This window comes from Sciurus carolinensis, chromosome 3 (genome assembly GCF_902686445.1).
Source record: "Sciurus carolinensis chromosome 3, mSciCar1.2, whole genome shotgun sequence".
NCBI lineage: Eukaryota > Metazoa > Chordata > Mammalia > Rodentia > Sciuridae > Sciurus > Sciurus carolinensis.
In genome coordinates, this window is record NC_062215.1 from 111,566,671 (window position 1) to 111,710,849 (window position 144,179).

General features: G+C 35.2%; 1 protein-coding gene and 1 pseudogene across 4 annotated transcripts; both read left to right on the forward strand.

Moving 5' to 3' along the window:
• The first annotated feature begins 46,767 nt into the window (after positions 1-46,767).
• Positions 46,768-118,819, forward strand: Tank (TRAF family member associated NFKB activator). Of its 4 annotated transcripts, none has more exons than XM_047544906.1 (8): positions 46,768-46,900; positions 72,207-72,354; positions 90,834-90,942; positions 91,678-91,796; positions 107,871-107,947; positions 108,581-108,696; positions 114,008-114,588; positions 118,052-118,819. In XM_047544906.1, exons 2-8 carry the CDS (start codon positions 72,256-72,258, stop codon positions 118,226-118,228), a joined length of 1,278 nt encoding a protein of 425 aa, XP_047400862.1. In that variant the 5' UTR covers positions 46,768-46,900; positions 72,207-72,255; the 3' UTR covers positions 118,229-118,819. The 4 variants fall into 4 exon arrangements, with proteins under 4 accessions (XP_047400862.1, XP_047400861.1, XP_047400864.1 ...); XM_047544905.1 differs by lacking the exon at positions 46,768-46,900 and adding an exon at positions 57,852-57,983; XM_047544908.1 differs by lacking the exon at positions 46,768-46,900 and adding an exon at positions 58,029-58,437.
• Positions 69,100-70,205, forward strand: LOC124979951 (40S ribosomal protein S27-like; annotated as a pseudogene).
• Positions 118,820-144,179: the final 25,360 nt, after the last annotated feature.

A 144,179-nucleotide genomic window follows, 5' to 3' on the forward strand; every position in this document is an offset into this window, starting at 1 on the left:
TAATTACAACTGCACAAGTGAAAGTAGGTTTTTCTTCTTTTTGCTGCTTGAACTTGCCAAGCTTCTCTAAGGTCTCATCTGGTACTTGTTGCTGTGGGAAAAACCAGTGTTTGAACTCAATTCTTCAGGGCTTTTTCTTTCCTCCAGCTGGTTTGTGCTTATAGATAAAGCTTTGTTTAAGAAAAGGGAAAAAAAAAAAAAAAAAGCAGAAGAAATCATACAGCTTTTTCACCCAACAACACATTGGCAGGAAATGCTGGCACGATAAGCTATGCCTTAAAGCATAGTTTTCATACCAAGACACCTTCTCCATGCTGTGTGCACTACCCAAAGCTCTCCTCTCTTCATACACAGGCAACCACATGGAACTCCTCAAGATGAAAACTCCAACAATATGTTGAATTAACCATTTATACCTTGGTATCCCACAAGCTGGGACCTGTGCTGGCAATCTGTAACAAGGACCAGCCCTCCACAACATTGTCAAGTAGGAGAAGAGGCAAATAGGTTTGTCCCTGTTTTGCTGACAAAACTCAAACAAGGAAAATGCTAGCCTTTAACAAATGACCACTTAGTGAGGAAAATTTTCCAGGGGCTTTCTGCATTTTTTAGTCCCTTTTGCCTAATATTGTAAGCAGACACTTAATGTTAACCATTAGTATTCCAAGAAGACAGAGAATTCTTCCCACCTCCTTAGGTCTCCATATTTTATCCACAGGGGAGTCAGGAGGATGCATCACTTTGGAACCACTTAGACTAATGTTTAAATCTCATTAGTTGTTAACAAAGTATAAGTCTCAGCTACAGTTTCTTCATCTTCTAAAGGGAGTTGATCATTTTGTAACAGCAGCATGATTATCTGGGAGCTATTTTCTTCTCATTTATTTTCCTCTACCCAGAAAGAGGACATAACACCCATCAAACTCTTTCTCTCCAAAAGACAGTGAGTTTGGGAAAGAATAAATATTGTTCTCATGCTGGCAAATCCAACGTGAACACTGTGTCTTCTGCACTTAAATTTTCAGTAAACTCAGTGACCCATCAAGAAGTAAAGCACAGAAGTAGACAACTGTGGCAGAGGAGTACTTGGTTTCATGTGGGGAATAGAGTAGAAATGTAAGGACTGCCATAAGGTCATCCATCAACGTTTTCTTAAATTAGGACAGAGAACTCACAGTTCTGGGCTACTTTAACCTTACAGGGTCCTTTACTCTGCCCAAATTATGAGATTACCAAACTTCAGGTGCACATCTGTTTGCTGGTCAGTTAGCAAAACAAAGCAATAGTGACCTTAAACATGTCTAATTTACCATTCTTGACAATTCTCAAGTCTGAGTAAATTTTGTGATCAAAAATGACTCTCCATGAATTTCTCTGTCCCGGTAGTTAACAGTGTGGCCCTATAATTGACTCTTTCATGGAAGAATAATGTGATAGCGATAGAGAGGTCCAGAAAAGGTCTGATACTCTTTAGAATGTAAATTTTATTTACATGTGATTTTTACCACTGTATTCCCTGTGCATACTACAGTACCTGGCACATAGTAAATGTACAATAAATATTTTTGAATGAACAAATTAATGGTTGGATGAACAAAACTGTCTCTATGTTTTAGTCCATTTGGACTGCTGTAACAAAATACCATATACAGAATGGCCTTATAAGCAATAGGTATGTCTTTTCCCACAGTACCAGAAGCCAGGAAGTCCAAGATCAAAGCACCAACAAATTCAGCATCTGGTGTGAGCCTATTCCTCATAGACAAGGCCTTTTTGCTATGTCCTCACATGGTAAAAGATCAAGGAAGTTCTTTGGGATCCCTTTGTAAGAGTATTAATCCCATTACAAGGGCAAAGCTTTTGTGATTAATACTTGATAGTCTTCAAGAATTCTCCAAACCTGCCCCACATCTTAATACTATCACAGTGGGGTTAGGTTGCAATATATGAATTTTGTAGGAACATAAACATTCAGATCATAGCATGGGTTTCTCTTTCAATCTTGGGTAGGGTGAGTATTAGTAGCATTGAGATCAAAGTCTAAGGAAAAATTGCTAGATATCTATAGTTTCCAATATCTTTTTTCAGTTTAATATCCAAAATGATGTAAAATGTCCTCTAAAGTAAAATAATTATACCTATCCTATGACCCCAAAATTCCATTTCTAGATATTTACCTGAGAGAAATAAAATTAGGAGTCTACAAAAAGACATATTGCAATGCTCATAGCCATTTTTGTGCAGACGTGTTCATAGTAATTTTATTTAAAATAACTAGAAAACAGAAAGAAGACAAATGTGCATCTGCGGGTGAATAGATAAACATTGTGTGGCATATTCATACAAAAGAATACTACGCAGCACTAAAAAGGGAGTATACTTATGGAATGAGAAACACAATGTCTTGGACTTCTCTTAAATGGAACAGTCTGGCTTTTCTGGCCTAACATAACGATTTGAGATCTATCGAGGACTGTACAGTTCAAGTTCATTTTCAACCATTCACATAAATAACTGCACACACCTCTTTCCAAATCCACATTCAGTGATGTCACATTGATCCTGTGAAATTGCAGGAATGTTTAGACCACGAAAATTGGCAAATACTACATAAGCTAGGGCTTTATTTTTTAAAAGAATAAAGAATACTAATTGTTTATTTCCATTTTTTGTAAGTTAAAAAGAAAAAGGTACAGAAGCCCCGAGAGCTTGCACTCACTCATATTCTAATCTGAACCATCACTGAAAAGGCTGCATCTAGCCTGAGGACCAGGGGCCACTCCTTAGGTGTCTTTTGCATGGTGGACTTGATAGTCTTCATGAATTCTCCAAACCACCCACCCAGGATGTGTGCCTGGTTTGAGACTACAATGCTCCTAAAGACACCTAAAGACCTCAAGGCACAAAAGCCTCTGACACTATTTCCTAGCTTCACAAGCAGCATCTGTGTTTTGCCTCTAGCAGTGGAAAGTTCTCGGTAATGGTGGAAATCACCTTCCCTCCCACCTTCCCCCTGCTTTGCCTTGTCTGCTTTCACTTCGATATATTTTTTTTTCTTTTCCTTATTTCTAAGTTTTTTCAATGTGTGAAGTCAACCAATACACATTATAAAGATCTGTAAAAATTATCAGTTACAGCCAATATTTTATAATTGTCAAAAATCTTGCTCAATAAATTTACAAAAAAGCTTATAGCACAAAAGAATTGACTGAATCAAGTATGATTTTTATCAGAAAGTGTGATTTGAACAGTCATTTGAAATAATAAACATTTTTCAGAAAAGTAAAATAGGGATTAATAAAACTTCAAATTCTAACAATGATTAAAATCTACAAAAATCGTTTTTTATTATTTGTTCTTATATATACATGACAGTAGAGTGTATTTTGACATATTACACATACATGGAGTATAACTTATTCTAATTAGAATCCCATTCTTGTGGTTATACATAGAAAAAGCAGTCATGAAATTCATTTGAAAAAACAAGAGGCCCAGAATAGCCAGAGCAATTCTTAGCAATAAAAATGAAGCAGGAAGCATCACAATGCCAGAACTTAAATTATACTACAGAACTATAGTAACAAAAATAGCATGGTATTGCCACAAAACAAACATGAACACCAATGGAAAAGAATTGAAGACACAGAGACAAACCCACATAAATATAGTTACCTCATATTAGACAAAGGAGAAAACATATATTGGAGAAAAGATAACCTCTTCAACAAATGCTGCTGGGAAAACTGGAAATCCATATGTAGTTGAATGAAATTTAACCCTTATCTCTTAACCTGCATGAAACTCAACTCAAAGTGGATCAAGGACTGAGGCATTAGACTAGAGACCCTGCCCCTACTAGAAGAAAAAGTAGGCCCAAATCTCCATCATATTGGCACAGGAACCAATTTCCTCAACAAGACTCCTAAAGCACAAGAAGTAAAATCAAGAATCAATAAATGGGATGCTATCAAACTAAAATCTTCTCAGCAAAGGAAACAAGAATGTAAAGAGAGATTCTACAGAATTGGAGAAAATCTTTACCACATCACCTCAGATACAGCATTAATCTCCAGGTTATACAAAGAACTCAAAAACTTAGCACCAATAAAACAAATAACCCAGTCGATAAATGGGCAAAGGAACTAAACAGGCACTTCAAGAAGAAATATGATCAGTCAATACATATGAAAAAATGTTCAACATCTCTAGCAATTAAATAAATGCAAATTAAAGCTACACTGAGATTCCATCTTCTTCCCATCAGAATTATCAATAATATATGTAATAGCTGGACACAGTGGTCCACACCGGTGATCCCAGCAGTTAGGGGAGCTGAGACAAGAAGATCTCAAGTTCAAAGCAAGACTCAGCAAAAGTGAGATGCTAAGCAACTCAGTGAGACCCTGAGTCTAAATAAAATACAAAATAGGGTGAGGGATATGGATCAGTGGTCAAGTGCCCCTGAGTTCAATCCCTAGAACCACCCCAGAAAAAGAATACAAGTAACAATAAATGTTGGTGAGGATATAGGGGGAAAAGTTTCACTCATACATTACTGGTGGGACTGAAAATTGGTACAACCACAATGGAAAGCAGTATGGAGATTCCTCAGAAAACGTGAAATGGAACCACCATTTGACCCAGTTATCCCACTCCTTGGTATATAGCCAAAGGACTTAAAATCAGCATACTACAGTGACACAGCCACATCAATATTTATAGCAGCTCAATTCACAATAGCTAACCTATGGAAACAACCTAAGTGTCCTTCAACAGATGAATGGATAAAGAAGTTGTGGTATATACACACAAAGGAATATTACTCATCCATAAAGAAGAATGAAATTATGGCTTTTGCCAGTATATGGACGGAACTGGAGACTATCATGCTAAGTGAAATAAGCCAGCCCCGCAAAACCAAAGGCTGAATGTTCTCTCTGATGTGTGGATGCTAACTGGATTAGACAAAGGGGAATGAAGGGAAGGGAATGGGGATGGGAATAGGAAAGGCAGTAGAACAAATGGGACATAACTTTCCTATATTCATATATGAATACATGACCAGTGAAACCCTACATCATGTATAATCACTTTGATATCTTTTCACCTGGGTCCCCAGATTCTTGCTTCCATAACCTCAACCTGAATCCAAACTCTAGTCCTTGTACTTGATGCTTTACCCTTGAAGTTTAACTTCAGCTGTTGTCCTTGGACTTGATTCACACTAAGAATGCACCTGAGGAGAGAGCATTCTTTTTTCTCTTGAATAATTCATCTAAGTCATATAATGAGGCCACAGTACAAGTTCCTACCCTATTGATCTAAATAATAAGAATAATTTCCACTTGTATCATCCCAATGGCATTATTTTTATTAATGTGAATTATAAATTCACAGCTTACATAATACTTCCTATATTATCTCCTTTAGTCCTTATAGCAACCTCAAGAAATAGGTGTTATTATTACTCTCCCTTAGATGAGGAAAACTAGTCTGAAGAAAGGCTAGGTCACTGAATCATTCAACTAGCAGGATGTGGAACTGTCAGCAAGGCACTCACCCTGGTTCTAGTTACCATGTACCTAAATAGAAAACTGTATAACTGTTTCCACTTTGCCAAACATAAATAAATAAAACGCTTCGATTTAAGGTAACCTGTATGGTAGTTCAATCTCATGACCTTGAAACATCTCCAAGGCTTCAAGACACCTAAATAATTAAGATCATCTGATGACAGATATTATAAACTGCTGTGACAGTTCCTGAACTTTATTAAAATGGAATTTCAGGAAGAGGAAGGTTGTTGTTTTAACTATTTTGCTATAAAATAATGTATATTTGTTACTTTTAAATAAATGTAGAATTCTTCTACTTTAATTCAATTTCCAAGTATCCTTCCAGAAAGTGTGTTTGCAATATACCAAGGGTGCTGAATCACTGGCCATACCTGCTGAAATACACCTTCTAGTCTTTCCCTTTCTTACTTCCAGTATTCCTCTGAACAGCAAAGACTCTGTACTATATTTCTGAGAGAAGAAAAATCACATGGGGCAAACAGAAGGGGCTAGACAAAATATCAGGTCAGAGCTAAGGGACTGCTTCTGTTGAACAAGCCACTTTGAATGCAAGCAACTTTCAATGCATGATCCCGGCCATATTGAGAGTACAAAAATAGCCACATGGCCTCTCAAAATAGGCATATTCTCTATATGGAAGAAGTGGTCTGCACCTGTTGGGCTCTCCTGGGGTTCCATGCTACCTGGCAATACTCTTCTGTCTTCAAATGGCAATTCTTCTACCTTCATAAGATTCCTCCACACACTCTTCTTCCACCTCTACCATCCTTCAGCTGCTCTTGTACATTGCCTAGTTTTCTGTTTATCATTTTCTTATTAATTTGTAAGTACTCTTTCTATATTAAAGAAATTATTTGTTACATTTGTTGAAGTTATTTTTTCTTAATGTTTGCTTATTAACTTTTTAAACTTCTGTTCTATGCAGTTTTACTTCATTACTAGTCAAAAGTATACCTCTTTTCCTTTATGATTTCCAGATTTTGTGTCATGCTTAGAAAAGTCTTTCCTATTCTAAGATTTTTTAAATTGCCCATGTGTTTGTCAAGTGATTTTTTTACTATTTCATTTTTTAATTCGTTTTAATTTGTCACAATTTATTTCATCTATAGAGGAAGTTAGTAATACAACTTTGTACTTTTCAAATGGCTAGCCAGAACGCCCAAATCTTTGCCAAATAGTAGGAATTTGCTCCTCTAACTTGAAATGCTAAATGTTAAATTTCTTATATATTTGGATCTATCTCTGGACTCTCATTTCTATTTCATTGGTCTGTATAGTTTCAAAAATTATTAATCAAAATAACCTTTTAATTTATTTTTGACATAGTTGTTCTCTTTATTTGTGACATACTCCATTATTACTCTTATTTCACAATTGGATTTTTCTTCATCCCTACAGTGTGTATAATCTTGCATGATGCTTGACCTCAGGAATGTAGCCATATGGAATATGAGAGACTAATACCTGCCAATAAAGTAATACTATTTACCTTTAACCATGGACTCTAGTTTTGTTATTTTTATAGTTTCTGAGGAATAGTAGGGTTGGTACTCAGTATTGAACCTGGCTGATTATGCACTGCCTACTTCCAAGCATATTATCTAATTGTTTCTTCAATTCTTAGTAAGCAAGGCAACCATATTGAAATTAGGTCTTGGCTAAACTACATGTAGAGGAAAGTCTGAGTATATTGCTCTGCCACCACAATCCTGCTGGATAGCATATGTGGACTTGAGAAGGAACATCAACAGAAACTACATTTGCCACTCAAGAACTCAAGAAACATGGTATTAAGAGGAAACATATTTTTCTTCTTATTTCCAGGGAAAGAAACCAAAATTATTTCCTTGCTTCCTATAGCAAAGAATAAAGTAGATGAGCTATCCTATGGATTCAGAATAGTAAAAACCAAGGATGTGGAGAAGTTGATTTGCATACTACTATGTAGGTCTGGTGTACATCCCTAGGACTTGGAACCATACTAGAAAGTTATTTCCTTTCTTTCTATGAATAGCATTTACAGTAATTGGAAAAGGACAGTCTCACTAACCAAAACATTTTTTAAAATAAAGATGTAAAATTTGATTTTTTCGTATAATCAGAAAATCTTATGAAATTCGTGTCAAGGTAATCCTTCAAATTTTAATCTAAAATAGAAGAAACAATTTCAGAGTAGTGGCAAGTCACACATCTGTGTGAAGAAGTTCAAAAGGCCTTTACCAGGATACTGATTTCATGCATTAAGACTGAAGCTTTGAGTCACTGGTGTAGTTATAAGCTACCAGAACTAAGACAGCTTTCCCTGCACTTAACTACGTTTTACTTGGGCTTTCTTATCACAGTGAAACAGACAGCACAATCAAAGAATTCTATTATGCCTTTATTCCCTAATAAAGACAACGCTAAATAGAACTCCAGTAACACTTCACAACATCTAGGCCTCTCCTGAAGATGGAATACATACCATCTAGGATCCCCTTCTAGATTGCCTCTCATTTAAGCAATGGTTGCCAAGGAAGAATTTGCTCTCAGGCTATAGCCAGACTTTTAAGGTGACATGTAGGTATTTGTTTCAAATTAAGAAAGATTCTATTCCCCTTTGTCACCTAAAGCAGAAATCAGTAGCCTACACACATCTGAAGTTATTTAAGTCAAGATGCATGGTGATATAATCTCAAATTTCTCAGTTTATTTAATACACCGAAAATCAAGTCGTTCTCTATTCTGTCACAGAATCATTAAAGAGTAAACAAGCATAATTTCTTGATAATGAGGAACTTTTCATGATCCTTATGCAAGCATTCCATGATCCCATCCCTTCCTGCCATATGTATAATTAATCTTTTGGGAAGAGACTCACAGATCCTTCCCTAGTACTTCACAGTTGTGGTCACAGTTTATTAACCCCAAAATATGTCAAGAGTCTTTAAAATACACATGCCCTATGATGCAATAATTCCACTTTTGGCATTTAGTTCAAAGTACAAAATAGTAAGTCTCAGTAAAATAGATTTAAATATTTGTGTATTTAAAATTTGAATATGTATGTATATATTTCATATATATGGTTTCATATATATTTCTATAAAAGAATTTTTATAATAAAAATTAAAAACAGTGACAATGCCCAATAAGTAATATTTATTCATATGATAATTATACAACTCTTAAAAGATCATGTGTTCCAAGAACACATATAGGGCTTTGTGCCAAAATGAATGCAGAGTAATTGTTAAAATATTTACAGAGTATTTGTGAATTTATAAAATATGCATTAAAATATTAATATAAAATTCAAATTTCTCTAAGTCCCATCAGCTTATTTGTAAGGCCACTATATCCAAGGGATCTTTAGCTCTTGACTTCTGAATTGCACATGTAGGATTCCTTCTGTTTAAGTTTGGATTCTCCAAGATGGCAAATTGATACTCCAAGATTGGGGCAGGTGTTTGTGCATTTATTGATCAGCCTGGAATTTCTATTCCCTCTTAACAATTAGTCCCTGTGAGTGGAAAGGAAACAGAAGAACAGGTCCAGGGCAATCACCCTAAAAAGAATGACCACAAATTGCACACGTGAATTCTGTGCATGTCTCACTGGTAAAAACTTTGTCACATGGCTACACCTAGCCACAGTGGAATCTGGGAAATGTAGTTTTTAATTGGGTCATTGGGTATACAGGAAGAAAAGCAGAATGGATTCTGGGGACAAATCGTTTGCCATAACACATGTATACAGATTTTTCTAAATACAGAAAGGAAATACACAAATGTTCTTGGTGACCATCTCTTAAATTAGTATAATTTTGGAAGACTTTTTCTCCTTGTGCCTTCTGAATTTAAATTTTCTGCATTGGTTAGTCCTTTATAATGTAATAGTTGGAAACTTCATTAATTTAACAGAAAAAAAAAACTAAAAAATTATATGCAGTTGTCTTTGGAAGATAAACCTTTTTTTTTTTTTACTTTCTCATATTTTTTGAATATTTTATAATTTATTTGAAATTTTAGAAAGTAGTTCACCAAATGTCTTAGTTCCTGCAGGGGCAGGTAGAAATATTGTTATGGCCTATATTTGGGATTCACACATGGTCACAATTACAAGGTACTTCTGTCATAGCCCTCTGTTGTCTTTGTTTAAAAACAGAAAGTAAGCCTGTTTGTATGTGACTCTCAGAAAGATGATAAACAACAAAATTCTTCAACCAGCCCCCCAAAGCAACCATTTTAAGTAACTCATCTGTTCAATTCTAGAATGGAAGCTATATTCAACTGCTAACTAGTTTTCTTCAGAGCAAGTCATACACTCCCCATCTAAGTAACAGTTCCTCACCTCCTGCTCAGCTGTCCTCTTGTAACATGGATGTCCCTTCTTCCATCCTTACAGTTAGCCTATGTTACATTCAAGCAGGGTTTATCTCACTAAAGTGAGACTACCCATCTACCACCTATCCACTCAGGCTTCAACTGAGGGAAACATTTACATTTCAGTGGGAGAGTTTTGAAGACCTGAAGAAACTAATTCTGAATGGTTAAACCATAGGAACTGAAAGAATCAGAAACAAAAATATCTTGGAAGAAACAGGACTCTCCCAGTAACACTTAAATCTTATCACAAACATAACACCTCACCCAAGGAGAGCTGTGCTTAGAAGCATGTACAACAGGAAAAAATCAGTAGGCACCAATAGCCTGAAAATGGTACAAAATTGTAACATGTTTTTCCTGTCTTTCACTCTTCTTATCTATCCATTCATCAATCTTTCTACCCTTGGAATACTCAGTACCTAAACATCACACTGAAGGCAAATATCATTGTAAATAGTGAGTAATAAAAACATTTATTATTTATTAGTATTGATAAGCATAAAAATTCCACCTTTACTTTCTCAAGGGACCAGTGATGTGGTTCAGTTCATACCGTGGCCTCTTAAGTCTTACAATTCCCACTAAATGACTTAGTTGAAATGGGAGTGTTCATTTATTTAAGTACCTTTTTCAAAGTCACCCTGAATAAAAAAGAATGACATTCTGGGTGACTGGTGTCCACCTTCAAGAGAAATGGTCCATATTGACTCTTCTCACTGACCTCCAACCTGATATTTGATGGAAAGCAAGAAAAGGAGGAGAGAGATTGACAAAAAAGAATACAAGTCTATTTCACTTCTTATCTTACATTAAGATTCCAAAGGCTTCTTTCTTTCTTATATACTTCAAATCTATTTACTGCTTTACATTCAGCAAATTACTTTCTCATTCAATTGTTCTGATACTAACAGTTCTTTTAGATTTTACAGTACTCTAATTGCTTGATCATCTGTTCAGGCACAGTCCTTTGTTCCTTTAGTTTTCCTTCTTTCTCCCCTGAGAAACAGAGAGTGTGTTGCTTCCTGGCAGCTGTTCTGAATTTCTCACTGTGAAGACTGAGACAAAGAATTGGCTAGGTCTGATATATCTCTCAGTCAAATTACCATTGGATTTTATATTTATACCTACTATTTCACTTATGATATAGAAGAGGAAACTTTGTTTCCCTACTTCCAGTTTCCATTTTTCCAACGTACTACTACCACTTACAAAACACAACAGACAACCAACACATAGGCAGATAATTTACTAATTTTAAAAAACAGGAAGAAGAGGAACAAAAGGAGGTGACACTTTCTAAAATATCCAGTATCTCACAGTTTTATAACATAATCCAAAAATTATCAATGTCATTGTAGACATAGCTTTTTCTAATCCTCAACCTCATATAAAATCCCCAGATCCTAGACCTTTTTGGCACTTTGAATCAGTAATTATTGTAATGCTTGTATCTACACCACTAAGCTCCCTTTAAAATGTTGGACTAAGTAGCTATGCTTAACTCATCACTGTCTAGAAAATGTTTCAAGAAGAGTTTTCATTAAAGTCTATTTTTATTGGTGCATTATAATTACACTTAATAGTTGGATTCATTATGCCATATTTGCACCTGCACATGACATAATTTGATCAATCTTATTTCTAATATAAGTTGACATACCAGGTCACTGCCACTTTTTTACTAACTTGGAAACTTTCCCTCCTTCAAATGAGTCTTCTAGAACAGACTGTCACATCTAGAATAATGTATTTGATAATAAGTAGAGCCCATTTCCACTGTCTACCAAGAAGAATAGCCCCTATAGGTTACAGGCTACAAAATGGCAGAGGACTAAGCAAGGAACAAGGCTAAGTCATTAAGTGGGTGGTTCCTGTCTAAAATAGAAGACTTCATCGCTCTTTGTGTATAGTTGGGAGGAAGAGAATTCTTGATATAAATTTTACAAGTATGCTAAATGGTAATAAATTATTAATCAAGGATGAGAGGGTTTGTTTTCCTATGAATCATGAATACAGAACATGTAGAGGAAATTCAGTTGCTACTGCCATCTGGAAGGCAAACTAGGAAGGTCAAAGACATCTAAGACCTAGAGAAATGTAGATGAGTTGATAGGATGAATAGCTGCTCCTTTTTCAAAAGCTGCTGACTTTCTTAACAGCTAGCAATTCTAGACTTTTTATTGGATGCTTTATTGATTATTGTTTATAGCAGCATATGATGGAAGGATATAAATGTGCAGACAGGTTTTGAACAGCGAATTGCAGGGGAAATGTCAAATTTTAAAAATAAATCTAAACAGAGAATAATAAATGAGATAAGTCATTTTGACATTCAAAATTAATTCCACAGTATAAAATACATGAAATTCACATTTGCTTCCATGTAACAAATACTGCCCAGATTTGCATAGCCCCAATATAATAAGATTAAGAACATTTTATCATTGTTTATTCTTTGTGATCAATTGTTTATCCCGTGTTAAACAAATATTGTGGGAAGAATAGATTGGAACAGGCTTCAAAACTATTCCTTGGATGCTCATCAACAGAAACACAGAGAGACAGCAGAGCTCAGAACTTGGACAGATAAAATCCAACAGGAAAACCAAAAGAAACTGACTAGAATTTTAAATCTTCAACAATGAATAGAGTCATGGGATTACTGGTATAAATGCAAACCTGATGCTGCAGAAAATAACTTTGAATTTTTGTTTCCAAAAAATAAATATATCAACTTGTCTTTCCAAGGAGATCCTTAATGATACATGTGCCAGGGTAATGTATGCATGTATATATATATAATGTGTGTATTTTATATATAGTCTTTTTTGAAAAAAGCAGGAGAAAAAAAAGCATGAAGAACATATAACATATGGCACTCTCCATCGCCTCAGCTGGTGTTTGCCATTTCCTGCTTGTAACTTTCTTAATTTTACATCTTCCCCTCAATTTCAATATACCAGACATTTAAATCAGATTTGCAAGTTGGCCTTCCCATTTCTTCACTTGCTGCCCCTGCTCCTATTAATCTTTTTGTTTATATGATAAGGTCTATTTAATTTAAAGAAGAGCTAATAATTGCAATGCCTTGGATGTCTTCATGAATAATAAATACTGTGCTTTTGTAATGTGGCTATCCGGGTAAGAAGCACAGATGCAAGAGGCAATAAAATAAAAATCTATTCTAATATTTTAATTAAATTTTATAGGCCTGATAAATGTAATCTTAGTGAGAGTGGAAATCATTGAGTGCCACAGAAGCAGCCTATGAAATCAAAAATAAAACTTACTTTGATTCTCTTAAGCATTGCCCCTCAAATTTGGGTCTCAGTTTTCCTAACTGCTTTCCCTGACCAAAGCTAGGTTACCTAATGAAGCAGTCCTCTTTAGGAAGTCAGGAAAACAAAGCTTCTTTAATCTTCAGGCAAATAGGTTGAATATCTTCCTCCAAAAACTCACTAGGATTCCAGAGCATCAATATCCTATTCTTGGCTGACAAAATCTTCCTCACCAATTCCATAAGTCAAAAGTGAAAGCAAAAGTTGGGGAGAAAAAAGTGAAAGCCACTCCACAGATTCTAAAATAAATACCGTCCTGTTCACGGTAACGGGGAAATGTTAGCAACTCAGGGTTATCCCCCATTCCAAGCTTCTGAGTACAGCCCAAAGAATGCTAAAGTCCCACAAGTTCTTCAGCAACTAACCCCTGTGTCTCCACACACTCCAAGAAGTACTCCTGGAACATGCAGAGTAACTCATCGAAAACATGCTCTCACACTTTGGCAGTAATGCCTAAGATTAGACAATATCAGTTAAGAAATTGACATGACCAGGTAGGGCTCAATGCTGATGTTTCAGATGTTAAGCTGAGGGATCCTGAGCTAATTTCCCAAAAGTATATATATATATGCAGGGATCTCATCACATTTTCTCCACACCACTAAGATAGTTAGCAGAGAGTGGGTACTTCACGTTATCTTAAATTTCCTATCACATGATAGCAGACTCACTCTAGAACGTGTCTTGTAACCTCACAAGGTAATGATCAGAAACAGAAAACTAGCATCTAGTCCCTTCCTTGCCCTCCAACCGACAACCTGAAATGGAAAATCACATTTTAATTTTCATTTCATAGCCATGAAAATCACTAGTCCTGATTGCTAATCCATATTTCCTCCCTATGATACAGCATAAACATACTTCATTGGTTTTAGAAATTAAAATTCTTTTTGATGATCATAAATACCAGTTTAGAATTTAAAAATTTTACTCATATAAAAGAGCAGTCATTACTTTATGTCAATGTAAAATTAATTTCTCTTCAAAAGAAAATCAAGAAATTCAAAATTAAAACATCTCAGAATCTCACATGGATTGGAGTTCCAAAACTAGAGGTGTCAGAATGAAATTTTGTCAAGAGAATCTTTAAATCTGTGAGAAATCATGTCTAAATAATGCTAAATATAAGAATTTACATTAACAAATAAATTGGGCAAAAGGATAAAAATTATACAGTGAAGAAGGACCAAAATTTAGCCTGTCTTCACACAAAATTTAACATTCCCATTTTTTGCCCTCATGCCTTACTCTAGCTAGAGAATTCAGACCTAAGGCCTAAGGCAATTAGGTATCACCATCTGCAATTCACACTGAAAATGTAGTATCAAAAGATGACAAGAAGGAAACTCTCATGATGAGCATTTACAGAATTCAAGAAAGAAAAAAAAAAAAAAAAAAAACAGTGAAGCCAGATGTCAAAATATGTATTTAGTGACTCATAAAATTTCATTGCCCTAAAGTGAAAAAAAAAAAAAAAGGAATACCACAGCTAGGCAACATTTTCAGCAGATGCCCCTAAAATACTTCTAACTTTAAAATAGTTCTTCAAATTTTCTTGAAGTACTTTATCTTTCTTCATATTTCTCTTGTTTTATCGACATTTTCTTACCACTGTCCTGCAGGATTAGGAGTGGATCCAAGAATAGAAGAAATCAGGATACACTGAATGTCAAATTCACTTGTACCCCACTTAGCCTTATCTACTCACACGTGCGGCCAATACGCAGTCAGATGGAAAAAGCTGAGGGATAAAACCAGGGAAGGAAATGGATCCCTTTTAATCATATTCCTCTCCTCCCTCTTTGTGAAAGGCAACTTACAAGACATATTTCTTACATTTAATGTTTTAACATTGTTTTATAAACCTTAAAAAGAAAATAGCAATGTGTGTTTCACACTGGAGAAGCTGAAGAAAACTGAAGCATGAGAAAAATTCCCCTTTCCCTCAGCCCCTGCCAACCTCCCTGGAAGACTTTTAACACTCCGGTAAAAGTAGAGACCAAAGGCCAGAATTGTCCACAGATACATTTTGTTAAATTAAATGCCTTTCAAGAGCTTCACTCTTGCTTTAGTACTTAGCAAAAATTGTTAATTCTTTTAAAATTTGTATCTGTCAAACTATTCTTGATAATAAGGCTGCTATTGATTATTTGCTGTTGTTATATCATAAAGGATGCCAGGAATTTAATAAAATGTTTTGTTTCATTTTAAGTGATAATAATAACACCATTAAATGGGAATTGGATCATTGTAAGGACATTGTAAATAAGGCAAAACAAGATTATGGAGGTTGGAATTTATTAGATTGGTTAGCCTCATGGCTACCAAAATTTATAAGGATCAAACAGCTTTTCATTGGAGAATGTTCATTGACACTTGCCTTATTATGTTGTGCTTGTTTTTGCCAATGTTTGCCTTGCTTTCTCCCTCCACCTTCCTTAAACAGAAGACAAATCATGTCTACTCAAAAGGCCATACAAAATAAAAAAGGGGAGTTGTGGGGATTTCAGGTCAGCCAATGTGTAGGGGAGTGAAAGTGCTTGATTTGAGCAAACATCTCAGGTTGACAATAGGTGCCCTGTTTGAATGGCTTAGAAATGCTCTGCAACTCCTCTGTCCTGGAGGCCTGGAGATATTATCTTATAATAAGAACATTTGGTACTAGTGAACTCTGAGAAGCAAGCAAGTTATGTGATCTGCAATGCGCAAAGCTAACTACTATGTAACCTAATGTAATTTGATATGACACTGGAATAGATAATAAACTGTACTGGCTTTCCCATGGGAGTCACTTCTTGCTCTTCAAAAAAAAAAAGAGCTTCACTCTTCAACTTGCCACAATCCCTACCACTGCCTACTAAATTTCACAGGTCACATCACACATTTTACCTTGCCTATTAGACCCTGTATTTATTTCAGATGTTGGACAGGGAAGAACTATCTTCATATTGACTCATATAAACTCAGCATTAGAGAGGCCTTTAAGTACATCTTCTAGAACAATGATTCATTACCTAATTAGATTCTCTAACACATTTCCCTGTAGCTTTTTGCACATCAGAAAGAACTTAAAAGAACTTTTAAAAAACAGATGCCTGAGTCTCATCCTTCACCTACCGAATTAAAATATCGTAGGAATAGGTCTAAACACCTCTTCAGGTAAACCTGAAGAGCATCGAGAAATACAAACTATTCCTTATCATATCTAATAAGAAAGAATTCACAACAGGTTCTTTTTTTTTTCTAACAATGTAAGGAAGTTCTTTCCTCAGGCAAATCTTAGTGCTCAGACTAGAGATAGAGAGGAGCTACCTGCCTCTCAGCCCTGGGGTAGTTTGACAGTATATCAAAGAGTCTTGTCAAAACTCAGAGGGTTTGTTATAGAAACTAGTCTTCACTTCTTCCTCTTCCCGCCATATGCTTCATTCCCTGCTGGCTTGATGCTGAGAAAATTTTCTATCTCTATGCCCATGTGAAAGCTAAAGCTACCCATTCAGGTGTTGCAGCTGTCATCAACAATATCCTGGTGATGGGATGAAATAGACTTTGCTTCTGAAACTATGAAAGGAAAGTCAGTGTGCAGAAATGACACATTATGAAATGATGAAGTACAACATCTGGCTCAGAAGTGAGTCATACAGGTGCCATTAACAAGACAAACAGGAAGCTTATTTATTAAACAGCAAAGTTAAATTTCCAGGCTATTTTTGGACTTTCTCTATACAGGTCCATTAATCAATTCAGTAAAAATAATAGATTTGACTAGGTATTTGACCAAATTAGCTGAAATGACTGGTCACTATAACAAAGCAGAAATTCATCCACGTGATTGTCCATAGAAATTTAGTCAATGTGGGTTAAAAAATACATCATTATTATACCAAGTCAACAATGAGCATCACAAATAATCTCATTGAAATGTTAATGAATTCATTTGTCAGGTGATAATAAACCCATATGATAGATGAAGAAACAGAGACTCCTGTCACATGACTTACCCAAATTCATTCAATCAGATTCAGGGCCTGCACAGATTTCTAGTTTCTCCAACTCTAATGCCAATATTCAAGCTCTAAGGATCTTTAAACTTTAGGTTCTTAATTTACACTTGGAAGCTGGAAAGGAAAAAAAAAAAAAAAACTTAACCAACCTAACAGTGATTCTGAAAAGCATGTGACTAAACAGGAAGAAATGCAGGAAAGAAAACAAATATGAGAAAGATCTAGCCCTGGCAAACAAAGTGAGAAGCCTATCAGTCTTTGAATTGAGTCTTAAGGTACGTAAACATCTGTAATCGATTACCAGGCCCATCAAGAGCCAGCTGTCGAAGTCACAAATGCAGGAAAGAGAGCAGAAGAATGAGACCACCTTATGATTGTGCAGTACTTACTATAGCTACATGGAAGAGATGAGACACATTTACCTATAAGATAGATACTTTGAGGAATACTGAGGCTTGGGGACTCTCGTGGGCAAGAATACATGCAGTGTAGCCACGTGAATTTTCTGAACCTCAGTAATTGTGATGCTTCCTGATTGTCAATCATGAAAGAGGGTGGAACTAAGGTCCCAGACAGATACTCTCAACTCACAAAGAAATGACTTCAAAAACATAGTACACAATGTGTTGTTTGATTCTGTCATATTTGGGTCAGTCATGGTAAAATGAGGGAAAAAGTTCCTTAAACACCAAGAAGATTCAAATGCCCTATATCATTAAACCCATATCACATAACTCTGCTATGGAATTGTTAGCAAACTCTAAATCTCTTTTAGGTTTGAACTACATAATTTCTTTTTAGTCCTAAATTTTACTAGTTTTTGGTGTTGATTTTAAGGATGGGAGAACTTTCTCAAAATATTATGTATCCCTACACTAATATTTTAATATAATATACACTAAATATTTAATTATATATATGTGTGTGTATATATACACATATGCACACACACTTTAGGAAAAATCAATTTAATTAAATACATATATATTGCAGCTTAAGGGAAAGACAATGTAATAAAATTCAAAATAATAAAATCAATAATTAGGAGTGATTATTTACTTTCATTACTTTAGCAAATATTTATTGGGTACTTATCAGAAACTATGTGAAACATAAGGATGCAAAGACGAGTCCAGTTTGAATACTGATTATCAGAAATGCTTGTGACAGAGTGTTTTATATTTCTGACTTTTTCAGATTTTGGAATATTTGCATAGACTTTACTGGTTGAGCTTTCCTAATCTGAAAATCTGAAGTTCAAAATGCTCCAAAATCTGAAACTTTCTGAGAGTTATATGGGTACTCAACAATTTTCAGATTTTAGAGCATTTCAAATTTCAGATTTTCAGATTAGGGATGTTCAACATGTAACACAGGGCCCTTCTCTCAAGAAGTTTACTATGGGAGGAGAAGGAATTAAGTATTTTAAGAAAAAATAAATGATACTCTGGGTTTGGCGGAGACACAAATCAGTTGTTAAAGTTTGAGTGATAAGTAACCTTATATGCTTCCTGGGGGAATCTGGATTTTATATTATAGGCAAGGAGATTGATTGAAAAGTTTTAAACAATGAGTAATTATATTAAAATATAAATATATTAAAATCGTATTTTGTAAATAGCATTTCTGCAATAGAGAACAAGATAGATGAAAAGATGAACACCAAACATGAGGAAACCATATAGAAAACTATAGATGAGAAAGTTCTGTAGACCTGTTTCACAACAGTGTGAATATACTTAACAGTATTGAACTCTACATGTAAAAATAGTCAAGACAGTAAGGAGCAAGAAAGAAAGGCAAGAAATCAGACAAATGTACTCATTTCTCTCTTACCACCTTAGGATTAAACTTCAATGTGTTCTATGGTAGCAATACCCACACTGAATGAGGAAAATAAGGTCCCAAAGCAGGAGGTCAGTCTGCAAATTTCTCAGAACCCTCACAGCATCATGGAGCATTATCCAACATGGCACTGAGCAATAGAGAAGAAATAACCAATGAGGTTCATGACTAAATGGGCCCAGGAAAGCACCCTGTTCCCCAAGAATAGCATGGGACTAGGGTGGTCACAGAAAAGAGTTCAGAGTGTTGGCGGTCATACTCTGAGAGGTTCATCAATAGCATGGGTATGGTGACCTCTTCAGCAAAGAACCACAAAGCAACTCCTAAGCCAAAGACCATAGTCAGACCTCAGAGTTGTCTCACTGCAGCTACCAAGTTGAGGATCAAGTCAGCAAAAACCGTGATCCCCCAGAGTTCACAGGGACCACAGGCACTTCTGCAGCTCATTCAGCAAGAACCTAGCGTACTATACAAAGGCAGACATTCCTCTACAATTGCCAAAAGGATGACTGACCTCTCCACTCAACTAGATGCCATCTTGAGAAGGAGAGAGAAAGGAATACATTGAGATGGGGGAAAGGAGAGGCAAAGCCACGTTTTTTAATGCCTAAATCTTGCACAATTTCAGGAATCCTCTTTAAGAAAAAGGATACAAAATTATACATAGAAATTGCTATGAACTCTCTCAGGCCTTAAAAAGGGTCTAGACAAAAGAGAGACCCAGAAGCTTCTCATAAGTTCGCCAACAGAAAGAGATTGTGAAAAATTGAATCATTGCTGAAAAGAGATTGTTTTAAACAGTAGAGATGAAGGTATGTGTTACTGGCAAAGCCAGCGCATTCTGACATCAGTGGAAATGAGGTCTCCAGAGCATACTGAAATCAGTTGTAGAAAATATGAGACTTAGTGTATAAATTTCTACCACCTGCTACATTTTGTGCAAGTTGAACAAAAAGGAATAAACTGCTGTGAGTCATATTTGAGTTCTGTTTGCTATATGAATTTAACCCAATGCATGCCCACAACAATGAGAGAGGGAAACCACTTGACAGTAACATATGTGAAGATCATTAAGATCACCAGATATCCAGCTTCTTGTGAATATGTTTCATTTTTCCTGGAATTACTATAAATGTGTACTGAGCCAAAAGCTACTCTATGACAGTGGGTTCTCAGAAAGGACATGAGGTCCTATCTTTTCCAACTACATAGCTGTGTGAAGCTGGATTTTTAAAAATATACACTCAACCAAAACAACATTTCACAACAGATTGAATGCAGGAACAGACATGCAAATCCAGCTGTCTTCTATTAAGCCAGACATTAAAGAGATTTTGCAAAAAAATATACAACAATGCCACTCTCCTCACTAATTTTTTTTGCTTAAAAGTCTGTTCATATATGAATCTATAAGATATATAATTGTTGCTAAGCTAATCTAATAAGTTAAATGTTCACATTTCTTTGATTTCTAATATAGTAAATATTAATATAACCAACATAAATCACAGATTTTGGGAGGATCTTCAACAATTGTTAAGAATGTATCCTGCTACCGAAGTCTGAGAACTGCTGCCTATGAGAACTTAAATATGTGTTGTATAGCAAACTTTATTTCAAAGGAATTGGTAATAAAATACCATTTTACTTTTACAGCATATGGGACTGAGCAGAGATTAAGGAATACATCAATAGCATAGATATCATATTAATAGTGGCTTTAGGACTCAGCTTCAAGAGCATCCTCTCAAAAATCTTCTTTGATCACTTCATCCAAAGGAGCTCTCTTTCTCTCTCTCTCTCTCTCTCTCGCTCTCTCTCTCTCTCTCTCTCTCCCACACCCTCCTTCCATGACTTTTCCCCCTGACCCCAGTAACACACACACACACACACACACACGCACACAAACACACAGTCTTATTCTTTTGGTTTCTATGTTTACTTTCTGTATTTGCTACTCCTTTGTTGCCAGGGACCGGGAGGTCTTGTTAAGTATTCTGTCCCTAGAACTTAGACAAAGACCTCACACATAGTAGAAGCTTAATTAAGCTTAATTGATATCTGATTAAATTAACTGAGTAAGTATATTAAGTACTTGCTTCCCAAGTTTAAAGTAAGCTAGGCTGAGAAATCTAGAGAACTTTTTTTAAAAAATGCATTTGACCTTCTTTTCTGACATACATACAATTCTTGAATATTAAAGGACACTCTGTTCTCACTGTGGATTTTCTTGTGAAGTACCATGGTCTTGCCCACAGTCAATTCTTCTTGGACCCGCACTGGGAGTATTTTCCATTGGTAGAAGATGCTGTCCAACTTCAGACTTGAGGGAAACTTGCTGGAGTGCATCAAAGTCTCACAGAACATAGGCTGTATGTTTGTCTCTGACCAGACTTACTGCTGATTTTTGTCTACACTTGTTCAAATAATAGTACTTTAGCTCGGATTTGAACAGAATATCAAAAAGTTCCACTCCTTAACATATACATACACACACATGTGAACACACATACATACATGCATGTATGTATACAACACATGTATGTGACTGACCCTGGCAATTATAAACATATATTTGCATCAAAAGGACATATATGTGCTAGAGATAGACCTTTATGTATTTTCATCTAAGCAAAGGATCATCTAATGCATTTACAAAGAACTTATACTACATTCATGACCAGGATTCCCATAAGCAGAGGATCTGATCTTTGCACATAAGGTCAGGAACAGTGCTTTTTAAATCATTAAATTATATCTGGGACTATTTCCCTCTAGATCTGAACAGCATAGCTATTGCAAAAGTACTTTACCTAATACACATCTGTAAGCCATACTGGCTAGGAGTATGACCTTACTTAAATTACTGAACCCTGGGCCAACGTGTTGCTCTTTGTATAGATAATAACAGATATTCTAGTCACTTACCCTAAAAGGATGTTGTAAAGACAGATGAGATTAGTGACAGCAGAGCTCTTTGTTTGAAAGGTGCTATTTAAATCTCAAGTGCTATTATTAGGGCTCTCTGCAATTTTTCAGCTAATGGATTATGCAACAGATGGTACCTAGAAGACGTTTAATATTATTGATATCTCCTTTGGATTTTTTTCTACTTCCCACCTCTCTTATTTATTATTTATTAAAATTCTATCTCTGATCTACATAACAACAAAAAACAGAAGGTTTCTGTGTTTGGGCTGAATTTGCCAAGATCACCTTATCCCAACAACTTAAAAAGAATTTTTCCTTCTATAAATTTGTAAATGCACTGAGGTCTTAAGTGTTGGAACAAATGACACAGTTGAATTAGGCAGTTGTAAGTGTGCTAGGATTTGATGTAGATGAGGAGATGGATTGTAAGTTACTTTCCTTTAAAAACATCCTTTCTTAGAATTGGCAAGGATGTGGAGAAAAGGGAACCCTTAAATACTGCTGAAAAATAATTAGTACAGCCATTATGGAAAAAGCATGTAGGCTCCTCAAAATATTAAAAATAGAACTACCGTATGATCCAGCAATCCCATTTCTGGGTATATACTCAAAGGAAATGAAATCAATATATTGAAAAGACAACTGTACTCCGGCATTTATTGCAACATTATGCACAACAGTCAAGACATGAAGTCAGCGAATGGATCAAGAAAATGTGATATATATACACAATGAAATACTCAACAGTCACACAAAAGAATGAAATCTTGTCATTGGTGATGATGTGGATGAACCTGGAGGACATTATGTTGAATGAAATAAGATAGGCATAGAAAGACTAATACCCCAGTGATCTCATTCCATATGGAATCTAAAGTCAATCCCATGGAAGTAGAGAGTAGAATGGAGATCACCAGAGACTGGGGTAGTTGTGGGAGGAGAAAGAGTAGATACTGATCAAAGGCCATATAGTTACAGTAAGATATGAGGAATAAGTTCAAGAGCTATAATATACAGTATAATGTACACTTTGTGTTCTTGAAAAACAAAGAAAGTAAATATTAAGTGTTCTCATTGCAAAAATATCCATGTGATATAAATATTTGTTAATGAACTAGACTTAAGTATTCCACAATGCATATATTATTCAAAATATCATATTTTACATGATAAATACATACAATTTAGTCTGTCATTTAAAAATAAATAAATGTTCTTTTTGATGATTGATGTTTGTGAAATAAAAAGGTGACAATATTAAAAGTCTCACCCATACACAAATCTTTATCTGGGATATCTAACACAAACACTATAGACAAAACTAGTAAAGTAGTAGTACCAGGCATATACCAGTCATTTACAATTTTTTGATAGAGGGAGATCAGGAAGGCCAAAAATGGGAGCATTGGCTAGCAGGAGGCAGAAGAGGTTTGTAGGTTTTAGATATGGCAGGTGGAGATATTACTGCAGGGATAAAAATGGTTTTAAAAAAAAAAGAATAAAAGAAAAAGGATTGATAGACCTAACATAATCTCAATCTCATGCCCAGCATCCTTCACCATCAGTTTACTTTCTGCTTACGATTACCTCTGGCCAAACCAATTCCATTTTGAGAGTGATTTACTCTTCCTTTTAATGGAAGTTATTTATACAGTTAACCTATTGCTATAGTACAGCTCAACAATGAAGAATACACATAAGATTTGAGAGGGAAATGCCTTTACTTGGCTCCGATTTGGTTTAACCCAGTTGCGTAGAAGAGGATGCTGCTTCTGAAGCAAGCATCCAATGAGCAGCCTGCTGCTGGGCAGAATCTGAGGGAAAAGAACAGGTTGTGCCTGTTTATTGCTGCTTGGTGTTGTTCCCAAATAAATGGATGCTAATTGAGAGGGAGTGTGGCTTCATATTTTATGACACCCTGGGTATATGCTAGGAAGTCTCAGGAGAGGTGATTCAAATTAAAGCTAATGTTAAACTCTGCTTAATTAGCATTGCTGTAGAGGATTTCACTTTTCCCTGTTAAGGGAAGAATGTGCTATGTTACAGTTTTCCTGTTGTAAAAAACTAAACTATATGATAGAGGTGAAGAAGCAATTTGGGAACTGAATGAGTTGCTGGCAAGGGAGAACCAGACAGGATGGCATTTTACTAATTAAGATGAGTGGTGAACTAACCAGATGGGAGAAATATAGAGTGGAACAATGAAAAGAAATCTTCAGAATGACACCATTATTTTGGAAACTATTATAAATCAACTGGGGTTAGGGACCTATAAGCAATTTTCATAAAAATGAGTCAGTGGCCCCTGAGCATTCTGTGGTAAAAATTATTAAGGATGTTGCATGCAAAAGCCATTGAACTCCATATAACTGATCTATACCTGATGGAAGGATAAAAGTATAGCAGGAAAGGGAATAGACACTACATTTGTGAAATACTGCCAAGCAGCACACTGAGTACTTTAATGTTGACGCCCCTTAATCTCAAACTCTGACCCTGGCTTTTGTTTTGTTCTCATTTACACATTAACAGTGCAGACTTATGCATTAGATCAAGTTCCTTCTTTGAATGCCAGGGCAAGAAATGCCATGTTGGCTGCCAGTCACCCAATCTGTTGGTGACTTCATCTCCAGTGAACTTGGAAGCACAAGATTAATTGTTTATGGATGGCCACAAGACACTAATGTCTGACCATTGTATGAAGTACAACCAGGCCAGAGGAGCTTTCATAGAATAAAATAGCAACAACTTGACCAGAGAAAGAAATTCAAACTTATAATTATCCTACAAATGGTTAGCTAAGTGAACTGAATTCCTCAAAGAGTCTCAGGAGAAAAATTCTGAGGTTAACCACTATTCAGCTGCCTACCTCTGCCATAGAGGACTACTGTCATCTCAGAATAAAAAGATGGTTATTCAGCTCCCTGATGCAAGTCAAAACACACTCACATCTCCTGCTCACAAGGAGCCAGCATAAAATGGGTACTGAACTGGGAGAACAGGTGTGTTTGTGCTTGGAGAAAGCAGCTAGGGATATGAAAATGACTTAGCAGCTGGTGAAAGAGAAGATTGAAGTTGTGCCAGGCAAAGGGTATTTTTTCTCTAATTATGCAAAAGCTTTAATTTCATTGATCAATTGTTCTCTTCTTTCTCCATCTAAATAATATGAGATCTATGTAACATCCCTTTGGGGAAGTTAAAATCATTGCAAAAGATTCTTATTAAGAGAATGAGGGTCAAGAAACAATCTTCAGTGGATAATCTTGCTATTCTCTGAGGATCTATGAACCATGGTTAGCTTAATTAGAAAAATAAATAAATAAATAAAAGATACAATAAAATGAAATATAGTTATTAGAGCTGGAAAAAAATGTCAATAGAAAGAGTAACCTCAGAAAACAAGACCCAGGAAAACTGATATATATATATATATATATATACATATATGCACTATTATTCAATTGTTGACATTCATTCATTCATTTCCTCATTTAATTAAAATTTATCAAGCACGTATTTTGTACCAAGCACTAAGCTATCCTTTTAGAATGTGAGGGTTAAAATCAAAGTTTCTGCTTTCTGCAATGGCTCATGATCTAGCAATGAAAAAAAATCTTTCACCCTCAGTTGAGGTGTGTTTGGGGCAGCTGCTCAAATAGAACTTCATTCTAACAGAGGATGGTTAGTCTGTCCTTTCATTTTTAGGGAAAGTTTAATTTTCTACCTTGAGTCTTAATAGAATTCTTCTGAGGATGTGTGAGAAACGTGGTAGATGATTTGCATTTAGGGCAAAGACCTTGCTCACCCATGTATAACCATGTGATCCCAAAGGTCTGTGCCTCCCCATTGGATCCGGCATGAACATATTTTCAAGATATACTCACCAAATAAAGTGAATGGCAGAAAATAATAAAATCAGAAAATAGCCCAACATTCACATAAAAAAGAACAACTGTTTGAAAATGTGCTAATGACCTCACTGTCCTTAGCCTCAGTTCTCTCCCATTCAAGGAAACATGTGCCAAGCAACCAATGAGCTGAGGTTACCTTGTGACTCCACAGCTTGTGGTTGTGAACTAACATTACACTGTCAAAAACTGTATCGGCAGTCCTCAGAGCTGGAAACAGCAGTCACAGAATGAGGTTCCATGTCTCTCTGTTTGACTTATAAAATGTCAATCATTGTGTGGTCTCAAATACATTGACTTGCTCACTGTTTGGTAACATTGCAATGACAATGTGTTTTAAATATATGCTGGAAGGACAATTTAAACACTTGACAGCAGTGAGAGTCAAGACAGACCATATTTTCTTTTCTGAATCTAGTATGCAAGAGAATCTGCACATACTGCCAGAGTTTTATTGTCATTTACATAGTCTTTGAATGGAAAAGTGTTGGCTAAGCATGCATTTTGTTGGTTGTTTTTACCTTGAGAGCCTGACAGGGAGAGGTTACTAGCTGAAGAGAACAAAGGGGACCAGAGCATAAGGGACCACCCTAAAAGTTTCCTATTCATTTTGCTCATTCTCCATGTACCACCTCTTTCCTTAAACTCCACACCAGACTGCTGTCTTGGAACTGAAATCCTTAAAATGATCCATGCAACACTCTAAAATTGGTCACCCATTTTTATTAGGGAACAGGATCCAAAGAGAACATAAAGATGGATGAGACATAAAACACAGTGTGATAGAATAATTTATTTAAATGTTAAATTGTGCTTTACTCTCAGATTATTTTCCCATTTCAGCTCCCTTCCAGAAAGAGTCAAATGCTTTGAACTCCTATGCTCCAGGTATTTCCTTCCTGATTTTGTTTTCAAAAAATTAGGAGCCCCTTGAAGATATTGTGCTATGAGGATGATGAGAAAGCAATTGGCCTTACAGAGAGAGAGGGTTCCCCCTAATCTGAAAAGAGTGAGTAGCTTGAGTCTTTCACCTCCCTCCCAGGGTAGCTCCTCAGTACAGAAGTCATGGCCAAGATTATCACAGAAGCATGAGGGTCGGCTGCTTCAAGGGGACCACATGACTTAAACAAAGTGCACGACAGAAAGGACGATAATGGGCCACGCTGGTTCTGCCCTCGCTTCCTGGGAAAACTGAAATTTCTGCAAGGAAATAAAAGGAAAACAATGAAGACAAAGTTGGAGACCCACCACCTCAGCAACTTATAGAAAATAAATAAGACATTTCTTATTCACACAAGTTTATGACTCCGAATTCACAGTTTCAAATGCAAAGCAGATTAACCATATTCATTAGCAGTTAACTCAAAAATATATCTTTTTCTCCCAGAGAATATGTGGCTTCTCTTATTTATACTTTGACTCTACTTTGTGGGCCAAATGTCATAAATATACAGTCAGAAGACCCAGCGTATACTGAGTAGTCATTTGTTGTCAAGAACTAAAAAGGCTATGGTATTTCACCCTGTTGATTAAGTAACAAATTAGGGTGGTGCATTTAAATGGACACTGGCTGATGACATAAGACTCTTGGGTCAAAGACAAAGGACTTTATAACTGATGGCACAGCAAGCAGCATGAGTAGCATGCTTTTTGTCAGTTCTTCCTTGTCCTCAAGTCCCAGAGAGGTAACACAGATGGGACCACAAAGATGCTACACCGCAGTGCTGGAAAGGAACCCTGAACTTAGGGAACTTGAATCTTTTATATTAGACAGAAAGTATGCTTGTCCTTTGCTCCATAAAGGGTCACTATCTCTTCTGCCCCATTTTCTATAAATACCTCTTTGATATTTACAAAATATCAAAAAAGGAAGGTTTGAATTCCTCTCCGAAAACATACAGAATTATGAGAGACCCACAAAAAATTATCTTTCAGCAGGGCTAAGTCTGCTGTAGCACTTAAAAGGCTAAAAAAGCATGACACCAATCCCTCAACAATTCCATAAAAAAGTTCAATCAGCTAAAGTGGGAGTGTAAGCAAAGAACTTCACTTTTCAGTACTTCTCTTTCTGTGATTATAAAATGGGATGATACCCGCCCACTCATTGCTTATTTTGAGAAATAAAGGAAAAGAACAGTTTGACAAATGCTTTGAGTTTCATGATGGACACTCTAAAATAGGAGAACACCATATACAAACATACTGGGTTCTAATCACACATTTATTCTCTGATGCCTTTGGGGGAAGTGTGACAAACATACAGATATTTTATTCTGATAAGGTAGAAATACTGATTTAAAAAAAAAAAATGCTGAATAAGTTTAAACCGTTAGTTCCACCAAATTATAAATCTGAATAGATATGTTTAAACACTCTTTTATTAAAACCACTTTTTAGATTTCTTTAGAAATCAAATAAGTTTGCTGTCTCCTTATCATATAACTTTGTGGCTAGAAAGTAGACTACAGTGTGGACCTTGAGTCCTGCTTATCAAACCTTCCCCCCACCCCTTGCCAACCCACACACATAGATGGCAGGTCTCCCCATCTTTTCTGTCTTCCAGATCAGAGGTATGAGCTCTCTTCATTCTTTCAGCCTTGACTTCCTGTCTGCTGCCTGGTGAGCCCGGACATAAAGCCAAACTAGACTTTAAGCTTTATCGATACAAAAATCACACGACTACACAAGTTGCCTCCAAAAGTTTACCTGAATGCAAGAACCTCCAGAATTCTATGGTTAATTCTACTAGCATTTTTGCTAAAAAGGTATCCTAAATTTTTCTGAAAAGTGTTTATCTACATGTGCTTTATAAACTTCTACATGAGAACGCCCACATCCCTGGTCAAATTAATCAGAACATCTGAAAACAGAGGCCAGAAATATACATTTTAACAAGCACCATAAGTGATCCCAATAGCCACCAAGGAGTGAAAAATTCTCCTTTAATATTTAATCACCAATATAATTTTAGTAATTATATTCATCTTACAAATTTTAGGCTGTAAGACAAAAAGCATAGGCCATTAATTGAAAGGTAAAAAGCAGGAAAAAAATATTTTTAAATGAAATAGAATGATTTCCAAAGACCTAGGGTATCTTAATGATATAGATAGCCTTATTTCCTTTATTAAAAGGTAAAATATCTAGCTGGGTGTGGGGGTGCATGCCTGTAATCCTAGTGGTTTGGGAGGCTGAGGCAGGAGGTTTACAAGTTCAAAGTCAGCCTCAGCAACTTAGTGAAACCCTAAGCAATCTAACAAGACCTTCTCTTAAAATAAAAAGTAAAAAAGGCTGGGGATGTAACTCAGTGGTTGCGCACCTCTGGGTTCAATCCCTAGGATAAACAAACAAACAAATAAATAGCAAAGAATCTAATAAACAGATTAAATATCTAACAATAAGAAAATAGTTAACTAAAGCATAGTTAACTAAAGTGTGCAGTGTAGTTACTAAAAGGAATATTTTGCAGTTGTTATAAGTGATATTTACAGAAACTATTGAGAAATATAAAAAAATACATGAGAAAAATAAACAAAAATGTAGAGCACAAAATTGCATATACATAATTGCAACTGAATATATTACATAATGGGGGAAAACTAAAAAGAAAATATCAGAGGCATAAGATTATAGATAAATCCCTTCCCCACCCCACACTTTTTTTCAAAAACATATTTAATGTATTTCTCTACCTTTAAGGTAAAGAAATAGACTATTACAGAGTTTGGGATTCCTAACAGCAGCCTCTGCCTGACAATTCGACTAAGTAGATTAACAACACTATTTTGCAAGCATCATGAAACAAGAGACTATGTGAAGATGACTAATTCTGTTTACTTTGTTTCTGGATCAGGTATAGATTTCACATTAATGTATTAATATATTTTCATTTCCCATGACCTAATATCCAGTCACTTATCAAGACTTCTTAACACACTTCTCAGACCAGAGATCATCATCTCTCCTTCCTCTCCTGCTGGCCTTAAATACCTGCATTTGCCATTCAGTTTCCCCAGCAGTAGAACAAAAGTCTACCCTCCAAGAGGTAGCTGCCCTTTCACCCTCTGAAAACTCACAGGTCATTCTGGCCAAACTTTAGAGTTCACAATAAATTTTGCTGTGCAATTCAAAAGTCACTGGTTAACCTACCAAAATTGGACATAGATTTATTGCAGTCGTAGTTGTTGCTCTTCTTAGTGATTCACATTAGGAAGAGAGAACTTTTTACTTCTACTCATAAGTTGCAACATCCAATGTAAAGACTCTCAAGGTGAAATACACTTTCATCCCTTTATTTTATAAGCAGTACAGTACTGTACCTTGTATAAGCAGTGTCATGAACAGTTGTTTCAGGAGGTGTGCTACACAAAACTCAGGCAAAAGACTGAGTTGTGACCAACTCCAGCAGGAACTTTGCTTACCATATCTGTTCTTTTGTTGATATAACACCTGGAAGGGATATACATTCCCTTGTTGGGAGACAAAAAGTTTGTCTATTTTTAAAGTTCCTGATTACTTGATAGGATAGTTTCCCCATCAAAAATGCCTGCTCAGGAAATGCATCAATCTAACAGATGATCTGTGAATCAACATTGGTTCTGTGTGTGTGTGTGTGTGTGTGTGTGTGTGTGTGCACGCACGCGTGCGCTTTTTTGACTGTACCTGAAAGCAAAGGAACTGGGTCAGACCCTGCCAACGCTACTTGTAGCACTTAGTCTTTTTGGTGTAGACTCCTGAACAGAGTATGGCTGTATTTCCCCATTCAAGGGTCACATTTTCAACTTCAGTAACTGTCCTACCCAAGTTGAATTCTGAGAAAGCTTGGTAATAATGATGTTAGTGTCTCTGGAAATGGCACATCTGCTTCAGGATATAAAGTAAAAGCTGTAAGTTGGCACTATGTAGCCACAATAAGTCATTTTTTAATGAACTTTAAACTTTAGAGCTAATGTATACCAAAACATAACAAAATACCTAGAACATTTGTGTATCTAATGAATCACAAATATTATTATTGTCATTATTATTGTTTCATATAAACTCTGAATAAAGAGGAAATCAATGAATCTCACTATTATGTATAATTACAATGCACCAATGAAAAAAAGAATAGATAAAAAAAATAAGTCAACAATTATGGTGACACAATTTTGCAATCATTGGGTATCTTATTTATTTCAATACATCTGAAAGGGGACCAAAGGAGCAAGTTATAAAATAAACACATACATTTCTTGCCATTGTGAAACAAGAGCAAAAATTTTCTCATCAGCCAGGTCCTGATCACTCCCAATACTTTCCAGCCAACTTTTATCTTTCTAAGTTCCTAAGTTATGGATGATCTTGCTTTTTCCCAGATTTTTATCTTTTTGACTCTAATTGGATGAAGTATGACTAGCAATATTGAGACTGGGGCAAAGGACAGGAAGCTGATTATCAAAGGAAAGGAAATGGGTAGATAGAACTTCCCCCATCAACCAGTTGCTAAGGTTGCTAACACCTTCAGGGGAAGGGAGGGATCACACTTTCCAACACAAGTGATTACCCCCTGGGGCTACTTTTTCCTACCTTTTGGGCACTTCCTTAGGAAAGAAAGTAAGTGGTGGTCTATAAAAATGCAAGACACCCCCACTACCACCCACACCACCTCTAGATCCCTGGCTCCTCTCCTGAGGATCTCTCTCTTTCTCTCTCTCTCTCTCTCTCTCTCTCTCTCTCTCTCTCTTTCTCTCTCTCTCTCTTTCTCTGTCTCTCCTGTCTCTTAAATAAAATTTGCTTTCTACTCTTACCTTGGCATTCCCTGAGTGTTTAATCTTCAAGATTGGTATCAATATCACCAAACCCCTCTTGAGATTCTGCTTTATTGAAGGGACTTTGTTCAACTCTGGCCATAGATTGAGAACTGGTTCTGGTTTGTGTTTGTGTCAAGACCTATGAGAAGATAGAGACCACCACCACAGCCACAGAGGGCTATGGAAGAAATAGATGACAGCAAGTGATTTTAATGAATAGGAAGAATCCCTCTAATATTGGAAAATACTCAAGTGGTTTTTAATGGCAATGAATGATAAACCAAGGAATTCCAGGTAATCCAAAACAAATAATAAAACATATTCCTCTCTTACTTATATGTATATGAGAGGAGGAAAATGCCTGTAGGTGATTGAGTGCAGTAATGTGGGATACCGTAAACACCATAGAGATCTGGAGTTTAGAGCACTCTTCATGCTATTTGACAGTCAAGAAAAGAAGCAAAGACTTTGAAGAGAAACTCAGGTTTCAATCCTACTTCTTAACACATTAGCTGTGCAACTCTGGGTAATTTGTTTAACTTCTCTGAGTGTTATCTACAAAATGGAAAGCCAACCACCAAAATTTTCAGGTTGACATAAAGATTAAACAAAATTGATATAGAAAAAAAAAAAAGAGGAAATAAGTCAAACATTAAACTGGAGGTGGAGGTGGGGAGAGCCCCAGGTTATGCACTGAGCTTCAGACTAGTTACAAAACTGTATTTTCCACTTTTCTCACCCTTACCCGGATTAACAAATGCTCACATCATGTTCAGTATTGAAACCGTGGCTTGTGACTGTCATGTGTCCACACAGCTGTCCCAGACCACCACAAGACTGCTTCCATTACTGAATCCATCTTACAAATCCTGTCAACATCTTTAATCACTAATATTTTATAGAATTTCTCATATTTAGAACTTTATCTAGTTCAGATCCAGCCAAACCATAACTTTTGTTTTAGGGTCCATTTCATGGAACTGCTGTCAAAAAGTTTTCCCCTGAGTCTGCCCTTAGTGATTTAAGTAGTCTTGAATACACCAAATCACAGGGAAGAGGAAGACCTAAAATGAACCTTTGAGAACAAGGTCCATTTTATTCAGTCCCATTAATAATTAAGAAATACAGAGTCTCAGGAATTCATGATGTTAACTATTGAGAGTTAAGCCTGAACTAACCTGTAAGTCAAATGTGATAGCTGTAGGGGTAAAGAATATTCCTCTTCTCACTCCTCATTAAGGTTCATGACTGACACCCCTATTACAGAAGACAGATTAACAAGGGGAAAATACACAAATTTATTTAATAAATGATTCATTAACACAGGAACTTTCAGGAATAAACATCTGGGGAAGTTTATGTCTTTTTATGGACAGTCACGCAGAAATATGTTAGAGAACACAGGATCTAATCCAATGGCAATCAACTGAAGGTGGGGGTACTCAGAAAGGCTTATGTGTTCAGATTTTTCATGACCTTTTTGCCTGATATTCTTTCCCTTTAGGTGTAAGGCAGGACAACTGTCCTATAAGTGTCTTCCGACCTACTTTCAGGGAAAATGGGTCGAAGAATTCTTTTATGTTCAACTTTTAGAGGAAGAAGGCAGGAGAAGGCCAGTGTGATAGTTAATATTGGTTGTCAACTTGCCTGAATTGGGAGACGCCTAGAAATTTGGTAAAGAACATTTCCGGGTATGTCTGTAAGGGTGTTTCCAGAGACATTTGGCACATGACTCAGCAAACTGAGTGGGGAAGACCAGTCCTGAAAGTGGGCGGCAGCATCCAATTGCCTGGGGAACCAGATTGAACAGAAGGTGGAAGAAGGGGAAGCTCATACTCGCTCATACTTGCTCAACCCTTCTCAAGCAGGTACATTTTTTGGTGGTTGTTACTGCCTTTGTCTGTGAACATCAGACTCCAGATTCTTCAGCCTTTGAACATTGACTTGCACCAGCAACTCTCAGGGGATGAGAGTGGTTCAGCTTTGGCCTAGACTGCATCATTCAGTCCTCTTTTTCTGAGGCTTTCAGTTTCTTGGAATAACAGTTACTGATTCCCCAGCTATACAGTCTATAGACAGCCATTATGGGACTACTCAGTCTCTGATCATATAATCCAATCAAATAAATCCCCTCTTATAATCATATGTACTTCTATTCCTATAGGGATACCTGACTAATACAACCAGTGAGTGACCTTCCTACTACCGCTGTGATCTCAGTTTCCAAGGCACCATATTTTGAGTTTTCATGTTCTGAGCCCCAACAGAGCCTACAATTCTATTCCAACTCCCCTGGGTCTAACTTAAACCTAGGATAAAAAAACATGCCTCTTTTTGAACTCGTGGGCATCTTCAGACCTGGGACCAATCAGACCTCCACCTAAACTTCCAGAGATTACAAGGCCAGGATTATAAACCAAAAAATTCCACAAGAATCTGGAAGTCAAACCAGCATTTGACATCTCAGCTGCACAGGGAAAGAAGAATGAGAATAGCCAAAGAAATAACAGAAGAAGAATGAAAGGAGATGAGAAGTGAGAAGAAACAAAGATGGCCAAAAGTGATTATATAAAACACAGCTTCCTAAAATATATTTCATACGCGATTCATGCTACAGCAGATCCATCAGCCCTCATGAGATATATATGAAGAATTATACACCCTGATCCTGACTTCAAACCCTGCATCTGCCCTTTATTATCTATGTCCAAATCTCTGAGCCCACATTATCTTTTGAAAAACACCTAATTCACAGAATAGTTGTGAAAAAGAAATGAGAAAGCCTAACCCAGCCCAGAATAGGCATCCAATAAAAGTTAGCTTCTTGCTCCTTTCCTTCATTGGGATTTGCAAACTAGGTGTTAAGGTAATAAAAAGAATCTCCACATTTCCAAGATTAGCCTTTTGTGGAGCTGTTCCACTTCAAGGCAGTCTAATTAACACCCATTCTTCACCTTCACCCACGCATTCATCAGTTTCAACAACAGTTAATCACTAGCAGGAGGTCGCAGAGCAGAGCAGATCCAGGCCTTAATCCCAATTTATACTTCTGAGTATCTGTTTGCTATAGGAAATTTCAACAACATGACAACACACAATACCTCATTTGTAGTTTTAAATATATATATGACCTTCAAATTCATGCTCCCCTTCATCCTGGTTCCTAGCAGTAAAATATATATACATATATATTTCTAATTAAATATTTACTGTAGTTTTCATATTCATTTATATAGCATATACTTACGCAATAATAGAAATGATTTTTGTAGATTGTAAATACTTATTTTTCCTCTTCATATCTTAAAAGAAATAAAATACGGTAGAATTTGCAATGCTGATTGGACATAACAATGAACAGAAGAAAAATTTTAAATGCTAATTCTTGAAGCAGCACATCATAGCAGGAGTGTGTGGCAAGGCAAAACCATTCACCTTATGACTAGGAAACAAAGAAGAGAAAGTGACCAGGGTCTCACAATCCTTTTTAAGGACAGGCCCTCATTGACCCAAGAACCTTCCCCTAGGTTCCATCTCCTAAAGGTTCTACTACCTCCCAATAGTGCCACCCTGGGGACAAAGCCTTTTATACATGGGCCTTTGGGGATATATACTACAGCATCAAGTTTGAAAATTGGTACCTACCTAAACCACCTCATGCATATCTTCCTTTTTAAGCTCAGTGCAGTAGATACACATGTAGATACACAGGAAGGCCAGTTTCTATGTCTTTTTGCACCATCCCATCTTCTTTCTCCTACCTGTGGCTAACATTGATAGGTTCTGTTATGTCCAAGTTATGCCAATCCTCTCTCCTGTCTACAGAGGAAATGCCAGACTGAACAAAAAGAGCTTTTTATTTTTTCTGTTTTTCCAGAATATGAATCTCTGATCTCTATCAAGTTGCTACAGACAGCTTTATGCAGCGTAGGCTGCATTTGTAAGCAGCCCACACAGTATAAGCACCTAGAAGAAGAGCAAATGTCTGAGTCTCTGTCAGATCTAATTCTGCCATCTTTTAAGAAATTATGTTGACTTTGTAGAGAAGGCAAAACTGTTTTTCCCCATGTTTTAAAACTGCTTCGATGAAAGTTGAGATGAAACCAAAGAAAAGTCTTTTGGAATTAAATTTGTAGATTAACTTCTGAATTGTTTACTGTTAGGCAAGCTACGAAAGCAGAGGCAGGGTCCTTCCGGCTGAGTCATGATGGTGAGTTGAATCACAGGAGTCAAGCAATCACAAGGCCACAAACTATACAACTCAAGCAAGGGAGGAGCAGGAATCAAGCCCAGATGATACATTCATGATCAGAAGCATGATCATTAAAAACAGGAGTAAAGCAGAAATAGCTCAGGAGCATAGGCTGTTTGAGTCTGGCAACCACAACAAAATCAGGAAAATAGTAGATCAGAATGCCATTGTTTGGGGATCAAGAACACAAAAGATCAGAGGTAGATACAGAGTACTTTGAGTCAGATTTCTCTGAAAGAAAGCTTAAGGAACCTTAAACAGATCTTTTGGAAATCTTCTCTATCAGCCCTAGTCTGCAAAATAACTCCCATTTCCCCAATCTATCCATTTCCCTGCCTGTGGGAAACACCCTGAAAGACTGATGAAAATGATGAGACATATTCTATTCACCAAACTGGTCCAACTGTATGAATTGAAGTAATACCTGGAGAAACAAATCCATATATCAAACTATCTTGTTCTACTTACACATATAGCCAAAGTCTAAACTTTGTTCTTAAATTGTCTCAATAATAAAATTACTGATGTGTATAAGGATATTAGCAGGATTTTCCTGTTGCTTCTGGTTGTCATCTGAAGGCCTAGAACAGAGAACAGTATTAAGAACCCACCTTGTCCATGAATTTTCAAAGAGATCACCCAAAAAGGCTGGTCCAGAAATTCAACCCCCAAAATAAAAGGAGGCAAAATGATGACTCCAACAGGATTATAGCAGGGGTGGAGGTTGTTCAGAGAGAACACTGTGCATTTTCCCTACCTGTCTCATGCTAGGTTTCAGGAGTGTACTCAGCACACTCACAACCCATCAGCTGAATGAAAGGAAGGGCTATGAGAGAACCTTTGACCAGTATTTACTATCCACTCAAGTTAGTAGGTTAGAGAGACTCTTACGTAGAAAAGTTTAAAGGCAAGAAGCTGGCCTGGAGCTGATGCTGAAAACAGAGCAAAGAGAAGAGGGCTATCACAGAAGTGACCCACATTGTTGAGTGCAGCAGAGCAAATTAACACATGTGTTGAAGCCCTAATCCCTACTACCTCAGAATATGACTGTATGTAAAGAAAGGGCCTTTAAAGAGGTGATCAAGTTAAAATGAGTTCATTTAAGTGGTTATAATCCAATTAGACTGGTGTCCTCTTAAGAAGAGTAAATCTAGACACACGAAGAGGTAGGGATGGGCCTGCACAGAGGCAGCAAAAAGACATTCATCTGCAAGCCAAGGAAAGAAGCCTGGACAGGTTCTTCATTTTTGGCCTTTTGTGGAAACCAACCTGCTGGCACCTAGATTTTGGATTTCCAGACTACAGAACTGTGAGAAATAAATTCATGTTGTTTAAGCTGCCCTGCCTGTGGTATTTTGGTACAGTGGCACTACCAAACTAAAACATCTAATAAGCTGGTTAATTGGTAGGAAAGAGGAATCTACTGCTTATTAATTTAAATGCTATATATCATAATTGCACAAAACCCTACCTCTACCAAACTACAAATTAACCTTAAAAGTCAATTTGTCATCTTTTTAAATTTTTTACTATCTTTCTAGAGGAAGAAATGAACTTCTCTATCTTCAATCTTCCATTATAAAACATCTGAAGTTTTGTAGCTTCTTATTGTGTCTTAACATGTCAGAAATATAAACAATTTTTCTCTTTACATAAAGACAAGTAAACTCTTCTAGTTAACATAAATGTATGTTTTAGTCAGTTGTTTTTTTTTTTTTTTTTTTTTTTTTCCAGCTTTGATTAAAAGATCTGACCAGAACAATTTTAGAGGAGGAACAATTTTGGGGGGTTCATGGTTTTAGAGGTCTCAATCCATAGACAGTGAACTCCATTTCTTAGGGCTCAAGATGAGACAGAACCATCATGGCAGAGGAGTGTGGCAGAGGAAAGCAGTTCACAGGATGATCAGAGACTCCTTCAGTCAGATACAAAATATATATCTCAAAGGCACACCCCCAATGACCCACCTCCTTCAGCCACACCTTACCCACCTTTAGTAAATCCCATCTGGGGGATTAATTCACTGATTAGGTTAAGGATGTTATAACCCAATCATTTTCTCCTCTAAACCTTCTTGCATTGTCTCACATAAGAGCTTTTGGGGGACACCTCACATCCAAAGCATAACAATATATGTTCAAATAGGAGTACTACATTCAAGGCCTTAGCTACATTTCTGTGGCCAGAAGAGAGAGTAATCTGGAAGTTCACCAAAATGGTTTGATATGATGTGTTATAAGTTTTGAAAGGAAATGGTGATTAAGATACAGAGCGTCAGTTAAAGACTTCTCAATCTCTGGGAAGAATTTGCTATCTCCAATCATCTTAAGGTTCAATGGTCAATAGTTCAATAGTTATTCTTCATGAAGTAGTTACATTTTAAGTGGGGTCAAATTCTTATATTACAAAAAAAGACTAACCTATTTTAGATATTAGTCAAAGAGTATTGGGGAGTGCTAAGACTTTGGTGGGAACTAAACTCAGAAAGATATTTTACAGTTAGAACCTGCTTCACCAACCTTCAAATAATAAAGTTACTATACTTGAATAAAAACTACTATTGAGAGACGTACATTATTACCCTATATTACACATGTGACTACACTGCAGGTGTGTCTCTGCACCATGTACAACCAGAGGAATGAGAAGTTGTGCTCCTCTTGTGTAAAATGTGTGAAAATACATTCTACTGTGATGTATAACTAATTAGAACAAATTTAAAAATACATAAATAAATAAATTAAATAAATTTAGGTGGAAAAAACCTACCATGGAATGCTAATGTAGCAGATATAATGAAAACTAACACTGCATTCGAAAGTGTACCATCTAAATATGTATTTCCTCCCTGATCCAAAATCATTTTTATTGTCTGCTCTGTAAAAATTGCACTGGAACAACAAAATATTTCTATTTTCTAGTGAGCACAATGTCAAGCTCTGTCAGTACAGGGAACCAAAAAGGCACTACAATTAGAATGGGCTTTTCTTCCTAGTCCTACTGTTTTCCATTTGGTTCTTGTTCCTATCTCATGGCTGCCATATGCAAGTGTGGAGTTTATTCGGTAACATTCACCCCCAACTTGCTGTGGCATATGTATGGATGGTTTCTCATCAAATCTCAGAGGCATCCCTATTGACAGTTTTCCAATGAACCTCACAAGTACCCCCAAAGTCAGCTTCTCAGCCTCAGTCCCCTTGCACTTTGAGGTAGTGTTTATTTTTTGCTCAGCCCCTATGGACCAGTTCTGGCCTGGGCAACCAAACTTCTTTGCAATCTAGTGGTCCACAACCATACCTTTTCTTGAGTGATTTAAATTCCAGTTTTGAGGACAAGGGTTCTTTCTCACATTTGTTCCTTACTTGGATATCCTCTTAGGGCCCAAGAGTATTCTTTTGAGTTATCTTTATCTTTTTTATAGAACACCATCTGATACAGTTAATAACTCTTTATGTTAAACTTTTCCTCTTCAAATAACTATATGGTTTCTGCCTCTTGATTGGACCCTGTCTGATGTGGGTAATTATAATTATTAGTAACTATAATTATTAGTGTTTATTAATTGTAAAAATGTATGGGTTTCAGTGTGATATTTCCATATGTGCATATATCATGCTTTGATCATGCCAAGAGTAAGTTTTAATTCATTTATTTAAAAAACCAAAGTATGCAAAGAACCAGAAAAATGGTTTGACAGTCTGCCAGTTATCTACTTCAATATCTTGAAGCCTAATATCTTGATCACAATAAATGAAAAAGAAGACAAAAAGGCAGTAAACATTTGAATTCTAGAAAGATAGGCTCTCATATTAATTCTTCAACCAAAAATAAAATAAAACCCTCAAGCAAACTAAAAATTCAAATCTAAGTATACAAAAGCCTTAAACAACTGTCAAGTTTAAATATTGTTGTGCCCAAATGAATACCTTCTGCATTTAGTTTTAAAAATATCTGGGGAGAGAAGGAAAGAGGAGCATTTGCTTTCTGCAAGAATATTAACCACACAGAAGATGTTGAAAGTCTTATGTCTTCAGTCATGCTTTGCACATGGTATGCAAAGTCCCACACTTAAAATGGTAGGAATGAGAATCATAATGCCAGTCTCACAGTTGTATATATCAATACTTAGGGCCAGTGCTCGACACATAGCAACTTCTCCATAAAGACTGTTTGCTTTGTATTCATGACTTCTTTTTCATTATATTGAATATTATGACAAGAAGATTACAGCTGCCTATAATAGAAAATGCAAGTCAAACAAAGCCAGTCCTGCCCACCCATGGATAGTGGGTGAAACTAGCTTTCCAAACCGTACATAGGAAATGAAGGAAAGGAGGTAGAGGCGGTATGGATACTACATAGACAAAAAAGATATTATCTAAATAATTTAATTTCCCTTCATTTCATTTTCCTGCAAAACTTGCATGAATTCACCATATGATTTTACAAAGTCAGTGAAGAAAAATATAGCAAGAAATAAACAATAACAACAAAAAACCATTTATGTGATTTCATCATGTGCTTAGGGTTTTAAATGCTTTACGCATGTTAATTCATTCAGTTCACAAAACTATCAAAGATTTAGGCAAGTTAGTCAAGGGTAGAGTCAGGATTTGTACTGTACAGCATACGGTTCCTGCACCAGTATGCCTAAGACTTCTGCTAGACTATCTCTCAACAAAGGTAATTTTTAATTCCTCTGACAAGCTACAGAAAGCAACACGGAGTTCAGATCTATGGCTCCATTCCCCCAAATTGATCAACATACAGCAACTAATGAATAAAGAATTAATGATTAAATAAATGACAGGAAAGAGGTATTCCTAAAAACCCTTTTTTCCCATTTGAACAATATTTTAAAATTTGAAATTCAATGACAAGAGAGACAAAGCACCCAGGCCTTTCACCAACAGAATAATTAGAAAACATTCTCCAATCACATCCCGCTCAGTTTTTAAACCTTAATAGCATCTTTAGATTTTAAAGCCAGAGATGATCAAGTACTTTGGAGCTAGGGTCCAATGCCACTGGAAATCTGTCAACACCATCAGTCAACTGTTTGATACTGAGAAAATCAATCAATCTCTTTTATGTTTCAGTTTCTTTCTTTTCAAAGTAAAGGGATTCAACCTGGTTATCTACAGAATAACATGCCCCCATACAAAATTGCCCCTACACTTTTAACACTACCTCAATCTTTCCCCCTCAAACAATAGCTTGTGGTTTTAATAATGGAACCCATGTTTATTGAATCTCCCATTGTGGCTCTAGCATCCTGTTAAATATGATCAAATTAAAAGGGAACTTAACTGGTGAACCAAGAAATAAAATAACACACAAAGAACCTTGAAATCGCTCTGCAAGCCTCAGCTAGTTAATCCTCTCGACATCCCCCTGGAGTCAAGCTAAACAATTTCCAAAGGTCAGATCTCATCGAGAGTCTGACTTATTTTATTAAAGTCATAGAAAAACCCTGAGTTCATGGATTATCCTTTCTGTCTCTCCCACTTTTCTCTTTTCCTAATTTCTGTCTCACTATCACTGTGCCTTAGAGGTTACAGAAGGGCCAACTTTTTTTTTTATCTTCCCATTTGTGGAGAATTACAAGTATGAACTATTAATCCTGCTAATATTAGAAACTGTATCCATACTAAATCATTGTACTGTGTGTGCTCACATAGAAAATTATTGATGACCTTAGACATCTCACAGCAATTTCAATTTCATGAATTTATAAATCAGAAGAAATATGTTTCAGATAGCACAGATTTGCTTTCTATCTTTTATAAATGCTGAAACTCTGTAAAGGGAGTTCAGTAATTTCTATTTCATACTAATATCTAAACTACTTTTCTAGGTTTCTCAGTTTAGAATGAAAATGCCTAGAGACATATTATTATGGTTGGTGGTTCTCATTAATATTAGAAAGGAGAAATCTCAGTTCATAGATCAAAATAAAGTGGCTATTTGGCAATCAACTGAATGTATTGCTACCTTGTCCACTAAAAGAGAAAGTAGAATTTGTAATGCCTGGAACAGACCATTCTATCATGAGACATCTTATTCCCTGAGGAATAAGATGTCAACTTACAGAGATTTTTTATGGAAATTTGGATAGTTCACCTTGTATCCTGTAGAAAGTATCATGGGTTTTTTTTATAAGACTTACTAAGCTATACATAACGGACTAGAAAGGAAAAGATTGAAGGATGAGTAAACCTGCAGAAACAAAATGCACACAGTCCTGTTCCTTAACAAATGGAAAGGAATCTGCTCCAAGACTGTCACATTTTCTGAAATTGACACTTAAGAAAAGGCAACAAGCCCAATTTGCTCCCCGTTTTCAACAGGAGCACCTCTTCAGCATCCCACTCCTTTTTCCTTACCATCCCCTTGCTGTCTCCAGTTGTACTACATGCTTGTCCCAAGACCAAAATGGAAGCAGTAAGAAGGAACTAACAGTGGATAACCTCTGTTCATTAATTTCTTATCAGACTGGAAGCATCTAAAACTGGGCATTAAAAGTAATCAAAGTGGTAGAGAAAATATTTGAACTTCCTATCAACTCCCTTGAAATTCTATGCTATCAGTGAATGAGATTCTGCATCCAAGTACATAATAGTAAGCATGCTAGATGCACTGTATTAAAGTTGTTAAGAGCATGAATCTTGGAGACAGATGCCAAAGGGGGGTTGTATCCATGAAAGAGCTCTACCTTTATATGGTACTTATAAAGATTGAATGAAGTAATAAATGTAAAGTATTTAGAATTGTGCCAGGGCCACAGTAAATGCTATACAGGTATTAGTCATTGCTACCTCATTTGAGACTTTGTCTTTCAAAGTTCCCAAACAATGCTCATTTGTCATATTTGTCCCACACTCCAGGAAGAGGGAACTCATTACCTCCCAAGGTGACATATCTCATCTTCTGACTATTGGAATGTTGAGCTTTCTATAATGAACCAAAATTTGTTTTCCATATTGTTCCTGCTTGCTGGTCTGAGGCTTACCTTGAAGCTATAAAGAATACAATTGATATTTGAAAACAGTTATTTCATACCAATTTGCTCTAGGCTAAATATTCTCCATTCCTGGAGAGACATACATAAAACATGGGTGAGTATTTGATAATAACTGATTTGTTTATGGTTTTAAATAATGGTACCCAGAAAAGATGGATCAGAAAGTAAGACTAGTGCTTCCCTCATTCTAGTGGGAATCCTAAGGTCCTGTTGGTTTGGAGATTTTTTTTTTTTTTTTTTTTTTTTTTTTTAGTATACCTATATTACTGCCTCAAGTAAAATGCAAGTCGATTTTATGTGACTGCTGCTAAATTGCACTTCATCAACCTATTCTGGGCTCACAAATTATTTTCTGATTTTTGTTTGTTTGTGGGATAGTGGTAGGGAGGGGAGAAGAAGTAAATAGACAACTTTATCTCCATTAAATTCCATGTTGGCATCAGTCTATTATTTGAGTTGGTCAAAACATTTTTGGATTTTGATTCCACCAACCTTTCTTTCAACATATATCACTAAGTGTCCTTTTCCCTTTCAGCAAAAATACATAGTTGTCATATAGTGAGGAGGACAGAGTGCTGGAGAACCCAGTGCCACACTTTGATTCCTATTCTCAAAAGTAATAGACTTAAAGTAGTTCCTAATTGCTCAGTCTGTGTACCTCATAGATTTAGATTTATATCTTAAGAATAGATGCTGAGAACCTTAAAGTGGTGTCTATTATCAAGAATATAAATAATCAAAAAAAAAGGATATAAATAATCATCTTCAATGTTAAAAAGCAAATTGAAATTTTTAGAAAAAAAATTTTACTTATAAAACTATGGAAACAAGCAAAAAAAACATATATTCAGCCTAAAAAACATAGTTAATTCATCAAAAATATAGAAAAAGGTGTAAAATAAATTTTTAACTCTTGATCCTTTTGCTTATTCAGTTCCTGGGCATTTCTGCATGTATAGTTCGAGCCCGGAGAACTGTTTCTCTGCCTACACAGCAACTTTTTACTCTGCACATCAGTAAGCAGAGTAAAATGTTGTTTGGCTATGTCTTTTCCTTAAGATTGTGAACTCTTCAAGGAAAGCAAAGCATTTTAATAACCCTTGCATCCTACACATAATAGGTAATAAAGGTTTATTAAACAAATAATAGGACAAGAATACCAACTGCATGTCCCTACTAATAATATAAGGTCAATCATTATCTTAGGTTACTTGAGGAATAGATATAGCTTCCCTACTCTGCCTCCCTCCTTTCTTCCATGAAGTGGGGACACTTTTAATTCTACAATTTAGACACAAATTGTGAGTATCCCCACTAAGGAAGCAATACTTTGGCATACATTTGTGTTAAGTCACTAATTAGTAATATCAGCTACTCTTCCCAGGGCACAGTTTATACAGGTTGGAGAAGTAGCATAAAAAGAGTAACCATCATTTCTGCTGATCCCAACCCTCAACATAGAATAGGATCTTACATCTTAGGATCAACCCTACTGTGGTCATGGGCCAACAAAATATTGGCACAGTAGCCAACCAGCAAATAGAGACTAGAAAATTTTGAGTTCCCACTAATACCATGCCTGGATCATGGATTCATCCTGTAGGTGCCCATTTGCTCATCTGAACCAAGTTTCTCAAACACCCACCCCATACAGCCTAGCTGCACAACTCATTTCAGGGCTAGAGTCATAGGCTATCATTGTACCCCAGTCAGCAATTAAGAGGCATGGCTTCCTTGTCCTTCACTTTCTCCGGGGAAGAGTCTGCTGTGGAGGATTCTTCTTAGGGAGGCCTTCCACCTAAGAACCCTGTTCCCCTTAGCAGTGCTATTCTCATTGTTTGATTAGTAACCCCCTTGACATTCTTTGTTGCGTGAATGGGAACTTGACTTGCCTTCCACCCTCCACCTTGGACTTGGCACCCTTCATCCCCTTCCTGCCCTGGTCACTTTCCTCTAAACCATGCCATTCTGACTTGACGCCATTGTTCCTTCCTCTCCTCTAGGAATTTCTGCATTTCTGTCAACTCTGGCCACATGGTTTATGACTCTGAGAGGAAATAAAAGGTAGTAGGGGGCAGGGAGTCGGAAAGGGAACCACTGGGAATAACAAAGATAAAAATTTCCAACTGCCTTACATTCTTTGCATAGAGGCTAAACTGGTCAGTGGCCTAGGTTTTACATTTCATATACTCTGACAGAATTTCTTCAATAAGCATCTCTAACTTTAGCTTCTTTGTCATGACCTTGAGAGCCTCTCTCAGGCAATACCCCAGGAGGCTAGGGCCAACATCCCCAGGAATAGCCAGCTCTATAGGTGCTTGGGTGTCAGCCAAGACCAATTGCCAACACAAATAGCAGAGGGAGGGGACTCAGGATGAAGAGACAAAGAAAGTGGCATGGAAGTTAAGACAGGAGTACTAGTTTTTAAAAAACCTGTGCTTTTAAGATCTTGTTTATTCAAAAATGCAAACTCTTGAGAAATAAATTTTCCTTTCACCAGTGGCAACCTCATTTTTTTGTTTTGTTTTGCGATATTTACAGTTGGTTTTATTTTTTCATCGCACCTGAGAACATTTAACATTTAATACTTCATCAGTAAGATAGCTATAAAGCATGAAGTGATAAAGGAAATTTAATACTTCATTATATATTTGATGAGTAAATGAAACATTTAAATCACATTACTCAGCATTTTAGATACTTTCAAAATTATTTTTATAGAATAATTCCGTAATAATTAGCAATAGTTCAGATTTACTTACTATATCATCAAAGAGAGGACAGTGTTTTAAAATAGAAAAGAAACTAGACTAAGAATCAGAAGTTGCAAATTCTAGTCCTTTTACTAACTGGAACTGTGGGTAAGGCCTCCTCAGACTTCTTATCTGGACCAGGCAGGAGTTGAGAGTGTCATACAGTAAAAAAGAAAATTGTACTTCCATTCAAAAGACTCTAATTTTAATCTAAATGTTGCTTCTGACTTCCTTTGTGACCTTGAGCATTTACCTTCTTCTGTTTCCTCATCTGGCATAAAAAGTAAAAGGAAGAGAAGTGTCTAGGGACATTTCCAGCTCTAAAATTTCATACAGAAAAATGACTGTGGGGCATATGTTGCCTTCCATTTGTATGTAAAACCTGTTGCTCTGCTCCAAATAGCCTGTGAGAAATACACGCTTTGGTAAAGCATTTCCCCAGTGTGCTAGAACATGCACTCTTCTACATGAACAGTGAACCTGAGTTTTCAAAACAAAAACTGCCTGCAGAGACTTCTTTGCTTCTCCCTTCTTTTGAGTACTTGAGCTCAGGCTGTGGAATCCAGTAGAAGCCTTATTTTATTAGGTTTATCCAATAAATGAAACAAGAACAAGAACAACTATACTCAAATTTGGTATTTACCTGTTGCTTATAAGCATTTTATTTAGTTCAAAAGTGAGTTCTTAAAGGCTAAAAAAGGCAATTATCAAATAAACTTTTACAATTTCTTACATGAAAATGTGCTTTATCAAAAAATATTTTTATGTTTACAGTTTCTAGTTTTTTGTTAAAATATCTTAACTATCCAGGTAGAGGGTCTTCACTTCAAAAGGAAGTCAGAGTTACAGTCACGAGTGGCTTACAGAATATTTTCTGGTAGTTGTGCTTCATTTCAATATCTTGCCATGATTGGCTGTTGATAGCTACAAATAAGGAAGTCTTGAAGTCAGGGGATTTCTCAGTGGAAGTTCCCAATTCAACACCGGGAGAGCTCAGGACAATTTAAGCAGCATTGGTAAATCCTGTGCAAACAGCTTCCAGAATGTGTAACTGCCTACATCTTTAAAGAGAAATACCCTGTGATGGAAGATTTGTAACCTGGAGAAGAGGTAACCAAATTTTATTATTCTATCAATTCTCAACCTTAGCAAGGTGGCCTGAATGTCTTCTTATGTATTGCAAGTTTATTCTACTCCTGTATTTGTTGAAAAATTTGTATGATTCAAAATTGCCTTTGTATTCATTGTCACAGTTGGAAATTTAGCCTTTAAAAAAGCCAAAACCAGAGGAAAGCTTAAAATACTGCTTTTTGTTTTCTTTCTAACTTTAAGATAAAAATTATTATGCCTCTAACTGAAATGAGTTTTTAAAATTTACATCTAGAATAAAAGTCTTATTCAATGAGTGATTTTTAAAACACAATGTAAGACTGAAAGTTGTTTGGCTTCAGTTGTATATAACTTGCTAGTTTGAAAAATCAATTAATACTGGTTGTATTCATACATTCTTTGGGTTATTTTTTTAGAAACCAACTCCAGCCTGATCCAGCATATCTGTTGAAACATTACTCATTTAGCACTTTTCTACTTCATAAGAAACACAAGATAATGAATATTTCATTATACTAAAGTATTAACCTTATACACAACCTGCAATGCCTATTTTAGAATATTCAAACTTCTAGAATTTATAGTAATCTGATCTTATTCTGACCCTTTTATTTTCGCAATAAAAATGAATGTTAAAGATTGTGTAGTATTTTCTTATTTCCTTAAGAATAACCTTGGAAATATTGATAGTTCAAAAACATTAAGCATCAAGAACTATTATCAGTATTATATTAATAGCTATAGTTTATTGAGTACCTGCTGGAGGAAAATAGTTATAATAGCTCTTAAGTAGCAGAGAGCACTTTTTCAATGAATTTTTTTTACCACTGCCCTGCCTTCATATAATATTAAAACAGTATTTAAGGGATGTCTTACCCAAGTTACAAGATGATGGAGAAAAAGGAAACTGACTTCACCAGGTCACAGAATAGTCACATCGTTGCTAGCAGCCATCTCCCTTCACTCTCACTTGTCCACTCCATCTCCTCACCCCTTCAGGGTGTACTTCCATGTGTGCACAGGTGGACAGACACACTGTCTGCCTCCGGGATGACATGGAGCTGTCCCATTCTGCCTGATATTCCTGTCCAACAGCCACTGGAGCCCTAGGGCAATGTCCAGTTATTTCTCTTAAACACGTGATCACAAAAGAGATGGATAGCTGGATGATTCAAAATAAATCTGTTAAATCCCCCTGAAATAAAGTTCTGGTTGGAATTTCATGAACTTTGTGCACTAACTTGAAGAAAATGATCACTCTTATAGTAGAGAACCTTTCTGTCTGTGAACATTCTGTGTCTTTCCACGTGTTAAGGTTTCAGCAAACATTAGGGTTCCTTGTTTATTGTAAAACATATTCCCACATATTTGGTTTCGTCTTCTTGTGTGGGCAGTAGGAGTGTTATCTTGATAAGGATATTCTTTCCACTCTATTTTCTAACTAATTACTGCTAACATCTTGGTTTCACAATTTTATCTTTCATCTACCATGTTATTGCTCTCTTATTTTTTCTAAATTGTCATTCCTATGTGATGTTAAAATAGATTAAAAATACATAAATGTATCTCCTCCCCTTTTTCTCCTCACCACATTGGCCAGAATTTCTGAAAGGGTACTTAATAACAGAGAAGAGAGCAGTCAACCTTGTCTTGTTCCTGATCTCAGTGGGAATTTCCCTTCGTGGTTAACATTAAGAATGACGTTGGTTGTTGGTTTGAAATAAACACATTAATCATAAAAAAATAGCTATCAAATATCCTAGTTTATTAAGGATATGTTTTAAAAAAGAAAATAATATTCCAGGTTAAAGTATATTTGACATCTGTATAGTTTTTCTACTTCAAACTAAATAGTGCTCTGCTGTGACACAAAACAGTAATTGCATTTTTAAAAACTCCATGTTACCAAAAATTATATTATTAATTTGATTGCTTATGTAATAAGGATAGATTTATAGTTATAAACTGCATTTTATTATTGCCTTGATGAAAATAATAAATCAATCAAAACCAAACCTACACATTTCCTCTTTTTCTCTTCAATCCACATGCTTAGACGCCTCTTCTCTATTATTTTGGTTTCACAATTCAGTTCACAACTCAAACTAACAGAAAAGAATGAAAACAATGTGGCATAAGCCAAGGAACCCTATCCAAGCAGAGCAACCAGATACATAAACAAAGCAGCTGTTCCTCTGCTATGGGAAAACAGCTTTCTTCTTATTATAACAGTGTTAATTGCAGACCCCAATTCAGTTACAACCAACAATGGTATGCAAAATGTATGTCCAAATTGATTAATCTTATATCTAACTTGTATTAAGAAAATGTGTACTGAAAAAGAAATGTTTGTAATTCACTGGGAATTTCTGCATTATATTCATAAGTTAAATAAATCTGTATATCTACTTTCCAGAACCTATCATTGATGGGTTTCCATGTTAATATTTGGCTAACTTCATAAAGTAAAATGCTAAAAGTGCCAAAATGTTTTTTAAAAGTTTAACGCAAGTTATCTGTTTCTTGAAATGTTTAAAGGACAAATCCATAACACCACTTAGCCTTGACTCCCCTTTTTGGAGGGGAATTTCCAGTGTCTTCTATTTTTATTGATCTGTTCGAGTTTTATGCCACTTTTCACACAGTTTGCTTATTTGTATTTTAAATTTTTTCTATCAAATTTTTTAAATGTATTGGCATACATGGTATTGTCTTGTACTTTGTCATCTACATAACTATATGGATAACCCTTTGTTATTGCTCATTTTGTCCTTTTATGTATTCTCTCCCCACCCCCACCTCACCCCCAATGTGATGTCACAAAGTAACTCTCTTGGGTGTATCACTTTTATAGTTGACTGATTTTTAAAGAATTAAGTTTTTAATTTTTATTAATATTTTCTTAATACCTTTTCAGACTAACTTACTTTTTACTCTTCTCAGTTGGTGGGTTGAATGCTTATTTTATTTACTTTTAATTTTTTGTTTTGTAATGAAAATATTTAAGGCTAGGAAATGTTTAGTACCATTTTAATTACATCTTATAACTTTTGATATGTCATTTTTACATTATCACTTTAATGTTTTGGTTTTCTGGGGCTTGGGAGGTTATTGTTGGTTTGTTTGGTTTCGTTCGTTTGTTTCATTTTAGGTGCTCAGGATTGACCCCACGGCCTTACACAGGCTAAGCATGCGTTGTACCACTCAGCTACACTCCAAACTCTATTGGATATTTTTTAATTGCAGTTTTATTTTCTCTTTGACCAAAAAGTTATTTAGAGGGCTGGGATGTAACTCAGTGATAAAGCCCTTACCAATATGCATGAGGCCCTATGTTTGATCCCCAGTACTACAAAAAAAAAGTAATTAGGACAGTAAAGATATTTTTTTGTTTTTGTTTTTATTAGTGGCCTTTCTGAATAGCTTTATATTTTAAGAAAAATTAAGCTAATACTCATGAGTGTTTCCATATATCACCATAATTCCTCCAACTCGTAGCATCGTCTATTATTAACATCTGCACTAGTATGGTATAATTGTTATAATTAATCCAAAACTTTTAGTTTCATTGATTCTTTTTGCTTTATTTTATTTATCTCTGCTTTAATCTTTATCAGTTCCTTTTTCTTACTAACTTGATTTGGTGTGCTCTTCTTTTTCTTGTTCCTTAAGATATGAATTTAGGTCGTTGAGGTCATATCTTACTAGGATTCACTGCATCCTATTAAGTTTTAGTTATGTTGCAATTTTGTTTTCATTCATTCTAACCAAATCTAATTCCTTCTTTGACCCATTTTTAAAGACTGTGTTGCTTAATTTTCACATATTTATGAATTTTCCAGTTTTCCTTCAGTTATTGATTCAAGTTTCATCCCATTTTGTCTGGGGAAAATACTCTGTATGATTTTGACCTTTTTTTTTTTTTTTCCCCTATCCTGCTGTGCTGGGGATTTGAACCACAGTCTTTCTGCCTGCAAAGCAAGTGCCCTACCATCCTGGCTAATTTTGACCTTTTTAAGTATATTAAAATTAGTGACCTACACCTTTGGTCTCTCCTGGAGAAGATTCATGTCCACTTGATAACATTTTAGTTTGCATTCTGCTTTAGTTTGATGGAGTGCTGTATTTATGTCTATCATATCTACTTGGGTAACAGTATTGTTCAAGTTGTTTCTTCCTTTTTTGATCTTCTGTTTTCCTATCCTTTGTTAAATGTGGCCTAATGAAACTTCCAATGATTATTCTAGTATTGTTCATTTCTCCCTTCCATTCTGTCAATGTGTGATTCATATATTTTAAGGAATTGTTGTTTGGTGAGTAGTATAATTGTTATATTTCCCTGATAAATGATCCCTTTGTTAATATATATAGTTCTTGTTTGTCTCCGAAACAGTGTTTGACTTAAAGTCTAATTTTAGGATAGCCACCCATCTCTCTTTTGGTTAATATTTGCATGGAAAAATATTTTTCCATCATTTCACTTTCATCTCTTTGTGTCTTTGAACCCAAAGTAAGTCACTTCTAGATAGCATATATGGTTTGATCATTTGATTATGGTGTATAAACATTAAGGTTTCACAAAACATGTCATAACCCTGTGCTACAATCATTCACAGTAATCCAACTGCCTTTGCTTTTGGCAATCACATTCATCATACAAGTGAATTTGTTCATGATTATCAAAATTACAAAATGAATCAAGGTCACTTAATCAAGAATCACAAGACCAAAGAAACTCTAGCATTGCAGGTCTAGACAAGAGGTTGCAGCTGTCCAGACATGATAACATTTGCTTAATTTTATTTATAAATTTGGTACAAAAAATAAAATAAGTATCTCCTTTTGACTAGAAAACAACATTGGTAATAACTTACCATTCTGTAACAGAGAATCTTCCAATAGTGCCATATTTTGAGTTGCATATCCTTGCAGCTGCTTGGTGAACCTACAGGTGTTCACCTTCTTCCAAAAAAAGCCCCTTCATACTAACTGAATCATGCCTGGAAATCTGGTGACCCAGTCACCATCCCCTTAACTAGTGAAAGCTTCTGCACGCTCTTATACCATTCTGTTCCTCACTTCCTCCCTTACCAACTTCTTTTGTACTTAATTCCTTGCAGTGTACTGTTTTATTTCCTTCTCATTTTTTCTTGTGTATTTTCAAAATGTATTTGCTTTGATGCCTGGTCACCTCAGGGATTAAGATTAATGGACTAAATTTATAACAACTTAAATTGAATTGATACCAACTTAGTTTTAGTAACATTCAAAAACTCTGTCCTATATAGTTTAATCCCTTCCTTATGTGTTGTCACAAATTATGTATGTCCATTAACATAGATTTATAATTATTATTTAGGTATTTTTTAAGTCATGTAGGAAATAAAAAGAACAAAAAATATGATCATGCTGGCATTGATATTTACCTATGTCCTTTATCTCTTTACTAAAGTCCTTTATCTCTTCATATAGCTACATACTATTTCCTAGTGGCCCCTTTTTTTTTTTTTCAGCTTTAAGGACCCTTTTGTCATTTCTCTAGGGTAAGTCTACTAACAACAAATTCCTTCTGCTTTTGATCAGTGTCAAAATGCTTTAATTTCTTCTTCATTTTTGAAGGATAATTTTGATGGATATAGAGTTCTTGGTTGACACTTTTTCTCCAGCACTTTAAATATGTCATCCCACTTTCTTCTGGTTTCCACAGTTTCAAAGAAAAATTGACTGTTCATCTTATTGAGGACCCATTGTGCATAACGTATTACTTTCATCTTGCTATTTTCACGATTCTTTCTTTTGTCTTCCTCAATGTGAATCTCTTTGAGCTGGTCCTATTTGGAGTTTTTTGAGCTCCTCAAATGTGCAGATTCAGTCTTTTAACAAACTGAAAGATTTTTATCCATTTCTCTAAAAATTTTTTCCTGTTCCTTCTCACTTCTTCAAAAATTCCATAATGCCCATGTTGGCAAACTTGATGGTGTCCCACAAGTCCACTGGATTATGTTCACTTTTCTTCATCTTTTTTTTCTACTTCTCCAATCAGATAATTTCAATTGTCCCATCGTCACATTCTCTGACTCTTTCTTCTGCCTGCTCAGATTCTACTGTTGGATCTCTCTAATGAATTTTTCATTTGTTTTTCTCCTCTTCACCTCTAGAATTTCTATTTTGTTTTATAATTCCTGTCTCTAATATTCTCATTTCCTTCATACATCATTTTCCTGATTTCCTTTACTTCTTTGTCCATGGGTTTTCTTTCGCTCTTAAAACATACTTATGACAACAGATTGAAAGTTTTTTTCTAGTAAGTTCATTGTCTGCACTTTTACCATGTGAACTTTAAAAGACATTTTAATTGATTAATCAGGATTGCCCATTAAATTAAAAAATCAATTGTATACAAAACAGTCTGTGAGTTATAGAAATTCTCTATATTAGTCAATATTGTTTGAGTTCCTCCTATAAGTCAAACTCTATTCATGTATTATTTCATTGTCTAAATACAACCTTTGAGGCAAGTATTATTATTCCCTGACAGATGAAGACGCTGAGGTACAGGGTTAGTAAAGTCATATGGTTAGTAAATGACAATCCAACAAAAAAAAAAAAAAAAAACGAGGCAATTTCAATACACAAATCTTACTCATAAAGCATTGTTTTAGCCTCTCTTATTTTTGCACTTTTGGGGGCATTGACCACCTAGGCCTCTGCTTAGTGGCTGTAAGTTTCTTTAAGATCAGTGGTAATATGTATCCTAACTTCAGAAAATCCAAATGTGTATCTTGGAATTTTAAGTGTAATGCATATCATAAAGGAGACACAACACAGTGAAATAGGATCCCATTGCTGAACCCTCTGTCCTAACCTAAAAGGGGAATCAAATGAGACCTTGCATAGAACTAGATCTTTCAGCAGAGTTTCAATAGACCAGGTAAAATGTACTGGAAACATGGCAAGGCCATTTACAAACATCTGAAAAGGACAAAAGAGGAAACATTCCAGGTTTCAAAAGAAGTTCAAAATCACTAGAAAGAAGAATCTCTGATTCTAGTGATGTAGAAATAAAGTTCATTTCAGGTTTAGAATTTGGATGTCATACAAAGCTAATGGGAAAAAATTGAGTGATTTTTAGGTAATAAAGGGACATAATAACATTAAAATACAAGAGAAGGATGCTTGGGGTGTAGTTCAGTGGTAGAGCATTTGTCTGGCATGTGCCACCCCTTGGATTTGATCCCCAGCCTGGCAAGAGAGAGAGAGAGAAAGAGAGAATATGAGAATTTGAGAACAGTTAGGAGATCAGTATAAAAATTATGAACTGATGGTAACTTGAACAAGGAGTAGCAAAGGAGACAAAGTGGTAATGGAGACCACCAATCGTGACAACAGAGATCTAAGTATGCATCAAAATATTGCAGAAAAATACTCTCACATGATTTACCTGATTTGGTGACTGATTTTAAATGTTGGGAATTAAGAATTTTATATCTTTGTCATATAGGCAATATTGTCCTTTCTTTCTTCCTTTTAACATTAAAACATACAACTTTAATACTACTTGTAGTTATTAACCTTTACATTTTAAAAAACCTAAAATAATACTTCTTTGGTTTTTATAGTTAGAATGAAATTCTATCATTTCCTTATCTCCATATATACAGAATATGAGGAAAAGAGTAAATAGTAGAATATTTTTACATTTTGACACTTCCCTCTTACCACTTGAGTTTTGTTGCTATAATCAGAAAGTTTATACCATATTACTATCAAATTATTAAATAATTATTTTTATCTTGTATCTCAATACTTATAGTATTGTAAAACCACTGTGTAGTAACTGCCTATTTCTTGTGTACATGTAATTCACAACAAATTCTAGGTTCCTTTAAGGTACAGCTGTGTCTTGGTCATCCTTCTATCGCTAACTCTTGGCACACAGCAAGCATTCACAATAATTTGCTGAATAAATGAAGTAACTGATGTGACATTTAATACTGAATTTTTATTAGGATAGACCAAGATGTTTGACCTCTTTTCATTGAGCCATTTTCTTCTCTAATGAAATTATTACAATGGATCAAAGTATTGCTTCAGATCTCTTCTGACATATCTTGGGTTGCTATTTCTTATCCTGACCTCTTCTTCAGAAAGAAGTTGGAACATGATCTTGCCATTATTTCATTTAATGGTTAGCATCAGTTTCCTTTCCATTCCCATTTAGGGAGAATTTTTCAAGCTTTTACTCTAACCTTTGATTTAATATCATGCAGTATTGATTTGCATCCTTATGTCTAAGTAATATTCTAATTTTGCTATTTCATGTTCTGAGTCCTTAAAACCTTAACTTATCCAACTTTGTTTTTATTTTTCCCAGTATCTAGATCCCTCCTTATTTTAGTCTAATATCTTATCTTATATTTCATCTCTTTTTTCATGGAAAACACAAAACAGATTCTTTATATTTACCTCTGCTTCTAGTAAATCATTTTTCAAAGTGTTCACTTTCTTTGCACTTTGAAGACTCTCTTTTATGCAGCATAGTCTTTCTTTTTTTTTTTTTTTTTTTTTTTTTTTGTACCAGGAATTGAACCCAGGGCACTTAACCACTGAGTCACATCCCCAGGCCTTTTTTGTATTTTATTTTGAGACAGGGTCTCACTGAGTTGCTTAGGGCCTGTAAGTTGCTGAGGCTGGCTTTGAACTCATGATCCTCCTGCCGCAACCTCCAGAGCCGCTGGGATTACAGCATACACCACTGCACCCTGCAGCATAACTTTTTAAAAGGATGTTTTGCCTCATATTTACTAATTACAAGGCTTATATTGCCCTTACTAATTGAATGTATGGATTTTGTTCTTCTCATTAGCTATCTGATTGCCATTATTTCCTCAGCACAGATCTTGAGCTAGCAGACAAATAGACACACAGTTCACAATGAACATTTTGGCTTGAAGCTGGTATTTATCAGCTTTGCATGTGGGTGTTAGACTGAGGTGAGATCCCTTACGCTTACTGACTAGTTATCTTACTATGAAGAGGACAACTCTTGGTTAACCAGAAACAATTACTGGTTTTTTCCTTGATAGAAAGTAGGTATGAAAAAATTAAACTTCAAGAGAGTTAAACATCTGTCTGCCAAATCCCTTTCATTATCCATGCTTGAATACAGAGCAACACATCTGTCCACTCCCATTGGGGTATGTTGTTATTCTCCAAATCATACCTCCAAAGTAGGTAATAGAGGTACTAGTGGGGGACACTGAGCCACAGAGATGCAAAATACTTCTTACAGGTCCTAAATAGTAATACAGTATGATTCACTGATACATACCACAATACAGGTAGACTTCTTGCTATCCTTCAGACCACCAAGTTTTCTTGCTTTCAAACAACAAAGAGCATGTTCCATTCAGCTACACTATTTTTGTGCTTGATGTAAAATCCTATCAAATTCTGACACTAAGCTTCTTGGCAAGAAGGCCATAGCTACTCGTGTGGTACCTTTCTGTGAAGTAGAAAAAAACATTCCTCTAGGAAGACCCAGGCTGAAGGGAGCAAGCCTTGGCAAGTGAACACAGCCTGCTCAAATGCACAGTAGCTGTGGTCATCAATCCTGCCTTCTGATTTCATGGTATTATGAGTGCTCACATTATTTCACTTTTTCATAGCATTGTGGATGAAGAGTACAAGACACAAACCTAGGTCAGATGTCATCTTAAATCAAACGTCAAACATCTTCTATTAATAGTGTTATTTCACATCCAAGATTTGACTGAGATCATTCCTGATATTCCAAATTGTAAGTGTAAATAGTGGTAAATTTCTTTATCCTTAGATTTATATTCAGAACCCTTAAAAATATTAGTCAGTTTTTAAAATAGGTCCCAAAATATTTTAATAAGCCTACAGTTCCCCATTTTCATCCCAACCGCTCCAATACTGATGCTACATCTCTGTTCACTAACAAGAATTATATGTACTAATGAGTGATGAAAAATAGGAATAAAATTATGTCACTCTTTTAAGGAATTATTCGTTCAATAAATGTCTGAACTCTATTCCCAGTCTTCATTAAACACTGTATGTCAACTCTAGAAAATTAAATCACCATTTTCAGAAAAGGAAAATACAACACCATTTCAACCAAAAACTCATCCATCTAAAATAATTCTACCAGCAATCATGCATGTTTCATATTTTCACCCTCTTCTCATCATGACAATATCATCATGGGGATAGGAAATGCAAAAATAAATATATATTTAAGGAAGTTACAGATTTTCCTTTCCTTATTAAAGGCTTTGGTGCTGTCATATTTCAAAATACCTGTGCATTCAGCCTTAGATTCTGAGTATATTATTAAATTCTATAATTTCAATCAAAAATCTTCAAAAACCTTCCTCAAATATTCAAACATGGCTAGGGAATGGAATAATGAGGAAATTTTAATTCACGGGAAATCTAATAAAGTTCTACTTCCATTCACCAACCATTCAACCTTAGCAAGTGCATTTATTGAAAAGTCTTACTAGTTGAGCAAAAAGAAAAAAGAAAACATGAGTGCATGTTTCTCAAACAAATGGATAATGCTTCTCAAACTGCTGCCCTTAACGCCCCAATCACATTCACTTGAAGATCTATTGAAAATGCAAGTTCCTAGGCTTCATCACCCTGGTTCCTCTGAACCAAAATCTGAGGGTTAGCTGATGGAACTACACGTTGAGTTTCTCGGGTGATTCTTGTGTACTCTCATATATAGGGTGTCAGACCTGGTTACTTATTTTAATCAAAATTCTAGCAAGACCCTAAAGAGACCTTCAAACTTGACATTGGGTTCCCTTCCACGGTTGCCGAGTTTCCTTTAGAGGAGACCGGGCGGGGCTGCGCTGGGTGGCGGGGCGGGGCCGGGTTGCGGGGCGGGGTCGGGAGGGGCTGGCCTGGCCTGGGGAGAGGGTGCAGTGTTAATGGCTCCGCGCGCAGGCGCTGCCCTCTGAACTGGAACGGAAAACAACTTCCGGTTGCGGTCACTCGATCAGGTACCGGCGACCTGTGGCGTGAGAGAGCTTCGCGGAAACCCTGAACTGTGAGTAAAAAGTTCGTGAGCTAGTTGGTGTGTCCGGATCCGTCGAGCATGCCGACGGAGAACTTTGTGTGAGCTAAAGGGGCGCGCTGACAGTTTGGGCGCCGCAGGGAGAAAAGCCGGAGTTGCGGAGGCAACCAGTTTGCAAGAGTGGGGAGGGATTTTGTACGAAAGAAACCACGCCGGTTGGTGTTCCGGAGCCGACCCGAGGGACTTTCCGGGCCCAAGACGTCGGCGCAGCAACGGCCCCCGCCTCCCAGGCTGCAGGCGAGAAACGTGGCCCCGCTCTTTGAACCGGGAGGTGGGGACGGCAGGGCAAGTGGTGTCGGGATGAGCAGTGGACCAGGTCCAGAGGGTCCCCAATCCTCGGGAGAGGGACTGCCTCCCAGAAGCAAGTACGAGAGTGGTTACTCTTTTGAAGGCGTCTCAATAGGTTCCATCTGTTGTTTTTCCCAAGGTAGTTGCACAATTTCGCTCTCTGCCTTCCTGTGGGGTGTCATCATAGCCTTGTCAATGAGAAGTTGGGTAACTTGCCAGAGGGTCACGGAGAGAATGGGCGGCTGAGGCGGAAAGAGCGGAAGCAAACCCTGTCCGCAGTGGAACCCTGACGTTAGTTAGGTGAAGTCCCCACCCGGGTGAAAACTGACTAGCGAGGAGCTACAGAAGCAAAAGGCTGCACTCGTCAAAGAAGTAAAAAGAGGGACGATACCAAACCCCAAGAGGAATTGTGCTGTCCTAGGTGCTCTTGATGTTATATCAAGCAAAAGTTAAGCAGCCTTTCTGTCATTTAGCTCGTGGGAGAAGTCTTTTGACAAGTTATAAGGGAGATATGGCAATAAAGGAAGTGAAGTGATGTGAAGTAGAAGAAAAAGAAAGTGATCTTCCTTCCTACCGGAGTTAAAGGAAAGGTAGCAGAGATGCAAGTGCTGTATTCTGTTGAAGAATTGTTTTGTTCCCCCCTTTGTAAGGAGTCGTGAACTCTCAAACAATACAGCCACGTCCAGAAAGTCAAACCCTTCTAAGTTCTTTTCCCAACTGTATGTAATCCAAAGCCTTCCACATCTCTCATATCTGCACATATGTTACTTCACTTTCTTATGAACATGAGATTTTCTGTGCATACAGTTCTATGATCTGCTGTTTCAGAGAAAAAGATGCATAGCAGAAGTCTTGGAATATGTAGCTCTCTTTATTGTAATATTATAGTGCTATTCCTTTGTCTAGATGTACCATAATGTAGTTAACCGTCACTTAATATGCCCTATTCATGCATTTTACCCATTTTTTCACAATTATTTTTCTGCTTCTCATTAAGATACAGATATATTAACCCATTGTGAAATATGTGGTGAATATTTTTAAAGACCTAAGTCTTTTGGTTTAAAATTTCCAGGATTTTTATCTCTTATAAGAAAGCCTCCCTCCTGTCTTCTATTTTGTGTGTTAATTACTTTTTAAGCCTTACTCATTTAAACAACTAAAAATTATTTTTATACATTGTATAATGTAGGAATTTAATTTTTTTATGAATGAATAACCATTTTTCCTGAAATAATTTGTCAAAAATCAGTTCTTTACCAACTAACTAGAAATACCTCCTTAATATAGTAAATTCCCTTGTATACATGTCTTTTTTTAAGATTCATCTGTTGCTTTGATCTATTTGTTGCTTCCTGTACAAATACCAGTCTGCTTTGATTATGACATTTTTTTAGTAATTCATAGAGCAAGTCCCTCTTCATTTTCTTCAAAATTGTCTTAAATATTATTGCATTCACATTCCATTAAAATAATCTTTTGGGGATTTTAGCCATTATGTTCCTCTAATATTTTACAACTAGAATTAAATGAGTGTTAGTTTATCTGGCCAACATTCTAACTATTAATTTTGATAAATTCTCTTGAATTTTTAAGAAAACAATCATTTAAATATAGTAATCTTATCTCTTCCTTTGTATTTCTTTTCTTTAAAGAATTGCTACCCTCCATAGAACAGTGATAAATAATAAGAATGATTATGGCTATCCTTACGTCGTTTCTTAGTTTGGAGATATTTTTACTTTGTCATCATTAAATATGAGGTATTCTATTAATTTCTAACAAACTATTTTTCAAGTAATTTTCCTTTAATATTTCTGGTGTATTAGAATTTTTACAGAGAACGGATTTTGGATTATGACCAAAGTAATTTTTTGGCAGGCATGGAAGTCTGCATTGGCTAGCACTTTGAGAACAGTTTTAAATAATAGTTGTTGGGTGCTCATTTGGTGCATATATTTTTTTTTATTGCATTAAGACAATGTCTTTTCATTACTCCTTAAATAAATATTTTTATCAGGAATGAAAGTTGAATTTTTTTAAATGGTTTTTTGGCATCTGTCATAACCTATCATAATGTTTTTTCTTAGTTGCCCTCTTTGAATGTTGAAATAATTTCGCATGTTTTCAATTTGAATCAGCTTTACACCTGGTCCTAGTAAAATATTTAAGTATACACTGATTCCTTTTGGCAACTTTTTATTTAAAATCAGTTATTAAGTTTCATATTTTTCTGTTATCTTTGCCATGTTTTAATAATTAAGGTAATGCTGGCTTCCTAAAAAGAACTTGGAAGAGTTCCTTCTTATTTTGCTCTAAAGTAGTTTTAAGTAGCATGAGGACTCTCCTCTTTGAAGATCTGAAAGAATTCATTCATGAAGCCACCAGAGTTTGAGAGTATGTTGTTCGTAAGATATCAACAACATTTAGCAAAGTGATTCAGAACTTAAACAAAAACTCCTTGGAGTAAATCCAAATAAATGAAAGGGTCAGACACCAGTACTGTCAAGAACAAAGCTGTTTTACTGATCCTGGTCAAAACCACACACACACACACACACACACACACACAACTTTTTTATTTCAAGGAGAAATGCTGTAGGTAGACTGAGACTGATAAGTAAAATGCATTGCTTTTCTTTTTCTCTTCTTCTCCAGTTACACTATAAAAGAAAAGGTATTGCTTCTACATGGGCAAGTTTTTCCATACTGTGAAAGAAATCAGGAGTGAATCTTAACTGGTATTCCATTGGTTTCACTTTGTTGTCACTAGTTTCCTGATTTTGCTAGAAAAATTTCTTACTTGAAAAGTAATAGCTATACTGACATTCTACTCTAGCCAGATACCACAGGGGATTTCAAAATGAGCAGGAAAGAAAACAAACAGGCTCAACATGTTTTTATTTATTTAATATAAAATGAAAATCATTAGGACAGTTCAGGATGTGTATGGTATGCATGTACGTGGAGTGAGATGATTTCTAAAGAATATAAGCTAAACATCTAAAAGACCACCTCTATGCTCAATGAGTAGCTTATTTTTAATACATAATTAATATTGTTAAGTAATATTTGGTGGAATTTTTAACTTTTTAAAATGATGATTCCAAACACTTTTTGGTCACTTTCAAGGGTTTGAACTTAAGCAGGAAGTATAACTTAGCAATATGTATCTGTGAACTATGAAAGCTACCTCACAACACTCATGTTTTTGTCAGGATGCAGGCAGTATGTGAATGTTTATATATTTGATTATTTTACTTTATGGTCTATTAATGTAGCAAGTAATAGCCAAGGTGACCTGACTGGGAATTTTCCCTATAACAAAGAAAGATTACATGTTTTTAAAAATGTTATCCATTATACAAAAGTAGATGATAGCCTTTGATTAAAAAAAAAACACAAATAACTTTATTCTTATACAGTACATGAGCTTGTTGTCCATTTTGCCTTTCTGTTTTCCAACACTTTATAAACATAAATATTATTGTGTAATTTAACTCATTTGTGTTCAGTTATGCTAAGTCAAATTTCAGTTTCTATTTCTTGTAGGGGTTATGCTGTGGCTGCCATTTCTCCCCTGTTATCTCCTCTGCTTGCTGCCATGATTTTGAATCATGAGTAAAGGTAAAGAGGAGGTTGTTACTCAGAATAGGTAATGAAAATCTCTTTTCAACCAAGATTATGAATTATCTTCAGGAAGATAGATGGTCAGTTAGTATGCAAAGTTTTTTGAACCAGGTGCTGTATTTGACAGCTGTTTAAATAAATTGAAGGGGACTGGAACAGGAAATTTATGCAATCTGTGTAACTAAACAATAAGCCTTTCAGACCTATATGGTACATGTGTCATGTTTTTGAATCCCTAATCTATTGTTTTATATTGTTTTGTAGATTATAATTTACCATCTTAACCATTTTTAAGTATATAGTTCAGTAGTGTTAACTGTATGATATGTCAAAATCCATTCTACTGTCATGTATAACTAATTACAACAAATTTTTTAAAAAGAAACTAAATTGGGGCAAGATCTAAAGATTGTGATTTCACATCAGAGGGACCTGGATTTATCCAGTTCTTCCATTTTCTAATTCTAGAACCTTAGGCAACTTATTCACCCTTTTGAAGCTCTGTTTCCTCATCTGTAAAAGGAAGACCAAGTATGCTTCCACAGAGGGAAGATTAAATATGAGGTGGTTTATGTAAAGCACCTGGCAAATAGGCGTCACTTCCTACCCTTCCCTTCCTGTTTCCCATGAGGAAGTAAGGACCCACTCTCTTCATTGTTGGGATACTTGCTGTTCAAACAGAAGATTTAAATTGTCCTGGTCAATGACCTTGTGCCTCTTCGGATTGAGGGCATGTCATTGAGATCTATGACCTCTCTCAGTTCTGTATTAGTTTGAGACAGAGTGGAGAGGGTAGCAATTATTCAAGGTGATTTCCTTTCCCCATCCTGAAACTACTTTAGATTTGAGTTGGCCTCTCACCACAAGTGTGAACCCTAACAGAACATTGACCCAGAAGTAGAATCGGCTTAGCAGTGGGGAAAACCCAGCAGAGGGGCCTTTCCCACCTCCCAAATGACCCCTACTTATCTCTCAGCCCACAAAAAAAAAAATAGACTTTCTTAAAGAATCACAAATCATACTGGGGTAGAGATGGTAGAAACCTTTCTTTAAAGCCTGTGATTTTCTTCTGGCTCCCAATACATGTAACTGATCAAAGTTCAACTGTTCTGGTTGAAATGGGCGATTAGAGGTGGAACATTGTTTGGCTTCAATACCTCCAGTCTTGATGGAGCTCCTGAAGCAACATGATTAATTATTGATAAGGGTAACTTCATTGCTGCTTAGGAAAAAGACTGTGGTCACACTCAAACTCTTCCACTAGACTGTCATTATTAGTGAAAAAATTTTTGTATACACTGATGAGTTATGGGAATTTCATGGAAACAAAATAAAGTGCTGTTGTTCTGGGCCATCTGCCAAAGTACCAAAATACTTTTTTTTTTTTTTAAAGAGAAGGTCTACCTTAGCAACTGCTATTTTATTTCCATATTCTATCCTGGTCTTCTGGAACAATTCAAAAACCAAATCACTGTGAAAAAAGCCGTTTTATGAAAGCCTGATTTCCTATGTTGGTACATGTTTCTGTAGTATTACAGAACTTTCCCAGCTATGACTGCATCCCCGCTCCCAACCTTTGGCACTGATTTTAAATGTCTCATAAATTCCCACACATAAAATTTTTATCCAAAAAGTTGGAGACAGGATTTGCTGATCTAGTTTTTAAAACCACCCCAGGTGATTCCAATGTACTGACCAGTTGGGAAGCAATATCCTATAGCATGATTCTACTCCAAAAATTCTAAACCAGAGTTGATGAACTGAAGTCCATGGAAAGGATAAATGACTTGTTTACTTTCACCCATAGCATCTCTAAACTGGACATGTGTTCTGCATGCAACTGATTTTACTTTTGGTTGACTAGGTTTTTTTAAATTAGACTTGAGGACTGGAGATATAGCTCATTTGGTAGGGTGCTTGCCTCACCTGTACATGGCCCTGGGTTTTTATTCCCCAGCACCACCAAAAAAAATAAATAAGATTCTAATCTGCAAGTTGTCTTAAAGAAATTAATGCATTTTACACAAAATGTAGTTTAGCTAAAAATTAAGTTTTCAGCATTTATTTTATAGCATCTTTTTAGATTTTTTTCCCCAGAGACAAAAGGAATAAAAACAGCATATCAAAAATTTTAACTCTTGCATCCCCACAGTAGGATGGCATAGCAAATGTTAGAATTTATTAGATTCGAGTGTTCACATTTAAGAAACACTGGCATGACCCTATAAAGGGTGAAAAGTTGGGTATTTCTGGCACAGACAAATATTTAAAAGGTTGCTTGTCAGGCTACCAGGGATTTGGGATCTTGTCTTCAGGAATATTCAACAGAGCGAGGGAGTATATTGCACAGTATTAAAATATTGGATCTAGTTTTAATATAAAATTATGCTTTTAAAGTCACATCTTAAACTTCTTGGGAATGATTGGAAGTAGAGATCTGGAAATCTCTGCAACCGTATTTATTGTTTCATTTGAGTTCTCACAATTACGTCTAACAAAACAAGTTGTGACTTGCAAACATTTGTCCAGCAGCCTCTAAGGTGTCCTCAGGGAAATTAAAAGCAGAGGTATGAAGAGCTGTGCCATTGGTCAAGAGCAGGGAGTACATATAGCTTTATAATTATGAGGCTTTTGCCTGGTCCTTTTTATCAGTGGTAATATTCTTGACCGCTCAGTAATTTATAACTGTACTTTAAAGAGAAAATAGGCCTTTTTGAAAAAGGATCAGTTTTTATAGAAGAACTGTCTCCTTTCAGATTCTGTCCCTTCATGATATTATTTCTTTGTTGTTGTTTTTATTTTTACAGACTGCATTTCGATTCATTGTACACAAATGGGGTACAAATTTTTATTTCTATGGTTGTACACAATGTAGATTCACACCTTTTGTGTAATCATACATGTACATAGGGTAATGATATCTGTTTCAATTCATGATATTGCTTTGATACAGTAAATGACTCAGGAATGCTGGAGAGTCAGCTAATCTGCTAACTTAAAAGATTTTAACTACCGTTTCAAAAAAAGCTTTGCCTTTTATTACTCTTGTGCAGTCTGTGACATCTCTTACATTATTTTCTTGTGTTTGGGGGCACTTTTCTAAGAAAAAAAAATTTTTTTTTAACTTTTCTGGTCAAGACCAGAAGATAGATACAAATGCTACTACTCTTGAAAAATCAGTAGTGTCATAAAGTTGGTAGCGTAGAAGAGAGACTTAAGAAAAAACACAATCACCCTGATGTGACCTACTTTTCAAGTTATTTAGCAGTGTATAAAGCTTTACAGACCAGAGTGTTAGATAACATTCCTACCTATTTGATTAATTAGAGAAAAAGGAAAAGACTGTGACTGTTTGTCTCTTTCCCAGTGTTTTAGTCAGCTTTTTCCCTGCTGTAACTAAATGACCTGACCAGCACAACTGTATAGGAGGAAAAATTTATTTGGGGGCTCACGGTTTCAGAGGTCTCAATCCACAGACTGCAGACTCCATTTCTTAGGTCTCAAAGTAAAGCAGAACTTTATGGCGAAGAGTGTGGCAAAAGGAAACAGTTCACATGATGATCAGAAAGTAGACAGAGACACACTCCACTCTCCAGATACAAAATATATACCCCATAGTCACACCCCCAATGAACCACTTCCTGTAGCCACACCCCACCTACCTCCAGTTACCACCCAGTTAATCCCATCGGGAATTGATTCACTGATTAGGTTAAGGATATAGTCCAATCATTTCTCCACCCGACCTTCTTGCATTGTCTCACATGAACTTTTGGGAGATACCTCACATCCAAACCATAACATCCAGGGAGAAAAATAGTGCTACTGTATGTTTAGCACTGAACCAGCCAAGATAAAGATCTCTTTTAGAACACCACTGTTTTGTGGGTTTCTAAAAGAAAACAGAACTTTTTGGATTTTGTTTTGTGTGTGTGTGTGTGTGTGTGTGTGTGTTTTATATATATATAAATCAATTCAAACTATAAGATGTCCATAGCTGATCAGGCAGCTCCACAAAAATCAAGAACCCATGCTTCTTCATTCTTGTTGTTCCATCATATCTGAAATGTTGCCCTCACTATGGTAATACAGGTGGTTTACCACTACAATATTCCATCCGGCTGAGAAATTAAAAAGGTGAAAGAGAGAGCTTGTTTAGGAAGTTACATCCATTTGCCAATTTTAGAATATAACCATCTGACCATACCAACTAAAAATAATTAGTACTTGTACATTAAAGAGCAGAAGGGAGGACTAGGGATGTAGCTCAGTGGTATAGCACTTGCCTAGCACGAGCAAGATCTCGGGTTCAATCGCCAGCACTGCCAGAATTTTTTAAATTTAATTTTTTAAAAAAGAGCCAAGGAGAATGAATATTGTAGAACAAATACCATATTATTCATACCTGGTTTTTTTAATCTTTATAGCTCTACAGACTATGAAATGACTGATATGAAAACTGATGCTCAGTGAAGCTAAGTAAATGGCTAGAAAATTACAGATCTGGGATCTGAATTTAAAGCCGTTACTTTTTTCATCCTACCTACTAAAGTACCTACTACCCTTTGGGGGCTCATACCCATCTCACAATGCAAAATGCTTTCAGTCCCTCTCCAGGAGCTCACATGTTCTTAATAGTTCCAGCATTGCTCAAAAGTCCAAACTCTCCTGCAAGACTCAAGGAAAACTCAGCTGCGAGCCCTTGTAAAAGTCAAAAGCAGTTACATACATCCAGTATAAAATGACACAGAGTAAATATTCCCATTCTAAAAGGAAAGAATAAGGTCACAGAAGGAATGGGACCAAAACAAGACAGAAAGCTAGCAGGGAAAACATTATGTTCTGTAGATCCACATCTGTCATCTGGGGCACATAGTGATGAGATGTGGGACCCAAAGGACCCTATGACCTTGGTTGCCAGCCACATGGCATCTTTCTTGGGTTGGCTCTGCTTGCTGCCTGCAGCTTTCCTGGCAATTGTTCCTGGCATCTCTAGCTTCTTGGGATCTCCATTGCATCTTCAGTTTCACTTTCACATTTTCACATGTCACCCTCCCAGAGACCGCCCACAGGGATTCTGGCCCTGCTATACATTGTCTGTTCTTGCGGACCTTCCTCTGAAATCTCAGTGGAAGCCTCCATGACTCCCTGACCCCAGCATTTTTTCATTCCTGCTCAACCAGCACCATGTAGATGACACCAAGATCTGCTACCAGTAGGAGCAGTAACAGGGACCATTTGGAACATAGGGCTGCAGTGACCTCTAAGTGCCTGGGAAGCTTAAGCATTAAATCCCAAGGAAACAATTTCTTAGCTCTGTGGGAGCAGGGTGCCCATGTGCTATCTTCAAAGGCTTTCAAACGAGTTTTCACTTTTATACCCTTGAACCTTCAGTGAGTGAGGTCTTGGTGATTCCTGAAGTGCCCTCAAGTCATCTTTTCTATTGTCTCTGTACAAAGTATGTGGTTCTTCTTTAATGGCACTAATTTCTTCAACAGCTATACTTTTCTGGCCCCAGTTTTAAATGTGCTCCTTTTCAGGCCATCTGCAAGTTTTTCAAGACTTTCTACTCTGCTTTTTGTTCCCAATTCTTACAGGAAGTGGCTTGTTGCTTAGGGATTTTCTTGATGCTTCCCCCTGAGCAGCCACTCACTTAGCTGGAAAGCTGGAATGGTAATCTGCTGCCCTCTGTTTTGCTTTCTTGCTGAAACCACTTGGTCTCTGGGTGGAAAGAGAAGTAGCGATTTCTAGAGGGGAAAAGATGAGTGGGTGAATGAGTATCCAGGCTTCAGGAGAATTGCAGGGGGTGAGCCAGGGGGCTAGGGAAGGAGGTACATCCATCTAACCCAGCAACCTTCTAGAATATCAAGAGTGTCTTAATCTTTTTCTCATGTAGTGAAAGGAAACCAAATCAAACCAAGAGATGAAGTAAAATTCTAAAAAGAGTGTTTCCAAGACATTGTTCTAACTTCAGCTTCCTGGGGTTGGGGAAAGGGACTAGCCATGAGATTTGGATTTGAGCATGTGTATTGTCCATAAAAATTTGCCCTGCAGCCTGGCAAATTTTGCAGAAGACATACCAAAATGTAATTGAAATGTAACTGCTTCCATTTTGAAATTAATTTTATACTAACAAATGCTTTAAAAAAAATGAACAAGTGGTTTAAAGATTAGGGTGTTAATATTTGAAATCTGGCCAATTAAATTAGCTGGGTCCCAGAGACTCCTTTTTTTTCTGTTCAGTGTCATTGACCTAACACCTGATTCTGTTTTTTTTTTTTTTTTTTTTTTTGAAATGGAAATTAAGTCTATCACTTATTTATTTGTATCAACTGAAACTTATTTCCTCAGTATACATTCTTATTTCAGGAAATAGTATGCATCCATGTGGAATTTACTCAGCAGCTCCTCTTAGTGACATTTGTGTGATCTAATTCAAGGACCTGAAGTGAAGATTACACATGATTTGCTTGCATATGATGCGGCTATATTCAATGCAGCATTTACATTTTTAAAAAGAATGCACCTTCTTGATAAAACAGACATGCATTTTTAACTCACAGACTTAAGAAGTGTAGAACAAGGCAATTCCTTAAAAATCAAGTCCAAACATCTTTTTTTATACTGGAGAGAAAGCAACATGGGTCACAAAATATTTAGTGGACTTTAACTAAGGGTCAATCAGTAATAGAATAAGCTGTAAACTAGATGGAGTCCCAATCTTTAATTTGTCCCATATTTTAAAACCCAAGTATGATTTATATGTTCTTTGCCATGACACGTGTAGCTTTTTTTTTTTTTCTTTGCAGTATTGGGGATCGAACTCAGGGCCTTGTGCTTGTGAGGCAAGCACTCTACCAGCTGAGCTATCTCCCCAGCCCATGTGTAGCTTTTTAAAAAATATTTTTAGTTGTAGATGGACACATTACCTTTATTTTATTTATTTAATTTTTTCTGTGGTTATGAGGATAGAACTCAGTGCCTCACACCTGCCATGTCAGTGCTCTACCACTGAGCTATAACCCCAGCCTCATTTGCAGCTTTTTAAGATGATAGATAATCTAGCCACTTCAAAACTCCAATTTCTATATTAGCTTATTTTGGTATATTTTAGTCCCTATGAATACCTGTAGTTCTGTTTTCTTCCCCTCCTTGCATACTTATTTTTAATCTCTTTTATTTTTTCTAAATGACCTTACTTTTTTTTGAATGAGAAAGTAAATAAATTAATCAAAATGACACTTTGTATTACTGCTAATTGCTTGTTTCCATAGTGTCTATGACTAGGCAGAAGTTCCAACCATGTTAATTATCTTGTCGTTTTCATTTATCAGAGGTAGCAGTGAGAATCATCTTCCCAAGTGGAATGACCAAAGAATTATTATTCCTTCAGTTCTTCAGAAAGTAATGATACTGTGATACCTATAATAAAAGACTTGAAATTCTCTTTTTTATTAAGTCTGATAGACAAGTTAGAAGCACATTTAGTATCTTAAAATGAAAGACTTTGCTGTGATTGAAATATTACTTTTAGCTATGTCTTTAAAAGAGCATTGAGCATTGTAGGGGCTGAGGTTGTAGCTCAGTGGTAGAGCATGTACTTAGCGTATGCAGGGCCCTGGGTACAATCTCCAGCCTCACAAATAAAGAGAAAAAAGTTTTTGATTTATGGTCAGTCAGGTTTTGACAAGAGTGCCAAGACCATTCAGAGGGAAAAGAATAAACCTTTGAACAAAGAGTGCTGGATCACCGGGATAGCCTCCTATGGAGGAATGAATCTGCTACCTCATTCATATGCAAAATTAATTTGATGTGAATCTAAGACCTAATATAAATACCAAGATTATAAAACTCTTGAAGGAAACTTATGTGAAAATCTACATGACCTTGGATTAGGTATCATTTCCTTAGAAATGGCAACAAAAAAGCACAAACAACCAAAGAAAAATATAGGTAACTTGAACTTCATCAAAACTTAAAATGTTGTTAAAGAACAATATCAAGAAAGTTAAAAGAGCTTTGTCCAGCAGTGAAGAATTCCCCATAAGAACATGCCTTTCACAGAAGATCTCCTTTTTCCCTCTCCAAAAGAAACAAAGAGGAAATAAAAGAATATCTGGTGCCAAGCCCCCTCTGAAATGCCCAAGATGCTATAAAATCACCAGTCTTTTTAGCTGTGTGCAAATGGTAGTTTTGTGTGTTGATTGTTCCACTGACCTCTACCAACCTACAACAGAGCTTACAGAAGGATGTTCCTTCAGTAGGAAGCAGCACTAAAAGCACCCTGAATCAAGATGGGAAACCATCCCAATGAACACATTTGGATATTTTTTAAAAAATGAAAGAGAACTGGAGATCAGTGGAGGATAACTTGCCTAAGATGTGAGTCACTGAATTTGATTTATTTGATCCCCAGTACCACCAAAAAGTAAAATAAAATAAAGAAAGAAAATGAAAAAAAAAAATACATCCACAAAGTGGGATAAAATACTTGTAGGTTATATCAGATAAGAACCTAGTTTCTAGAATATATAAAGAACTTTTACACCTTAATAAAAAGACAACTTGGTATAAAAAATGGATAGAGGATTCGAATAGACATTTCTCAAAGATATGTAAATTACCAACTAGCACATGGAAAGATGCTTGATATCATTAGTCATTAGGGAAACGTAAATCAAAACCATAATTTGGTACTGCTTCACACCCACTAGGACAGCTATGATTTTAAAAATGGACTATAAGAAGTGTTGGCGAGGATGTGGAGAAATTGGAACTGTTGTGCATTGCTAGTGGATATGTAAAATGGTATAGCTACTATGGAAACAGTTTGGCAGTCCCTCAAAAAGTTAAACATAGAATTACCATCTGACCCAGTAGTTCTACTCCTAGGCATGTATCTGAGAGAATTAAAAACATATGTTCACACAAAAATGTGTACACAAATGTTCATAGTAACTTTATTTATAATAGCCAAGAAGAAAAAGCAACTCAAATGTCCATCAACTGAGGAATGGAAAAACAAAATGTTGTATATCCATACAATGGAATATTATTCAGCCACATAAAGGAATGAATGCTGTTACATGCTACAATATGAATAAGCCTCAGAAATAATATCTTGTGTGAAAGGAGCCATACATAAAGGCCATATATTATATGATTCCATCTATATGAAATGTTAAAAAGAGGCAAATCCATGGAGAGAAAAACAGATTAGTCGTTGCTAGGAGATGGGAGGAGATGAGGAGAATTGGTACAAACTTTTGATAAGTTCAGAGTTTCTTTTTGGGGTGATGAAAATTCTGAAATTAGATAATAGTGATAATTGTACAACATAGTGAAGATATTTAAAAGTACTAAAATGCTTGCTTGAAAATTGTGGGGTTTATTTTATCTGAATTATATCTTAAATGAAAATGCTGAAATTTTAAAAAAACATTGTGTGCCTAAATATGACATGAAAAATGTGACAGATTAGAGGCTGAGTACAAAATATTTCCCAAAAGACAAAGTAATTTGCTACCCTCCATACCAATAGAGTATGACTGGACAGGAAGAATCAGTCAGTAGGTAGCTTTCTGCACAGAGCCAAGGAATGTGGTTAGAGATATTATGCAAACTGAGATGATAAAACCAAATTACCTCCTTTGAGCAAATCACCTGTGTTCAGAAACAGCAGGGAAGTTGGAAAACTAATAGGTAATGGAGGTAGGACAGAAAAGAAGTGATTTTTATTTTTTAATGTACAATCCAACAGCAGCTCTCCCTAGATTTTGTGCTAAAATAAGAGCATTTTCACACATTTTAATTGCTCTGTGATAACAACAGTGTGAACTCCATCCACAAACATTTATTATCTATTTAATTTTGCTCTAATTTCAGTGTAGCAAGAATTCACCTTGTAAGTGGGAGTAACTGTCCATTTAGTGAAAAGAAATCCCTTCCTGTACTGCTTATCCTGTTGTATATTTCTATAGTAAAGTAGTAATAAAAAACATACCCTTTTTATCTCTATATATTTAGGTTGCATTTGTAGATTATTCTCAAAGTAGTATTTTTATGAACTAGAACCTCACTTTCTGAACTGCAGCATTATTAGATAATATTTAAAACTTCAAAAGATTCCTTATTTCTGGTCAGGACTTTAGATGAAATTTCATGGTTTTTATAAACCTTGGTTTATGTTAAACCAGGAAAGACTGTTTTTAAGATACATTTCTAAAATGAGATTTGTGTAACTTAGTAACTATCTAAATTATTCCAATTATTTTCCAGACCTGCCATTTATTCCATCCTTTTTAGTGATGCTACAGGACAAGAGGGAATGGATAAAAACATTGGCGAACAACTCAATAAAGCATATGAAGCCTTCCGACAGGCATGCATGGATAGAGATTCTGCAGTAAAGGAACTACAGCAAAAGGTGTGTGGTTCTTATTTTGAAATTTGTTGTTAATCCCAGTAAATGAAATTTGAGAGCCTTTTGTACCTGAAAAATATTATATTGATAGAAACTGGAAAACTGTAATTACTGAAATACAGGGATATATTAATTGATTAAATTATCTGTTTGTTTCATATACCTGTTATCTTTTTAAAAAATTATTATGACCTGTGATAAGAATTGATTTGATGGGCTTGTATTAAGATGATTGTGTTTAGGAAAGATAAATACAATTTTTGAATACCAGTGCTTACTTTGTATATAAGGAGTAAATAAATGTAAAAACAATTTTATGACAGATTAGAAGTTAAAAGTAACACCATCTCTCAGCTAGTTTTGTTTTTTGGTTTTGTCTTTTACCTTGTTGTTTGGATGACAGGAAGATTGCAAATCTTAAAATATCCTGGAACTTAATGTGTTAGTCATTTATAATAGTCTTCCATTCTTTATGACAGTTAAAATAGACTATTTCAGTGAAATCTTTACTGTTTTACTCTAAGTTTCAGGCTTTAAATTATTGCTGTACATACAACATTTCTGTTTAGTACTTTCAGTGTCAGAAGAAAGTAATTTGGAAGACAAAAATTATTTAACCTAGTAGTTCCTAAGCACATGTCTATCACTGATCCATGAGGAGGGTTTTCACTGATCTGTAGCAAAATGAGAGAAGTAAGGATAATGTAATGAACTTCTTAAAATACTAAATTTATTCCATTTAAAATTCTGTCCTCTAATCTGACATTATGTTCCATGTTTCTGCCTTATTAAAGATCAGAATTTTATAAACATGCACTTGTGAAGTGATGATGAGAGGGTTGTTTCCTTGGTTAGTGTCTTTACTTAGTTGTATTTCAGAGGTTCCCAGTTCCATCCACATGTTTTGTAATTCACTAGAAGAACTCACAGGTCACAGCATATAGTCACACTCATAGCTAAGATCTACTATGGTGACATGGTAAAGATACATACCCAGATCATTCATGGAAAAAGACATCAGGAGGAGTCTAAAAGAAGCCATGTTTCATCTTTCTCTGCACTTTCCTTCCAGTTTCACAAATTCTGTCACATTTGTAAAGCATAAGGAACTTCATTTGAAATTCAGAGTTTAGGGTTTTTTTTTGTTTGTTTTTGTTTTTTTTTTTGAGGGCCGGTCACATAGATTTCCTGTATCAACCAAAATCGCAAATTCAAAAGGAAAGTATGTGTTCACCACAAATTTCATTGTGCAGTTGAATTAGGCTGGCACAATAGTCACAAACTTATCACTTAGCAAATGTTTTCAGAATTCAGGTTCTCAATACCATTCAAGGGCCAAACTTACAAAATAATACCTTTTTGAAGATAACATCCTGAAGATGAGCATGGTAGTAATCCCAGCTACTCAGGAAGCTGAGACAGGAAGATTGCAAGTTTGAGGCCAACTTGAGCAATTTAGCAAGACTCTGTCTCAAAATAAAATTAATAAGAGTATGAGAAACAGTTAAGTGGTAGAGCATTTGCAAAGTCCTATGTTCAATTTCTAGTTCTGCCAAAAAAAGTGAGGAGGACAACCTCAATCCTGCCATGTTAAATGATGCAAACACTGGCTGTTGAAAGTAGGTACTCTTACATTGGTTCCCTCATGTTAAAAAACAAAAAAGAAGAAGAAGAGAAAAAAAGAAGAAGGATTTTTACTAGCCTACAACATTTGGAAGTCTAAGAAATACACTAGTTCTTACTTGTTTCATAATTATAGTATAAAACTACACAGTTACCTTTCTCCTTTCTAGTTGATAATATACTGTTAAATGCTTATATCATATGTCCTTGCATTCCTTAGAAACCATCATTTTTCTTTGTGATTCTTCTCTTGATTTACAAAAGAATACACATTATATTAATAAGTGGACTTATGGACTGTCACTCTTCATCAGAAGTGAATAGGAGAAAGAGGGGTGTGGATATGATAAGACTTGAAAATTATTGCAATGAAGTTTAGAATTTGGATTTCTGTTTCTTTCTACAAGTATAAGGCATAATCACTTGTAAAAAAAAACTAAACAAACAAACAAAAACAGCTTTTATTCTTCTGTTTTGCAATTGGGTTAAGAAACTCAGTTCTACATGTGTCCTAGGAAAGTTTTAGAAATGTCAGATTAGAAAAATAGAACTTTGAGATATCTTCAGTTAAGGAAGAAAAAGAAATTTCTCTTCTTGCACTGGCCAGTGTTGTAAGCAGCTAGTAATTTAACCCCTTATCATGCCATGGAAGAAGCTTTACACATATTAGCACATACCCCAAAAAAAAGAAAGGGAAAAGTTTTAAATTGAAGTTCGTCGTGTAGTCAAGAGTGAATGAAGAAGAAAGATGTATATGCTGTCTGTTCATTTATAGTAAAGTCAAGGTAGTAGCCTTAGGTATGGTCCCAAAGAAAGAAAGAGAGAGAAAGGAAGTAGGGAGGGAGGGAAGGAGCAATTATTGAATACCTACTATATAGTGGGACTTTGATGAAGTTTTGAAAATACTAAAACAAAAAATAATTTATGCCCTTAAGAATTTTTAAAAGTTCAAATAAATGATGAAAAAATATATTTTATTTTATAATAAAGGATAGAAAAGATGATCAGTAGTAATTACTGAAGTGAAAACATAACAATAAAGATCAGTGCAGGATAATATATGAGCATAGAGAAGAGGCACCTAATTCATTCTTTGTAGATCAGGTCATAAGCTCAATATGAGTTAATATTTGGACTAAGATTAAGAAAAGTTTAGGAAACTAGGGGACAAGGGTCTTGCAAGTGGTGGGAGCAATATGTGTGATGCCTTGCATGTACCACAAGGTGGCCCAATGGCTCCAAAATGAATATGAGTATTGCAGGCAAAGAAGCTAATGGGATAGATTATGGCCTGATCATGAGGCGTATGGCTAAGTAGTTTATACTGTATCCTATTCAATCAAAAGATACTTAAAGATTAATATGTTCTTTAGAAAAGTCTGTCAGTGTAATAGACATGGATAGGATACAGAACAATGTCGAATTCAGCTCAACAAAGGTATTAACATATTTCATGCTAATTGTTGTTCCAAGAGTAAGGAATATAAAAACATGTGGCAACCATCCATTTGTACTTTAAGCACTCTAATAATTGTATTTATACAAAATTGTGTCTTAATACACAATTACATATAAAATATCCATTGATACATAATAAGTATATGTACTACATATTATACTTTGGTTTGAAAAAGGAAAAAAATGGACAATCATTTCAATCAATCAAAATAAGGACCTAAATTAATTAAGCATTTTAGGAGTAAATTGGGGAGGAGCTCAAAAATTTCTTTAGGAGATACATTGGAAAGCAGGTGGCACCAGAATATAGGCCATTTCTGAGGGTGATGGCATAGACTCTAGAATGATACCTAGGAATCTAGAATTAAAGGTGGTGCTGATGACTGAAATCAGGAGTACAGAAGAAGGTGAAGATTTGGGGATGGGGAAACAACATATATATTTAGGTTTTAGTTAATAAATTTAATTACCTGTGGGGTATACAGATGAAAATGTCCTGTGGATGGTTTAAACATGGATCTGGAAGCCTAGAAAGAGTTCTGAGTTGGAGATTATAGTTGTAGTAATAAATGAATTTTTTTTGTAGCTTTAAATGTGAATAACATTTCCAGTATATAGGTTGAAGGTATATCTGAAGGACAGAAATGGAGGAGGATAAAAGGAAGGAAAGAAAGCAAACCAGTTGGCCTTCTGAATCTAGAAATTCAGAACATTAAGCAGTTGCGAGGCATAGGAATAGAAGCCTAGAGAACACTAATATTTTAAATAATAGACATTTAGAAGGGGGAATCATTAAGGAGACTAGCAAAAAGAAAAACCCTAAAACATAGGAAACAAATTAGTGAAGAAGAGAGTGATATTATAGAAGCTATTAGAAAAGAATTTCAAGGATACAGTAGTTAGCAGTACTAGAAAACTAAAGGATATAGTAAGATGATGCCTAATAAGCATACATTGCATTTGACTTTATTGAGGTTATTGACATTTATGAGAAGCAGAGAAGACAGATTGCAGTAGGCTAAGAAGAATTAGGAAATGAAGGAGTAAATACACTACATACTACATAGTCAAAAGGTTTGACTGTAAAGAAGATAAACAAGTTGATAATTAGGTAGAATTTTTGCTTTTTTTTTTTCTTTAAGGATGAGTGAAAAGATGTTGGAGAACAACACAGTAAACAGAAGAGAAAGTTTGAAAATAGAAGAGGAGAAAAAAATAATTCATGCCCTCCAACAGTCAGTTCCCTACACTAGAGCCAGTGATTTTTTTTTTTTTCCCCTTCACTACTGGCAATTAAACCCAGGGGTGCTCTGTCACTGAGCTATATCCCTCTCCCTTTTTTTTAAAAATTTTTTAAATTTTTTAAATTTTGAGACAGGGTCTCTCTAAGTTGCCCAGGCTGGGCTCACACTTGAAATCTACCTACCTTAGCCTCCCAAGTAGTTGGGATTACCGATGCGAGCCACCATACACAGCCAGAGTGATTCTTTAAAAAGATTACTTGAATGTTAATAATATCAGTCTCCTACACAAACTTTGCATTATTTCTATAAAATAAAATTCAAAATCCCTACTTAGATTACTGTGGAAGAGCAAAATTAGACCCTTGCCTGGCACTTTTTCTTTTTCTCTATGCTTTTCACAGTTTTCCACACATTAATTTCCTGCTATTATTCAAATACATGCTTTCTTCAGGGCCTTTGTGTTTGCTATTCCATTTGTCTGGAGTGGTTTTCCTTTAGATATTTCCATGGTTTCCTCCCTTATTGCTTTCAAGTTGCTCCTCATATACCACCTCTTCAAAGAAGCTTTTTCTAATCACCTTTTAAATGTAAGAGCAGCCTCTGTTGCTGTCTTACAACCCTACTTGCTATTTTCCCTCAAAGCATTTATTACTTTAACATTATATTTATTTTTAAAAATCTATTTGCCTCCTGAATAAGAAAGTAAGCCCCTATAAGGCTTGAGTCCCTGTCTTGTTCACCGTTAGGAGCCCAGTACCTAGCAGGTAGTGCTCAAATATTTGTAGGACAGAAGAGAGGATGAGTAAGAGGCAGGAAAAGAGGGTAGTCATTTGGCCTCTGCAGATTCAGAAAAGAGATTAGAAATTGACTGTGAACAAGGAAATAAACTCCTGTTCCTCTCAGGACTGGAGGGAACAAGAGAAAAAAAAATCACAAATGAATATAAGTTTGTAGAGGTAGGGGCAGGAAATTAGAGGGGTTTTCTGTGAAGTGTAAGATGTGGTCATTTACCATCAACATGGTAGGAAATGTTGTGCCTTTTTTTTCCCCCCTTGTTCTTTCCCCAGCATCTCAGCATAGCTGAGATGTGGTTGGGAGAAAATGGCTCAGTTCCTGGTTCTCTTCCTGAGAAAAGAAGCATAGTAGAACTTGTTTGCAGTGTTTTACTTTGTCCATGGGCTGCCCAAAGAACTATTTTCTACCTTGCCTCACTCTGAACTCAAAGATCGGAGAATGGTGGCATAGTTTGACTCTCATCTCAGGCTAGACAATAGTGTGCAAGAAAACTGAAGAAGTAACTCAGGCCTGCAAACACCTGGGGGTAAACAATTACCGGAGAATAAAGGATTACCATAGAATATATAAGACCTCAAGACAAAGGTAGGGTAAGATTTAGGGGAAATTAATGCCTTTATAAGAAGCAGGGACAATCCGAAGTTAAAAAAAAGTGTACACTTAGGTCCAAATAGGACCATGCTAGAAAAGGCCTGAGAAGACCTTAAATCTTCATCCTGGGCTGACTTCAAGGGACTGGGACCTGCTAGTTAATGAAGGCCTTTCACATCAGACTGCAAAGACTAGGGTAGAAGAATTGGCTCTTTTTCCAAATGCTCAGTTTTCCATAGAAGATCCCAAGAAATACTCAAAACAGGGAAACAGCCCATTCACAGATTAAGAATAAATTTCCAGAAACAGTACCTGAAGAAAATCATATATTAGACTTATTAGACAAAAACCTCAAAACCAACTGTATTAAATATACTTAAAATTTAAAAGAATGCATGAACAAAGAACTAAAGGAAAGCAATGATGAAAAATGAGAATATCAACGAGATAAAAATTAATTTTAAAAAAGAACTAAAATTCTGGAGCTAAAAAGTACAATAACTGAATTGGAAGTTTCACTACATGGATTCAATAGCAGATTCAAACAGGTAAAAGAAAGAAACAATGAAATTGAAAGGAGGTCATTTGAAATTATGGAATCTGAGAAGAAAAAGAACAAAAAAAAAGTAAGCAGAGCCTGTGGGACTTGTGAAGCACCATCAAGTGGACTAATGTACACATTTTAGGAGTCTCAGGAGAAAAGGGAGAGATAGGGTCACAGAGGTTATTTGAAGACATAATGATTGGAAGCTTCCCAAATTGAGCAATAATGTGGATATAAAAGTCACTGAAAAAGCCAAAAACACTACAAGAATAAAACACCTCAGACTAACATCCCTTATTAATATTTGTCATGATTTGAATATTTGTCCACTAATAAAACTCATTGTTGTAATTTATTTTTTTAATATAACTGTTATGATTTGGATCTTAAAAAAGCCCCCAAAAGCTCATGTGTTGGAAGTTTTAATCCCCTGTGCAGCAATGTTCAGAGGCAGGGCTTGGGAAACAATTGGATCATGAATACTCTTACCTCCTTTTTTTTTTTTTTTTTTTTTTTTGCGGAGCTGGGAATTGAACCCAGGGCCTTGTGCTTGCAAGGCGAGCACTCTACCAACTGAGCTATCTCCCCAGCCCCTTCTTACCTCATCAGTGGATTAATCCTTGGAGTCGTAGCTGAGTGGACTAGTGGAAGGTGGGGAACTGTAGAAGGTGGGACCTAGATGAAGGGAGTGGGTCCTTGGGAGCGTGCCTTTGGGGAGTATATCTTCCCCTTCTGTTCTCTCTGCTTCCCAGCATCATGAGATGAGCAGAAGGGTTGTTCTACCACACCCTTCTACCATGATATGTTGCTTTATCATAGGCAGTTAAACAATGGAGCTAAATGACCATGAACTGAAACCTCTACAAGTGTGAGCCAAAATAAATCTTTCCTCCTTTAAGAAGTTCTTCTCAGATGTTTTGTTACAGTGACAAAAAGATAACACAATAAAAGGATTAAGAGCCAAGGCCTTTAAGAGTTGACTAATGACCTTGAAAGGGTGAGGTTGATGCCTCTTACTCCTCTCTTTGCCCTTCACCACATGCTGATGCATCAAGAAGACCCTCACCAGATGCTGGCATCTTAATCTTGGATTTCGCAGCCTCCAGAACTGTGAGAAAATATATTTCTGTTCTTTGTAAATTATTCGGTCTCAGATTTTCTGTTATAATAGCACCAAAGCAAATTGAGATATTATTTGTTATAGTTTAGATATGAGGTATCTCCCAAAAGCTCTTATGTGAGATAATGCAGGAAAATTCAGAGGTGAAATGATTGAGTTAAGAGAGCCCACATCTTAATCAGTGTGTTGATCCACAGATGGAGGTAACTTGGCAGTAATTATAAGCAGATAGGGTGTAGATGGAGGAGATAGGTCACTGGGAGCGTACTTTTGAGGTATATTTTTTGTCCCTGGTAAGCAAAACTCACTCTCTCTCTCCCCCCTCTGCTTCTTTGTTGCCTGGTCCTAAACCACTTTTCTCCACCATACCCTTCTGCTTTGATGTTCTGCCTCACCTTGGGCCCATAACAATGGAGTTAGCCATCTATAGATTGAATCTCTGAAACCATGAGCCCCAAATAAACTTTTCCTCCATGTTGTTCTTTTCAGGCCTTTTGATCACAGTGAAAAAGAAGCTAACTAAATCAATATTGATGGGAAAATCCTCAACAAATTACTAGAATACTAAATTCATAGCATAATAAAAAGATTATTCACTAAGAATATGTGGGATTGATTTCTGCAATGCTAAGATGATTGAACATCCAAAATTAGCCAATGCAGTATGCCACATTAACAGAATTAAAGAAAAAAAAAGACATAGTCATCTCAATTGGTTAAAGAGCATTTGAAATTTAACACTGTTTTATGATGAAAAACACATAAAGTAGGAGGAGAAGGAAATGACCTCAACATAATAAAAGCCATGTATGAAAAACCCTAAGATCATATTTCAGTATGAAAGACTAAAATGTTTTTATCTTGGATTGGAAATAAAATAAGGGATATGTATCTGCATCACTTCTTTCTTTTTAATTTTTTTAGGATGTTGACAGACCTTTATTTTTATTTATATGTAGTGCTGAGAACCAAACCCAGTGCCTCACACATGCTAGACAAGTGCTCTACCACTGAGCCACAGCCCCAGCCCCTTGCTTCACTTCTTATTCAGCATGGTACTAGAATTCCTAGTCAGAGCTTAAATAAATTTATTTATTTACTTACCTGTTGAAAATCCTAGAGTCCACATACACACACGCACACACACAAAGAGATGTACGCACACATTAAAAATAAATAAACCTGTTATAATAAGTTCAGTAAAGTTGCAGGATACAATATCAACATGGAAAATTTCAGGATATTAGCAGTGAACAATCTGAAAAGGAAATTTACATTTATAATAGCATCAGAAAGAATAAAATCTTAGTAACCTTAACCAAATATGTGGCAGACTTGTATACTGAAAACCATAAAACATTGTTTAAAAAAAAAAATAACGACACCAGTCTATAAAAAGAAATCCCATGTTGTTGAATTAGCCTACTGCCTTTCTTCTTTTTACAAAAATTAATTCAAAACAGTTCAAAGACCTAAATGTAAGAACTAACGCAATGAAATTCTTAGAAGAAATCATAGGGAGAAAGCCTCATGACACTGGATTGGCAGTGATTTCTTGGGTGTAGTACCAAAAGCAGAGGCAACTAAAGAATAAAATAGATTAACGAGATACCACTGCATATCCATTGGTATGACTGTTATGCAAAAACAGAACAAAAGTGTTGGCAGGGAGGTAGAAAAATTTGACTTCCTGTGTATTGCTGGTGTATAATGTAATATAAAATGGTATGGCCACTGTGGAAAATGGAGAGGCAATTTTTTAGAAAATGACCATACAGTGCCCCAATTCCATTCTTGAGTAGATGACCAAAAGAAATGAAAGCAGAAGACTGGGGATATAGCTCAGTGATAGAGCACTAACCTAGCATGCACAAGACCCTGGGTTCCATCCCCAGTACTGGGGGGAAAAAAAAGTGAAAGGATGAACTTACACAAATGTTTATACATCCACATTCATTGCAATAATAGGCAAAAAGTAGAAGCTGCCTAACTGTTCATCAGTGGATAAATAAAAAGTGGTATGTACATCAACAGAATATTATTCAGTTATAAAATGGAAGGAAATTCCTGCATATGCTACAATATGAAACTTTGAAGATACTATGCTAAGTGAAATAAGCCCAGTCACAAAAGGACAAATATCATATAATTCTGCTTATGTGAAATATCAACAGTAGTCTGATTCATAAAGACAGTGTAGAAGGGTGGTTGCAGGGGCAGAGGGGGAGAGAGGAATGGAGAGTTGATGTTTAATGGGCACAGAATTTCAATTAGGAAAGATAAAAAAGTTCTGGAGATAGATGGTGATGATGGTTCTACAACAATCAGAATGTATTTATTGCCATGGAAGTGTATGCTTAAAAAATGGTCAATTTTATGTAATGTGTATCTTAACACAATTTTTTAAAAAAACTATTATTAAAAAATAAATCATGGGCTAGGGAGATAGCTCAGTTGGTAGAGTGCTTGCCTTGCAAGCACAAGGCCCTGAGTTCAATCCCCAGCACCGCAAAATAAAAATAAAAATAAATAAATAAATAAATAAAAAATAAATCATTATTCTGGTTCATATTCTCTTACTAGCTGTGTTTTATTGTTCTTCATCTTTCATTTTTCAGTTACAAACACATCAACTTTTGCCATTAGCTGTGAATACTCCCCATCAGTTCTGCTCTTAGTTTTTCCTAGTCCACTGCAATTTTAGACTCAGTCTCCTCTTAGAGTTAGTACGCTATGTCCATTCAAGAGCATTCTGTCAAGTAAAGGCACCCAAGTGTTCTAAATTGATATGAGATGTGAAGATAGGCCAATAAGTGATTGTTACAATATTGTTGGGTTTAATTTCAAAAGCATTTCATTATGCTTATTCAAAAAAAGGTAATTCAAGATGTACAGATATAAAATAATAGTTCTCTCTCTCACTCCTCAGGACTAACTTTTTTTTTTTTTTTGACCATTCTTAGCAGTTTGCTATATATCCTTTTGAGTATGTGAGTCATAATTTTTGAAAAATGGAATCAAGATCTGGGAATGTAACTCAATGGTAGAATTATTTCAGTGGTAACTCTAACATACATGAGGACCTGGGTTTGATTCCCAGTACTAGGGGGAAAATAAAAAGCTCATAGTCTAATACAGTTTATTCCGTTAGTTTTGTTTTTGTTTATTATTGTTGTTTGTATGTTGCCTAGGCTAGTCTCAAAATTCCTGGGCTCAAGTGATCAGCCTGCCTCAACCTCCTGAGTAGCTGGAATTATGGGGCACGCATCACCACATCCAATTACTTATTCTGTTTCTTGCATTGTGTGAGCATTCATATGTATCCACACTAAGAGGTCTTCTGTCTGTTCCAAAGTAGAGGAATCTTGCAATCTAAGTAAGCCCTGACTTAGACAACTTTTAATATGCTTACAGAATGAAGGATTATTATATAGGGTAGTAGAGTTGACTTGACCTCAGAATCAATTTTTGTACAGAATAAGTTGCTGTTACAAGGAGTCCAAGAAATATAGTGCTGAAATAATGTAAAAATGAACTTCTCTCTCATGTAACAGTCCAAAAATGAGTAGACCAGGGCTATTAAGGCGGCTCTACCATCTTCAAAATATGATTTCCCTCTCTGAAATCACAGTAGCTGCTCTGCTTGTTACCACTTCCTTTCCAGTGAGAAGGGTGAAAGAAGAAGCTAAAAGCAGCTTTCTATTAATGATGTTGTCCAGTATTTATACAGATAACTTCCATTCACATTCTGTTAGCCAGAATTTAGTCACATGATAATACCTAGTAGTGAGGAAGGCTGGTGAATATATCCCCTTGAGTGGTCAGGTTCTCAGCTAAAGCTCTGTATTGCTAAAAGAAAGATAGTAAATATGAGAAATAATCAGCAATCCTTGCCACATCTTTAGGGTAACTAGGCTAAGTTGCCTGGAGAGTTTCAAACATCATAAGAATCCACAATGTACAATTAAATATTTAATCATTTTAATTACTCATACCACTCATTCACTGTTCTATGGGAGAAATCAAATATATTTAACAGAAACAGTAACTTCTGTTGTTTCTTTGACTATTTTTTTCAGAGAAGAATCATTAATAAAATAATATAAAACCTGAAATTTTTTAAACTTATGGCCATTAGCCAGGCGCAGAGACACTTGCCTGTAATCCCAACAGCTCAGAATGGGGCTGAGGCAGGAGGATCACAAGTTTAAAGCCAGCCTCAGCAACTCAACAAGACTCTAAGCAACTCAGAAAAACCCTGTCTCAAAATAAAAATTAAAAAGGGCTGGGCATGTGGGGATTGTGATAAAGCTCAGTTGGTCAAGTGCTTGCCTCTCATGCACAAGGCCCTGGGTTCAATCCCCAGCACCACCAAAAAAATAAAGGGGGCGGGGGCTGCGCTGGGGATGTACTCAGTGGTTAAACACCCCTGGGTTCAATCCTTGGTGCCAAAAAAAAAAAAAACTGTTGACCATTTATAAGTCAAAATATTAGGTTATAGAAAACTTCCTGCTCCTGACTTCTCTTGCTGTCCCAAGGTCCTTTGCATTATGTAATCAGAAAAATATAGTTCTCTTTGTTGAAAAGAAACATGAAGTTTGTCTGTTCTTACCCAATCTTGATTAAAGGAAAAAAGTTGGCATTCCTATGTAGAAAAAAAAACAATCTTCTTAATTCTAGAGTAGTTCAGGTCCTGTGTATTAAGTTGCTTTCTCTTTTTTTTTTTTTTTTTTTTTTTTTTTTTGGTACCTGTAAGAAAGGCAAAGGATGCATAATCAATTTGCTGAACAAGGAGCCTTATTGAACAACCAGTGAAGCTGAGACGAAGGCTTTAAATTTGGCTGTGCTCTTTTTTATCATAGGGCCTCTCTAATATTTATTGTTATTCTGACAATAAATATAAAGCAGTAAGGACTGCTTTTATTTAAGAATTTTTATTGACCCACCTGAAGTATAAATTCTTAGCCTAAAGGGTTATTTTAACCCTAAAAACTTTAAACATGTTTTAAAGGAATGCATAAAGACACAAAATACCTTTATTGAGGATACCACTTTAAAAAACTTAATGATCACTGGAGTGTAATTGACCTCATTATTGTCTACCTCCCTTCATCTTTTTCTTTATTTGTTCCCACAAAATATGTGCTATGTAAATGTTAATGGGGATAAAGCATTTTATTCTGTTTTTTTTTTATTTTTTAGCACATTATGGTTATACATATTAGTGGGGCTCATTTTGATATTTATAAATTCACGTAACATAGTTTTCTTCATATCAGTTCCCAACACTTTTGTCTTTCCCTCCCCTCTTTCTTCCCCCGGACCAATTCCTCTATTCTATTTGTCTTCCTTCTATATATTTTTAATTGATGCATTATATTTATATATAAAATAGGAATAAATTATGCAATATTTGTACATGCACAATACCTTTCATTTATTTATTTTTACGTGGTGCTGAGGATTGAACCCAGTGCCTCACGTGTGCAAAACAAGTGTTCCACTACTAAGCCACAACCCCAGCCCAGTTTCAAACTCTTACAAGAATCAAGAAGAATGGTAAACTGCTATTGTAATGTCTAGTGGGGACTTGACATACCCTGGGGATTGAACCCAGGAGTGCTTTACACACTGAGCTACATCCCCAATTCTTTTTATTTTTATTTGAGATGAGGTTTCATTGAATTGCTGAGGCTGGCATCCAACTTTCTATCTTTCTGACTCAGCTTCCCGAGTTGTTGAAATTATAGGCATGCATCACCATGCCTAGCAGTAATCAGAGCTTTTGTTGATTGATGATATACTACTTGCTAAGTATCTTAAGACTGGAGACTAGAAAGATTAAGGAACCAACAGGCTTGGTCACTGGGTGAGGACCCAATCTCCACTTTCAAGAGATGCTTTAAAGGGTTATGAACACTGTGTCCTCACATGGCAGAAGTGATAGAAGGGCAAAAAGAACTGAACTCTATGCAAATAGTTCTTTTTTAAGTCCTTAATCCCATTCACAAGGGAGGAGCCTCATGACCTTATCACCTCTTAATAATGCCACAATGGGAATTAAGTTTCAACATGAATTTTGGAGGGTATACATTCAAACCATGGTGTTCTACCCTGGCCCCCCAAATTCATGTCTTTCTCAAAAAAAGAAAAAATGTGTGGGATATTTATATGTAGTGTATATTCATTCTATCCCAAAAGTCTTAACTTATTCCAGCATCAACTTTAAAATCTTAAGTCCAAAGTCTCATCTTAATATCATCTAAATCAGTTATGGTTGCAACTCAAGGTACAGTTAGTTCATCCTGTGGCATGTTCCTCTCCAGCTATGAGCTTGTGAAATTAAACAAGGGATCCCTGTGCTTCCAAAATACAGTGGTGGAACAGGCATAGCACAGACATTCCCATTCCAAAAGGGAACAGCAGGAAAGAAGAAAGGGATAATAGGTTATGACCAAATCTAAAATCCAGCAGGGCAAATACTGAATCTTGAGACTTGAGAATAATCTTGAGTCCATGTCCTATCTTCTCTACACACCGAAGTAGGAGTGGGCCCTCAAGGCTCTGGGCCACCTGATACCCACAGCCTTTGCTGCATGCAGCTCTCCCAGTTTGGAGTCACATACCTTTGACTCTTCCAGGGTGGTGTTGCACACTGGTAGCATTAACAGTGTAGAGTCTTGGTGGCAACTCTGCCCCCACAGCTCCACTAGACATTGCCCTTTCAGGAACTCTCTGAAGTAGCTCAAACCTCACAGCTCTTTTAAATATTGACATAGTGGGAATTCTATATACTTTGCTCATTATTAAAGGAAAGGAACAAACATTTGCAAAAAGCTAAATGTATAACAGATATTTTATGTGTCATCTCCTTTTAATCCTTCAAATAACAAATATTTTCATTTCAAAAATAAAGAAGTCAAAGGCTCAAAGAGGCAAATACATGAGGATCAAAACAGAATTGTAGAATAAAAATAGTTGGGCATTGTTTATCACTTGGCATGCTGAGAAGTTGATGGTGGTACTGTCATGTAATAGTAAATATTCAAATCTGATATCTGTCAAATTGCAGATCGCTATTTTAGTCTTGATCTGAAGGGCAGGGGTGTGCAGGGCTTATAACCTATTAAGCAGAGGATGGTTGAAGAAGGAGATGTGTAAGTCAGGGTATATGATCTCATACTTTTTTAAAAAACTTGAAGTTGATGATTAGCATACCAGTGTTTAGGCTGCATCTAAATTATTAGTTTTGTCTAAACTAAAATTATTAGTTTCTTTCTGTACTGGGAATAATTAATATTTATCTTCCTTAATGAATTGAGAACATTTGTAGCCAAGCAGATCCTTCAATGAACCTCTCATTCCCTTTGTTAATCTTGGAATAGTTTGAAAGATTTTTAAATTGAGTCTAATTTTTGATCCATTCATCATTTATTAAATTCCTTAGTAAATCATTGGAAAAAGGCCATGGTATTTTTCAGATAATTGGAATTAGTTGTTAAGGATAAGAATAAATAATATTTGAGCTATTTAGGGTATTACAGGTGACTAAAGGACACAAACTTTTTTTCCCTATTTAGGTTATTTATAGCACTTTATAACATGAAAAATGAGAACATTCAATGTCAGCAATAGGAAAAAATTCAATTTATAGAACTCTATTTTAATATTTATGAAACTCATGAAAACTTGAACAGCTGTATGTCCAAAATTACAGGAAATATGTTGCCTTAGTTTTGAAGAGGAAGGATTGAAATTTTGCCTTTGGTAAAAGGGCAATTCTTAAGATAAAGTTTTTCCTTTATTTATGATAGTCTAGAGTATATATGGACAACCATTTTTAATAAATTTAAGGTGTATACTTCATTTGATCACCATTGGTAAGTTTTGCTTTTGAACACTAAGAAAGAATACAATGTGTCTTATGACACAAGTACTTAAGTACCTGTTTAGCTCCATAGATGCTGGTAAGACCACTTGTTTTGCTAGTCTTTGGAATTAAAAGGAGTGTCAAGTACACAGAAGCCAGAGTCATCTTGGCCAGATGGTGTTTGATACAGATGGATGGTTAGTTGTCATGCAGATCTCCTAGTTGGTAACTTGTTGCTGCCATCTGACTCAAAGAATCATTCACACACACTGGCTGTCAAAAGCATCTTCTCTTCTGTCTGTTTTAGCTGTCATGTCTGTGCTCTGTACAGAAGTGTTGACAAGACATTGCTGTTGTACATTTTCAATGTGGTTGTTAGTGATTTTTCTGTTTTGTGGGGTCTTTGATAGTATTGGAATGCACTTGCTTTGTAATTGTATTGTTTTTCAAAAATACTGTGACCATGTAACAATTATTTGACTTTTAAGGATTTTTCAAGTTACATGTTTATTCAGATTTGTTCAGTAAACAAAATAATTGAGCAAAAATAAGATAAAACTTGTTTCACTTAGTTTCCAAACCTAGCAAATAAACTGAATTCTATTGTTTCCCCCCACCCCCTAATTTGATATAATAGCCTCTTCCAGACTTTTCATAGCCTATGGTCAAAATCTTTATATGCTTTTCTGAATATGTATTTTCTCTCCTCAAAGTAGTTCCTTTATCTCCAATAATATAAGCTATCTTCCCCTGCCCCAAAATAAAAGCCTTCAGACATTGTCTATCTTTTTTCTCAAACTTCATTTCTCTTTGTCTTATTTACCTACTGACCTTGTTTCTAATTTTCCTGTTTTCCTGATTGAAATATAGGCAAAGCCATTTCTCCCTCCATTCCTTCAGGTCATATCTGAAGTCATATCTGTTTCTCTTATATTTCATTAACAATTAAGTTTATTCAGTTAATATTTTGCTAAGCATTTCAATATATGCCAGGCGTTGTGTGATACTCTGGAGACATCAGGAGGAAATAGTCTGTGCCCATGAGGATTTTTGAGGGAAGTCAGACATAGACAGACTCTAACTTCTTTATGAAAGTATATGAAAACTACAGTGGGAGAATATAGATCATTGCTATTCTATTTCCCCTACTAGCAACTTCCAGTTTGATTTTTTTTAAATTATTGCAGAATTAATTTGAGCTTTATAGTATATTGTCAAGGGGTTTAAGAAATAGTCTTCAACTTGAAATTACTGTTGATCTATTAATTTTCTCAGCTATACTAAGTACATTTTTAGGATTATTCATTTATTATAATGTTACATGCCAATGTCATAAAGTATGTTTTTAAGTCAGAGTAGATGAAGAAAATTGACTGGCAGAAGCTTTCTGAGTAGGTTACAAGAGAAAATATATGATCATTTGGGTTCTTCATTAAAGTGTAAAAAAACCCATAGTAGGTTAAGAATGAACTGAGACTTGAATAACTTAGACGTTTATTATGGGCCTGTCTCTAACTCATTAAGTTTTTTGTACAGGTAACTTAATCTCTGGATAATAGAATGCATATCCAAGTATAGTTAAGCACAGGTACTTATTGGATGTTTCTGAACAACTTTTGAGTTCTTTGGAGAAAGTTCTAAATGCATAGAAGTACAGAAGATTAATGTGTTTGCTGATTGTTCTGTGTAGCCTCAATAATTTTAAAGTATTAAGAATTTGCTATAGATGTTTGAATCCTTTCAGCCAATTTACCCAGTCTTTCTAGCAGCTTGAATATAAATTTGTTTAGGAATAAGATGTCTTATCCTGGAAAATTTGGCCCTAGATTTGACTTGCGTAACTAAGGATCCATTCTGAGGGTCTTAATTGTTGAACATGTGGTCCATATGGACTTAGAAGATTCATTCTTGTGTTCGTAATGATAAAATATATTTGAATTCTTTATCTCCTTTTTTCCCCCCAAGTAAGCATGTATTTAACATGCTTTGCAGAGTTCTATGGGAAATGTCAAGTTATATAAGACTTCACTCAGACATGTAAAGGCAACACACTACTTAGGTTACTTATCTCTGTCAGTTACTCATTTTTGAAGTGTGATACTTACAAAAGTTCACCTCCTATTTTAGTAGATGTATTTTGCTTTACTCTCTTGAATTAACCTGTATTTGAAAATCTAGGAACAGCCATATAATTTATACTTTAGATTTATTGGTCTCTGAAAATAAAAGAGCTTCACTAATTGTGAATTTTGATTGAGTCATTTTAAAATCAAATATTTAGTATATACTGAAGGACAGACACTTCAAACTTATTAGAACCCTTTCATATTTCAAGGAATTTACAATTTAGTCATTTATTTATTTGTTTCTCCAATGATAGAAATTAGTAAGGATCCTCTATCATGTTTTGCTAATATATTTTTAAATTTTTTTTGTATAGATGGACAACAGCATCCCTTTATTTTATTCGTTTATTTTTATGAGGTGCTAAGGATCAAACCCATTGCCTCACATGTGCTAAGCAAGTGCTTTGCCACTGAGCCACAGCCCCAGCCCTTGCTAATATATTTTTAAAACTACTAATTTGGTAATTAATGCAGCATTTTCAACATTGAAGACTTACAACGTCTGTTTTCCCAATACACACTTGTGTCGTTTTTCATTACTTATTTTTCATAACCATTGCAATAAAATAGTAAAATGGATAGACAAGGGAAACTATGGTATTTAAAACATACAGTAATGATTAGCCCTGGTGTCGAATTACCATAACTTAGAAAAGAAGTTTCTGGTCAGTTTTATAGCACTTCTTTTGTGTTTTTGTATTCTAAAAACAGATTCAGAACTATTTGTTTGAAAGACCTGAAATTTTAATTTTCATAAGTTAGTGTGTATTTTTAAAGAATCACTTTAATATAACATGTTTTATCATTCATGTAAATTCAAATTACTATTAGAATTTTTATCCTAACTGAAAGATCAAAAGACACTAACATCAAATCTTGATCAAAATCTCTTTAAAGAAGATGATTTTTTAAAATTTTATGTGTTTTAAGTACCTTAAATCACTGATGTTTGTAACAATTGCGAAAGCATTCCTGGAGCCAATTTGTAACTAAATTTTTTCAATACCTGGGAAATGCAAAATGGGCAATTCTTATCTATTTATTAGTAGACAGTAAATGTATGTTCATATCTGTCAGTAAGTATCAGGCTAACTGGTTTTCATGTCAGCAGACTGAGAACTATGAGCAGAGAATACGTGAGCAACAGGAACAGCTGTCACTTCAACAAACTATTATTGACAAGCTAAAATCACAGTTACTTCTTGTGAATTCCAGTCGAGGTATGTTTGTGTAATTTTTGAACCTCTTAGAGAAAAGAAAGGTGAAAGTTGAATTTTTCTATTTTACTTTTCCATTGTCTCTCAGTAGTTGTGATATAATAAGTGTAGTATAGCTATATGTTATGTTCTTCTAAATGAATACTTGCAGAATGTGGGGGAATGAACTCTCACATTATACTGTATGATAAGACTCTAGGTTAATAAAACTTCCATGAAGATACTTTGCCGCTAATAGCAAAAGTGTTTTCAAATGTCTATTTTTGAACTAAAACTTAGTTCAAAATTCCTAAGAATATGTCATAAGAAAATAATTCACAGGTGATAAAACTTGTGGGTAGCTTTTATTTTTTTTTATTATTTATGGCATGCCTGCATTTTCTAATTTGCCTGCAATAAGCATAGTTATATAAATAATTACATTAAACAAGAAAATATGATTTATATAAAAGTTTAAGTATTGATAAGGGAAAAATACAGAAAGTATATTTCTAGTTTTCTGAGTTCTACATGTTTTACCTCTGACCTTGGAAGAGTAAGGGTTTTTGTGTTTAGTGGGAAAGAAAATCTCTAAATGGCAATTTCTCAAGGTAACTGTTATCTAAATAATTTTTAAAGATTAAAGCTTAAAATCTGTTGTTTTAAAGTTTTTATTTAGTTTTTTTTTATTTTTACTTATTTAAGTGATACCAAAAGTAAAGGTTTTCTACTGATGGTCAAGAGGTTTTTGTCTTGCAGATAACAGTTATGACTGTGTTCCCCTGCTTGAAGATGGTGAAACAAGAAAGGATAATTTGACCTTTGATCAGCCACATGATAAAGTGAAATCTGGAATACCAAGAGAAAAACAGTCAAAGGTAGACGTCACTGTTAGACTAATTCCTGAAAGAAAATAAGAAATGAGAAAGTGGGTTCCACAGATTTCTCGAATTAGTCAGTATACTATTATAGTTTGGGTGGGTAGGACATGGGTAGGAAGTGGACAAGATTCTTTTCAACCCTAACATTCCTTCTGCAAAAAAGAAGCGTTTCAATGCTGATATACAATACATCTTTCTCATTTTATTTTCCTGAGGTGATCGACTGTTGGAATTCTAAACAGAAGTTCAGTGTATACAAACATATGATAGATAGGTTACTAAATAGAAAAACTGTTTTCAAGTAAATTAAAGGCTTATATTTAATATTTCCTAATGTTTTTTTTCTGTATCACAGGCATTTAACAAAGCATAAAAGTTTAAGGTAGATAGTAAGATACAGGTGATACTAAATTAGAAAATAACTTTCTAATTTTTCTTCTATTTCACTGCTCAGTTTAAAAAAAGAAACTCTACCTAACAAACATAAGCAAAAGTCTTCTTCATTGAAGCAGTACAGAAATGCTTATATCTGCATGTAGACATATGCAAGGATGATCTTGCTACATTAGTTAGAAACAAGCTAAACATCCCATTAAGAGCAGAAAAGTGTATCTTTAGAAGCAGTTTAGAAAATTTAAATAAACCGGTTTATATCTTTCCTTCTAAATAAAGTAAGAGATTTTATTTAATTTGTCGGGACTTTTCAATTACTGATCCCTCAACTAAGACTATTTTAGTTATTATTTAACATCAAATCTGAGAAATCCAATTTTGAGATCTTTTTCAATAAACAAATATTTTAGAATGAGAAATTCTCTATAATATCTTTCACTTCTTTATTCTTTATTAGAAATGAGTTATTAAATGCTTCAGGATGAGGAGTATTAAGTATATTTTAAAAGCATCACAGGCATTATAGATTATTGGCAGTAAATAGAATAGGGTACAAAGATAAAGTGATAAGGTAGGGGAGAGGGCTGGTATTTAATTCACCATCTGACAAATGTTAATGAAAAGTAAAGGCATTTGGCAGAATTTAGTAGTAAATTCAGGAACTTGGATGTAATGGTAAAGTGAATGATAGACCATGGATTTAATCCCCAACACAAGAAAAAAATACACATTAAGTGAATTCAGCTTCCTGAATTCTGTCATGAGGGCTGGAGATGTAGCTCACTAGTAGAGCACAGCACTTGCCTAGCATGAGTTCAATCCCCACTATCACCAAAAACTAAAAATAAATAGTTCTATCATTAATCTGAAAGGAAACAAATATCATAGTCTATTATATTAAGAAAAAATTTTAAAATTCTATTATGAATATAAACTTTCCAAAGGAGAATAATAACTGAGCAGGGTTAAAAGAACCAAGAATCTGTTGCATGTTGTTACTAGTTCTTTTTTTTTTTTTTGTAACCAGTTTTAAAAATTGGAAATATTTGGCCAGGCTCAGTCTCAGTAGTGCATGCCTATAATCCCAGTGACTCAGGAGGCTGAGGCAGAAGGATTACAGGTTTGAGGCCAGCCTCAGCAATTTAAAGAGACCCTGTCTCAAAATAAAAAAATAAAAAGGGATAGGGTTGTAGCTCAGTGGTAAAGCACCCCTAGGTTCAATCAAAACAAATTGAAAATATTTGCAGATAAGAAATAAAATTATATAAAAATGCAAACCCTTATTCTTGACAAGCATTATTCATGTCTTGTTTGCAGGATAATATTTTCAGAAATAGTAACCTGTGTATATGATAGCAGTTAATTATTTTAAGTAACAAATTTTGTTCTTTAAATGTAAAATATTATTTTTAAATCATTTTTTAATATACTGCATCATTTTTATGATCTCAGAAATGAAATTTTTATGTTTGCTTCTGGGAGGTATTTCAGTTGATGAACTAAATACTATCTAGGTGTCTAAAGGTTTGACCAAAATTGTTTGCACTCATCGTTCTATCTGACTTTCTATCTGATTTTTATACAATATTCTAGAGTGTTTTGATGCAAGAAAATATTTAGGGAACAATAATAAGGACACAAAAGAATTTGGTGATATTGGTAAATTGTCTTTCTTCATTCAATAATTCTGACTTCTGGTTATATACCTGACATTGTCAACCATTGGAGAACAAGAAAATACTATCCCCATCTTCTTCCATAAAGTCTTGATAAGCAAAATTGACATTACTGAATATTGTAAAAGTATTTCAGATTCTAGAATCCAAAATATGAGGTAAACATAGTATTAGTTAATTTGAATGTTTAACTGTTTAAAGATATTATGTGTTCTTGTATCCAAATAGCTGATTTTGTGCTTCATTTCTGATTATATGTGTATGTGTATATTATATTACAAATGTACATATATTTCTAATTTATTCTTTATATATGTATTTGGTTTTTCTTCTGAGTTAATCAAAAGCTTAAAAATAGGATGAGTACAGTTGTTACTGAAAGATGCCAGTTAGACAGTTTGCAAATTTCTAATGCAGCTACATTGTGATTAGATCAGCAAATTAGGTAGCTTTGAGAAACAAGATTTTGTAGATTTAGTAAAAAAAATGATGTAGCTAGGGAGCTGTCATCAATACTAACATTAAGGAAATATGATATGCTATACCTGGCAATTGCAAATAAATATAGACACTCCGACGTATTTGAAGAAAGCTGATGTCTAAAAATTCACTTGTCAGTTACTTAGAGAAGTATTTATTGAACTTCTATGACCTAGCCTTGCTAGTCATTGACAGCAATATAAAAAAAGAGTAACAACATGCAAATTAAAGATTTAGAGACCCAAAGCAATTAGTAAGCATTATAAAACAATATGATAGGAAATTTAATCTTATATAATTTAATCCTATAACTTAATTCTGTCACATAATTAAGGCTAATATTACAAAATAAAATCCTAATTATAATTTTATGGCATTGATAAAAGATATGGAGGACCTTAATTTTAAAAATTAATATTCCTAGTGAGCTGAAGTTAGGCTTGAGCAGGGGCAGCTCAAAATTGAGTTCAAGTAGGGAAAAGGAAACAAAACCTTATCCCAGTGAGTTGACGGTAGGTTTGAGCAGAGGCTTGAATCTTAGTTTAGGAAAAAGAAGAAAAATTCTCCTTTAACTATTTTGGTTAGCATGCATGGATATGTACATAAACTTAAATTGTCTACAAGATTTTGATAGAAAAAGCATAATCTCTAGACAAGAACCAGAATTAGTCCAGACCATTTTGGATAACAGTTAGCATAAGCCAAAAGCTAAAACTGAAGGTTTTTAATAAGTTTCATTTATATATATAACCATTTAAAAAATATCATGGCTTCATAGGCATTTTCCTAGTGTGTTCCTTCAGTTATGTATCCTGGTTTTATCACACAGTGTGAACTTGAACCCTTTTCTGCTTTCTGGCCTTCAGTGATTTATAAAATTCTAGTCTCAGATTTGAATCTCAGATGGTATCCTCATCCTTGGGCTGTTCATATTTCTTATGCGCTGGACTTCTGAGACAACTTCCATTTAGGGATATCCATCTGAGTTTTGGGCCACCATTGCTTCTCTCAGCACACCTCAACGGAGTCACTTTTTTCTGTTGTGAGACTCTTAAACTATATTTATTTGTTAAAGTTGGCCCATCTTGTTCAGATTCCAGGTTTTATATACATTGTAAAAGCTTTAAAATAAAAATAGTATACAGGTATTTGATAAGTATGTTTTTCATCATTTGAACAAAGTTTAAAATTAGGCCTTTAATCAGGATATCTAACAACCAAGTGAATTCCCTAAGACAGTTAAATCTGATTCATATCATCTTAACACATTGTTCTGTATCCTTTTCTAAGAGAGGAACTTAAAATAATTTGACTGCTGAGGTTCATTACTCAACTTTTTTTTTAAAGTTTGTACATCCCTTTAATGCTCAATTTTTTTCTTTTCATCATGTATGAGACAGAAATAGCTCTCATACACATTATCTTAACCTGAGGCTTATAGAGAAATAGAGAAAAATGTGTTTTTTGGGAATAGCACCTCAGGATCCTTGGCTTCTCAGTCATATCTAATGTCCCATTTTCTCTAGTTTTGTTTCTAGAAACTGGATCAAATATACTCTTTTTTACATATAACACTTGTATATTATTTATTATTCATCTCTTTGTAGACTAGTTTTTTATTTATAGACTCAATAATTAGAAGAGAAAAATTATCTTCATCCAGTTATTTACTTACTAAAGATCAGAATTTGGGGTGTTTGGCTTTTTCTTCTTTTCTTTTCTTTGTTGGCAGTGCTCGAGATTGAATCCAAGATCTTTCCTAGCTAGGCAAGTGTTTTACCACTGAGCTATATCTCTAGTCTCCAGAGTTGTTGCTAAAGTGAAATATTAAAGATGAAAAAAAAATGTGATACCAAAGTATTTTAATATTTACATTGGAATTTCTCTTGTAGAAATTTTGTTTTCAAATCCAAATTATTAATTCATTTTAACCTTTTTCTGCTATTATATGTCTCTGTTTTTAATTCAGTAAATGATTTTAGGGTTTTTGCTTTATTATACTGGAAATAATTCTAGGAAAGAGAAAAAAGTGAGAAGTAGCATGTCACTTTTTAAATTTTTTTCCCTAACTTACATGCAAATTTGAGTGTCTCTGATGTGACTGGTTTTTCTCCCCTTATTTTCCCCTGTTGAACCCTTTCTCACAATTCCCTTTTTTTTTTTTAAACTCTTTTTCAAAGTTCACAAAATAAAGTTGGTATATTCTGTTCAGCCCTGATGCCTCTTGACCAAGGCATGAAAAGCTGTATGACAAAAATGCAGCCTCACATAAACAGTGTAGTTGGAAAGGGGAACCCTCTTTAGCAATTGGATATTTTTCTTTGATACTACACCAAAACTTGATAAGAAGTAGTTTATTAAATGTTAACTGCAGTCTGGTATCTAAAACCATGTCAATGAGGTAAGTTCTCTGCTACATTAAAAGCCATCGATCTTCCTTGTGCTTTGAATTTCTTTTACAACATTGTGAATTCGTCATTTGGAAAATACTGGTTTAGTGAGTTATACAGATTACAGATCTTCCAGGTGTCAACTTAGTTTATTGTATAATATTTAAAAATCACATTCAACATCATTACTGATCTCATTTGAAAAGTCTTCAAGCATTGGGCAGCTGTCAAGCTTACTGTGACAGGTACAAGTTTTCCAAAATTTTAATTTTCACTTGAAAGCCCAAATTTTATCATTGGCAACAAATTTTGTCACTTGTTTCCCTTAAAGTGACAGGCTAACTTCATTTACTTTTGAGAAAATGTCTGAATAACCATAGTCCACATGTCAGTCATTCTTTCAAGTGAAAATGGCATTCTATTAAAAAAGTGACTAGTTCACCTTGCAACTCAGAGAATTACACAAGTTCTCTTCCCCAAGACAACCATTGTACTTCAGTATGAAGCAGCATTTTTTGTGCATACTTCTTGTTTTGTCACACCAAATATTAAAAAGATGTTAACTTGAGATCAAAAGTCAATAAAAGTAATTTTGAGTTTTATTAAGAACAGTCTTAGGTGAAACCAACCTTTTCTGTTTCTGTATTTTTTTACTGAGTTTGTGGAATTAAAGAATACAGTGAATACAGTTGGATACCATGACCTTGGTAGTACTCTGGCATTGACAGTTTTATACACCATTGCTTTTGCAATGTAAATGATTTGTAAATGCCAAGTCAGTAAAAAATGCAAAAAAAACATTTTAATAGTATTAAGAAAGTAGTTAACCTCTTGAATGTGAGGATCCAGAACTTCATTTTACCCTACTTAAAAACTAGTAAGTTGTCAGTTATTCTTTTATGGATCCTGAATGGAAAGCATGGACTGGATCAGAGAAAAAGGACTTTATTAGTTACAGCACAACCAGCAAAAAGAACATCATATTTGCATTGTTCCCACCTTGGAATGACACACATGGTCCCAGATAGATGCATGCACATGCAGTGGGTTACAATGCAGTAGAGGAACCCTTCATTTTATAGCTAGAACTAAACTAGTTTGTTCTTTGTCCCAGGGTAATATTACCTCATCTTTCAAGTTTGCTCTCTGCAAGCACAACCCCAAGAAATGTCCAGGTAAAGATTAGTCAGAATCTTATGTTATTAATATGTGAAGCAAAAATGTGCAGAGACACTGAGGACCATCTCAGATATTCTTCTCCCACCATGCATCCCTTGATACAATCTTGGGACCTCCAGGGATCCTGAACTATATATTTTTAAACATTTTATACATTTATATATATGTATATTTTTAGTTGTTGGTGGACACAATTACTTTATTTTACTTTTATGTGGTGCTGAGGATCAAACCCAGGGCCTCACTTGTGCTAAGTGAGCACATTGCCACTGAGCCACAACCCCAGCCCCTGGACTATATTTTGAGAACCACTGGTTTAACTATAATTTCCTGTTAGAAAAATCATGTTGCCTTTTTCTCTGTAAGATATTTACTCTCACCCTACTGAAAAAAATGCACTAAGAACACCCTAGCATCTTCTCAGGGCCTTTATTTATGCAGAAGATTATAATGCTCACTTACCAGTTCTTTTCACATTTATTGGATAATTTATTGTTTTACACATTTATACTTTAAATTATGATACTTTAACTTACTAACAGTTACTTATTTGCATCTATTATATTAAATCCAGAGCAAGCTCTGAATTTTGACTAATCTGTTAAAAGACAGTGTGGAGGCTGGGAATGTAACTCCATAGTAGAGCACCTGCTTAGTATGCACAAGGCCCCAGATTTGACCTCAGCATCACCTACAAAAAAAGACAAGCTAAAACAGGTATCTGTCTGGTACATTTCCTAATATGTTCCGCAAAACCAGAGACCTATGAAATGCTGCATACTGTGTTCTCTGGTAATTTTTTAAAGCATGAGAATTATATGTAGAATCCAAAATCAGCAGTAAGAAAGCCACTTAGCTTTGTTTAACCACAGAATCTCTAACTAATGCTTTTCCCAGTGTTATATTTTAATATCTTCTTACTGGATTTGTAGTCCCTTCAAAAGCATTGCTAGAATTTGAGAGTGGGAGAAGACTCCTTTAATTTTTCAGTTGCACCTAATATGTTTCACTTTCTGAACTTTCTTTCTTGCTTAAACTTGTTATGTTATGAAAGTTGATTTTTTCCCTGGAATTTTTTTTTTTTTTTTTTTTTTTTGGCCAGTTAGTCATCTTTCCATTTCCTAGAATCATAATAAAACTATTATAAACTAGTTTCTACTCATTCCATGTCATTAACCTGTGATTTTTTTTTCTTCCCTGATCAGTCCCTTTTAGAAACACCATAATTCTAAAATGGGTATCTTGTTTTCTTCTGTTGTGTTTATCTATAGTAGTATGTTTTTTGCCTTCCCAACTCAGTTTCATATAAGTAATTCCATATCTGATATATTTGTCCACTGTCCTTTTATCCCTAAGGGTTTTCACTATTTAACATTAAGGACAGCACATTTCCCTCTACATTTCATCCTAATAATACCCAAGGGGCCACTGACTTGTCTATGTCCCTTAGTAAGAGCATCTGGACAATAGTACTGCTGCTGAATGGTCAAGAGGCCATTGTAGATCTCCTTGTTTTCCTTCTTACTGCTACTAATTGAATATTTTCCTCTCCCTCCTCTTTATCTGTGCTACAGCCTGAGAATCTTCATTGCTGCCCCCAGCTCTTGTTTCTTATGTTGCTCTAAGGATAAAATGACAACTTTTATATAAAGCTGAATCTAAAACTCCTTCCTACTTTTTGATAAATGTCCATTCCTTTTGAAATTGAAGATAAAGTTGGTGAGACCCTCAGTTTTGTTTTAAATTTTACTTTTTCAAGAATCTAATCTGTGTTTTAGGATTTCTCTTGCCCTGCATTATTGTTGTTGTTTTGTTTTTGTTTTTGTTTTCATTTTAATGCAAAAAAATGGCCTTACATTAAAGCAGAAATTAGAAGTATAAACCAGAGTTGAGGAAAGGGTTGTAATGTGGTTATATGTGTCTTAAAACTTGGTGTTCCTGGGCCAAGGATGTAGCTTGGTGGTAAAACACTTGCCTAGCATGTACAAGTCCCCAGTTCAGTCCCTATTACCACACACACACACTCAGTTCGGGAATAGACGCCAGAAGTAGTGAACGTAATGTACTGGACAGATTGAAATTTAAAATGACTATTAAGAGAGACTGGGCCTGACCGTAGAGCTGATATGAGAATAGATCATATAAAGATCATAAGAAAGATCACAAAGAAAGGTAGGAGAAGGGAAGAGCAACTTACCCAGATCTGAACCTTAGAGATTTGTCATATTATAATCTGGGAAGAAGAGGGACCAATGAAAATACCAAAACTTAGGAAGAAATGTCATGTAATTCTGGTAACCAAAAATAGTTTCAAGGAGGAGCTGGTTGGTCATGTAAAATGCTTCCAAATGAGATTCCAAATTATGCAGAATGAGAGCTTTAAAAAAAAAAAAAGTGTTAGATTAGTGTATAAAACATCTCTAGAAAATCATGGAGAAATCTCAGAAGAATGGAAGAATAAAAAACAATTTCGGAGTTAAACTTCCATTGTGGAGGGGTAAGCACCTAACAAACCCATTCTCTACGGATAACATTTACAAATCAGACAACATACAAGAAAACAACCACCTGAAGACTTTGGAAACCAAACTTGGCATATTTTTTGGAGGGGAGTAAAAAATGTGAATCAGGTAATTGACTAAGAATGAATTTCCAGTTTTCCACGCTTCTGTCCTGATAGTGGCCATAGCTGCAGTGAAGGGACAACAGGGCTCAAATTCCAGCAGAAAGCCAACTGTAATTCTTGCTAGAAGAACCAAGAAGGAGAATGAAACCAGAGTAACCATGGTCACTAGAAAGTGAAGGAAGGAATGAAGCCCAGAGAAAGAGAACCCTAAATTCTGTTTAAACTCATTCCAAACATCTGGCTCCCCCAGAGTTAACAAGACTAACTGTAGTTAAGGTTAAAGGTCTGATCTGAATTGCTGCTCACCATAGAAGTGAGTTTGGAGTCAACTAACCAAGTTTTTTGATTATAAAAACAAACATACCTATACCATCAGCATAATGTAACATAATAATTACAGTGTTTAAGATATGATCTAAAATTACTCAATATATGAAGAACCCAGAAAATGTGACCCATTCACCAGGGAACAGATACCAATCCTGATAGAAATTGAAAGTATCAGGCAAGGTCTTTATCAGCTATTATATCTGTCCAATCCTTTATTTAAACAGATAGTTGAGTAAGAATAGAATTAACAGTAAGATACGCCATTTTTTGCTTTTTTTGTGTGACAGGCAGGTCTTAGAATCTTAGAGTTAGTTTGCCTTGGTGCAGTATGTAAATGTTACCATTCTTTGTTTCCCTTCTGGTGCTGGATAGCTAACTGTTAACACTTAGCTTCTCTAGCAGCCAACGACCATGGCTGAGTAAAGACAGGCAAAAAGACTTATGTTCCAGTCAAAACTACTCCATGTGCTAGACTTCCAACAAATTATTTGATCTCTCCAAAGCAAGCTAAGTTTGTAAGCAAATTTTAAAATCATATTAAGTACTTAATCTGTGAGGTTATGTTGATTAAGTTAAATAATGCATGCAGATTGATTAATAATAGCTATTTTCAAGGAGATATCTTCTATTTATCAGGGTAATGGTATAACTTTAAATTTGTACTTATCTCTGGAAAGCAGTATGGAGATCCCTCAGAAAACTAAAAATGGAATCATCATATGACCCAGCTGTCCCATTCCTTGCTATTTATCCAAAAGAATTAAAATCATCATACTATAGTGACATAGATACTTCAGTAGCACAATTCATGAGAGCCAAATTATGGAACCAGCCCAAATGCCCATCAGTAGATGAATAGATTAAGAAAATGTGGTATATATATATATACAGTGGAGTTTTACTCAGTCATAAACAAGAAGAAAATAATGGCATTTGCCAGTAAATGGATAGAACATCATGCTAAATGAAATAAGCCAGATTCAGAAAATCAGTGTTGATCTTTTCTCTCACGTGGAAGCAAAGTAAGGAAAAGAAGATGGGGGTACTATTACAAATATATAGGGAAGTGCACTATTACAAATATATAGGGAAGATGAGTGGAGTAAAACATAGAGAATGGGAGGGAGGGCGAAAGGATAGGGAAAGGAAAATATTAAATGAATGCAACAAAATCATGTTATAATGCATATATAAACGTGCCAAAGGGATTTCACCTTTATGCATATGTAGAAAGTACCAGTCAGAAATAAATAAATGAGTGAAAGGAAGGTCAGTAGAGTAGAGGAAGGAATGGAGGCAGGGTGGAGGGGTGGAAAAGTGGGGGTAATAGGGATTGAAATCAAATTCCTTATGTGTATGATTTTATCAGAAGGAACCCAACTACTATGTATAACTGTAATGCTCTAATTAAAAAAAAAAATAATAATCTTTTGTGGTTAAAGAAAAAGATTTTCCCAAATCAGTTCTGTTTAAGCATAGTGTTTGGGGAAAAACAAAAGGAGTATGAGAAGCCTTACTTAAGTTGGTCACTTGAGTTATGCAATTTCTATGGAAAGCCATCCCCACAATCAATATCTAGCCCTTAAGAAAATAAATTCAAAATGATATATGCAGAAGGTACTTAGTACAAAGTGAAAGACTTAAAAAACATAATTTCAAAAGTATTAATCTGGGGCTGGGGATATAGCTCAGTTGGTAGAGTGTTTGCCTCGCAAGCACGAGGCCTTGGGTTCAAATCCCCAGCACCACCAAAAAAAAAAAAAAAGTATTAATCTTATTCCAAATTAATGTCAGAATTAAAATCATAATAATTGAGATAGTACTGGTAAAAGATTTTACCTTTTTTAAAAAGCATATTTTATTGTATCATTGAATTGGTAGAGATTTGGGGGATATATTAAATCAGAACTCTGTAAAAAACTTGGAAGTAATGGGGTGTTTAATTTTATTTTTATATTGTTTATTTTTTTGCCACTTCCTTCAGAACTCTGGGATGAATCCCATTTTGCCCTGGAGTTGTTCCCACACTGGCAGTGGGTTTGCCTAGCACACTGTGTCATGCAGAACAGATTTTGTTCCATGCAGAAGAGGATTTTGTTCCTCTTGCTTTGCTAGGTTTTCAGGAATGTTTAGGAGGGTGTGAGAACCAAAGATTTTGCCTGTCCATAAATTCTTATACATTAAATACAGTTTCTTGTATTTTTTTACCTTTTGTCTTCACTTATGTTACTATGCTTTTATATTTATTCTTATTAAATTTCCTTTCATAATGTCTTTCTAGTTCTGTTTTATACCTTAATCTTTTCCTTTTCTCATTCTCCTTAATCTAGCCAAATCCAATGCTTGACTTCACCATAGCACCTTACCTCAGTGTATATGTATATATAACTGGTAAGAAAATATTCAGCTTCAGTTTGGCCTTTATCATTTCATTCTCAAGTTTCAAAAATCTAGGTGATAAGTGAATCCTTACTTCCAGTTTATTTTTTCACTATTTATTTTAACTTTTCTGTAGTGAATTATATCAAACTAGTTATTTATACCCTAAGTGTTCTCAGTTTATATTTCCTTTACCAATCCATCCCTTATTACCTTGGCTTATTTCTTGGTTTACATTGTTTAAAGTAAGAGGATAGTTCTCTTTTTTGTTTTAAGCACATAATTCTGTTGAGTATCATCCAGAATCTAAATTTAAAAATTGACTGTGCTTAGTTGCCTGAGCCACCAATAAGTAAGTATTCCTTTTGCATTTAAGGATCCCAACTAAAGTTAAGAGAGAGTCTTTGATATGAGCTCTGGAATAAAGTGATATGCATTGCTATAGATAGAATATGTGCCATTGAGAACTTAACTTCTTTATTTAAAATTAGCCTCTTAAGGATGGGAAAGTAGCTCAGTGACACAGTGCTTGCCTAGCAGGCACAGGGTCTTGGGTTCATTCCCCAGCAATGTGAAAATAAGTAACTGTGGTCTTTTCAAGGTAAAGTTCTTTATATATGAGAAAATGTACATTATATTAATGAGTTTAGTCAAATCATTTTTAAAAGTTCCGTAAGTCAATATAATTTTACATTCACTTTTAGTAACAACTATAACAAAGAAAATGTAAGGGGAAATAAGCCTTTCTTTTTTTTAAGAGGTTGATATATACCAAACCCTGGAAGGCAACCCAAAACATTTTTTTCCTTGTAGTTTTGGGGATAAAACTCAGGGATTTGCACATGCTAGGCAAGTGGTCTTCCGCTGAGTCATATCCCCAGCTCATTTTCCTACTGTGTTTTCATTAACAATAAACCTGAAGTTGTGTGCAGTGGCACACACCTATAACCTGAGCAACTTGGGAAGGTGATGTGGGAAGATTGCAAGTTTGAGGCAAGGCTGGGAAACTTAGTGAGATCCTGTCTCAAAATAAAAATTTTTTAAAAGGGAGTAGGAGGATTGAAGATACAGCTCAGTGATAAAGCACCCTGGATTCAATCCCCAGTATCAAACAAACAAACCTGAGCCTGCATGGTGACATATGTGTAATCTCAGCTACTCAGAAGTCTGAGGCAAGAGGATCATAAGTTTAAGGCCAGCCTGGGCAACTTAGAGAGAACCTGTCTCAAAATAAAAACATAACTCAGTAGTAGAGAGCTTGCCTAGTATGCATGAGGCCTTCGATTCAATGCCCAGCGCAGCAAAAAAAAAAAAAAAAGTAAATATAGCAAAATGTTAGCTAGTCACTTTTCTCCTTTTAAATATCATTTCATATTAAACATTTATTTTATAATACTTAACATTGAAGTTTAAATTGATTTACACTAAATCAAAATTCTCTCAATTCACATAAGAGGAAATTTAAGGAAACATTTTACAACATCTTCCAACTGTTTCAGATGGGTTTATCTTAATGGATTTAGTTGAATGACTTATCCAGTGCCATACTGGAAGTGTATTTGACATGTAAAACTCATTTCAGTATTCATTCTACAAGATCCACATTTCCAAACTAGTACTTGGAACAGCTTATGATGTTAAGTATTTTGAGTTTTAGTATCTCAAAATAAATTCATTTGTTGAATGATTTAGTGCTTAAAATCTAAAATAATATTCAAAATTCTCTTGCATTCTTACTCAAAGTTAAAATAACCTCATCTTCCTGAAGTATAGGATCCACTTGGATAATATTTGAGAATAGAAAGAAAAAATTTATGATTTCCTTCTATTGTTTACTTATTCTGAGATGCTCACCAAACTGAGAAATCTTCATTAAGGAAGGTAACAGCATTGAAAAGAAAGTGAATTTCTAAAAAAAGTGTTCAAATCAACATTCACTTTATCAGTTCTAAATCCTTTGAAAAATAAATTATTGTCTTCAGAAAGTTGTATAAGACTGCTACAACAGAAAATAACATTAATATGCTGTACCCATGCTAAATAAACCCTACTTAAAACATCTGTCAGGAAACTGCTTGCCTGTTTTTTTTGGTTTGCGTTTTGGTTTTTTCCCAACTAGCTTTTTAAGAAGCCCTTTTTTGAAATTTTTTCTTGGATACCAGGTGCTCAAATTTTTCATTTGACATACATGAACAGATTAATTTGGTATGAATAATAGAAGGTGTGGTATTGCTCAGTATAACCAGTAATGTTTTTCTTAAGTAATAGAACAAAAGTAATAGTAAGTAGTTCTTTATCCCCAAGAAACTGAATTTAGCCTGGCATGGTGGCCCACGCCTGTAATCCCACAGCACGGGAGGCTGAAGCAGGAGGATCTCCAGTTCAAAGCCAGCCTCAATAATTTAGCAAGGACCTAAGTAACTCCGTGAGACCCTTTTTCTCTAAGTAAAATACAAAAAAGGGCTAAGGATGTGGCTCAGTGGTTAAGTGCCCCTGGATTCATTCCCCAGTACTAAAAAAGAAAAAACTGAATTTAGATACTTAATAGAAATTCCTAAGTGAGTCCTGCCTTTACCACCTGCCTGAACACCCAGGGCATCTTTTTGCAACAAATTCACCCACATTAGTTATCAAATCTAAACATCACAGAAGTAAGTTGGCACCAATTAATTTACTAAGCCAAACAAAAGTTTATTATTCTTTTCCAGGCTTTTCTTTCACCTCTCTCCATCTGCACTAGATTTTAATGATTCTTTAACTTCAGAAGCAATCATTCCTAGTTTCTGTCAAAATCAGAATTGGAACCTAGGATATTATCTTTACCACTTTATGTAATGCATCTTTAGTTTTAGGCTAAAATTACAAAGTAATTCCTTTTGGTTCTGTCTAGGTTCTAATAAAATATGGAGAATTTCTAATAGTAATTTTTCAAAGGAAGCCATTTCATTTAATATAAGCACTTTATTATAATTTAACATATAAAGTTGTCAATTATTTTTATTCTCCTAATATCTGCTTTGATTTTGTTGATGTAGATTTAGTAAAATAATCATTTTAAAAGTGTGTTTTGTTGTAGTATACTAAGTGAATGGCTAACTTTAAAATGTTATCTTTCTTCCTTGTCCATACTAAACTCTGTTAAGTGTTCTAATTCACTTAACACCAAAGAAAAACCTTGTCTGCCACTTTTGTCTTTTTTTTTTTTTTTTTTTGCTGTACTGGGGATCGAACTCAGGGCCTTGTGCTTGCAAGGCAAGCACTCTACCAGCTGAGCTATCTCCCCAGCCCCTTGTCTGCCACTTTTAAAGACAAACTATGATTGTGAAAATGTCTTCTGACTACTTTTATAAAATTCAATAAAGCAGTTTTAGTCCAGAAGGCATGACCTAAATGTTTACTAGACAAAGAGTATGTAGCAACAAAATGATCTTTATCTTACCTTAATATCGTGATATAATATATAAAATCACAAATTGTATTGCCAAGATTTTATTTTAACTAATTCTGCATGACTACAAAACAATACTCTATATATGGTATAGGGTATTCATTTAGGAAAAAGCTAGGAAATGAGAGCAATGAATATATAGCAGAATATGTTAATTTTAAGAAAAACAAACAAATCAAGTTCTTGTCTAAAAGAACAAGTAGGATTCCTCAAAGAAATCAAAAGCAAAATTAAAGGGAGACATAGTCAGGTGATCAAAACAATGAAGTAAAAATTGTCTTCTTACTAGGCAATAGTAACCTTAATTGAATAAGATCAAAAGTCACCAAAGATATGTCCTCGTTTGGATTTGAAGATTTGAATCTTAATTATACAGTTCGGACTGAATTATAATTTATAATTATATAATAGGAATTCTTCAAATCTCAGAATTTGTAAGTTCATAGCTTCAGAAAGTATACAAATTTCTACATACAGTTAAAGGTTTTTTTAAAAATCTGAACATAGATTATAGAGTATTAACATGTTCTTTAATGTTGACTTTTAAAGCTCAAAACAAATGTAATACCACTGTAAGCCACAGGGTGGGAGTGAAAGGCAAGAACTCATACTGAAGCAGCTTAAATATATTTTTACATGATCTTTATAAACCTTAAAAATGCTTGTTAAATAATAAGTAGCTATAGCTTGGATTTCTTTTTTCTCCCTCTATTACAGCTGCATTTCTTAGCAAAAAAACTTAAAACAAAGATTAATTAATATATATAGGCCATTATTAGTATTATCAAAAGGCATTACCACACAGAGGTTTTTTTTGTTTTGTTTCAGTTTCTAGTCATATGAAGTGCTTGGTGTCAGAGTAGCAATTTTGACCAATAATTGAATTTGTGAAATTCCTTGAATTACCAGTCCTGAAGATAGTAATTGAAAAAGTCACCAAAATGCTTCATGTTTTATACTTTCTATCTTTATTTTCATTTCTCCTTTATCTCATTTAAAGGAAAAAAATTCTATTGAACATCACAATCTATTATACATTTTGTATATATCTGTAAACTGATTCAATTTGTTTTTCAATGGAGAAGATAAATGTTCCTTTGTGTTTTCTGTTAACTGAGTCTCATTTGAGTTGGAAGCAATTTAAAGTGTGATCATTTTTGTATCTTTAAGGGAAGAAGACAAGAGGTTTCTTCTCCTAGAAAAGAAACTTCACCAAGGAGTCTTGGCATTCCTTTATTCCATGAAAGGTAGTTCTGTATCCTATTTTTGCCAGCTCTTAAAAATTATAAATATTGAAATACATAGTATTTTATACATATATATTTTTTAAATTTTATGAGTTATAAGAAAACAACTCCCTCTTTTAGAACTGGAAGGAACCAACCCAAAGCTCCTATATGTTATAATGACCTAAATAAGTCATATAGTTGAAAGCAGAGCTACATGTAAAAACTTAATTTTCTAAAGCTCTACTATTTCAATAGACTATGTATTATGACTACATTATTTTATATGGATGAATCCTATTGTGAACCTTATCAAAGTAAGGACAATTTCATAATTCTATTTGTGATGTTTATGGAGAAAAGAAAATACTTCAAAGTTAATATGTGAATAAACCAGCAGCAGTGTGATATGTGAATAAGTAGATAGTCTGGTCTGCACTACATTTATGTATTAGAACTTTTAATTTAGCACTTATTTTGTACCTGGTTCTCCAAACATTGGAGTTGCTTTTTGGGACATTTTCTACAAATTTAAAATAACTTTCACCATTTCATTAATTTTGTGATACATAAAACAGTGCTGTATAAATTTAATTGTGATAAAAAATATTTGAAGTTAGCTTACATTTTAAAATATTGAAATATTGTTTTTAGGGATAATATAGAGAAGACTTTCTGGGATCTCAAAGAAGAATTTCATAGAATATGCATGCTAGCAAAAGTGCAAAAGGACCACTTAAGCAAACTTAACATACCAGACACTGCAAGTGGTAAGATTTGATTTAACTTTCAGTTATTTTGATTTTTGTTGGTTGAAATTGAATTCTTTTTGAATGTAAAATATTTGTAAATGCTTCTTAAGTGCTAAGGATCTCCATCTTGCCCCACACCCACTTGTACTTGAATTATATGCTATTTTAAGTTCTTTAATATATTATATGATGTAATTATTGGCTTTTTTACCCCCTCTGTCTTCATTATATATGGTACTATATAGATTGAATTGAGTGACCTAATTACTAGTCAACTTGATTAGAAGTCCCATCTTAAAATAAACACAAAATAAAATATGTCCCTCAAAAGTTTTTAGTTGCTATTTGGGGGGCATATTGAACTTTAACTCATATGTTAGTAAGCCACCTTCAAGGAACAGTACCATATATGAGCTAAGTAAAGTTATAGCATCAGGTTTGTTTTTAACTTCTAACTGAAATTACATTGAACTCTATGGGTAGTTTCTGATCATTTGGTTCATGATTGAAAATGCAGTATACACATTTACTGAGGGCCATTTCTATTGGAGGCACAAAATACAAATTTAGTATTAAATTTAACTTAGAAGGCATATTATTTTATGTATATGTTACAGTATGTTTTTTAAAAGCTCCACCCTTTCCTACAATCCCAGACTGACTTCCTGGTGTTTGCTTCAGTAATTAAATATTAATAGCAAAATACCAGGGATTGAGTCTGGTAAAAAGCACTTTTGGATTGAGCCTGGTAACGAGCACTTCTGTAAACAAAAGAAAAGTAAACCAATCATTTGTAATGATAAATTCTCTTTTACCCTTGTGATTTGAGTTATTCTGCAGCTAATTACTAAGCGAAGTGATTTACAATTTTCACTCTGAACGATACTGCAGAAGTACCGACTAGCACTCCTTTAATTAAAGATCACATTCCATTTCTTATAACTCTTACAGCTAAGCTGTTTAAAAATCATATTATGGTCAAAGTTTACTTTTTACAACTACTACATTTTATTTTCAGAAAAACTATAGTGTAGTGAGGAAGAAACAAAACAATCTCTATAAATAGGCATAATTTGTTTCATCCCCTTACTTCCCCCTGTCTCCAAAAGAACTCTTAATTTCTCCATCTTAATTTTTGACATGGTCATAAGAAATTGATCTTTTGTACAGACTAAAGATACAGTGTCTGAAGAAAACATTTTTATTTAAAATATGCTAGCTATATGGAGATGTATCTAGAATTCATAAATATGCTTTGTGAACATCAACATCTTATCAAAACATTGTAATGGTGATATATTCTTTGTTACACAGAGAACATACCCCATTATCAATGGCTTAATACTTTGACCATTTCTAAATTGCACAGGTCTAAATCTGAGTATGTATCTGTCAACTAGAATACTGGGTGTTTAACTTCAATTTCTCTCCTTCTAAAACTGCTTCCTAACATTATTCTTATGCTTTATATTAGCTATGTCACAAATAATAGATACAACATTATTCTTGCAATATTTATTTTAGATCTTTTATGCTAGAGACTCCATTGAGGTCTTGTTTGGTCCAAATAAAAACCACAATATCAGATATTATGCCCTAAGAGCAAGATCAAAAGGAAGAAGAAAAAGGCATTAAAGATACCTATTTAGGATTTTCAAATATGTTTTCTACCTTGAATGAAAATATAGGGGAGGTATTCCATTATGATTTATGTAACATAGCTAGAAAAAAGTATATTTAACAGTATTGTCCCTGTTTTTTTTTGTTGTTGTTGTTAAAATTTGATTTGTACTTTAAAAGAACTGAAGATAATTCATTTTAAAATGATGAGTTAATAGAACTGTACATTTCCTGTTTATTACTTTATTTTTTCTATTCATCCACATATGGCAGTAGCCTTGTGAAAGGATAAAGATAGAAATGAATGTTTAAGCAAATATGTCTTCAGGAAAAATTACTGTTTGATTCAAAAGGAGTATCCTATTTCGTTGGCAATTAGAAAAGAAGACCATAGGATTAGAGATTACAATTAGTTAATTTTTTTGTCAGTATTCATGGTAATTACACTGAGAAGTAATCTAATGGATAGCCTATACTCAAAATTTGGAAATTTTTTGCATCTTACTTGCTTTCCTTGAAAAAAAAAAAAAGTATTCCTGAAGAAACTATTTGCTCACCTTAAAGTGGTTCTCTGTTATGGTGTCAGGCTGACAGATATTTTCATGCAACTCATTTGACTTTTAAGTTTTCTAAGCTTAGATTTCTAGTAGCCTTAGGAATCCTAGGTTTAAATCTCCTTTCAGTAGATATTTACTCTCATCACATGAACAGATTAACTCAAATTATTTTAATGTGTCTGAAGTTGCATACCAGCTAGTTGTGCTAAAAGAAAATATCTGCTTTATTACAGCTGTTACATTTCTCCATGTTTTCTTTGCAAGGGGGGATAGGTCAACTGCTAGGAAAGTAATTCCAAGCACATTTCTGTCAATTTGAGGACTCCTCTCTATATATAGAAACCAACATGTTCAATTTAGCATAATGGTTCCGAGTGAACACAGCTCGAGTAAAGACTGCTTGGGTTCCAGTGCCAGCTAATCCACTCACTAACTGTGTAGCCTTAGAATTAACCTCTCCATCTCCCAGTTTGTTCCCACATGAAAAAAAATGAATTGGGGATAATAATAGTGCCTACCTTGAGATTATTCTGAGTACTAAATGAATTAATATAAATGTAACAATTTTAACAGTGCTTGGCACATGAAAGGGCAATTAGTGTTAATAGAAATTGCCATTAGCAGCAACAGCAGATTCTAAAGCATTCACCCTGATCTTGTGAAGATCATTTGGTAAGTCTTTCCTCCTCCTCAGGTGTTGTAGAATTTGATTATTGTTTCCTAGAATTTCTTGCCACCCTCAAGTCTACTGCCAGGAAAAATGACTACTTGAGAGTTAATGGACTTCTTAAAAACCTCAGAGGTCAGAGAAGTCCAACTAAACAATCAGGCTTGCTCTTAATTACTGTACCAGTCCTAGTCACAGAGTATCCAGTAAAGTAGGTTATTATCTTAGACTCTGTGAAGAAAAGAATACAGATCCATTCAGAATTCATTATGGAGGGCATACTACGTGCCAGGCACAGAGCAGGATACTGGGCAGGTAAGTAGGGAACAGAACATAGGTTAGGCCCTCAAAAAAATCTACTTTAGTGGGAGAAAGAAAGGCATGCCTAGAAATATAACACACAGTGTTCAGTCCTCAGGGCATCTAAGAGTCACGGGAGAACCATCCAGAGAAACTAATGTCTAAGCCAGGATATGAAGAGCAATTAAGAGTTAGGCAAAGAGTAATGGGAAAGGACAGGGAACATATCGGGCAATTTGCACAGCATGTGCAAAGGTCCAAAGACAAGAGTATGATTATTTTGGAAAACTGCACAAAGTTCATTACATCTGGAGTATGAAGTAAAGCAGGTATGGTGAAAGGTAAGAATGGAAAGGTGACCAACGGGCCAATTTTGAATAGTTATATATGCCCCTTTAAGGACTAAGGAGTTGGAGAGCTTAATTTAGGAAGATAAAATGACAAGATTTGTACTTTAGAAAAACTACTCTGAGAAAGAGGATAGAAGGGAAAGTTGCAATGTAGAGAACAGTTTGGATATGAGACAACTTTAGAGGCATGGAAACATCTCAAAGGTTGTAATAATCCAATAAAAGGTGATAGTGTGGACTGAAGAGAAGTAGTAGGTATATGACAGGATGACTAAAGAAGTTAGTTGCATATCATATCCAAACACAAGATATCCGGTGTCAGAATGTGCTTTAGCAAAGGATAGGGAGGTGTCGTGAGACAAAAAGATCAGAGGAATACAGAGGAACTGACAGTTGTTAGATGGCTACTAACATGGATAGACACCTCACAAGGTGCTCTCTGCAACCTGTTCATTTAAACTCACATCATTGGTCAAATCTCCATTTGTGAATGTACAACCTCCCTGGTACAATCTTTTTTTAAAATGCTAATTTTTTAAATTTTTACTATTTATCCATTGAATAAGAATACTTACATTACCAACTTCACTGCCTTCTTAAAGTGACATTGTGGAACATAAGTTAACTTTTTCTAGTATCTGAGTATCATTAACATGGCGAGTGCTTTGATCATTTTTCTTTTTTATACTGCAAAATAAAACTTTTTGATCCTACGTTATTAGTAGTGCTTTCTGAGATCTTGCATCTGCATTTTTGTTTTTCTTGCCTCCCATGCTTTCAGCTCTTGATTTCTTGTCTACTTTAACAACTCACACCCCCTTTTAATTTGCTGTTTCAAACCATCTATGAGCTAAAGAAACATCAAGCTCATTTGAATAAATCTAAAGTGAGAGTAGAACTTAATTCATTTGTCTATGGAACTTGTATCTCTTGACTCCTCAGAAGTTCTTTCTTTCTACCTTTTGACTATGTCCTATGTAGCTGAATTTGTTGGATAAGTGGGTTTCTATTTAGAACTATATTAGCCCTGGTGCCTACCTGATATCTACTGTTATCCACAAACTATACTCTCCCCCCCGTTTTTGTATGAGAAAATCATATATTCTCATGCAGTTTTCTTAACATGCATCCCAAAATTGCATCTTTTGCCTCCATCCTCTTCCCTCTTCCCGGCCTCCACCACTACTCCCTCACATTATTGAGAGGATTATTGAGAGTAGGCAAAGGCTAAACTTATTAGTCAGATACTTAGTTACACACTGATATTGGGGGGAATAAATCATCTAATTCATGTAGTAAATAATAAATTATCTAATTTATATATAAATGTATATATATTTATATGTATATATATTTATATAATTTTCTAATTTATATAATTATCTAATTTATATATATAAATATATACATATATATTTATATACATATATATATATATATGGTAAGGATTTTTCCTTTTAACAACTTAGTTGTCCAAGCAAGCTCACAGTTGCGGCTTCTATTATTGACAAAATGTTTAAATGTATGCACTATAAGCAAATTTTTTTTAAGTGTGGAGCAGTGTAAAACAAAATGCAAAGCTTATAGCAAAAGACCTAGGAAAAGAAAGACAAAGTAGTTAAACTGTGACTAATAAGCTATGTTCTACTTCACCTGCTGCATGCTGCTAATATTCCTGTGCAAGATGGTAACAATGTAAAAACCCCAGTGGTTTTCAGTTGCCATAATAACCAATAAAAAAAAAAAAAATACTCATCAGTCCAAAGCTGATGGAACAAATTTTTAAGAATGATTTGAATGTAACTCTTTGCTTTTGTGTTCTTTTTTTCCCACAGAAACACAGTGTTCTGTGCCTATACAGTGTACAGATAAAACAGATAAACAAGAAGGGCTGTTTAAGCCTCAGGCTAAAGATGATATAAATAGAGGTGCACCATGCATCACATCTGTCACACCAAGAGGACTGGGCCGAGATGAGGAAGACACCTCTTTTGAATCACTTTCTAAATTCAATGTCAAGTTCCCACCTACGGACAGTGACTCTACTTTCTTGCATAGCACTCCAGAGAGACCCAACATCTTTGGTCCTATCACATCTGAGGCAATGTGCCAAGATAAATTTAATATGGAGCTCAGAGACAACACAGGAAACTTTCTTAAGACAGAAGAAACTTTATTCGAAATTCAGGGAATTGATCCCATAGCTTCAGCTATACAAAACCTTAAAACAACTGACAAAACAAAACCCTCAAATCTTGTAAACACTTGTATCAGGACAACTCTGGATAGAGCTCCGTGCTTTCCTCCTGGAGACCAAAATGCATTATATATAAATACATTCCCACTTCAGGACCCATCTGACGCACCTTTTCCCTCACTGGATTCCCCAGGAAAAGCTATCCGAGGACCACAGCAGGTAACTGTTTTGCATTAACATATTTTATTATGTGTGAACACACATTTTGCCACACGTGCACAGATATGCCTCTCTTTTAGTTTATCAGACATCCTTTTGAAATTAATAATTAGCAAAAGTTAAAGCTTTCAGTAAAACATACAAGTCCGGTGATAAGCGACATGAAATTTAAAAATATGAATATGATAAAGCTCTATTATAAAATTTATGACTGATTTTAAAATGCATGTAAACCTTGTCCATATCTAGCATGGTGTTAGTTTCTTAGTCCCTTATTTGAAATTACTCGTACCATAATAACAGAATTCATCATTAAATTTCATAGTGTGAAATGTGTTTGTCTACTTAAAAGTTTGTATGTATCATACTCATCTTTATAGAAACGTAATTATCTATAAGTAAATTATTGCATAATATAGTCCTATTTATCAAAATATGTAATTGTCATTTAATACTTCTATAATATTCTCAGCTTTACAGTACATAGATCTGTAAGGTTTAGTGTTTGTTTTGGTTGCTAATCTGGCACTAAACATGCCGCCTAATACATTTTTTAAATAGTATCTGCATATGTATGGTTTTAGTCAAATATTTTCAATGTTTCCAACAAGCTTGAAGACTACTTATAGCCTACCAGTCCACTTTTACTCTCCCTTGTAGGTTCAGATTCTATCACAGAATGATTTTCTTTGTTTAAAAAATAAAAGTTCTAATGCCTGAAGGCAAATGAAAGCTACATAATTGTTACAGTAAACAGAAGCTTGTAAAAATAGTTTAACGTAAATATCTATATAACTTGCAAACATTTGTTTGATGGTCCCTGCTTTGAGATATTTATTTTTTAAGCACTTGATTAAATATCCTTTGGTTTTAAATACTCCTATAGGTTATAGACATTTTCATCAACATGCAAAGGAAGCAATATACAAGCTGTAGTATATTTTAGTAGTGGGAAAAACTAGGCATTGCTGACAACAAGCCTTAATTTTAAACTCACTTATGTTCTACATTGTACCTTATTTCACATCAGTCTCAGTTATAGTTGCTGCTAAATGAAACAAATTAAACAATTTCATTTATTGCAAGTAGAATTCCTGCAGAGCTGTGAACTGTATCAGTTCTAATGCTTGTTACTTTTTTCTCCTTCCTCCTCTTGCCTGTTCTTTAACTAGTTAGTCTGTGCATGCTTGTTTCAGTAGATGGCACCCTGCATTGTACATTTGCTTTCTATACTGCAGCAAGGGAAACAGCTGGTATGTGATTACAACTTGATGGAAAAGTATTCAACTTAAAAAATGCAGGAGAATTGGTGTTGAGCTGTCACAAGACATGGGGCATAAGGTTAGACAATTGATATTTTGGCAGAAAAAGCAAAGAAATTAGTATGATTTGAAGGCTGTGTTACAGCTTAGGATTAAAAGAATATTTCTTAAAATGGGCTTTTAAAACATTTTAATATTTTATTAGTATTAATAAAGTTCATGTGATGAATGCAAAATTCTTGAGTTGTTCATAGTAACAGAAGTGAAATTTTGGTTACATATTACAAGTTTTTACTTTATATCAACTATTACTATTAAACACCTATTTTATACATTCAGTTATCATAGCAAAGATTTTTAAAATATCAGCTTATTTTTGTTCCATGTGATATTTCTTTCTAACTTTTGTTGAGTCAATGATTGGGCTCCTGACTAAACTCTTATGAAGAGACTAAATCTAAATTAATAGATCCTTCTGGAGAAGGACTTTGAAAATAAATTGGCAGTAGAAATTTGGCTTATCAAATTTAGAAACTAAATTACTTCTAGTTAATTTCTTACTACAAAGTAATAATCTATTAGTAACCATATCAGTTTCTCATTAAGCCTTTTTTGTTTAAAATTAGCTTTTTTTTTCTTAATTAACTCAACTAAATTTTTGCTTATATACTCATAATTATGACTATTTTTTAATCATGGAAAACGTTCTTCTAAAAAAATTATTTTGCAGGCTGGGGATATAGCTCAGTTGGTAGAGTGCTTGCCTTGCAAGCACAAGGCCCTGGGTTCAATCCCCAGCACTGCAAAAAAAAAAAAAAAAAAAATTTATTTTGCCCCAAATTTCTCATAATCTCTATTTTAAATATTACTATTCTTATGAAAAGAATTGAGCCCATGTTATTATAAGCACTTTATACTGAATCTTGCTGCATAGACAGATTTTCTGTGTTTATATAAAGTGTGCATCTGTCCAGTAAGATGTTTATAAGAAGACAGTTAGGCCATGCTTCATTCAGTAATATACTATTTATGTAAATGATTGTTTAATTGAAATGAAGTTAAGGGAATGAAAACTATCAGATGCTGGACTATGCTGTGTTTCTTTAGAAATATATTAGTAATAGGAGCATAAAGGAGTCTTTTTAAATTGGCTTCATGGGGAGATTCTCCTCAAAGTATTAGAATTTAGCTATGTCCAGGTAATGCACCTATGTCAAGGTAAGAAAGAAGATTTTTCTAAGTAATCTATACAGTTAAGGAAAGTAAATTTTTCAGTCAACAACTACTATTAAGCTAAATCTTCTCTTTCTAGAAGTTTAAAAAAAAATAAATGTCGTTTTTGAAAGGCATTTAATTGCTGGTGGTTGTAATGGAAGTTGTTCTATTAAATTACATTTTCCCATAATTCTCCAACTGGACAACTATTGACGAGTTTCACTTTCTTTAGAAAGAATAAAACCAAACTATATATTAACTAACAAGCAAAATAAGAAGCCAAAAGAATATATCCCATGGTAGATTTTATTGAATAATTAATTTAAATATTTAAGTTTTCCCCAAAAACAGAACCATGGAATCTGTTTAGTAGTTAAAAAGAAAATTTTTTTCTTTTGAAAATCAAAATGCTAATTCACATACATATTGTATATTTACTTATCAAAGTGTAAAATGTACATTGCTTTTGATTAAGAGCAATGTAATCACACATGTAATGTGCCATGAAAGCCTTTTTACTTAAGATTTTTGTTATAGAATATAGTAGAATTTAATTAAAATGTCTTAAATATTGATTTGTCCCCAAACTACTGCTGTTGAGATAATTATTAAAAATTATGGTGCTAAAGTTGCAGTGTTTTTAAATAAGTAAAGATAAAATTTAGAAGCGTGTTCCCAGTTTTATTTTTTGTTCTTTGGGGTTGTTTTGTTTTGTTTTTCATGGTACTGGGGATGGAGCCTACTCTACCATTAAGATATACCCCCAGCCCAAGTGATTTTTTAATTAGTTTGGTTTTGTCCTCTATGAAAAAGAATTGAGTCATGTCTTCATGCTATCTCTATGGAAAGGTAATTTGTTTTCATATTAGGGAATTTTGTATATAAAGTCATGTATACATAACTCATTCAAATACTTAAATTTGAAATTCAATGCAAGTTGATTTTGAATACAAGTAACAGAAGATATTTTTGTTTGTTTCCTGCAGCCCCTTTGGAAGCCCTTTTCTAATCAAGACAGTGACTTAATGGTACTAAGTGGCTCAGACTCAGAACTGCAAATACCCCGAGTATGTGAATTCTGTCAAGCAGTTTTCCCACCATCCATTACATCCAGGGGGGATTTCCTCCGGCATCTTAATTCACACTTTAATGGGGAGACTTAAGGCACACTTGAAAACAGACACGTCAAGTTGTATGATGATTTCAGGTTACTAATACTATAAATACTTGATTGTAAATTAAATTCAGGATCATTTATAGAAAAATCTAGTGTCACAGCTATTTGAATTTTTTTCTAAACATAACTTTATTTTTTAAAAGATCATCTTGTATAAAACTATAATTCATTGTATTCGTTTACAGTGTTCTTACCATAATTCAAAGTGATGTGGCTCACAGAGGTGTATAATCATAATTTATGTTTGTATCAGATATCTAAGCTTATTGCTTGGATTTCTAGTGAGATCTATTGAATTTGATGATGTCTTGAGCCTATAGAGGGTTTTGTTTTGTTTCCATTTAAAATTTTAGATTATTTATGCTACAGGTAATGTTCTTTTTAAATAAATCTGTAAGAGAATAGCAGACAACACAAAAATATAAGTAAATGCCAAATTCAAGAAGTTTGATGTCCAGTAATAATTATTTAAATACTTTATAGTGTTTCTAATAACATGTGTTTTTAATTTTTGCTCTGTGTATAGCTACACAATGAAATGAACTAAATATTAAAAGAGTTACTTATGTTGTGATCATTAAAGTGTTCTTTGTTCCTGTGGTAAAAAATCACATTTGGGGGAAGTTTATAAAAAATCCTGTTTTCTTTTTATTAACCTGAAAGAAGGGTGATAACTGGAAATTTTATTACAATTACATCACTTTGAATTTATTTATAAATCATTTTTCAAACTAAACTTTCTAAAGAAACATTTGCTTGTAATGGAAGCAAATATAAAAGTCTGTGAGGACTATCCATATTTATTAATTTAGATTAGAAACGTTAACATTCTTGTTGAGAAAATTGTTATTCATTGTTAGCAGCCTGATTGATGGCCACTGGAAGACATTTGAAAGAACGGATACCAAAATCAGAAATTTTACAAAATTGTTTAAAATAAGGCTTCCTTTCCTTTTTCTTCCCTATGATTCTTGGATTGAGTGTTTCTCTTTTCCCCTGATTTTTAAAAGTATTTGAGGCATAGCTTCCATTTTATGAAGCAAACATCGATTTGCAGCTCTCAAATAGAAATTTAAGCCTTCATGAAGGAAATGTTTTAAACTGGAGGGTTTGGAATGGGGGGATTGAGCAGGCCCCTATACTACCGTGAAGAGCCTTAACTTGTGGAAGAATGAGAGTGGTGCCTCGACTTCTCAGGGTGTCAAGCACATCACATTGACATCTTCCTCACCAAGGTGACATGGCGATTATTAGGTATTCACTGTGAAGGGTTCTGAGGCATGTACATCTCTTCCCTTGCCACTGGGACTGAATGGAAATGCCTAGACAATTATCCAAGCTCTTCCCTTCCCCCCTTCCTCCTGCCTCCCTCTCTCTCTCTCTACACACACACACACACACACACACACACACACAAAATTAAAACTAAAAACTCCCCAGTGTGTACCACTGTACACCACTGTACCCATCTCGGGAAAAGGGGATTCTTTTTACCTCCTTTCTAGAAGGGATAATTCCCCCTCACATAGTTGAAATCTACTAGCTTTAACAAAAAAAAAAAAAAAAAAAAAAAAAAAAAAAAAAAAAAAAAAAAAACTGGCCCAAAAAGAGACTCACTGACCCCTGTTCTCCGGTCCATCCTTTCCCCACCTCCACCACTTTCAGTAAGAACTGGGAACTGCGTTTTCTTTTGGGTTCCTGCAGTACCCTAAGTTCCAACTTATAAGACAGGCCCTTTTGGGCCAAAGAAGAGAAGTCTCCTGTCCGCTCTGCAGAGGTGGCACTGGTCGCAGCTCAAAGAGGTGGAGTGGGTACCGACCAGGTTTCTCCCTCTGTCTCTTATTACTGAGTCGTGCAGGGGCTGCCTCTTGGCATCTGCTAAGCGTGGCCGGGTAAGAACAGCTCCCAGGTAAAAAAGCTGCACACGCAAAACGCTGAGTCTGAAAAACCACCCCCGCCGAGGCGAGGCAGTTGTGAGCGGGATGCCTGAGAAGTGGGAGGTGAATGTCCTCGGGAGGGCCCCCCCGGTGCAGCTTTCCCCGGAGGCTGAGGCTGCTGCCAGCGGGGACATCTGCTTTCTTACACTCCAGCCTGGCTCACCCCGCCCCCTCAGCCCGGGTTGCGTGGTTATTTTACCAACACGGGAGGTGGGGGGAGCTCGAGGAGGTAGAAAAGGGGTGGCTGGAAGCTTAGAAGATTTGCTTCCCACTCCCCCCAAGTCCCCTCCTTTCTTCTTCACATCTTTTAACCTTCAAGGTAAAGACTTAATAAATATGAAACAATAAGCAAGTCCGCTGGCTCCCAGGCCCGCCTTGGGCTCTCCGGGGCTGTCGGGGGCCAGGCCTTGCCCTTTCTCCATCCTCCGGGAGTTGGGCCGGGGTTCGCCTGGTTCGGCTGGGTTCGGGGGCCGGCCGGGTGCGTTCAGCCTGTGGCGCCTTCTCTCCCGGGCTGCTGCCTCGACAGCTGCTTGTAGCTACAGTAATTAGACTGTCAGTGCTTGTTAGAGGAGAGAGGGGGAAACACGCTTCTGACAGCAGATTCCGAGACTCCCCAGTTTGTTAATTTCTAAGAGATCTTTAAAGCATTAATTGAGGTCTCCCCAACTCTTCCCTCCAGTCCCTCTCCCCAGCTCCTCCCTTCCCAAAAATATCTGTAGGAGAAAATTCGCTCCGCGTGGAAGCAGTATTTCCCGCAAACTGCCAGCCCGCGTCCGACTCCCGCGCGTGCACCCTAGTGTACGTATACATATATAGGCACACGCGTATACGCGGAAGGTTAAGTCCGCCGAGGGCTCGTCCAAATAGGCACCGGGATTGCTTTTAAAATAATAGTAATAAATAAATAAATCAACTACGAAGGAAAGGGGGGGAGGGAAGCAGAAGTCGGGAAGAAAAGAGAAAAGCAGCAGGCTGATTACGAGGTGTCAAAACTGCCAGGAGCAAGAAGGTGATAGCAATCAGGGGTGAGAAGAGTGCGGCATTCGTGCGGGGCAACTAATTATCCGTCTCATTTGAGAAGAGCAGCATTTGAGGCAGCAGCGTTCGCCTGCTGAACGGTGACAGATTGGCGCGGAGGAGAGGGGAGGTGTTAAAACAATGGAGCCGGGCGCGCGAGCGCTGCTGCATGCTAATCAGCCCTCCCTCCGCCTGCCTGCCGCACTCCCTCCTTCCTCCCGGCCTCCCTCCTCCGCGCCCCCTCCTCCCGCCTGCGGCGCTCCCTCCTTTCCAGCGGGCCCGCCGCCGCCGCCACCCGCTTCCTGCTCCCTCGCTTTCCCGCGCGTCCTTCCCGCCGCTGGCGAGTGGAACTTAGCCATCGCCACCGCGTGCTTCGCGGACCGGGAGCTCCCGAGCGGCCCCCTGCGGCACCCTCCGCTGGTCCTGCCGAGTGCAGCCCGGCACCTGTGCACCCTAGGGCCCGGCCTGCGCCAAGCGCCCACTCCCCGAGAGCTTCTCGGGGCTGGGACCAGGGTCAGCGTTCTCGGTTCCACGCCTTAGAGAAGTGGCCGAGGAGCCTGCATTCCTGGGCCCACTCGCTTTCTGCTGAGGGGACCGCAGCGAATTCAGGAAGGTCACAGGACAGTCAGTGGTGGGAAGAAGTCGAAGCCAGAAAGATCCCTGAACCGACTATAGAGCCCGGCCTGGCCTGGCCCTAGTGGGGCCGCCACCCTAAAGGCTCCCTGCCGCTTCCCGCGCGCCGGGAGCTGCAGGCCCCGCCGGCCTGCAATGAATCTGCGTGGTCAGCCCCCACAAAACCTCCCTGTTGCTACCCTCAGACCCTATAACCCCACCTTCCCCACCAGAACCCAGTTCAATAAGCACAGAAAGGCCTTAGTATTGGTTGTGCTTCCAAAGGCTTGACCTCCTGACCCCAAGCCTAGATTAAGGGACTCTCTGGACCTTCAGAGATAACACCATACGACTGTCGCGGGTGAGAAAGAAGCCTTTAGAGAAGCGGGTCAACCTACCCCTTGCCGCAGAGACTGTGGGGCAGTTGGGACTGGGACTTTTCTAGCAGCACCGCTCCCCACCTGGTTGCTGCGCCCAACGCACTAGGCAGAGAAAAGCTAGTCACCACAGTAACACCATGGCTGTCCCTTGACAAAGAATCCACCAAAACCTGGTCTACGCTGGAAAAGGTCTTATAAACCTGTTGAGGCAGGCCGACCCAGTACCTGGGGTTTTCATACAATTTCCTCTACTTTTTTTTTAGCTTAAAAGCTGATAGTTGAACTTAAAATACATTTTTATTTCTACCATATTTTTACTATTACCTATTTACATAACTATCATTAGAGATTTTAAAACGTTGATGTTCTTAGTACTTGAGTGGGTTACAGAGAACCCACCTACAGACCCGTTTCGAATTTGGACCAAATGAGAGTGCAGTTTCTTCTAATGTGCTCAGTGCTATTTAGCAAACCAGGTGCCTAAATTTACATCATAAAACCTCCTTCCCTCTAACCATAGATGGAAAATGAAAGTGGCTGAAAGATAATCTATGCAGTATAATTTTTTTCTGCTTTTACCTTTGCATAATTTTGCACACATAATTGCTCATTTTTTAAAATCAAATGTGAAGGTTTGATAAAGCTCAGTCATACATACACAAAGGTTTCATTTATGAAACCTTCTGCCCTTGGCTGGTAATATTTCACAATAAAAGTATACAGATATAAAATTAAAATGGCTTCAGTGCATTTTGACATTTTATATTGTCATCATTGGTCCTGTTCATATAAAAAACTACACAGTGCACAGAGGGAATCCTGTGCATGAGTATTAGCTGGCACTTGGAAAATTCCCTAGTGTCTGAATCTGTTAAAATAGCAACCTAACAGCAAGAAAAAAAATTACCTTTACATGTATTAATGTAAATTTGAGATTCAGGAACCCCATCAACATCGAAATTAAGCAATTTATTAACTATTCATCCATCTTTTCTTCATTAACCAGTTCATTTGAAGCAATGTACCTGAAGCTGTGAACTTATGGAGTTCAAATAAATTTACTTCAACTCACTCTTGTGTTGTATATTTCTAATATCTAACAAAATACTTCACCTTCCCACAACTTGATTTTTATGAACTCAGTGTAAGTTTTTATCCATCTGTAGACCTCACAAATTTGCATGACTGTTTTAATGGTGTATTTACAGATAAGTTTTTTATTTGCACATAAGGACAAAAAGGTGAAGTGAAATTTGGTCCCAATGGAAACCTGTTAGGTTCCCTGAACATATGGCTCATTGGGCTGTTACTTCCTTTTTGAGATCATTTTCCAAGATTTTTTAATATATACATCAATTTGACACCAGTTATAAAGAAAATATATTGGCTTTGAAGATGTCTCCACCTGGGGCATATCTCTTAATAACAAACCATGTAAGTCAGGTGTACCTCTGAATTTACAGGTTTCCAGTCTCAGAGAATAGAGCATAATTTGAAACCAGTCAGAACTGACAGTTGATTTACAATCTTTGAAATTAGGTGGTTCGTTGGATTCTTAGTACACTACAATGATTTGTTTAATGCAGTTTAGGGGTGACTGCCTAAAACTCTTTCAGAAGGCTGTGCATTTGGAATCCACAGAATTACAATGATTTCTCTCAGTAGATACAAATGATGTAAATCTTATTTGTTGAAAGTGTGTGGTGCCAGCTTAAGACTTAAGGGGAAAATCACAGTACTGAAAAAGATGTAAATGTTCAATTGGTAAAAAAGAAAGGGGGGGGAGGCTACTGTGCTAAAACATGTTCCTATTTCCATTATGCTTAATTTGCTATTCAAAACAAGTTTTTCCTAATAAGCTCTATTGTTTCTTTCTGTTTTGTAAAATTTAATATGTGTGAGACAAAAACCAGATTCAGAATGTGAATGAAGTCTGTTTAGCAAAAGATTGGTGGAGCTTACAGTTCAAGAAGAGCCTCAAATCAAAAGGAACATCACCTCATATCACTGATCAAGTATAAAGAAGCAAGTTTCTGAGATCCTTTCTAGAATCAGCTACAACTATATTGCCAACTTCCTCCAGCATCAGAGCTCCTCATGGATGAAATACTAAGTGTTCAAGTGCTAGAATATTTAAAATGATGATGCTTTGTATATTTACTAAATAGCTTTAACTTTCATTTTATTGCAATCTTCTCTCTGAGGTCAAAATCCTCAAATAGGACTGAAGTAAATTCTTAAACATGTTACCACCTGTCCTGTGTACAGGGCTGTTCATCACATCTCTCCAGGGAATCTGCATCTGATCTTGAAATCCCTCCATTTTTTAACCAGTCTCCCATGTTTGAATGTTCCCTTGAAATCTAGGATGCCTGGATAACTTGAAATGTGCCCATGTGCCCTTTTTTGTTTAGGACTCTACCATGAATATATTCATACATTTTTGATATTCTTTGGAACAAGAGTACAAAAGATGAGTTATCACATTAATTCAAAGAATAGTCATTTTTTAAAAAAGTCTTAAAGATGGCCCAATTTAATTTTCTTTTTGTGAGGACAAAACAAAAATAAATAAATAAAGGGGAAGAAATGAGTCTCTCAAACCTACTGAAATAGCTGGCATTGAACTCAGGCTCCCATGACCGTCAATCTACTGTTTCTTCTATAATAATCCCTCACCTCCAAAAATACAAACTTTCCCCCTGATTTGTACTTGGTTTTGTAAGAAACTTAAATCATATCCAAAGTCTGTTAACACAAAGGCACCATTATGCTAAACTACAGAATGAATACGGAGCCTGACCTTACCTGACAATGCATTAGGGTTTACTATTTAGCAATTGCCAGTTTATCACCACCTTTAAAAGACTCACAGGACATTTCTGTTGGGAGGAAGAACCACCTTAATCATTGAGTGCTGAGCTTTCCTCAGACCTGTTCAGATAAGGGGATAGCAAGTATTAGAATATATATTTGTAGTTGGAGACACAAAGTAAGATAAGAGAGAAAATAAAAGAGTTTGTACTTCTAAAGTACTTACACAGCACCATAACCCTCCAAACCACAATGCTAACTTTTTGATAGTTCAAATTTTAAACTGAAGGATAGTTTTGTGAAAGAAAAAACTCAAAACTATGTGGACTGAAAGTAAGCATATATATTTTCTAAAACTGTTGATCTTAATTTTTAAAAATTCTCTAAACCAAACTAAACATTGCATTTGGCTCCAGAATTGGCCTTCTCCCATCTGAGATGGCCCTGCAGCTCAGGGAGAGATATCAGCCTTAGATTATCTTTCTCCCATGTTGGTGAATGAACTCTGAAAACAGCTCTCATTAAACAAATAATTTCTCCATTTGCAGTTGTTAAACAACACTAAGTGTTAGTGATAAAGGGGCATCCTGTGTAGGTGCATTTGTACATCTTAAAACAATTGACTTAAAAGGCAGACCATCTCACTAGGAATCCAAAGTATCCAGAAAAGTGATAAAGCGTGCTTGAAAAATCTGTAACTGGGATTGGGGATGAAATGCAAGCAGCAGGCTTCTTCCATAAAGCAGCTCTGTGTATTTCCCTTTACCCCTACACACACAAACTTCAATACACAAAGAGACACACACACTTGAAATGCCCACTGTTTTGTACTGTTTTTTTTTTCCTGAGGTTTTACCATTGGCATTTTGAAAATCTTTTCTTTTAGCATCCTGGAGACCCTGAATGAGATTTGTTTCTAGGTTAAAACTTTAATGACTTTCAAAACAGAATTTTTCTTGACCCATCCCTTTAATGTTTTGAAGCCCTGACTTTCTTTCAGAATAAACTAAAGACTAACCAGTAAAGTGACTGTAGACTGAAGATTTAGTAACAGTACATGGGTACCTTGATAACCGCTTGCAGATATGCTAAGTATGATACCCTCTACTGGCCAGGATGGGGAGGAAAGGGACTGCGCTTCTGTAGATGAGACCCTTAGGGAATGAATCTTGGTTCATTTCTTTGAGAAAAGGCACCAATGACACTGCTACTTCCTGCTAAAGATGAGGACATTTCCAAGTAGTTTCACTCATTTCCTCCTCGTCTACCCTACAATGTGCCTGGGAAAATATGCTATCGAGGCAACTCATTTTCTTTTTCAAAGCAAGGATCCAATAAAAATGTACTGAATAGAATGAACCTTGTTTCTTACATGATTTCTTCAATAAAGTATTTTTTAGTTAGAATTGCAGATTTAGCTAATAAAAACACAGGAGGCTGGGTTAATTTGAAATTCAGATAAACAAATAATTTTTTTAGTATAAGTATGCCCCATGCAATATTCGGCAGCCCTATTTTTAACATCACATTGATGGTAAAGATATGAAATCAAGCCTTAACAGATTCTTCCCTAGTTTGGGGGTTGGGAAGTAGTTAGGTGTGGAACTAATATCCTTTTTTTTTTTTTTTTTTTTTTTTCTGGCTGAAAACTGTTCTTCCTTTCTCATTCCACAGGCAGTGTCTCAGGACCACTTAAGTACCTCTCAGCATTTGCTGTCCATACTACTCCTCTCGTTTTGGTTCATGTAAAGTTTGGTGTTGGGTTTAACTTTGTTTTTATATCGTCTCCTCCCTGACTGAGCTTTTAAACAAGAGAGAATGAGTATCACGTCTCCTCCCCGCTTCCAGAGTTTCTGGCATCTTTCTCACCTCTGCTTCCATGCTGCCTCAGGGGGGTTAGCAGGTACACTTTAGAATCTTGACTCTCTGACCCAGCGGTCAGGGAAACAGATTGGGGAATAGGGCCCCTAGAGGCCTAAGGAAAGGGAAAGTAGAAGGCAAGAAGGACACTTAAGTCCCTTTCAGTTCTGCAGTGCACATTAAGAGTCACCGCAGGCCCTTCCCTGAGGCCCGGGGCTGGAGGCCTCCTGCCCTGCTCCGGGAGGGCCCTGGAGGCCAGGTACGCCCGCCCGGGCTCTCGGGGCCTACATGTCCAGTCCAAGGCCCAGAGCACGGACGACTCCAGGAACCCGGGTCCGGGCAGGCGGGAAACCCTCGCTCAGGGGCGGGAGGCGCCCAGGCCTTTGCCCGCCCTGCTGCAGTCGCCCGGTGCCTCGCTTCAGCGGGGCGATTCTTCCCCTCATTTGTTGCATTGTTTGCATTAATATGAATATCTTGTTCTGTTTGTTTTGTCTCCTGGGAGCCAATAAAGCTGTGAGTTTTTTCTTTACACCAAATGCAGCTCTACGGGCGATCAATCAATGGGTAGTCTTTGGATAATCTGTGAGAGTGAGAAATCTAATAAAGCTAGCGACTAAAAAAAGGAAAACAAAATCTATTTTTCTCTTAGGTTAACTACGTCAGGATTAGTGTGTTCCACTTCTGCTGCTTGAGGTGGGTTAAACTTGTTTTATTTATTTATTTTTTTCCAAATAGATTTGAATGTCAAGATGGGAGGGAGAAGAGCTGAGGGGAGACTGAGAAGAAAGAGAATCTTTAGGAGTCTAACATTTTCTGATATTGGCTGATTCTTGAAGAGGAAAGACAGTAATTTCTAAACTCCCAGAAAATGAAAGAGTTATCAGATTCTAATATAAAATGGACTTTGGTAAAGAGGGTCTCACTCAGTTTTCCAAACTGACAGGAAATGTAAATTAAAAATGAAGTAAGCTAAGCAATGATAATAAATCAAGTTTTTATGAGTGTCCCTTACTACCATCACTTGCTAACTTAGCTCCCCAAATACATTCTCTGGAAGGCCCCTCAGCTCTCCTTGGCAATGCAAGAAAGATGAGGAAGATCTGCTTGAGCTGCTGCTGTGCTCCTCACAGCACAATGCAACCTAAATCATTTATAAACAGATCAAAATAACAATCTGAATTATCTAACATTAACAGCTGAACTGAAGAGCCCAAGATTATGTGATGAATTGTTAAATTGCAGTAGCATTGTTTTGGATTGCTAATTAAAAAAAATAAGCAAACCCCATGACTCTAGATATGACAACTGAAAATACCCACAAATTATTTAATAAATGAAGCGTCTAACAACTTTAACACTTCCTGGTCGCCTTGTTAATAAATGTAATTTGAGGTAGATTTTAAAAATCTTCAATCTAAACAGTGAATTCATTACGCGCCATTCAGATCTCTGGATGCCTATGGACTTCTTGGAATTAGGTGTTAAATAGACAAAAGTGAACCAAACTGCCTTTAAAAGCACAGCATGACCATGTAATTCTTTTTCCAGTTTGTGGTAAAAAATGATGAAACTTCTTTCCAAGTAGCTATCACCCAGATTTAGTGTGAAAAGTAGTGTAATTGTAATTCACGCCATCAGGGTCTATCGCTGATAGACGATCAGCTGTTCTGTGGTGGGGAGAGGCTTTCTTTTCAAATAGGAAAGCTGCCAAGTGCTCTGCGATACCTCCAGCAAGCTTATCGGATTGAGTTCAGAGCCAAAACAGCAGCTGCACACATATGCAAATTGGCAATTAATAGTATAACATTCTGAAAAAAATGTTTAAAAAATTTTTAAAGAAAATAGAAAAGAAGCTACCTGAACATTAACCTTCACTGTAACTGGGACTTCTAAGATGAATGACTAAGGATTAATTACCCTCTGGAGAGGACTTGCTCTTTATTACCTTCTCTTCTACAGATCAGGTCTTTGTTGTCTTGCTGAGTTTTGCCTGTTTCATGGAACACAACAATGGGTTCTATAAGAAGTAGTTTAAAAATAATGAAAAAGACCTTATATTTTGATTACAGAAAAGGAGGAAATTAAGTCTTTTTCATCCATCATTCTTCCTGTACACAAAGATCACAAAGCTTTCGCGTCCTCATGAAAAAAGACATTTTGTTCTGGGTGTCATCATCTTCCACTACAGCTTGCAATGGGAACAAACTCTACATCCTGGGGTGCTGCTTGTCTCTGTCTTGATTTCTGTCTGTGTATTCCTCCCATTGACAGGAATGCCATTTGTATGCTTCATGAAGCAGTTTGCAGAAATGCAGCAAGGTTTATGGTTTATGTTGCCCAGCATGTATAAACATAACACTCTCAAATGGTTTTTTTTTTTAATCATATGTATTTGCTAAATTTCTTAACATCTTGGTCCCCCACTCCACCCCAATTCTCTCTCTCTCACACACACACACAATACATTGTTATCTCTGACATAACAGTAGTTGTGACTAGGAAAATGTCGACTACCTAAGCGCCAAGAAGGACCTGGCATGTTCACAGCAGGTTCCCTCCCCCTCCTCCCATGCTTTGATTCTTCCTCTCTTCCTCCCTTTTTCTCCTTCCCTCTAACATGGGGGTGGGGAGACTAGCAAATGTTTCAGATTATCTGTAAAATCCTAATAGTCATATTTCCATGATTGAAGGCCTCCCTGTTCCTGTGATGTGGCAGGTTTCTGAAACCTTGTTATTGGGGTTTTTACAGACATTCCCAAGTTCCAGGAGTTTGGAACTTGGATCAGGATCCTGATTCCTTCTAATATGTGAAGGTGGAGGAGGTTTTATTTTTCCTTATTCTTCCGGGTGTTACAGGGTGAGATTGTATCCACACCTGCTATAAAAAATCATTCTTTTTCTTATACCTTAGGGACACTTCTCTTATAAGCTAAGTTTTTGATAATTAATGTTCCAATCATAAGGATACTGTATATCTTATTACCAATATTGGCTTTGAATCTTGGCTATTGACATTTTTACAGGAAATACACCCATGTAGACTTTAAATATGTTTGTTTATATTCCTTGGGAAAAAATGATCTTTAGATAGCTGGTCAATTAAGCATCCAATTCAATTTGGGATACAGAAAATTTTGAGACCCTGGATAAGATGGAAACAATTTTCTCTAAATAAATAATCATGGAACAGTAGCTTGCAATTTTCAAAATATTTATGATTAACAAAAAAAAATTGTTTGGGTCTGATTCCGATCAAAGCATTCTATGTCCTCAAAATCATAAAAGTATGGAAAGAAAAATATCAAGTCTAAATTTTATTCGTAAGAATTGTTTTTCTTGATTTGTAATCCAACTTGAATGCATTGTTAGACTTTTCCATTTTCTTATGATTAAATGAAGAATGGTTTTAAAAGATAGAGCAAGTCAATTGAAAAGTTGCTTTTGAATAAAACAGAAAAATGGGAATGCCAACTTTCTTTCTCTATAACTTCATTAACATGGTTGTATAGACATTTGCATGTAAAATGTAGTTAACAAAAATTACACAGAAGTAAATTTAGTCATCTAGTGCCTACCTCTATGGTGAAATCAGACCATTTGGCATAGTCTGAAGTCTTCCAAGAAGCCTGGTTTCCACCTGGAAAATAAATTACTAAATTTGAATGTGTTACTTATACTATGGTGAGTTGTCTATCTGTTACATTTTATTTTAGTGCATATAGTAGAAATTGTATTTAAAGTGTTCTAAAATTGTCATCTGTCAAGGTAGAGAATTATAATAATATAATTATACCCAGAAAAAAGTGTTCTGACTTTAGATTATTTTGGTGCTGTTACAAATATGATGCATTTTTGAAATTCAGAATGTTTATCATAAATTCATATGTTTAATTGTCAAATTTTGACATTAATTTAGATTAGCTATAGCAGAATTTATTTTCTTCCCCTTTTGGGGGGAGGAGGCTGGGATTGAACCCAGAACTTCACACATGCTAAGCATGAGCTTTGCCATTGAGCAATACCAGCAGCTCTCTTTGCATTTATTGATACATAGATAATGCTTTTACACAGGCTTCAATGTAGCATGTGTACACTATTGCAACATCTAATGGGACATAATTTTTTAATCTTTAAGTGGTACTTAAAATTTTCATGTAAAATTTTTCTAAGAGTTTGATAAAAATTTATCCATCAAATCATCATTGCATTCTCATCAATCTATGCTACTGTTTTGATTCATGAATAGTATGACTCAGCATTGTAAGGATTATTTGAGTAATCAAAGATTCTGTGTTGTCTGACTTAAAATATCATAATCACATTATTGGTAAGAAGTCATTCTCAATGAACTGATCTAGGAAAAAACAATGCTTTATAATGCCGTGGGTATACACAGGGAGGAGATGAAGAAAGGGATCATGACTCAGTAAAAACTCATTACTACAACTATTGAGAAGAGGATGTATCTTTTTAAAATGTGTTTGTGAGTTTTTCTTCACTGAAAGGATAGTGAGGGACTGGGGATGTAGCTCAGTGGGAAAGTACTTACTTAGCACATGTGAGGCCCTGGGTTTGATCCCCAACACCTCAAAAAAACAGAAAGTCAAATCAAAGAATAGTGAATTAAAGAAAGCAATTTTTTTCTTTCTATAATATACATTTGCTAAGTTGGGTTAACCAGAACAGATGTGAGTAGAACTCTGTACTTTCAAGCTCAGAAACTTTATAGTTCACTACAATATACCCAAATATGTCTAGTTACTATATTACCTTTGTAATGAATATAAATTTTATGTTTGTCATTTATAAGATTATGAAGTGTCTTGTAAATATAGGTGAATAAATAAAAGATTCAACTTTCTATGTGAGTGAAAAAAAGAAAAACTTGATTCTTACTTAAAAGTGCTCTGAGTGATAAGATGTTAAAATATTTTAGCACAAACTGAATGAGGAGCCATTATTTAATATGATAAAGGAGGATTAATTTTAGAAAATCATGCCTACGGGAAATCTTCATAGCTATTGGATTAAAAATCCAAGAAATGATGATGAAAGAATAAAAATAAATTTTTTATTAAGTCTTTTCTCCGTGTTAGATATTCACAAACATTCCCTCATTTGATTGTGATAACTACCTATGAGACCGACATTACTATTTTCCACTTTGTGTTCATGAAAATGATGCTAAGTTCAAGTCGCATAACTAGAAATGGATGAGCCCCTAGAGGAGTAGGACTCCTAAGTCTATGGTCTTATCATGTGATGCAGTTCGCTCTGGTGACTGAAAGATAAAGGAGTAGAGGAGTTCTGAACACTATCGCTTTCCCCTCTTAAAATTCTACTTTTCCTTTACTAAATCCAAAAGAGCCAATGAAATGGTCCAAGAATTTAGCAATGTAGTCGAGGTCCATTTGATTAGGAAGTTTTTATATGACTAGTAACAGCATTGCTTTGGCACATGCATAAAGACAGGCGATCTACACATCCATCCTCAAATTTAGCAATTCGAAGCAGTTAGCTACACGGACAGTTTTGTATGCATTGCTAAATGCAGACACAAAAACTGCATTTGCAAAAAGAGGAAACCCAGTTAAACTAGGTTGCAAATTTGGCCCTAATTTAGCGTAGCATTTGTGATACATATAGGTTAGAGTGACATTTATATAATGGTGTGAAATATGAGAAAGTTCCAATGCTAGACACAAAGACTTTTTTAAAATTGCTTTTGCCTACTTTGGTTAGTTTAAGAAACAGGAGGAAGAATTTGGTTTTTCAAGTGATGGGAAGCCTTTAAGGATGTTGGAACACTGTTCAGTCCCCTGGGGTTCTGCCTGCTGTACAATTTTAAATGTCTTTTAGCTAAAAAATTGGCCAACAAGGGAAACATAAAGATGAAATCTTTTCTTCCTTATCTGGGAAGTGAGAAACTATAGGGGGCTAGCATAATCCAATTGTGATAGTCAAATAAGTGGTCAGCTTTTAGGGTCAAAAAGTCATAATCCTCCTAGTTAATATTTCTGTCTAACTGAAGCAACTACATACATGTTAGAATTAGTTTTGAAAATTGTGTCCGTATGCTCAGTTGTAGACATAAGTTTCAGCTTAAGAATATAGCCAGAAACAAGGCTAGATAAATACATCATGTTTCATATAAATGCCACAATCATGGTACCTGAAACTATTTTCATTTCCTCGTTGAAGACCACTGGAGGGCAGTGTTTTCTCCTTTGGGAACAGCACCTGGTGTGAGAGGGAAACTGCTTTGGTATGTTATGCACCTTGGTTAAAGAAATGAGTTACACTTCCCATTTCAGCTGTTTGGAATTTATCTCCTGTTTACATGTCACAGAGGTTATTAGTTGTGCCTAAAATCAGATTTCAAAGAGAAGATTTTGTACAAGACTTGTTATTTAAGAGTTTTTAAAGAAAACTTTCTATTAATCATTTGAGAATTTCACAAAAATTATTTTGCTATTATAAATGGGAAATGAAGGAAAGATATATAAATAAAAGTATGTAATTTTAACTAGTTGTTTTGCACTTAACAATTTCAATATTTCATTAAGTTTACATTAATTTTAACTTTATTTTCAGGATAATTTTATTACATATAATATGCATATGTCTTCATATCAAACCAAGTCAGCATTTTCTAGAAATAAAAAATGAAGACTTTTCCTAGATTATTTGCCATATTTTATGATATGGTTTATTTCCCTATCTTTAGAATAATAATATGGACAAAGATTTAGATTTTTTTTAATACCTTTATTTTATTTGTTTATTTTTATGTAGTGCTGAGGATCAGTCCCTGTGCCTTATACACACCAGGCAAGCACTCTACCACTGAGCTGTGTTGCTGAGTATTAAATTATGAAATTATACTTCTTTGTGTTCCTGTAACTTAGAAAATGAATTTAGATAGCCTGCTATAATTTAGTGGAAGGAGTTCATTTAATCCTTATTTAAAGGTATATAATGATAATTAAATTTTTAATTAAAAGAATTTGTCTCAGGCTGGGATTGTGGCTCAGTGGTGGAGTGTTTGCCTCACACATGTTAATGCACTGGGTTTGATTCTCTGCACCACATAAAATAAATAAATGAAATAAAGGTATTGTGTCCATCTACAACTAAAAATATTTAAAAGATTTTTTAAAAAAGAATTTGTCTCATTTTTAAAATGAAAATGTCATACAGTTTAGCTTTGTGACTTTAATAAAATTGCTATTTTTGCAAAATTAACAAATAATTTTAGTCTGATGATTATTTGATTAATTTTTAAAATAAAATGCCTAGAAGCTTTCTTGGAACTTTGCCAAAATAATGCAAAGAAACCAATCACTTGAGGGAAAACATAAATATCAATGTCTGTATCATAAACATTTTAAACATTTTATTTTTATAATATTATTTATGATTACAAAAGTAATATATGTTCATTGTGGAATCATGGAAATAATTAATAAAATATATCAAAATATCACATGGTACCCCATAAATATGTTCAATTTTTATGTACTAGGTAAAATTTTAAACAAAAATCACCCATAATTCTATTATAGCCACTGTCAATCACCCCCACCACCACCTAGTACTAGTGCTGGATCCCAGGTGTCCTTTGCTACTGAGTTACATTCCCAGACTTTTTTATGTTCTGTTTTGAGAGAGGATTTATTTCAGTAAAGCCTCACAAAAGTAATCCTCCTGCCTCAGTCTTCCAAGTAGCTGGGATTATAGGCATGCACCTCCAAGTCCAACTACCACTGTTAATCTTTTAGACTATATACCCTGATAGCACATTTTCTTTTCTTTTTTCCTTCACTGGGGATTGAACATGCTATGCAAACACTTTACATTGAGCTACATTCCCAGTCCATTACTGCACTATGCATTAGTACATATTTAAAATAGTTAGGATGGTAACATTACTCATTGTCAGTTAAAACATATCACATTTTCCCATGTCATTAAATATTTTTCAACAGAGTAATTTTGAACAACTATATATTATTGTATAGTATAGATGCTCTCTGTAGTTTACCTAACAGATTCTCTGATGTTATTTTTTGGTGGTTTCTAATTTTTCTGCATTATAATGCTATGATGAGCATTTCTCCAGACATATTTGCATACATCTATAATTATCTCCTCTAGTAAATTTCTAAAAGGAGAATTTCAAGGTGAAAAAACTTTTCATAAGTTTTGATACATAAACCAAAGTGTCTTCTGAAAATGGAAATGAATGAGAATGTCCATTTACCCATGTCTTCACCAACACTAAATGTTACCAGGCTTTTAACCTTCTCCAATTCAATGTATTAAAAGTTGTTCTTTTACTTTTTGTTACTTTTTCTTATTTGAAAATTTTAAATATTTAGTATGTTTATTTCCCATTTATGCTATTGCTTTATAGCTTGCTGATTCCAGTATATCACCCACTATTTTCTACTAGGTTGTTTATATTTTTTAATTGATTTGTAAAAGTTCTTTATATAATAAGGATAGTAACACTGTACTACACATTATACAAGTATCTTTCCAGTATAATCTTTATCATAATTTTCTTTTATTATTAATATTTTTTTATTCTTTTAGATATACATGACAGTAGAGTGTATTTTGACATATTATACATACATGGAATATAATTTCTCATTCTTTTTTAAAAACTTTTTTGTGATCCCCAGCACCCAAAAAAAAAAAAAAAACTTTTTTAGTCATCAATGGATCTTTTAAAAATTTTACTTACTTATTTATTTGCTGTGCTGAGTCTTGAACCTAGAGCCTCACACATGCTAGGCAAGCACTCTACCACTGAGCCACAACCCCAGCCCCTATTTTCCCATTTTGGTTGTTGTACATGATATGGCGTTATACTGGTTGTGAATTCATATATAATCATAAGAAAGTTACGTCTGATTCATTCTACTGTCTTTCCTGTTCCCATCCTTCCCCACTTCCCTTCACCTTTGTCTAATTCCATCCTTCCCCACTTCCCTTCACCTTTGTCTAATCCAAAAAACTTCTGTGCTCTCTCCATCCCCTTTATTGTATGTTAGTTTATCAGAGAGAACATTTTTTTTTTTTTTTGCGGTACTGGGGATCAAACTCAGGACCTTGTGCATTCGAGGCAAGCACTCTACCAGCTGAGCTATCTCCCCAGCCCGAGAACATTTTTTAAATTGTCAATTTCTCAAGGGTTTTCATTAAAATTTCTACCTTTGCTTGTATATTTAAAGAACCTTCCTCTCAAAATTCAGATAAATATTCACTGTTATATTTTCTACTACATATTTGATGACTGCTTTGTTTTTCTTTTTGTTTTCATTTTATACATTTAATGGTTTAATAAATCTGCCATTTATTTGGGCTTATCATGTAAGAGTTAAATCATTTTTTTCAGTCATTAAGCAATTATCCATGCATCTTTATGAATTATACACTTTTTCCTACTGATTCAAAAAGACTTCTGAATCCAGCTGAAACTTTTATGTTCCAAGATCTGCTCATGAGATTAATTTTTGCTCCACTAATTTCTCTATTCTTCCACATTTATCACAATATTGTAATTATACACTTACACCTGCTATTGAGTCCTTCTTCAGTAGTTTTTTTCAAAAATTTCTTTGTCATTCTTGACTATTTTTTCATACACTTCAGAATTACTTTATTAAATTAAAAAGATTCACTTGAGAACATATGTTTTACTATGGAAAAATGCCCAAGATATATTAAGTGAAGAACAGTATGTGTAATATTATCCCTCTTACAAATTAAAAAAGACACAAAAAGCAGAGTGTGTGCATACCCTATGTATGTGCCTTAGAGATACATGCAAAATTTCTGAAAAAAAAATAGCCAAAAAATGTATTAACAATGGTTACATTTGGTGCGAAGGCATGGAGATTATAGGCAAGAGCAACTTTTGCTTTTTACTATAAAGGGTCTTTTTATGCTGTTTGAGTTTTCTACCATGAATGAGCATTATTCTTACAATTTCAATCAAGAAAAGTCTTTTTAAAACATCTTCCCAAAAAGATATTTTAAAAGCTAACTACACTCAAAAGGTCAAATACTATATAATTCCACTCATTTGAAGTATTTAGAATAGTCAAATTCATTGAACCAGAAAGTGAAATGATGGTTTCCGGGGCTGGGGTAAGAGAAGGTGTAGAGTTATTGTTTAACAGCTTTGCAAGATGAAAGCGTTCTGGACATGGATGGTGCTGACACTCGCACAACAATGCAAAAGTACTTAACGCCACTGTACTGTACATTTAGAAATAGTTAAAAATGGTAAATTTCATTTTATGTGTATTTTACCATAATTTTAAGCTAATTTGATTTACCTCTGGGGAGGTAAATCTTCAAGGCCTGAATTTTTCATGAGAAGCCTGTTATTTTCATAATTAAAAAAATTAATGTCATTGCTCTTTAGAAATTAATTGGAAAGAGGCTAAGGATGTTGCTCAGTCACCTTTTATGTGTGAGTAAGTACAATACCCTGGGCATCCCAAGCACCACACACAAAAATCATTGGAAATTCAAAGTAGAATTTTCCTTACATTTACAAATGAATTCAGACATCCTTATAATATTACCATTTACCCCTATAGAAATACACTTCAAAAATTTTTATGCAAAATGCATTCTACTGTCATGTATAACTAGCACAAATTAAAAAAAGAAAAAAATTTATGTACCTCAATAAAGTTTCAGAATTTTCTTCCTATCAGTCTCTACATAAATTCTGTAGTTTGTTACTTTATCCTGAATTTTATATACCTGTATCTGTATCTATAATTTGATTTAGAGAGATATAAACATACATAATGTAAAGATACATATTACATAATTACTTTTATTTCTAAAGTTAGTTTCATTGAAGACTATTTTCTAGTTTTTTTCTAAAAAGTTGAAAACAACTTTCTAGTCATTGTTTCTTTACTTTTTAAAAAATTTTTTGCAGGACTGGGAATTGCCAGGCAATTGCTCTACCATTGAACCATACTCCCAGCCCTTTTTATTATTTATTTTGTTATTCTCATGCCTCAGTCTACAGAGTAACTGGGATTACAGGTGCATTGCACCACACCTGGAAATTTTCTGGACTTTAACCTTTAAAAAAATCCTAAAGTAATCAGCATTTCAAGTTCAGAATAAAATTTCTGGTTTATGTAAAACTACTCTAAGTTTAGTCAATGTAACTGCTTTTATCCAAGTGAATTTTTTTGAATCATGTAATCATGTTCTAAAAAATAGCTTTTATGAGGAATATTCTATAATATAAATGACTGCAGAATATAATGTCATTTTCTGAAAAGTAATGCAAAAGAGTAATGAATAAAAAATAATTATTAGTATAGATAGGATTCCATGAATAATTTATGAGAACCTAGACAAGGAAGAAACAATAGACATGACCTATTTTGAGTCCTGTAGACTTTCTCATATTTGCAGAAGATGTTACTTGCTTGTATCCTTTCAAAAAGGAAAGTGTTTTATTGCTATTATTTCTGACTATAAATATATTCTCATTATAAAAAACAATATGTTGGAAAGCACTTTCTTATATGAAGATCAACCACACGAACTTTTATTTTTTATTATAAAGAACAAAAAATGATCATAAATGAAATTGTTTATTAATAATTAATTTTATTAATATTTATATCACATATTTATAAAAAGGAAACTATACAGTTTTATAGACTCCTTTTTTCTGAATTGTAATCATTACTTTTTTTTTTTGTACTGGGGATTGAATCTAGGGGAGCTTAATCACTGAGTCACATTTCTAGCCCTTTTTTATCTTTTATTCAGAGACAGAATCTTGCTGAGTTGCTTAGAGCCTCCCTAAATTGCTGACGCTGGCTTTGAACTTGCTATCCTGCCTCAGCCTCCTAAACTGCTGGGATTGCAGGAATGCACCACTGCGCTGGGCTCATTGCTGTCTTTTAATGTTATAGATGACCATGATTCTGAATGGCTACCATTAAAATAAGGTTTTTTTTTTTTTTAATTTTATGGATGCTCTATAATTTATTTGGTCAATTTTCTATGATTAATATTTAGATAGCTTCAAAATTTTTACAATAAATATTGTACTATATCTTTCCACATTTGACACATTTCTTCTTTAAGAAATTTAATCCCAGTGACTAGGGAAGACTGAGGCAGAATTGTGAGTTCAAAGCCAACCTCAGCAATTTAGTGAGGCCCTAAGCAATTCAATGAGACCCTGTCTCAAAAACTAAAAAGGGTTGGGGTTGTGACTCTGTGGTTAAGCCCCAGCCTATCCCCCACCCCTCCCACCTGGGGCCAGTAAATCCCATACCAAAAAAAGAAGGAAGGAAGGAAGAAAGAAAAGAAATGGAAATGCCATGCTAGATCAACGAGTCTGCATATTTTGTCTTAAAATTAAAATATGTGTTATTGTCAATTGTCCTCCCCCACAAAAAAATAATGATTTTACTCTCAATCATTTCCTATATGAAGCATTAATATTATTTTCCTAAATTTATTACATTCTGTTGGGAAAGAAATGATATTTCACTATCCTTTTAATTTCTAGAATTTGATTACTAATGAGGCTTATCATGTCTTCATTCATATTTAAGGTCTATCACTATTCTCTAATTTGTGAATTAACTATTATTCTTGCTATTCTTTTGGAGTCTCCATCTTACTAGTATTGACTTTAAAGATTAAAAATATTAATCTTCTGTTTGTGTTATATATGTTTTTATTGTGTCTTCAGTCTTTCTATCTTTTTATAATATTTGTCCATACAGTTTTTTATGTAATCAAATTTTTAAGTTGTCACTGTATCTAATAACTCTGCTATCACTCTTAGAAACACATTCTTTATATTCTCCTAGATTTTTCTAACTATCTTTCATATCTTATATTTTTAATCTATTTAAAGTTATTTTTAAGGTATAAAAACTTAACCATTGGACTGGGGTTGTGGCCCAGTGGTGGAGTGCTTGCCTAGCATGTGTGAGGCGCTGAGTTTGATTCTCAGCACCACATATAAATACATTAATAAAATAAAGGTCTATCAGCATCTAAAAAATATATTTTAATATATATTATATATTAATATATGTTTATATATTTTATATGTATATATTTATATACATATTTATCTATTTATATCTATATTTTATATAAATAAATATTTTATTTATATATTATTTACATACATTTATATGTATATATTTTCCCCAATGGTTAGTTAATATTCCTATACCATTTTTGAGTAATCCTTATTTTCTCTACTATATTCCTAGATATAAAGATATAATATGGTTCCAGATTTTATATCCTGTTCAATGACCTTTAGTAGCCATCTAATTCTGAGATATTTTTCAGGTTTTGCTGCAATAGTGCTATAAAACACCACTCCCAAATCTCAATGGTTTACAACAATTATCTATTCTAATCTAGTCAGTTGTTACACTGCAGTGTTTTCCTGAACACAATGGGCTCAAGTCAGGTTTATGACGGCTCCATGTGTCTTTTTTTAGGGTTACATAACATCAGCTCCCTTGAACATGGTGTTCTCCCGATGGATGGCAGGAGTGCATGAGGGCAGGCTGAGACTTGGCACAATTCTTAAACCTCACCTGAGCGCATTCTCTTTGCCCTCCACATGGCATTGGTGTGAGAAAGATCACATGGATAACCCTATGTGAATGAGGATGGAAAGTCTATTGCCTCTGCAGGGAAGGTATGGTATGGACTTAGAAAGACCGAAGACCTACAAACAAATAATACAAACTACTACACTGAGCTAGATTTCTAAATCTCAGGTTCCTCCATGTAAAAATGAGACACTTGTGAAGATTTACTAATATAGATGGCAAACATCAAACACATTGTACCCAGCATTTGCTAATTCAATAACTGTTTATCTGCTTCCTAACAGTTTAACACTTAAGATATCTTTGCAAGACATATTAATATGTGAAAGGTAGATTAGCTCCTGTACCTATCACTCTTTCTTTTAAAGGACTTTCTTAAACCAACTGTAGTGACTCATGTTTTTAATCCCACCTACTAGTGAAACTGAGGCAAGAGGAACACAAATTTGAGGCCAACCTAGACAACTTAGTGAGACCCTGTTCCAAAATAAAATTTTAAAATGGGTGGGCAAATGCTCAGTGGTACAGCACATGCCTCACATGCATGGGACCTGGTTCGATTCTCAGTACTACAACATAAAATAAAAATAAAGAACTTTTCTGACTATGCTCTTCCAATTTTTCCTTCAGGTAACATTTGATTACAAAATAAGTACACTTTAGATTATATAGCACTTGTTTATCTCTTTAATAATCTGAGGAAAAGATCTTCTTGGTCATACTTTTTAGACTACTAAGCAATTTGTTCCAAAGCCTTTCCCCAGAAGGTGGAAGGATGACTCTTGGAACCCATAAAATCAACATATTTTCTGTATATTTGAAAAAGCCAAAACTATACTGCACCAATTTGCAAATTATATTAATTGGGGGTGGTTAATATTCTGAAAAAAATAAACTGATTCAAATGATATATACATATATATATATATATATTTATATGCTCATAAGAAGTAAATGCAATTTACATTCATAAATACTCAATAAAAAAATACTCTAGATGGCTCCTGACTTATGGTTTGACTTATGATTTTTTGATTTTACATATTCAGTTCCTTCAAATTCTGAATTTTGATCTTTTCCCAGGCTGTGGTGTGATGGTCTTCCACAATGCTGGGCAGCAGCTGTGAGAGGAAGCTCCCAGTTGGTCATGTGATCATGAGAGGAAACAACTGACACTCTACAATGTACTATGGTGCAAAGCCGTGATGTCTGGCAAATTAGGTATATTAAGTTCATTTTTGGCAACAATGTTGGTGAAAACAAATAATCTTAAATAGGCAAGGGACAGTTTCTCCTCTGTATCATGTATTATTTACACTTCCATTTGACAAATATTTCCTGTTTTGGATCACATTTTTAAAGAATGTAGAGAAACTGTTGGACATTCAAAGAATAGAAACATAACGAAAAAGATCTAATTTAGGTCCTTGAAGCAAGCTAAGGGAATTGGCATTATTCCATTTGAAAAAGCCAAGGTGTTAGGCTGTGGGATACAGCGCAGTCATAGAGCATGTGGTTACCATGAAGCAGGCTATGGGTTCAACACCAGCACAACAACAAAAGCTAAGGCATGGCAATTAACATTCAATTGTAATATAGTTTCAGAGAAAAGATGCTGAAGCAAAAATTGTTAATACAACAATTTATATTATATGGAAATATTGATTATTAGTAGGACCAAAGAAACACTAGAGATAAATATTAAGAAAGGTTTTAAAATTTCTATTTTCTGGGTCAGGCACCAAGGCATACACCTGTGTTCCCAGCGGCTAGGGAGGCCGAGGCAGGAGGATCAAGAGTTTAAAGCTAGTCTCAGCAAGAAGTGAAGCGCTAAGCAACTCTAAATAAAATACAAAATAGGACTGGGGATGTGGCTCAGTGGTTGAATGCCCCTGAGTTCAATCATCAGTACCTCTCCCCCACCAAAAAAACACTTCTATCTCTGGAAAGAGAAATATTTGATTATTAAATAAGAGAATTAACAATTATCGGTCTGGTTAAAACTATCACTGAAGATCACTGACACCCAGATGAACCTAACACTATGAGCCTATGATTTTACCTCAGTCTTAATCTGCAATATTCATTAATAATTTATCTGAAGTTACCTCAAGGTAAGTTGCCTAATATTTTAATCTGCAATTTCATTAATAATTTAATTGAAGTATTTATTATGTAGTTTCATCATAGCAATACGTAATGACATGTTTATATACTTTTGCATGTGAAATAAAATTACACAGGTGCCTGACTCTAATTTCTTTTCAACAAATGACAATAGCTACATTAGGAACACATTTGGTCAGTGATTTCTATGGATCATTTGGGGCTATTATTCAAATGCATCCAACAAATGTTACTCAAATTATTCAAATTCTTTTGAGTGTGATTGTGTGTGTATGTGTGTGGTACTGGTGATTAAACCCAGAACTCCACCACTGAGTTACATACCCAGCCTTTTTTACTTTTTATTTTGAGACAGGGTCTTGTTAAGTTGTGATCTTCCTGCCTCAGCTTCCCTAGTAGCTAGAGTTACAGACATGCACCACCATGCCCAGCCCACATTCCTTCTTGATTGTAACAGAAATTTGGGGTTATTTTTAAGCACTATTTTGATGCTTAATTTTATAGTCATATATTTTAAATTGTCCCCCAAAGACAAATTTGAAACTAAAATTATGCCCTTTCAAATATTATTAGTTCTAAAAAATTGAATTTTGAAAGGGGATATTCAATGCACTTAAAAATGGGTCTGTAATTAAAAAAAAAAAAAAAGAAATTCTCAAAGGACAGTTGGGAGGAACTGTGACACCCTTTACTTTCAGTCATCTGAAGCACTATTTCTTCTGTGTGTTTGTATAGGAGAAAGAAAGAGAGAGAGAGAGAATTAAGAAAAAATAAATGTTGGTTTTCAAAAATATAATATAAACCTGTCAATGAATTTAGAGAAAATCATAAGAAATGGGTTTTGGTAGAAAGCAAGAATGAAGGGGTCTTGTTTGTGTTTAATTATCTGTTTGTGGTTCTGTGAAATGCATGTATATATATGGAAAGTTCACTCAAACTAGCTTATTCACAACTCATAATCCACTGTGTAAGTTTCGTGTAAGAAAGCAGTGCATTTGCAGATTATAAATGGTCAATTAATCCTTCCAAAAACAAAAAATATCCTTTCTAAACCACTGATATTATTCACAGATTTTATTTTGACCAACTGAAGGCCTGTTCCTTCTTTGTTTTATTCATCTTTACCTGATTAAACATCCTTCACTGCTTGGAAGTCTTCCAATAGTTTCTACATTTTTTATTATATTACTCCAACCATTAATAACTTCAGCTAGGTGTGGTTGCCACACCTATAATCCAGTGACTCAGGAGGCTGAGGCAGGAGGATCACAAGTTCAAGGCCAACCTCAGCAACTTAGCAAGGCCCTACGCAACTTAGTGAGACCCTGTCTAAAAATAAGAAATATAAAGGGCTGGGGATGTTGCTCAGTGGTTAAACTCCCCTAGGTTCAATCCCCAGTACCAAAACAAACAAAAAACTTCATTGCAAGACCAATAGGTTGTCAAAGTGTATTAATTACTATGTTCATTTTGAATATCCCTTGAAGTGTTCTTCCCATTGAAGCAAGAGAGATCAACCTATTTCTTAATAATTTTTT

What these genes read in the sequence shown, in the direction of transcription:
- Tank (XM_047544904.1), top strand. Translation starts at nt 70,267, where the DNA reads ATGAAAGAGAACTGGAGATCAGTGGAGGATAACTTGCCTAAGAT. An exon ending in CAAGAGAAAAACAGTCAAAG is followed by an intron (nt 91,797 to 107,870) that starts GTAGACGTCACT and finishes TGTATCTTTAAG; the next exon opens with GGAAGAAGACAAGAGGTTTC. An exon ending in CATACCAGACACTGCAAGTG is followed by an intron (nt 108,697 to 114,007) that starts GTAAGATTTGAT and finishes TTTTTCCCACAG; the next exon opens with AAACACAGTGTTCTGTGCCT.